This window comes from Harpia harpyja, chromosome 3 (assembly GCF_026419915.1).
Source record: "Harpia harpyja isolate bHarHar1 chromosome 3, bHarHar1 primary haplotype, whole genome shotgun sequence".
Lineage (NCBI taxonomy): Eukaryota > Metazoa > Chordata > Aves > Accipitriformes > Accipitridae > Harpia > Harpia harpyja.
The window spans coordinates 79,507,633-79,623,337 of record NC_068942.1 but is presented as its reverse complement, the minus strand read 5'-3'; the positions used below and the strand labels follow the sequence as shown (position 1 = coordinate 79,623,337).

The following is a 115,705-nucleotide window of genomic DNA, read 5'->3' as shown; positions in this document are numbered from 1 at the left end:
ACGCACAGCCGGCAAAAAGATATTCCCAAGACCTCACTCGTTTTCCCGACTACGCGGAAACATGGCAATGGAGAGGAGGAGAGACCTATTTTGGCTGTGTAATGTGCTTTTCCTCCCCAGGGGGCTTTAACTAAGGTCCTGAGAAGCCACTGCCGTTTACACTGAGCTTGCAGCCTCCAGCTCTTTATTTTGCTCAGTTTTAAATAACACGAATGTTGGGCTCCATCAGTTCCTTTGGGAGATTTCTTATTTTTAAAGGCAGAGTCCAGGAGATTGTGCTGCCAGAGTATTTTTTTCCAAGCATCAAGTCTCCCATCCTTCCCCGCAAGGCTGTGGTGTGGCCAGGCTTTGCTTACATCTCTCCAGTGTGTTTTGGGCACTGGAGATGCTGCCAGCTGAGCAAAGATGGGTAGACGGGTTATTCCAACATTTGTTCCTTGCAAGGAAACACCTCTGCCTCCTCCTTCATCTCCTGAGTAATGACACCGGATGATGACAGCGCCAGGCCAGGAAAAAACAGCGATAGCAGCATTGGAAAGAATAAGAAAAAAAAAAAAACCCCACACAGCAAAAAACCCCATAGTTCCATCAAATCGCATGGAAATTAGGCACCAACTTGCCGGAGTCATGCCTGGATCTCAAAGGAGAGGTTACCAAGTGCACTGGATAACTGGGATGTGGAGGGTTGGTTATAAATGATGTGCCCTTCCTGGAAGGGACCCCAGTGTGAAGGTGGGACTTGCTATCCAACAGCGCAAGACCCTTCTTAAGAGAGCCTGAGTCCTGGGAGCAGGGCTGGCATCTTGGGTGGCTTTGGCACGTGACACCACGATTGCCACCTTCCGTACCCAAACGGCTCGTGGTCGTGGCAAGTCGTCTCAGTGTGCCATCCCAAGCGGCACAGGGAAGAGCAGCTCTCAGGCTTTGAGGAGGGGCAAGGGAGGATCTGACTTCGAATTTCTTTTCCCTGGGAGAGGTGCCAGGATCGGGCAGGGCCACTCTGCAGTGCCGACTCACGGTGCCCTTACGTGTCCTTTGCCATCGACCCAGCATCCAGGGATGCGCTGCCTGAAAGACGCTCAACTGGAATAACTTTCTCTGTAGCACACGCCAGTGGAGCGGCCGCTGGGAAAACTCCCGGCGTGGGTAAGCCCAGAGTTAACTTTCCAGGCAAAGTTGTAGGAAATGAGAAGTGCTACAAGGAAGAGTGCAAAGGCTGGCGTGTTTCTGCTCTTCTGCATCCCAGAAGATCAAACAGATGGGATTGTCCTGCGAGGCACAGCAGTTTGGGGGAAAAAAAAAAAAAAAGGAGATGCTTCTTTGCAGGATAGCTGCTCCGGAGATCAGGGGTGACATTTCCAGCAGGGCAAGGCATGCTACATGGTCATGTCCCAGCTAATACAAGGAAGATATGGGCTCGTTTCCAAGCACTCTGGCTTCAGGCCAGTTGCTTAACTCTCAGCATCTCAGTTCCTTTAGCTGAAAAAGAGGCGAGCTGTTCTTCCTGGCCTCTCTGGCGTCTCCTGGGCTGTTAGGATTTTGGGAGGTGAGGATAGGATGTACACCTACAGCCCTACCGCAGCAAGCTGTCAGTAGTAGGGTGTGATGGACATTGGTTTTCAGGAACCCAGTCCCATGCTCGCAGGTGCAAGCCTGTTTTCTGCAAGGTCAGGTTCAGGAAGCATCATTTGAATGATTTATGGTCTGCGTTTTTGGGGAGCTGTTTCCTTCTGTTGGCCAAGTGCTGGAAGCTCCCCACTGCTAAGGGCAGGATGCTGGGAGCACAGGGTTGGCTCTGACAAAAGCCCCGTGCTCCTAACTCGCCCTCTTGGAGGAAATTTGGCATCAGCGGTGAAGGTCACTGCACCGAGAGCTCTGGGGATCAGCAAAAGGAGGCCTGAGTGCGATGCCTTAAAAGAAATCAGGAAGGGACACATCTGTCTGTCTGTCCCTCTAAGCTATTTTGCAGCCAGCATCGGCCTTCCTTAACTTACAGCGATTCTAAAAGTATCGCGTTGCAAACAGATCAAATGCCAAGTTCACCTAATCCAGAAGGGAGATCTCTCTGAGATTCCCTTGGGCTTTTCCTAGACTGCCCAGGCACAACAATCAGCATGCAGGATGCGAAGGACACCGGCAGGCATCGGAGCAGGACTGCCCAGCCTCTGGAAAACCGTTTCTGGGGCAGGAGAGCTACTAAACACGCAAAGCATCCAAGAACCAGGTAAGCAACTTTTTGCTCTCTTTGCTCTCCAGGACACCCGTCCTCTCCTCCCAGGAGCTGGGATGTTTTAGAGCTCACAGAGGTGATTCACAAAGCTAACTGCAAACTAGAAAACCTTATGTCAGGAAGAAGTCGCAAGGCATCCTAACCAGAAACATATTTGGGGAGTGAGTCAGTGGAGGGGGAAGCAAAAAGAAAGTTGCACCCTTTTACTTGATGAAAAAAGCATATGGCAACAGCCAATATTGTGAACAACATTCCCCACTCCAGCAGCCGAGCCAGAGAGAAAAGTCATGACTCAACCGTTGCGTTTCATCCAAATCTAAAGAAAAAATCTTGTTCAGGAGGGGTATCTTCAGGGAGAGTCAGCAAGAACCGATTTAGCCAGTTAATTATCTGAATTGTTTGGAGAGGGTAAAATTATTTTGCAGAAGTTTTAGGCTCGTTTTAAAGCCCTGATTTAAACACAGCTTAGGCTGTGGAGAAACAAGTGCACTCTGCAGACATACATAATGCACAGAATACACGCATCCCTGCTCGCGTACACACACGCTTTCTCCAGATACCACAGAATAAACTCAGGAGGACCTTAATGCTTTCACAGAAACAGCTTGCATCCAGAGCTCCTGCTTCCCCCAGAAGGCTGCAAACATGTCACCATAAATCATAAATCTGAGGAGGCCGAGAATGCCATCATGATTATGAAATATAATTAGAAATTGGCAAAACGTTTGCTGCAAGATCCATACAACTCTGATTTTCTTTGGGTAGCTAGAATGAAGAATGAAGAATCTGCATCGCAGAATGCAGGGCCAACATGGTCTGCAGAGGTTTTCAGGCAGGTTTTAGCCTTGCTAAGGCTATTCAGAATCAAAATTCACTGCAGAGAGGCAGCCTGAAGCAGCCAGTCTTCAACATCTTTTTTCCCAAGACTTTGTGGTTGCAGATGTCAAAGCTGTAAGGCTTGGTCAGCCCCGTGACTTGGGAAAGAGAGTGAATAATCCCTAGAAAGCAGCCTGGCGATGCTGGGTGGGAAGCTATCGCCTGCAGGAGGTCAGACAAGACACATCAGTCCCTCCTGACTTGAGCCATCCATCAGCATCCAAGTTTCGGCATCTCTGGATGGGGAAGCGAAGGCTCCTGTTGCCCTAGCATGGAACCGCAGCCCAGCTGCTCCTTAGAGGCTGCCCACCCAAAACGGGCTGGAGACCGTGCACCAGATAACCCTTAGGATCGGGACAGGCTCAGAAAGGGGTTTCAGTTCCCTGGAGACACACATGTACGCCGTGGGCTCCCTGCTCCGGTTCGGGGAGATCCCATCTAAGCGGCTAGGACACAGGCTGCCTTGCAGGACCGTCCCTGGGCTGAGTGCGGTCACCGGAGCAATTCAATCCCACCAGGACAAGCCTTGCAATAGCGATATTTTGGGTGAGCAGCAGCAGTACCTTAGTCCAGGTGTGCTCACGGTGAGTAAGAAGGGATCGCTCAACCCCAAAGAATAAGGGGGTGCTGGGGGCAGGCGCAGGACTGAGCCCCTCGAGGGAGAGAAAGTCCGTAGCTCTCGTCCTGCTCGCTGCCATCCGCCTTGCACCCACGTCTCCTGATGGGAGCATCAAGCTACAACATGTGTTGAACACGTGCTGGCTGATACGCATCAGGCTGTTCCGTATCGCTGCCAAGATTTGCCTTGATTTAATCGGCGCTTCTCCTGCCTGTTTTTTCTTCCCCCCCTCCTCCCCACTACCCCCAAAGGCAGATGTGGTCTCTCCAACACGGAGGAGATCGCAGGTTTCTTCCGTGACAGCAGAGCACGCATCATCGTTGGAAGGAACATTTCTACCCTCTTCCCTTTTCTGCAACCACCACAAAGCAGCTTCACCTCCCTCCCTTCCCCCTGCTGATTTTTAATACTCTGGTTTATATGCAAATGAAAAAAACCCACACTCAATTGCATGCAAGGGGCAGTCTGGTAAGCATAAAGGAGAAACCCTGACGAGTGTGCCAAGAGGCATAACTGTCCCATCCGAACATGCTTTGTAAACACAGGCTATTCAGCTGCTGTTTCAGTATAAGCCCTTCCTGCAAAGCACACGAGGCTAAACACCAGTGCCACATCCAAGCTGTTTAAAGATTCCTTTTCCGACAGTATCTCACCTTATACAAAGCACAGAGATTAACTGCACGACCCTTCACGGTCCAGTAGCTGTAAAACTAGCTGGGGAAATAGTGGTGAAACGTAGTGGTGGCATCGCTGGAACACTCTCCTGTAAGACACCAGCTGGGAGATAAATGGTGTTTGTTTCAGAAGCGGTCTGTCCTTCTTTGCAAAGAGGTCTGACCATTTCCTTAGTGAAAGCACACCTAGCAACGTTGAAAGTACGTTAAGCTATTTTTAAACTTAAGTATTGGTTACTTAAAAGTAATTATGAATGTGAAAATTTCTGACAAATCCCGCAGTATTAAACATCCTGGGAAGTTATCAGAGCAGGACGTTGGCGGTTTTAGACTGAAAACGTGCACGCTCCTCATTCGGCCCTTCGGCTCAACGGAATGGGAGCGGGATGAAAAGGTGGGAAGATAACACAACACATCTGTGCACGTTTCAGAGGGCTCCTCTCGTCTTGCAGAGATTTTTGCCATTTTGCATTTCCATGCTGGTTCACAACAGGAAACATCTACCCCGGGAGCCGGCGGGGAGCCTGTTCCTGCCCAGCCGGACTCCCAGAAACAAAACGCGGGGCTTGCAGAAGCCCCACGGCAAACCGCGGCGAGGGGGAAGCCCCGTTCCCTCCTTGCAGGCTGGCTTTTGCAGCACCGACCGGCTCAGCACCCACGTTTCACAAGCATCACCGCCCTGAGACCACATCCATTTACACCAGCTCATCCGCCCGTGCTCAGTCATTCACAATTGCCTTTTCCACTGCTGAGGGTAATCAAAAGTGTCTCCATCCCCAGCCTGCTGCGTCCTCACCCTGCAAAACCTGAATATTTGCAGCCCCAAAACCCCGGTGATTCAGTTCTGAAAACACAAGTTGTGAAAATAAACCAGAGGCAATGTGGTCCGTCAGCCTCTTTCCTGTGGTGGCACAAACTCAAGTTTTTAGTTTTGGGTAGGTGTGGGAGACAGCAGTAGGTGGAAAGATATCACAAATTCAAAATCAGAAGAGCTGCTCTCCTTTCCCCCTTCCTGTGGCTTTGGCTTCCAACCAGTCTGGGCTTTGCAGGCAGGGGAATATGAACAGAAAACCAGAATTCAACCCTCTGCTTGCCGAGAGGCTGTTGGGCATAATCCGGAGCACGCGGCAGTACACGGAGGCCAACACGGATCACAGCGTGATCTCCCTGCTCGAGATATTCGAGGGTTCAGTGCTGGCCCGCTGGCAACCTAAATGCCAAAGCCTTTTTATTCCCCCACCTAATCCATATTATACATATTCACCTAAGAAACAGTGGGAAGAGCGACAAGCACTAAAGGCACTTGGAACACGATCTAACACTCAGCAGAAGTCAAGGGAAGACCTTTGTTTCGGCCAGGTTGGGATCTGGCTGTTAGAGAAGTAGCATAAGCAGGACCACGTTGGTAGCGTGAGGTGGTTTGTCACATTACCAGTGATATCATATCAGAGAGAAAAAAAATCTGGATTCATAAAGCACTGGATAAGGTTAATTTCTGCTTGAAACAGTTATGAGTTCAAAACCCAAGTTAAAGGAGCCTTCTTATAAACTGAAGGAAGTAGTAAAACCCCCAAACCTGAGATGCTTTGGCACAAACATGCTTGAAAATTCCGTTTTAAAATGGAAGTCAAGGTTCTTCTGTATCAAGGGGTATGCTGAAATGGTAAGACCCTTTAAGTAGCTGCTCTTTAAGTACAAAGTATGGGACCACTCTGAGATGAGATACTGACTTCCAAGGAGATAACTGAAAGAGCCGTAAAACCAGCAAGAACAACAAATTGGACGTGGGGTCCTTGGAGTACGAGGGTCCGGTCAGGGCTGCAGTCTGTAGAGAATTTTGCACTTCACCTCTCCCATGTCCACACTTACAAGCAATGAGGCACCAGGGAACAGGCAGAGTAGCTGCAAGAAATGATATTTTATTTAAGAAACAGAGAAGTTAATCTGTGCCAGATGCCCACAGAATTGTCATATGAAACCCCTCTCTTTGGGTAAATCAGCGAGGATTTCAAAACCACAAGGGATTGCTTCTGGGACATCTCATGCTTGCAGGGGACTCATTGACTTTTCACTCTTGAAGGGAAAGGATTGGCCAAGGTCTGCTAGTCAAGAGCTGCTGCAACTGCAGCTGGGGAGACAGGGCATTTTCAGGGGAAAAGGCTGATGTTGGAGTTTGCTTTCCAATGGGACCAGAGGGCACTGACCTCCAGGGTGAACTGAAACTTTGATAGCCAGGCATTTCTCTCCATGGCTTAGGACTTCTCCTCTTATTCCTTGGAAGAGGAGACCGTGTCAACACGCTGTCAGCATCAGGAGCTGGGCATGCAGTTTTAAGTGCTTCTGCAATGGCATGCAGAGAAACACAAACCGTTGTGACATCTATAGCAAAGTGTGGGTCAAATGGGCCTCAAGGGAGCTAGGAGAAACCCAAAGAGCAAGGAACCAGTCCTGGGAGAGGTCAGCCCAGATCCACTGCTCACCAACATGCCAAAATTCATTGACAACAACAAAAAACGTTTTGTCGGTCCCAGAGTTAAGCTGACTGATGGAAAACACAAACGCAGTGAAGAGAGAACATGCAAAGCCATCCCAAAAGCTAAACACATCCAGCTGGGCTTTGCTGATGCTGAGCTTTCAGGAGAAGTCTCCGGGATCACAACGGTAAGATATGCCTCGTGGGTTTCAAGTGGGTTTCAAAGTTTCCACTTCAAGTCTTGAGGATGCACAGGCTATGCTCAAACACTCCCGAAGCAAGCTTCAGTGGACAGAAATTCCAGTGGACAGAAATCAAAGCAGAAATGAAAACCAAATGCTTCAGAAGAGGGAGGGAAAAGCTAAACCAAGAGAAAGTTTGATTTTGTGAAAAATGATTAGTAAATGCAGATCAAACATGGAATGCAAGAAAAACGTCAGGCTGAAGTCCATCTGATAAACCAGAAAATGGGACTGTCACATGGGTGACATTTTAAGAAAAGATTTTAAAGCTTTTCGCAATATCAGCAAAGACAATAGGCACGGACTCTGGGGAAGCAATGAAAAGTACTCACTACAATTGCAGATGGAGAGCAACCAGTAAGATAACGCTTGGAAAACGGAAAATTACTCCGTACATGTGGCAGTCTATTACTGGGCCTTGGTGTGTAAAAGCTTACTGAACCCCTGACGGTCACTGAAGACGTGTGGCAGAGACAGGGGAGATGACCCTGTAAAACACCACGGGTCAATTACCTGCAGTCCGACTTCAGCAGAAAAATGATATGCGGAGGCAGAAACCTAATCTCCAAGCTAATAACAGAAAAATGGGAAACAATGAATTTCAAATAAACTTGCTGGGCAGAGGGCACACAAATATACATTAACTATCTAACTGCAAACAGTTGACATAGTGATTCATGAACTCAACCCGAAAAAAATCAATCCCCACCGATTTAGCTACGTGTAGAGTCAGCTCGACTGACAAGCGGCACGGGAAACGAGCAACAGGACAACAGAAAACCGTGAAGGAGGAAGAGACGGCAACCAGGCGTAATACATATATATAAGAATATGAAACATGTTTCAGTTCAGCCTGATAATACTAATTAGGAAAGGAGATAAAACAATTGAAATTGGCCAGCTAGACTTTCACAGTGAAATAAAGCAAAGGGCCTCTAACTCCAGAAACGCTGGCAATAAAAGCAGAGAGAGAGCACATAGAGGGGAAGGGAGGTTGTAGTAAAAACATGACAGAATAATTAGAAGCAAAGGGATGGAATTCAGGAAAAAAAAAAAAAAAATTGAAGCCGATTTATCTGCAAAAATGACCTTGTAGCAAAAAACCTGGGAGCGTCAGATTTGGGCAAAGCACTCAAGGGCAAGTTTCAGAAAACAGCTCAGTATCAGTCAGAAGACTGACAACAGTGAAGTACATTTCCCTTATCTTGGTTTCTCAAGAAAAACCACCAGTCAACACAGCCTGTAAAGCTAAACATTGTTCTTGCAGAAGAAAACAAGTCAGTAATTGGATGCCAGGACATTCCAGCTCTATATTATGCCATGGACCATCTGACCAGAAAGTTTTAAGCATGAAATTTAGACTCTGGCATGCAGAGGTGTGACCCTACTTGAATCTGTGTTACACTGCAGAACAGAAATGGGGCAATCCTTTTTCTAACAACTTCAAAATTTAATTTTCAAATAGTATTTTGTCTTTGCAGGAGGATAAGAGATCTTTTTTGAGGATTAAAAAGATGAAAGTCTGCCCACAGCATGCTTAACATCTTTGCATACACTTTAGAATAAATCTCCATTTATTCTTTCGAAATATGTTTTATCCTTGCATTTAAGCTTGGAGATTAGTAGACGTTCCACGAAGTTACAAATTAGAACAGAATATGTCCATTAACTCAGGAAAAATGCAAAGCGATGAACAGGTATTGGTCCTGATTATCCCTTCTCCTACCAGCGATATGGTTTACTTCTCAGCTCTATCTGCTCCCTGATTTACCAGGGGGTACGCATACAAAAGTAGGATCTCATCCCTTATACGGAGAGCAGTCAGCAAGTACCAGCATGTTCCGATGTGAGGGGAACAGCTATTCCATAAATCTGAAACATGTTCTGGACAACGGCAGAGTTTACACAGACCACAAGAATTATAGGAATTAAACCCCTTTTGTTTACAGCGTTTAGAAAGAGATCTAGTGTAGATCCAGTAGTGTAAGGGGATAACACAGCAGTGACATGATCCAACTCAAAGTACTGAAACACCAACCATGCACATTTGGAAATGTTTTACACGTTCTAAATTTAAAAGGGGGTTCTCCTTTTACGTTTAAGTTCTCCTAATTAGGAAGAGCTGATTAAACAACTTATCTGCAAAACCAGTAAGGTAAACAAAAGCCTGTTTTCTGGAGCAGAGGTGTCAAGCTTCCTTCTCTTTGCGGGTTATTTTAATTTTTTATGATTGTTCATCAACCAAGGTAAACATGTCAGGCAGGAGAGTTACAATTCACCGAGGCTAGATGGATTTTTTCAGATATCCACGCTGAAGCAACATCCTTTACACCATCTGAACATCTTTGTTGAGTATTGGTTCACTGCATTTCTAGTAGTGCTGTTTCTGTCACCTTCTTCCCATTCCCCTCCAGTCCTCCCTTCCCTTTCTCTTCATATTGTTTTTTCTTCCTTCATAATTAGTCCTAAATCCATAACCCCGACATACAGGCCTAGATCCCAATTCCTTCCCCATTGCACCACGGACCAGGGAAACAAACAACAGCCCGAGCAATACTATTCGGGAGAAGAGCCACCCTCTCCCCCCGGAATTTCAGAAAGGGACGTCTGGGTGGTTTCCACATCTCCGAGTCACTGGCTGAGCCTGTCTGTTGGTGCCGTGAGCTGATGGTGCCACATCTGTTAACACTGAGAACACCGCTATTCACCAACGCCACAGCCTGATATTTTAACAAAAATTTAGATTCTGCAGCTTCCCATATGCCATACAGATCATAAATACCTCAGCCAGAGGCAGCTCAGAGGCCATATATCTGACACTTCTACTCCAGAGCCTTCCACGTTGTTTTAAAATCTCAACAATGACCTTTTAGTGTTTCATTTGCAGATTATTTCCTTTCATCACAACACTTCTCTCTTGACTTCTCCTGAATTAGTTTCAGACAGAAACCTAATCTAAGCTCTGGTACTCTCAGGCCCCACCAAGTTTATTTTATGCTGCTCTTTCCTCTTGATGGGATCCTTGCGCATAAATATACACATACATACATTTTTATACAAATGCACACGCACGTATATACATTTAATAATGGTAAGCGAAAGACAGCTGGATCTTCTGCAAACCAAGTCTAATGTGAGGTCAAAACCTTCACATGCCTGAGAAACACTTGGGACCTGAAAAGCAAAGGCAGTTACTTACCTTTGAGAAGAACGTGACTGATGTCATTTGTGTGAAACCACAAATATTTATTTTTAATGAAAAAATACTTAAAGTGTGCCACAGTGTCCATATATTCATTTGAATAGTAGTACAAAGATATGTATTTCTGAGAAAAAGTCTTAACACTGTAGAAAATAAATGTGGTTCTTAAATTATGTCAAAAGAAACCAGTAAAAAAGTAATGTTTTATACACTGGAATAAAATGAAACAATTAGAGATAATAATAAATTATAATTACAGTATTTCAAATATTTGCTTCATGCTTTTTTCAGCATTAGTTACTAAATGTATCACGTATAATACGCCCTCAGAAGCCAGCAGTCAGAATGGTCTTTCAATGGTACTGTGGATAATAGGATGTGGAGCTGAACAAAGTCCTAGAAAAATGACACCACCGTTTGTTATTTACTGATACATAAAACATCAGAACATGGCAGTTTTAGGTTTGTATCTAACATATATTTTTGTTAATGGAAATTAATTTAGTTTTTTTTAATCAACTAATCTTTTATACTTTAATGAACTAAACAGCAATTATGGTCATTAACAAGTATGTCACCCAAGCACACCACACAACCGTGCTTATGGGATGCTACACATTGTATTGGCTTTTTATACAGTCAAAGTTAACAAGAATTTGGAATCATTTCAGGTCTAATTAAGCACTGCAAAATGTTTAAAACTATAAAGTGCTTTTAAATACAAATCATTTTTGCTCTTCAGAAATAGGAAAAAATCCAAACATGCACTTAAACCTGAAACCTCCATGCCATATATACTGCAGTTCAACAGTAAAACATCAGTTTTGTGCCATTTGTTTTAAAATTTCCTTTCCCATCCCACCCCATCCCCAGTCAAAATTTCAAATAGCGTCTAAATTGGATTTGTCGGTATCTTCTTGGTCGTGCTTGTACATGAAGGTTAGAAGGAAAAGAGCAATATCCAGAGACGACCAATAGGCAGTGTGTGATGTGACTGCGGACCAGTATCTGCTCTCCACAAGACCTTCCCTGAGCTCAAAATCAATCCTGTGCTCCAGTTCCACTAGAAATTGAACAAGAAACAAAAAGGGTGTTAGAATTGTATGTCAGCAGAAGAAAAAACACCGGCATGTTTTTCCATCAGCTTTGGGTTCTGATTCTACTTGTTGTATATAAAATACACATAATGTCTCTGTGTTTACATTTAACAGTACACTCACTTAAGTCAACTGTGATTTTTACTAATATGTACATACATTTTGATGCACATGCATTTAGCAGAAGCCTGATCTAAGAGTGGTGCTTAGTTTGGGGGAGGGGGAGAAGAAACTAAACCTAAAGCTTGGAAAAAGCTAGCATTTTTTTAAGCAGCTGTTTTCCTTATAGTAACTATACAAATACATTTATTTATGCTCCTTATGATAACTACACAGAAGTAGCCAGCAAATGTTGAGGCCCCATTAGGAAACACTGACTTTCAGAAGGTGGATGCTCAGAACTTTCTGAAATAAATGGAATTCTCGCATCTTTAGTGGGTATACAGGGAGACTACACCCAATATTACAAGCCTGTTCTGAAAACCAGCCATCCCTACACAGCACTAGCCCTTTTCATTTCCAGATTATTCCTAATATATTTCAGCAGTTATCCTTTCATTTCAATGGCTGCTTTGATTAATACCACATTCAAAGCAATTTTCACTGCATGTTTAACTGGGCCAATGGCTAACCTATTGTTAAGGCACTTTAGCGGTTAGAAAAATCTCTACAAGGAGCAACGGAATAAAAAGGACAAAACTAAAAGCCTGCTTAGCTACAAAAGCCAAACCCCCATATTGAGTAAAAAATGCAGCCATTTATCAAAGCCAGTTTCAAGGAATTTTAATACTTGGCTCAAAGGGCGCATAAAGGGAGCATCGCACGAGCGCTGCCGCCGTCACGGCACAGCAGCACTCGGGGAACGACGTGTGCCTTCGTGTTTTCACGGGAGCATTGCACCGCTTTGCAAACGCAGCAAGGAGAGGGACTCGGAGCCTTCGAATACCAGGAGACGACCGCAGTCATTTCCACTAAGACGCAGATATTCAAAAAAACCCAGTGGCTTTGCAGGAAGGACGCCCCGAACGACTCCGTCTCCCTCTGACGAGAGGCCGTTTACAGGAGCTTGGGAGGCAGCCAAACCCCACCACAAGCCGAGCGGCCGCCCTCTCAGAAGCAAATACTTTGGCTGCAGATTGCATCATTCAGCTTACAGCCTCGCTGGCCTCCGCTCCACGGTCTCCTTCTATGGAGCAGGGACGGGCTTGCAGCAAAGAGGGATGCAGGAACTGTGCAGAAGGCCCTTGCCTTGACGTTCCAAACCGCCCCCGAAAGGACCTCATCGTCAGCTCCGCAAGATTCGCGGTCACGCCACTCTATTTTCTTCAAGTTTAAAACAAAGTCTCTGTCCTCAAATACTGACTCAGGTTATCTGTTGAAATTAGCGGTGATGAGTGGACAGCAATGTGTCATGTGAACGCTATCACAAGCTACAACATACTTGTGACTCCATAGATTGCAAAAACCCCCGCCTTGCAACAGTGCCAATGAGAAGTTTAGAAATAAATTCAAGTATGTATTTCTGTAAAGGAAGTACCTATACTTTTCCAAAAAACCAGCTGCTAAAATTGCACTTTCTGTTCTGGGCGGTTCAGATCAGGACAAGGGCAGCTTCTGTTTCCAGGCATAAGTGCCTTTAAATCCAGATTGCTTCAGAATTGCAAATGTATGGGGAAATTCAATAAATCCATTTTACGATAAATGGTGAGGGGGATTCTCTGCAGCAATTATATTGCTTTTCCTAGTGGGAGTCTAGGAACTACTGATATGCAGATCTCATCAGCCAAAACTCACACATGCATATATATATGGTGTACACGTACGTACAAACACATATACAGATAAACCTCCTTTAAGAGGAAAAAAAGGTTAAAGGGAGAACAGAGAGTCAGTCCTTGGACAGCCTCAAGAGACAGAAAAAGCAGGAACAGATTCAATATTTATCACTTTAGAGCAAACCAACAAAATTAAATAGCGGCATATGTTGTTATGGTATTTCCAGCCTCCCACAACATACGGATGCAGCCCACTAAAGGTCTTGTTTCCAGAGGGTTTGTAAGGTGGACTCGTCACTAACCTGTGGGTTCGAGAAAGCCCGAGCTGCTGTGTGGGAAAGGCGGTGTCCCAACAGTTGTGGCCTTCTTGTCGTCCCCCTCGGCTCCATCTTTTCCCGTCTCGAGTGTCTGTGGGGTGGTTGTACTAGAACGACCGAATCTTGAAAAAAGCATCCCGCCGAGGCCCTTCCCAATACTCGCAGCTCCTGCATCCAGCATGGAGGTAAAAAAAACCAAACAAACAACCAAGCACAAGGGCAGCTAAATCAAACTGCAAATTAAAGTCACTGTAGCATTCATCAGTCAGAGTTGAGCGACAGATGAAGGAAAACACTATTCATGCTTTTCTAGGGTGGGAACGGCTTATCTGACTTAAGTGTACACTCTTTATCGTGAGACTAATCTAGCGTACAAGCAAAGGCTATAATTTGGAAACTGTAGTTAGGGGAACAAAAATACATGAGAACACTTCTGCTGCAAGAGATCTGGTACTTTTATAGATATGTTGTAATTCCTCTTTCATAAAAAGTCTAAGACAAAAATGCTTTATAACAACGTTAGTACCTTCTGCACATAAGAATCCCATCAGGGCATTTAAGACATTCCTCTCATTAAGGGTCCTTATGTTGGCATCACCCTTACAGACATTTAGAAATGCTGTATCATCCGTTAAAAGGACTATTTTGGTTGCTCAGGAAGAGGGGTGTAAAAGTTAAGAACAGATATATGATGTTTTCTGCCGACTTTGCTGCCACCTCATGGACAAGACATTAAAGTTACTGTAGTAACACAGGAAAAAGTAACCCTGCTTCGAAATACCGCCTATTTCTACTCAAGGACTAAAGTGCTTTTATATACTTATTTGATTGGGAAGATTCCTGGCACAAGCCTTCTTCCAAATCCCACATAGAGAGCTAAAGAAAAGCCTTGAGTCAACAAAAACTGCAAGTGCGTGCTCAAATATAAGCTCCAGTGAAAGTGAATTTAAGCTCACTTAAACCAGGGCTTATTTTGAATCAGAAAGCCAGAAGGGGACAGGCTTCATATTAAAACAGCCTCAATTTCCTATTGTAAAATCATGAGTTAAATGTAACCATAATAGCATACATAGGGAGATTTTTCTCCTATTTGCCAATACCAGAAAATGTAGTCACAAAATAAGCTTTAATTTTTTTTTTTCCATGAAGTAGAGTGGAAGCTATTAAATCACCAGGATGTTACTTCAATAAGGCAGAAAACAATAAGGCAGCAATAGCATAAACTCCCTGACCCACATCCTCTCCCCGCAAGCCTTGACTCCAGTGTACGTAAACTGTCTTTCCGTCAAAGTAAATGTCAGTTGGGATTAAAACAAGCCATACACCTATACAGAACAAACTGAACCAGCCAGGAATAGTTTGCTTATGGTTGCACCTCAAACACCACACCATGGAGCAGTGAAGCTCTACAAGAAGGTCCTATATATAAAACAAAGGACATAAAGAACAATTACCTAATATACTCGCTTTGCCTATATTTGTTATGGACTCCCCATAGTGGCGTCGAACCATGACTGGTGAAGTGGTTGGGCTCGGTACAGTTGAAACACTTTCGCTATCAGTAACTGAGGTAGGTTCTTTTGTTGGGTTGAGAAAACTTGGCTTCATATGCTCATAAGGTAGAGGGTTTGCAGTGTTGTACCAGTGGATCTGGACAGGCGAAATGTTGCTGTAGTGTTTCAGAATTAAAGGTTCTAATCTATAGGCCTGCAAGGGTAATTCAGAAAAGAAAATCCTGAGTGTCAAGACTGAAAAAAAATCACATTCCCTTCCCATAGAGAGTCCTCTCCAACCTCAAATCCAAAATATCTGTAACAAGTGAAGCCTAGAAAGTGACAGAATGGTGGTGGTATCTTCTGGTTTACCTTTATTTTCATAGCCTGGAAGATATATTAGCTGCCCAGTTGCTTGTGCATTCACTAGCACATTTCTCTGCAACACTTCTACTACATGGTGTTACGAACACACAAGTTACTGTTAACAGATGTTTGTTATTATGCGCTGACAGAGCAAACTTTATATACACTTAAGCTGATTCTGCACAACACAACAGAGAGAGAGGAACTGGCTATGTAAACTTTTTGTTTAATACTCTTCATTGATCCCTGTGCAAACCATGAATTGGTGTGCTTATTAAAAAAAATCATTTTCTATTGATTCTTTATTTTCCTTGGTTTACTTAGATGTAGAAAAGCACTCTGCACTTCTTTATCTTAAAACTAAGTAAAGTTACTATTTGCAGAGTGGGATCACAGACTGCAGCCTAACCAGTCGTCCTAGATGTCCCAGGAAAATTCTGGTTTTGGAGTAGCTGGAGCTGAACAAGATCTTGAGATGAGCAGAACCAGCACGTTTGGATTGAAGTCTGAATATACTCAGATTCAGGTAGAGTTTAAACACAGAAGTATCCCCAAATTACTATTCTATAGTAAGCATGAAAGCCCGAATCAAGCTTGCATCAAAGCAGTTGCCAAGATGATGCAGATCAAAGTTCCAGCATCCTGCCTTTGATAACAGTGAACACTGGCTGCCTGTGGAAGAGTATAAGGACAGGCTGAAGCTATACTAATAGTGCCCTCCCAAGTACTACCCCACCCGCTAACAATCTCTTCCTCAGGACCCTTTGGGAAAAAAACAGTGTCTTTGTTTTTCTACAGTATCCTGTAAACTGCTTGTGAAGCCTTGTTTTAACAGCAGTACTATCTTTGGACAGAGGATGTTTAATGGAAGTCAGTAAGTTAAACACAAGTTGGAACTTCACTGAGAAGGATTATTTCTTATGCCTTTGCAAAAAAAAAGAGTAATCTTGAATCTTATTAATATGAAGAGAGAAGCAAAGTATATGGTATTTAAGGCAATTATTTGTAGGAACTGTTATTCTACAGTTACAAAACCCAAGACATGGTACGATAATCATTAACAAATAGTCCTGTGCTGGAACATGCTTGCGTTGATTCACACGCTTTGAAGATCACACATTATCACACAGCTGATGCTTAAAAATAGTCACGGTAAAAGCTTGCAACTGCAATTAAAACTCACCACTGGATCTGTTGGATGAAAAATATTTAGTAAGCGGTTACAAATTGTTCTGGGCAGAATATGGTCTTGACTACCGCTGTTTCCTGGACGGATGCCACGCAATGCCAAAAACACTGCTAATGGAGATCCCATACAGAAGAAATTCTCAACCTAAGGAGAGATTTCATCCACGTTAATAAGGATGGAAATAATGCTTTCTAACATGGCTGGATTTGATTTCTCTCTTTCAACTGATTTCTCAGTTTCAACTGAGGGACTCGTACAGTATTAGTCAGCCAAAACGGGAAAGATCACTATAACATACGTACTATAACATGAAGGTTAAGTTTCCCATTTCCCTTTGCTGTGAGAAGGGTTACATATTGTGGTACTACATAGTTGAAAAACTGAAAAACAAGTCGGATAGTTGAACTGAAAGAGGTCTACCGACACTGGGAAGGCTGGAGCGAGAAGAATTTGGAAGACACTAAGGAAACGCGATGAGTTTCACAAGATTGAAGCCTGATTTCTCACGAAACTTCCCAAAGCTTACCACAGCTCCTTCATCCTACCCTAACCAAGCACTCTGTGATTTGTTTTGCTACACACACCCATCGAGGCAGTAGAAATGCAGGCTACGCTGGCTATTAAAGCCAACCTAGAGAATACTTATAGGATTCACGCACACATACAGGCTGGTGTTACGTACAACCTCTTAAAAACACCTAGTGTTAAGTGAACAGAATGATGCTTGTCAAAAGTGCCACCGCGTCACACGTTAGGAACCGCTACCCAGGAACAGGTACAGCACACTGAGCCACCATCCAAAGCTACTGTCACTTTGCTCTAAAAGGACTGCCTCTAACACTGAGAGGCAACTGAATAAACCTGAACTGAACTGCTAACCCATCTGACAAAGGTCACTGAACATGCATCAGTGGTAACGACTTTTGGTCACTACCAACCTGGGCCGGGATTCAACAGTGACCTAGAGGTGAATGGCTTCGTATCCCATTACCAATCCTCAGACATCGTCTCCTAGAAACATCAAATGTAAAACTCTGTAGTCAAAAATATTTTCATAAGTCAAGATTACTTTTTAACCTTTAGAGAATTTTCTTATACAAAAAATTAATTTTACCATTATCAGACCTTCGCTGCAACTTTCCCAACAGTAGTGCCCAGTTTGCAGGGCACTACAACCGAGCAACTCCTAGCATGCTGCTACTTAACCAGCATGAGAAATTGCTGCATTCTTGCTAAAGTGCACATGGAGGGTGCTTGGATTCCCATGTGCGTTCCCTATATGTCAGCACATGGAGCGAGGGTGTAGAAACAATGGTCCGTTTCATCTACCAGATTCCAGCACTGTACAAAACACTCCTCCTCCTCTGACTTGGCACTGGTACCCCACCTCTTCCTTCCAAAAGAATGTGCAAGTCCCAGTTCAAGGGGAAAAAAAAAAAAAATCTAGATCTTCAGCAAAGCTATTCAATATCATATGCTGCAAAGCACTGCTCTCTGTCATCTATATTGTCACTCTAGTCTAGGGCAAAGCTGCTCTCCTTTCTTATAATCAGGTTGGACAAAAAGCTTTCTCATCTTCAAATACAATAGAAACAGATATTCACAGTGAAATCCTTTAAACTGAATACGTAACCTTTAACCCTGTCCATCTGATATTCCTGTAACGAGCATCTGAAGTACACAATTATGGTCTTTCTGCTTCAGAAAGAAATCAGAAAGTGACTGTCAGCTTACACTTGCTAGCAGATGCTTAAAAGATGTTTTCATTAATTCACCTTAGGCAAGTACAGACTAGGCAAAAATCTCAAAAGGTAAATAGTTTCAGTGGTTACACAGTGCATGGCTTTTGTTCCATCGCTTCTATTGATAAACACAAGATTAACAGTGTCCACAGACAGATGCTTTCTTCTTGGAGGGCACTGTTCTTTGCTATGTATTTTCTTACACACGCGAGCCTTTCAACATGGCCTTTCAGCTCTGGAAATGCTTACAAAGATAAAGTACCAATAGCTGGGTACCTTAACGGGTGGCACCAGACCAAAACCAAAGCAGTGAATGCTAAAAGTCTTCCAAAAATAAAGCCCTTTAAATTGCACCCATTAAACTCTCAGCGCTGTTGCAAAGTGGCTGAAGAGAAGACTGCCATGCAATGAAACTTACTGGGAGTAGAGGACTAAAATCTTTCTAGAAAACATTTATTAATTTTGGTGTTTCTCCTAGAAGCAGGAGTGGAGCACTTCACATATATTCCTCTAAATGTTTAACAACAGAGAAGACATGTTTAAGAACATGACCTTTCAGGACAGCACTCTTCTCCTGGGTATGAGTCATAAACAGAAGACTTAATGCATTTATTTGTATTTCAAGCAGAAGCTGAGCCAAATAGTCATCCATTCAAATTAAGACTGCAGTATTTTCAAAATTAAAAAAAACAAACCTGAATGAGCCAACAGAAGTGAGGCAGCGCAGCTCTTTTGCGCATAGGTAAGTGTGGGGGACAAATGAATGTTGTTTAGTGGTGATGTTAAATCAGAAGACACAGAAAGCGATTATAATTTATGTTTCTGTGCTGCCTTTCAGCCTGGAGGATCCCAAACATCCTTTCAGAGCAAGGAAATACAGACCTCTGCAGCAGCCTCTACCCACCCGTTCCTGCACCCAGGAATGTTCTGCAGCCTTAGCCGACAAAGGGAATAGAGACTTATACCAGTATTACATGGGGAATTTAACTGGGCAGTTGTGTGTTCAACTACTATGGCACATTTCTGCATTCAGTTTAAAGGCTTCCTCCTCTCAGATAAGGCTGCACGTCAGCATCCCATTAAGCTCTCATAGTTCTTGTACATGTGGTACATATCACTAGTATCTTACAAATAATTTGTGATAGTTGTTATCAACATTGACATCACTGTCAGGTGATGCTACATAGAAAACACAAGGTCAAGTACATGCTGGAGCTTCTTCTGGAAGAGTTTCTGTAATCCTGGGTGAATGAGAAGTGCTAAGGAATCCTGAAGCACTCTGGGCCAGCTCATTGACAAACCCAGACTTAAATGGATTTGCTTTTCAGTACTAGGGAGCAACCATGATATGTCCTGCCCTCCTCTTCCCCACTGTGATTGAAAATCATCTTACAACATGGTTATTTTCATGCACCATGGAGTCACAAAGTGGTAGGTATCGCACCATACCCATGTTTTCATGTTCTTCAGCCCCTTTAGACTTTTAACTCCAATTCCTCTTATGTAGCTGGTGGGGAGAAGGCTGTGCTTCTAAGTTTTACATTTACAATGGGGTGTTGGCTTTGCTTTTAACCCATGCACCTTAGCAGTTTATTCAATTATGCCATCTGAGGAGAAGTAGAGGAAGAGAGACAAAGATACCTCACCCTCAAGTTCCCATTCTGGTGGCTTGCCCAATATATTATTAGAGTACAACACACTCTGTATCTTCAGGTTGGGGTTTTTTTTCCCTCCCCAAAGGGTCGGTCAATCACACAGATCACTTCCTCTAATATTAAATACCAGCCAAGTTAGCTGCTGTATTTATTCTTGCACTTGTCCTGCCAAAAGCTACCTTTGTGCTTGCTCAACATCAAGCAAGCTTAACTCTGCTCCATGTAGGACTAGTGACTTTCTCTCATCCTGGGAAGCTTAATTTGTTTCAGTCCATAAAAGAGGCAACACATCGACAGTGGCTAGCCTTTTTCATTACAGCTGTACATGCCCATTTCCTCGTGTAATACAACCTAAGGAGATCAGTGACCAAAGACTCCAGTCTCCTGTGTCGCACAGACCAAAGCAATTTGTGGATCAAGCACTTGCAGTTAATAGGAACTTGTGATCAAACCAGAGCTCTGCTCTGCCATGAAGAGCCAAGGTGCTGGTAGTTGGTACCTACAAAGCAGTTAGATCTCTTTCAACAAGCTAGTCACCCTCAGTAAGCTGGACTGGCTTGCTGATGAGCAATCGTCTTTCAAGCATCCTGCTGAAGTCCTCCCTTGGCAGAAGCACTTTGCCATCACGTTCATGGAAAACCTCTCTCTTTCTGGAGCTCTGTCTCGGGCACGGTACTTAAGCAATGGGAGTCACTAGCGTAAAGCTTCACAGAAACAAAACATTTTCCTTTCAGTACGGGTAAGAAAAAGGATGTACTGCAATGAAAAATTACCTAGCAGTAATTTAGATAGATACAGTCCTCTCTTCTGCCCCCTGTCTTTTCCCCTCCTTTCCTGCTCCCTCTAAAAAGCATCTGTTGAAAAAAATCTTCAGTTTAAGCACAACTGAGTGAAGAATAATCTTTCACAGAGCTGGAGGAGTATCAGCCTGACTTCAGCTTCCTTGATGGTAGAGATAATAGTGTGATACATGCTTCTAAGCAGTGATGAAAAGGAGAAGGCTATGACAAATTGAATTATGGTTAGTTTCCTCTTTTTTATGGCTCAAGATTGACCCTGGCTTCTAGGAGTCCTGAACTCAGAAGGAAAGAAAAATGGCAAGTTAAGAAACAATAATCTATTTTGTTCTCATCTATCATGTCACATTTTTATGGTTTAATATTTCAAGATATAGTCGATCAACTAGAAAGTGTTGCACATCCCACCAAGAAGCTAGAAAATGCCTTTTTTCCAATAATAAGAAATTCTAGCAATTTGTACAGCTGATTAGCAAGCAATTTATTTCATGAGACTAAAAGTAACTTGTGCTAACTGTCAGACCAGAATAATTTGGAAGGAAAATCCACTGCTGGAGGAAATTCAATCAGATTTGCTCAGAGATGTGACATGTTAGAAGTAGTCCCCAAGGAAAATGGATTAGTCAACAAAGTAGAAGTGAAATTGTTTAAGATACGTGATTAATGTAATTTGCCAAACGGCTTTTACCTTCCCACATAGTTATACGTGTGTGTGTGTAATATATTAACAATCTATATACAGGTTTATATGCTTACATATAAACATATATATTTGTAATAAATAGTAATATATGAATACAGTAACATGTTTACACACACGTACACACACTTCAACCAATACATTAAAATTATTCTACCAACATCATGTGTAGGGACACGGAAAAAAAAAAGTAAGCAGAATAACCCATATTGCAGGTGTGTTTTTACAGCAAGTAGAACATTCAGTAAAAACCTCTCGAACATACATACCTTAAATTTTAAGACAGGTGGTTTTGATATGGTGGATGCCTTTAACCCATGTAACCTCTCTTCTATCTCTCTCAACCTAGAAAATAGAGATCTTTCTGAGATCCAATAAAAAATGTAGCCTTAACCTCTCTGATCCAAACAGGCATTCCTGTGGGGTCCAACAGTTTTGTCTGCTGGGAAAAGAGTGTGATGGCATCAGTATTTCTTGGAGGCAGTCCAACTGATTAAGAGTCAGTATATGTGAAATACTGTTTCTCTGACCACAGAAGGAATCAATCAATATACGAGTTTCCTTGTTCACCACCCCAAGCATCTGCCCACTCTCCTTCCTCAGGAGTAGGTGACTCGCCTCCTGTTTCCTTGGTGTTTTTGCAGCCAAGTCACCTATTTTGGTTTTGGTTTGGTTTTTTTTTTAATAAAAAACCCCAAAGCCACAGGAAACTCCATGGCCCAAGCATTATGGAGTTCTGTATTGTGGTGGAATATCTGGAGGACAGTGTCCCACCCTTTCAACTATCATTAAAAAAGGTTGTTCACCTGTTCTTCTAGTTAGCCTGAATTAAAAAAGGAGCTACGATATAAAGCGCTCATGTGGACTGGTAAAAATGTCCCCAGTCCCAGCACTAGAACATTATGCCCTCTTCAGAGCATGAAAATACCACCTCCTCAAGTTCTGCAAAAGCATTACTTAAACAAATATGTTAAGCTTAACCTCTGCCATCCTGACTAGAAAGAAGCAAGTCTGGAGCTGAAACTTCCCAAAGACTTCCCAGTACTTTCCAGAAAGTTTGTATGCTTTAAGGAACGTGATTCAGTCTTAAAAAAGACGGCATGCAGAATTCTTAACTCTTGTGAACTGCAGTCGAAGGTTTCCAATGCACAACCTCACATGCTGTATGTATGTTATTCTACAATCTAGAACATTTATACATGCTACGACACACCCTACTCAGGCATAAGCATTTCCAGAAATCCACTACGTGTTTGCCATCCTTAAAACACTAGAAATCCAGAAGTTATAGGATGCCAGTAGTACATTTTCCATTATTTCAGACTGAATTGCACTAAGGTGGCTCACAAAATGGAAAGCTACTCTTATCTATACAGAAGTGCCAGTGTCAAATGATACTTGGATTACTGTGGATGCAACCTGAAGCACTTCAGAGGATGCCTAAGGACCTGAAGTTTGAGTGTGAAAATGGTAATTTTTCCCTGATCATATGCTAGTGATACACCTGAAGGGTCATCTTACCACTGGACAACCTCATTAGGTTTCTTACTTCCCTGCTCTCAGAAAGATTACACTTTATCCAGCCTTGCAGGTGACAGAGATGTCCTGTACCAATCCCTGATTACACACATATTGATTTCAAGCACTGCAGGAGATCTGATGCTATATTAATGCTTCCAAAGTACCGCCAATACTAAGATAGGTTTCAAGAAGGAACCAAAAAGATCTGTGACCATGATTTATCCTCAACCATGATTTATCCTCACTTCCCACTGGAAAGATTGAAGCTCAAGCTACTATTATTAGATTCTCTATCTGTGGGTGTCTCATAGCACCTCGATCTTCAGGTTAGGACAGAGAAGTCACCTTAACACTGCGGAGACATCATGGTGATCTGCAAGGTCCCCTAACTGAGAATCCCTACCAACACTTGCAAAGAGCCGAAACCGAGATCCTGTTTGTCACAGTGGGCAGTGCTGCTTCGCACTCCAAACAGCACGAACGTTTCTAGATGGCATTAGGAAGAAGCTAGTAAGTGATCCGCAGCAGAGTAGCAAACCCATAAGCCCAATCACAGCAATTACAACATCTGTATCCAGCTGGTGGAGCTCAATTTCCAAGCTGAGCCTAGGAGAAAAACTTCTCATTTTTCTCTAGAAACTTAGGAATTTCACTGCTCAGGTTCTGCTCAGTATTACAGCTCACTGCCTACCCGCAAGGTACTTAGTTGTGTTTCTCCTCAAGTATCTGGAAGGCTAATGGCCTGACCTTCTCCTTTCTTCCTGGATATGATCTGCTCCCGGTCCATCTGGCCAGTGAGCAGTAACTAGTTGCTTGGTTCTGGTACAGCCCGTAGGATGTGGATTCAGAGCTCCTATTAGCAGTGCCAGCTCCCTGTGCCTGCTCAGTTCTGTGTTTAGCATTTACCACTGCCATTCAGCACCAGCAGAAGAACATCAGCCACAAAAGATAACAGCCATGGTGGGTTCTGGAAACACTCAAGGGGCGTCATCTAGGGATGTGGTTTTCTCCTTTAATAATCAGAAGTGGATGCATTACCGTTGTTTCGTTATGTAAAGTTCTTCAAGTAAACGTTGCTCCTCATAGCTTATCCAACGGTCTTCAAGTTCCTCCTCCTCCTTCTGCAGCAACTGTTCATAAAGCCTGACCGGGTTCCAGCCAGTCATGATGTCGTAGGTGATGACGCAGCCCAGCGAGTGGGACACAATCGAGACCTTCCCTCCTTTCTCCTCAAACTCTGGATTCCGGGAGCAGAAAAGCGTGTATAGCCGGTTCAGCTCCTGCTGCAGCCCTTTCACCAGCTGTTTCAAGAACGTAAGGAAAGAAAGTTTAATTTCAACATCTTATCACTCCTGTTCATGTTCACGTGTCTTCGTGTACTACACTGACCACCTTCTCAAGCATGCATCTAGGATGAGCATGATAGTCTGTTCACTTAGGCTGGGAAGATGAGCAAATTCTTATGCTCAGCAGCAACAGTTTGGATGACTGTCGCTGACTCCAGTGGTTCATCTCTCCCCTCCAGACCCAGCAGTAACCACCACACAGGACACGTGGTGGCCCTAGAACTGCTACGCTACACAGCCCAAGGCATTAAATTGAAGTAAACGCTTAAACAAATGACAGCTGTGCCTAAAGTACTTAATAGCATCCTCTGAGGTGAGCAATAGCAAGGTACTTGGTTTTCCCTGCCGGTCCATTAGCACAACAGTGACTATTAACACAGCTGTATCTCCCTTATTGCTTGTTTCTCTACCTTTTCACAGCACTGAATGTTTCTCCTGTGTCAGAGGTTCAGCTGCTTTTTTAACCTAAGGAGGCTGGAAGGAGCCTGAGCCACACATGATCTAGAATCAACTCACATCTCTGCCACAAGCTTGGCACATAACCCCAGACAAGTCACACTCTCTCTTCTCGTTTATCAAAGTGAGCAACAGCATTCCTACCTCATTGCAGGGGACTGGGAAAATAAATCCACTAAAATGGATATGCTTAGATACTACAGTGACAGCCTAAATGGGTTCTGGGAAAATATCCTCAAATTGCTTTTGGATCTTTGTAAAGCATACTTGAACTCATCAAGTCTTTCATTATTCTGCCCACTGCTTGGCTACAAGGAGATAAAGCTTTCTGTCCTACTTCCCACCCCACCATACCCCACCTATCGCAATTTCTTCCAAAGGAATCAGAACAAAATGATGCTGCTGAAGAATAAAAAGCCTTATCTCAGGCAAAAGGAAGATATGGGATGAGAAAAAGCACAAATGGGACAGGCAGAGCCAGAATTTGAGCATTTGATATAAACAATGCTAAGAAAAACAGTTTTCTGGTTATAGGTTTCTAGGAGGGTTTTGGGGGGAAAACAAGGAATGCAACACAGTTCTCAGACATCACAGGCGAATCCTATAGTACTACTGCAATAAATATATATTGGTCCTATGTTAACTGAATATCCGAGAAGCTTACCCGCTTCAAATCATACACTAGGGTACAAGCGCACAAAAATGTTCGGATTCACAGAAAGTATTTTTTAGAGAGAAACATTGAAAGGCATGAGATTTAGGAACTAGACAATACAAAAAAGGCAGCTTTGCTTGTGAAACTCAGCATGGTAACTGAGCAATGCTTCCAGACTACAGCGTAAAGGAGGACAAACAAGAAATTGCAAATCATTCCCTTGTTAGCAACAGGAAATTAAAGCTGTAGAACATGTAATTTGAACATGATTTTTCAAGAGCCTGAATCATTACTGAATATAAATATGAATGGCACTAGGACTGTCAGTGTTTGATACACATTTTACTGAGTGAGAATCCACACAACAAACCCTATGCCTAAAGCACTGTGAAATGATTAACAAAGCCTTGCAACAGCTTGGAGAAATAAGTATCATAATACCCATTTTCAAGTATTTTTGACTCTGATGCTGCCTATTCTTGCGTTTGGCTCTATACAGACTTTGGGCACTGCTGTCACACATGAACAAACAGGCAGGGGTTTTAGCAAGAGTTGGAGCTGAAAATAGAAATCAGGACTAGCTTTGGCTGGCTGGCGTTTTCTCCATTTAAAAAGGTTTTGATTAAAACCCAGAACAAAATAGCAGAGATCTGTTGAAGCGAAGTGTTTTGAGATTCCTGCCAGGAGCTCAGGGAATGCTGATACCCAGCAGTTTGCGTGACTGGCTACCGTGGTACCCTCCAAGGGAGCCAACACACATCGTCCTGCCCTCGTGGACCTCAGCAGGGAGCCTGGGACCCCCCAGCCATAGAGCAGACACTCTGGATGGAGTGCTGGCTTCAGGTTGCAGAGTCAGCAGTGTAAAAAATGCCAAGCGAACTAGTGCTGGAATCACCACAGCTTCCAGCATCCCTGTCAGTACAGCAGGGAGATGAGTAATGCCATCTTGTTTCTAAAAATCCTAAATAAGCTGTATTAATATATCTCAGTGTCCCCAAATTTTTCCTCTGGTGGGAAAAGTAAGATGCACAACAACTCAACTGCTTCCCTTGGTTTCTTGTTGCATAAAAGCTATCGTTCCCAATGTTCTGCCCAACTTGTTCGACAGCCCTGTACCCTACTCCTGCACAGCCTATTTCCCTGGAAAAGCAGGTATCTTCCAGGAAGAATGATATTATGTCAGGCTCCCACACAGCCCATAGGCACAGAGTGGGGAATTAATCTTCTGGCATCATGGCATTTCATTACAAAGGTCTTGTTCTTTCGCAATCTGGGGGCATGAGACAGAATATTCTTGGAAAGTCCTAGTTGGACACAGAGTCCAACCCTGTTTTTAACTGCTCTGCTCCTTAAAAACATGTTGTTACTGAGAAGTTAGGCAAAAAAATGGACAGCAACTAAGTAACTGTGCAGGGATTTCCAAATAGCTGCGTATTTGGAAGTTTGCAGGCCAGATTCCAAGCATTTAATTCAACTAAATAATCTGATCGAGATGGTTTCTAAACTCCAAATCACTGGTTACCTAACTTAATTGTAGAGTAGAAGGTCTGCTGTAGCAAAGCCTTTAGATTTTCAGGCACTATGAATGGTCTGGTTTGCTGCTATGACAAAACCAGAAGCCCTCCACCTGCAGTGAGCACTTGTGGGTGTTTGTTATCTTGCCAACAGTTCTGTATCAGTACTAAGATTAGAAACCGAACCTTTTGGTATATAGTAAGGAGAAAAAAAAAAAGGAAAGGAAAAGAAAAAGCATCTTCACTTTAAGTCCCAGCTAAAAAATTATTTGGTTAAGCAGTATATAAGATAATATTTAATCCTGACTTGCTTTCTTAGTCTTAAAAAGCATACAATATTCTAACTTGTAAAAGAAAAGCTTGGTTTGAAAAGGGCTTTAGTCCAGCAAGTGTAACATGAAGTGCTTTCAAATCTCTTTTGTAGTTACAGCTTGATATATACCTTAACACTCCATATAAAAATACCTTCTATAAACACCAATTTGCTTTATATTTGTTAAAATCAGTGACTTTTTTTCATTGAAATTAAACGTGAAAAAGATAACTACCTATCAAATTTTCTCTCCTAAATGGCATCGCTGTAATTAAAACTAACTTTTAAGAGCTGATTATTTTTTTTTTTTTATCCACAGCTTGTCTTTTTGCTCACCCAGAGCTTGCTGACAGCTTCTCCTGCTCTCACTGCACCTACGTCCAATGACTTCCCAATTAAGGGAGCCCTTTCCCCCTGGTTTCCCTGGTGCTTCTGCCAACCCCCAAGCCTCACTGCCTGCTGGTCCATGGGATCCATTATGTGCTTAGGAAGCACCTGCTGTTTCTGCCTGAAAACAGGAAAGCAGGAATCATCCAGGAAAAAAAGAAAAGAGGATTAGCGGAATCCAACATGACCAGACCCCTCTCTCTCTTTCCATCTCCCTCTTGCCTCCTCCATCCCAGTTCCCAGCTTATTTTGGGGTCCCGTGGGCCTGAACGTTCACAAAGAGCTGTTTTTCCAGCCACCTCAGCAGGGCTTTCAGTAGGGCTTTCCCTACAAAAAGGCTAGAGTTTCCTTGAGTTTTTGCCCAACCTATATTATCATCTCCTAAGGCTTCTTGCACAAACTAAACAAGCTCAAATAACTCACAAAAGAATAAATGTGGCAGCAGTTGATTGAGTTGATTTTTTTTTTCCTGTGCAGCTGCTCCCACAAACGCTGCTTGCTGCTCTGACTGCTAATCTGCTGGCTGCTCCGCTCTGCTCCATTACCCTCAGCTCTTCCAGAAGGACCAGTAAAAGTGAAATGCAGCACGCTTACGTGTCTGTTACTGAGCGGATCAAACCACCGTAACAAAAGGAACACTTCCTATTTCTTCAAAAAATAGCTATACCAATCCCTTCCTCCCAGCTGACCTTTCTACCACAGCATTAGTTTAGCATCAGCCTGAGGACACTGCAGTATTTGAAAGAAAGGTACAGAAAATCTTCCAGTGTTCCTATTTTCTTCCCCAGAAAAGTCCTTTCGCCCTGTTCTGATTTTTCGGGAAAAGTTTCCTAAGCACCTTTTGGAGACCAATTGTTTCAGTGCAAAAGTTTAGAGCCGGATTAAAATACTACAGGCCTTGTAGATGTACCACTGCTGATACTCATACATACCCAGAGAAAATGAAATACAAATAAAGCAGGACTTTGCAATGCCTGAAACCTTTAATGCAATCAAATTTCCGGGACTGATTTTATGGCAGGTCATCATCAGGCACATGAAGCACCCCACAATTCTTAGGCTGGGGAGAGAACCCTTATGAACTATTACATTTTCAGACCTGCTCAGTATCGTCAGAAGCACAGACACTCGAGGCACAGCCTTTGATACAGTTTGACAGAGCAGCATCCAAGAAATGGATGTGTTTTCCTATATGTTCTAGTCTGATCCCAAAGGGCAAGGGAGAGACTTGACTTCCAGCAGTCAAAGATCTCAGCAAAACAGCGTGAATGGAGAAAACACCACTGGACAGCTTCTGAGATGTGGTATGCTGCTGTTTCCCTGTGAAGCTCTTCTGGGAACATGTTTCATTTTTGCTTCATGAAAAGGAGATTGATTACTAGCTGCCTGAAGCTCCCTTTATCAGCTGAAGTTTTGCCAATAAATCTTCCACGCAGGAAACTCAAGCCCGCAGGATCAAGTTGCTCAGAAGTCATCAGCTTATATTCTCACAAACTGAGGTTAAATGCTCTATGCCCTTCACAAACCAAATTAAAGGCAGAGTAAGGAATGGTCTTTCCGCACGCTCATGGAGAGCCAGTGTGATAGCGGTGCAATTCGAGAGGAAGCCAAAAACCAGACTGTTGACCAAGGAACGGGTTGCTGGACTTGATCAGGCCAAAAATCCCCTCTGCTTTCCAGTTACATGCCTGCTTGGCATATGGCTTCCAAGAAGCCAAAAAATAACAGCCCGTTCCACCCATTCAGGAATCCTGGTGGCAAAGGCATGTGTTTTATAAAGACAAGATGGGAGTCTGGGTCAGATGAGACATGCCACTGTCATCTCAGGCAGAAGAAGGAGCTGTGGCAAGGCTGGTAATAAGGGCAGAAGGATCATGTCCCTAATCACCTCTTGGGTATTGGGTAAGCCTGAACTGCTGGATCATGATGGGGAGCAAGTCACTGTGTAAGCAGTGAAACATCCAGAGCTGTTGTCTGTCTCAGCTGAAGCCCTTTTGTGCAGAACAGTAAGTAACAGCATCCTGTGCTGAGCTGGAAAGAAACAAACCTCTAAGTCCCTGGCACCAGCATCCAAAACAGCTGTTCATTCCTCCTCTGACGCAAAAGAAGCCTTGCGAGACACCAGCATAAATAACCATGCCTGTTTCTTGCAAAGCAGAAGGAAGTCGGCTGTGTGCGTGGTGGACAAACACTTCCCGGACCCACACCAAGGAGATCCAGGCAGGAGGAAGAACTTTACCCCCTGTCCATTCTAGCGGGCAGATCGCTGGGGTCGAAGGGGCTTTTCGGTGCACGCTGAAAGTTCCAGGGTAGAAAATGACATTTTCCCCTCAATATCCAGGAAATCAGTTTTTTTTTCAAGAAAACAAGGAGTACCAAACCCCTGCTGACACCCTGAGCACAGAAGTAACACAGAGCTTGCACTGCTCTTGCTCAAATCCTCAGTGACCCACTTGCTGCCAAAACTTGGATATAGCCCTCCAGTCCCAACCTCTTTGATCTGTCAAAGCCAACAAAAACACTTGCTCTCCTCTCAAGCTATGGTGATTGTCCTCTTCTGAGACTGCTCTCAGCTCTGACCACCCCCTTGCTGTAACTTTCCTAAAAGGTCCTTTCTCTCTGCCGTCTCCACAGGACCCTCACCCACTGGACAATCTTCTCACATGAACAGCTTGAAGCCCAAGAGGAAAAAAAATAACAGACAGCTACATATGAAAAGGGAGTGCAGGAAATCTGACCTCTGCACCCCTCCAGCTTGAATAGCATGACTGGTTTTGTAGGCTTCGTGGGAAAGGAATTTTAAGGAGATCTGAGGAACAGTAAGCTTTGCAAGCAGCTCCTTCCAAATGTCAAGAGAACTTCAGGAGGAAGTGCAAACGCATTTGAAATTCAGCAAGCAGGCAATAAGAAGGTGTGTGAGCCAACTGGAAGGAGAAGAAGGTCCTTAAAAGCCAGCAAAGAGCTGCAGCTCAGGGATGGATTGTGAAGGACCATGAAAGCAAGGACAAGTAGTGTTTGCTTCATGTGAACCAGAAGAACGTGCCAGCACACAATGCAGGGATGGTGAGACTGTTGACCCTCCAGAATACAACAGTTGTCACGCTCCCTGATGGCATCACTCACAGATGCCAGGAGACTGTCACAACAACAGATGAGAGGCCAGAATGAGACTTAGCTGTGTGAACAGACAGGAATGGCTGCGTGTCTTAGTGACGTTACAGAAGAAGGATCTGTGGATTTGCCCAGACCCGAGTCTCTCTCTCAGTACCCCTCTTGGTGTTGAAAAGCTGACCCTAACCCATTTTGAACCAAATCACTGCGTTCAGGTTTAGTTTCAGGCAAATCCAGTATTCTATCACTTTAGAAAGTTGAGAATTCAAGGACAATCAAATGAATTAAGCAAGCCATGAAAGTGCTGCCAAGCAGCTCCTTGACTATTAGGTTCAACAGAACAAGCAAAATCAGTATTGAAATAGTCTCGGTTAAAAATTTCCTGCTTCACATCCCTCTCGTTTTCAAACACACTTAAAAAAAATGCTTTCTATTCCTGAAACGAGTGCATAAGAGAAGGACACTTCCATTGCAAAACCTCATATCAAAGAGGGATGAAAGCTCTAGTAAAAGTTAATACTTGTCGCAAATTTCAAGGGTATAGTCATTAATTCTCCGTTTTAATATATGTATAACAGCAAACCATCAAGCCGTTTCAAGGTGGACAGTGAAGTCTGCCCAAGGGAGCAATGCTAGGTTGGTTGCATTATGCTGCATTCCCCCTGGCCTCCTAAAGCCTGTCATATACCTCCAACATCAAGCCCACAGCCACCACGTCCCAGCCCCCAGCTTCTTCGTTTCCTCTCCCCAGCTGGTGGGAAACGTTCAATACCCACCGCGTTCCCCTGCTCTTCAGCTGTGGTGGAAGTAATCCATAAACATCTCCTCCTAATCTTCTGAGGCTACTGCAATATGTGCACTAAATCTTTAGAGATCTTGGGATGATGGATGTAAATAATATTTATCCTGTACTAAAGGCATTTTCTGTCAAGATATATATTAATAATTTATAGAATTACAATTAGCCTGGAAGTAAGTACAGTAAAGATCAGTAAAATAAGCACTTAACAATATGATGAAGGTGACAACACTAAATTTACTATGCATCAATTAGTCTTTTTAATCTCTGTTACAGCCATTTATTATTAAAGAAATATGAAGCTACAAAGACACAGATATGAAACGAAGTCACCCACTGAAGACACTAAACCCCAAGATTACATTACCATAGATGGCACTAGCAAGGTCAGAATTAAAATGTGAAATGATTGTTCATTTAGAAATAGGCATGTGTGGATCAAAATATCAATTTATTGCTTTCCCTTATTATCCGTGTAATGTTTAAAGGTGGATTCTGTTTTACTCATTGTGGACCACTGTATAGATGAGGACCTGCAGAGCAAAATTCCCTTGCAGCCACACACAAAAGCCACAGCTGAATCTCTTGGCTGCAGACATCCTCCAGAGTGAACTCTGAGACCAGACTGAGATGTTCATAGGGCTGTACTGAATTTTTAATACTCATCTGGTATCACATTACATGTCAGAAGTCAGAGGCACCTTTTGGATATTCTCCTACCACACTGCAGAAGAAACAAGACTTGAAATCAGAGAGGGGGTTATCCACCACGCTCCTGTAACGCTTAGCAGAGCAATCCAGCTGCATCTGAAACGGCTCTCTGCTATCTCATGTGAAAGCTGGTACAAGGCTTCTTCCCCCCCGAAAGAAGATAGTGGCTACCCGCTTGCAAAACCCTTAGTGAGCCATTTCAAGAGCGGTCAAAAGCTTTAAAGAAGCAGTTGTGTTACTTCTAGATGTGGGGAAAATCCTTGGAAGTAGAGAGAAAATTCCTATCAAAGTATTGTTAAGTATTGTCAGGTGAATAGCGGCTTTACTCTTCTCTAGGCTGAACTCGCTGCACCGCTCAATTTATTTCACAGGGGCACAGTGAAGTTTGATTAGCTCCTTTTGAGATACTTTTAGGATTTCTGGACGGAAAGCATTAGGAGTGCCTGCAGTATACAAAGAATTGGGTCGGCGTGATGAAGTGGTGAGCAAGAATACTAATTCTGAGCGACGTGTGACCACGTGAATACTTGAAGACAAGGCTCATTTCTGAGCTGGAATGAGCACTCGGAGCAAAGTGCCACAAAACGGCTCCACGCTGAACATGGGAAAACACCTGTTTTTTCCAGAAGAATGCTCAACATGATACTATTGTGTTTAAACTCTGCAAAGTTAGGTCACAGAAAATAAAATGGGATGAGGAAGAGTAACCAAAAACCCCCAGACCAACCCCTAACCAAAACAAGTCTCCTTTCTGTAGGTAAAGGCAAAAGAGAAGGTGAAAAAAATATACAAAACCCATTTAATGACTACGGTCTTTACACAACTCCTAACCAAATAAGAAGAATCAAACAAGCAGTCACATCCCTGACAACTCACTGGCAGAACACGAATTCTGTAGCTGAATGAACAATAAGAAAACCTGCATCCCAAACATTTTCACTGCAACACCAAAGACACATTTCAGAAACCTGTTCTTCAAGGTTTTAACATTTCATTTGTAATAGCACTTTCTTTTTTGGACAAATACTTGCAATTCAAATTGTACAATTTTGCTTTGAGAAAGTTATAAGATTTATCAATGCAGTCTGAATGTGGTAAGGTAATGATCAACTTGTTGCAAACATTTCAAGAGAATTCACTTGATTCAGTGACGAAAACAACTTAGTCTTTTGTAATCAGATCTAAGCACAGCCACAGCACACTCATTTTATTGTCAATTTTTGTACTTCAGGGACCGTGATATACCTGCAAAACTACAGTTCTGCTGAGCAATGAATTAAATTTTTCATGCATTGTTGGCCAGCATACCTGAACTTCACTCACTAACCCATTTCCCATAAGATGCCCACAGACATGCCAAGCCTCTAATGCAGTTTAAAAAAAATCTATTTTAAAGCTGCCAGAGAAGTTGTCATCGCTTGCCACAAAAGTTCATGCTGGCCTCAGTTCCACAACAGACAGAGAAACCTGATACACAGCGGAGAACCCGGGAGCCCTGAACAACGAACTTTGCATCACTGAGCAACGAGAGAGGTACAGCTATTGCTAGTGTTGGAAGCTTAAAAGGCTCATAGCGAACTCACCACTGTTGCTGCTATCAGGAAAAGAAGTATTATTGGTAGTTTAGGGTTTAAAATTATATTGCCAGTCTACAGGACTTATACATATCTCATTTTAATGAAAGGTAGCATCAAATCCAGAGGTAAACTTTGAAAGCCTCTCCTCTCCCCACTCCAGTCTAACCATGCACAGAGCCCCAAGGCTGCAAAAAGATTACCATTACTCCATATATAACGTAGTCAACAGAGAAAAAAACTACAATTCCTACAGAAACTAATCCTCAAACATCCTCACAGGGGTTACCAGGAAGTATGACACACAAAGGGTGCCATTGGGGTGATATACTGTACATGTTTTACAGGCTGCTTTATCATTTACTCAAGGCTTTTCCCCTCTGATTAATGGGGTCACTCTACAGCTACACAGACTAAAGCACACACGTGCCTACACAGATGCGGCAAGGTAAGATGGGAGCTTCCACTGTACGAACAGTCCCCTAACAAACAGGTAACTGAGGGCCGTCTTGCTTTTCCTGCAAGGCAAGCATACACAAATGCATTAAAACTGCCTTGGGCATGTTTACACATGCTGCCATCCCCTCTGACACAAATTAAATGACAAATGGCCACAGATTTTGTGAGAGGTATGAAGAATCTTGGCTCTATGGACTCCCATTGCTCTGAATACACAGATGCATGAAAACGCTGTGAAAAACCCTCCCATTTCTAAGCTGCTGACAGAGACCCATTTTAGACAGCCATTTCTGCTCTAAATAAATTACATCGATTGTACTTTTTTCTGTTTCTCTACTCCTCTCACTCTTTAAAACTCTGTATTTTGATTACTATGGATAACCATTACGTACTTGCAAAGTGTAAGTATTCTTCATGCAGGGTCTCTCAGAAGGAAACTTTGCTTACATTCCTAAGTCCAGTTTGTTTCAGCCTCTATACCCTGCCCTAGTAAAACTTACATAAAAACACTTACTTCATCTCTGTAAAGAGGACTTGTATAATACATGATATCCATCGCGCTGCTGTTCAGCATATCCCTTAAACCTCGTACTTTATCTGGAGTAATGGAGTCCACAGTGTCTGAAGGAAAAAAAAAGAAAAAAAAAAGAGAGAGACTTGAGTTTCATGCAGGAGAATGATAAAATCCAAACAAGGCACGTGCAGAGAACATGGCATGAAACTTCTGGGGACAATTTTGCAGACTGCAGCTACTGGAACAGCAAAAGAACCAAGTAATGTACCTCCATCGAGGGTAAGTTTTGATCTCCATTCAACCGGAAGAAATTCAACATGCGTTGCAAGATTGGAAAAATACTTTTCCTCTATTTTTCTTGCAGTATCTCGCATCCTATAAAAAAGAAAAAAAGAACATGTTCCTGTAAAGACTACTGTTGGTGCTCTTATCAAATAAAGCCAATGCATCCAGCAGCAACACATTTCCTGCATTACTACTTTTCAAGTATGCAATGCCTGCTTACTAACATAGGTAATTACCTCACTTCATGCTTTTGTTATAAAGTACTTAAATTCTCATACAATGAAAAATTTTGCACATTACATGCTCAAAAGAAAGGGTTTAAAAAAATTTAAATGGATTATACTATGGGTTTAACATCAACCACCTAAATTCAACTGAGATATCTGTTAACTCTGGTGGGTTTGGGATAGAACGTGACTGAAAATTAAGAATTTTACCACTGCCTTGAGACCTTGAATCCACTTAACAATTTAGACCAGTATGTAAGGAATATAATTCAGTGCTTTTAAACACAAAGAAAACTATTAAAAATATTGCTTGAAAAGTCAGAATTTTATTTTTATTTCACATATCAAATTGGAAGGCTTAAGAGCTCTCAGAATGAGAAACAGGATCATTTATTAGCATTTTAACTTGCAGTAGTAGCAGATGGACAGGCTAACCATGCTTTTAAAAGACTTTTTCTTTTTGAAGCACATCTGAACATTGATGCACCTCCCTGAAGGGATGTGAGAAACTTTGAAGTACCTCAGAAACAAAGTATATCTGACCCTTTTTGTTGTTTGGGGGACAAGGGGAATAATGGTATGTTATATTCTTTCAAAAATGCTACTTTACTAGTGTTGTGTGAGAGACTGATCAGCAAAAAGTGAAAACCACCATGAAATTATACAAGTTAGTAAAATATCCATGCATTCTATCAAAACCCTTCAGCAACCAAACTGAGAAAGTGTTATATTTTCCTTTCTTTTCTTTACATGAGTCTTGGCTCCCAATGGCATTAGCATTTTTGAAGATGAGCATGACAAACTAAATCTGACCGAGGGGCAGCAGTGCTGGGTTTCCAGCAGCTGGTTCCCAGTTCCAAGCATCAGAGGGTTTTTTATTTCTGAGGCAAAGCCCGCAGTTTCAACATGTTGGTGGTTTTTTTTTTCCCTATTTTCAAAGCAAACCCCTTTTAATGATTGCTACAACCACAGGCATGATGACATTAATCTCCAAACTGTACTTCTACCAGTCCAAATGCAGTTTAGTAAGCTTAACCCCCTAGCTGAGACACTTTCCTTGGAATTTATTAATGCTCCTCTGTTCTCCTTCAATAGAAATGAGACAGTTTAGCTTAAATCGCTACCAACACCTGAGACACTAATCGCTTAAGCTTCTCCATTTGATGAGCACTTTCTGCACCGACACAGCATTAGCACTATACAGAGATCCCATACAGACAACTCTGCCCAACTCCTGAGTTTCATCTCCCTTTAAAACAAAGTCAGCAGTACACAGCAGGTAGCTACAAGATGAAGTCAGGAGCTGCCCAAATCTCCATGGGATTGCCACCGGAGGTGACAATACAGATAAAAAGGAAGAAGTATTGACAAAATTTGTTCTTAATCTCCCAGTGTAGCTGTCACCCTGTTCGGACGCAGCTCGGTAGTGGGATTTTGGCTGTGCAGGAGAGCTGAAGGCAGATTTGTCTGGTGGAACAAACACAGAGATGAATTTCAGCCATCACCAGGAGCTCCTGAGGGCTGCAGAGAGGTGTCACAGTGGCTTTGGGCAAAATGCCTTCTACATTTTTACTTCAGCCTTATCAGCTGCACAGCAAGAGAAGCACACTTCACTGAGGAACGAGTATGAAAGCCAATGCCTTGCAAAAACACTTTCTACAAAGATAATGCATTCTTCTTTATCATGTTTTTCGCAGGAAAAGGAAAAGCCCATCATGCTACCAAAGCAGCAGATCAATGATGTACCAAGTTTTTGAAGCAGGCAGTCAAAACACTTTTCGATAAGAGACACCTACTTTCTGATAAGGGAAAGGGAAAAGGAAGCATCCTTTACCGCCTTTCTTCCAAAGCAGTTACCGATGGCCTGACCAAAGAGCCAAGAAATGCAACAGATCAGCATCTCTATTTTTAAAGCCTGGTTTGATTGCACTCCTAATCTCCTAGTCTCTAGTCCAACAAGATGACAAAGGTTTAAGTAAAGTAGAATGTTCTTCCCATGATGAGGGGGAAAAAAAAAAAAAGAATCAGCAAGAGGATCTGCTTAAATCAGGGTTGATTTAAGGCCTGAACTGACCTAGCCTTGCAAAGCAGAAAACAACCCCTCCGCTCCCACCCCACACAGCACCCCTCTAAGGACACTTATTGGAGAGCCCAACTTCAGTCGCAGGGAATTTCTAGATTATCAAGAAGATAAAAATTCAGTAAATACATTAACATTCCTGGAGTCCCTGAGTAAAGAAAACAAAAAGAAACACACCTGTCTGAACAAAATCAGATGATTACTAGCACAGGGAAATGAATACTCTTTGGAAATGCTAACAATTCTTTGGTATTGCTAAATCAGCTTAACTTTCTCTGCATGAAGTCGGATGGTGTCCAGCTAAGATGAATTCAGAAACAATTAAGTTTAGGAGAAAACCAACCAAGCAGCAATCTAAAGCTGCTAGGCTTAAAAGCAGTAAAGGCACAGAAACGTTCTATGAATAAAGCACAGAATTCTACACAGCAAGAATTACTTTCAGTGAAGGAACTGGTAAATAACCTGGTCCTAATAGTGCAAGAAAAAACATCCAAACTATTTACACATCAGTAGCAGCTGTAAACATTATGAAGAAACAGCTGTTAGAGCTATTGACATCCCCATTCTCAAATATGACAGCTGCAGGATTTCTTTCTGTTCGAAAGGGTCCAGGTCTTACTAAAGCTATTCACAGGCAAACTGACGCAGAGGGGTTCTTTCACTAAAAGCCTCCTTTCTAAAGCTAGATATATGAGTGGAAAAAACAGTGCAGCCTAGCAATTCTGCCAAAGCTTTTGGGAAAAGCTTCAAGTCTCCCCCCCTAAAAGCTGTGCCAGCTTTGTGTCCTTATCCAAAATTTTATGAAATGCAAAACCTAATTTTACTCGGATCTGGAGGGTTCCCCCCATGTCAGCTGAGGTTATCCAGACACAGTCCAGCCTCCGGCAGAATACTCCTGAACTTCTGCTAGAATGGATTACGGACAAACGTTCAAAAGCACTCTGGTACCTTAGAAAACCAAAACCCAACTCTGTGTGCACCTTATGCCTGGCAAAATACATTCTGGTAGAAGTGCACAAAAGCTCTGTTTCAACAAATTTTTGTTAACTGCCACTCCACCAATGTCAAATCAAGTACGCAGCAATTGCATTTCTCGGTGTCTCAAGTGTGCTCCTCTGCTACGATACACTGCATTGCACACTAACCTTATGAAGCTGGTTAATACTACAAACTACTGACTGAAGTTTTGCAGATTACGAACTATGTAGTTACGGAAACATTTAATTTTTTTGCCTTCCACTAAACTTTCTGAGGCAATCCCGTTCAATGTTACCAGCCAAATACTGTCAGAGGTGCAATTATTCTCTCGTTCATTATTTTACAGCAGCAACGTCACACCTATCTCCTGATCACAAGAATCATGGAGGCATTAAAACAACAGCAGAACAACTCCCAGTGCAACACATCTCATTTACAGCGAATGGCACTATACGACATCTCCCACTGATTTTGATCAATAGTTTGATATTACAAATTCTAAAGAAAATTGTGGTGCAATTGCCAAGCAATGTGGCTATGCTCACATGCAAAACCCCAGCGCATGTACCTGCTGTACACATGCTTATCTGTTCTGTTCTAAAGGTGGGGTTTTTTTCCCTTCTGTTTTTTTTTTTAATAAATATTTTGAGATATTTTATTAGGTGGCAAGTCCCTCTACTCATTTGCTAAATTAACACCAACTGAAGTAATAAATCCTTATCTAAACAGGCAGAGAATTCTTCTCCTTTCCAATACAAATGGATGTTGAAATATTGACCCCAGAGCAACAATTACTTATACGTATACACTGAAACACATGGTAACAACGAAAATTTATGATTTTTCTAAGAAAAAAATCACTCAGGTGCAGATGTAACGCATACCTTAGAAAGCATTTTGACATACTGCTATTTTCCAGGCAAGAAGTAATGGCCTGAAAATAGATACTCTGAGACTCACCATAAATAAAATGTGCTTGGCTGCCTTTCTCTGATTAAATAATAAAACCGTATTGTCACAGGTATACATCCTTGCTTAAGCAAGTATATTCCAGAGAGATGTTAACATATTTACGATTACTGCTGTGGTTTTTTTTTAATCTTATGCTACTAATTTTACTCTTGTGGAGCATTCACGAACACTACATTAAAAACTGGAGAGCTACAAACAAGTTAGCTTCAGCTAGTTCACAAATTTTATAAAATGACCTTGACAGCTGGTAACAGAGCAAAATGCCTGAAGGCTTGAAGATGTTACTCATTTTATTCCCAAGTCATCTTTGTAGACTCTCTTCAATCAGATGATCCATAGCCAAGAAAACGGGAATGGTTTTTAATTTAAAAAGCATTACACCAGCCAACTTCTTACTCTGAATTCTTGATTTAAGAGATAGGGCAATGGGATGTCCCCACAAGAAAAACCCTAAACTCTCGCTACTGCCTGCAAAACCATGTGGATCCATTCCTGGATTTTGGTCATATAACTGGTAAATTACGCTCTAAAACGCTCCCCAACTGCTTTCACCACTCTTGAGTCCCCTCAAACGGATGGCAGCACTCACTGCCTCTTTGAGGAAATAATACCATGAGTTATTGAGGAAACTCAGGGCTGGCTTGAGCTAAATTTGGTAAGTTGAAGTGAGAGTAGCGGGCATGAGTAATAAAAATTGAGACCTACTCAAGCCAGAGGAAATGAAAGGGATGGTGTTTTCAAAAGCTTAGCTGCATCGCGGAAACGCCAACTCAAGTCTTACTCAAGGCGGGTTTCCAAGAGCAACTGCAAGACACGAGTCATCTTCTGTCACTGTTCTTCAGGGATTCGTCTGCTCTCAGACCAGACACACTAAGACCGCTGCTCGAGGACATACACAGGCTCATTTTACTTCGGAAGATAGGTGGAAATTCTAGCATGCAAACGAAGTAAGCATGATCGTGATTCACTCTTCATCCTGTTCAAGAATAACGGGACTCTGCACGATCAGAGGAACTCAAGCTGCTCAGTTCGTTGACTATGGGATCCCCGAGACAAGCCTGCGGAGATCCACGTGCTCCAAGCGCGAGTGCCTCCCTCCCCAGCACTGCTTTCCAAACGGCAGGCAAGCCTGCCCTTCAGGGAGATGCTGGCTTTGGCATAAAGCAGACGAGGCATTCCCCATCCCCGTTGTCATCCCCTGCGTCCTTGCCACTCGCTCCCATTTTCCAGACAGGGTTCCAGTTTTTTGGACCAACTGCAGCGATCCACTTTACAACGGGACCATACAGACAGTTGTGCTGGTGTGGGCAGGGAAAGGGCAGCACCAGGCAGGAATGAGGGCTGGGGGGAGGACAGGAGCAAGAACAGACCCGAAGATACATCCAAGTCCTAAATAGGCTGTTACAGCTTCCGTCCAATATGCAGTCATGTGTTAGATAATTAATAAATGTAGACAAAACAAGCTGTTATGAAACTATTTAATGCCTTAACTATCACCTTTTACCTCTTGGGCTGAACTTCTCATTTAGCTTGCAAGACAAGCTCAAGTTGAAACGTGTAAGACAATTTTTACCACTTGGATACTTAATTTCAGAATTACTACCAGCACTGAAGAATGGAAAACAGGCACGTAATATGCATTTAATGCAATGCAAGCATTTAAATGGAAAATAAGCAAAACTACCAATATCTGAAAAGCTAAAAATCAAAGGAAAAATTTTACAGGAAGTCTTGATTTAAGATTCCAGCAGCACATATTTAATGCACTGAAGGGCCTCTGAGAGGCTCTGCACTCTGTAAGAGCTTGCATACCATGAGAAATTTACCAAAATAGCTATTCTGAAGTAATTATTGTAATGATAATCCACAATTAAAATGCTTTCTAATGGGACATGCAATAAAAATTTAATTGGTGATTATGGAACGCCAAGATGATGTTTCTTGTGCAGACAGCAATTTTTGTGCTACAAGCAGCAGCACAGGCAAATATCAAATATAATTTTTGAATCAAAACAGGAGATTCAGACAGAGGCAGACAGATACCAGCTTTAGGGTAAGAGCAGCCAAGAAGTGTCACAACATTACAGCTGTTATGGAAATACACAGAACAGTTACTTCATTCGATTTTCAAGCACAGGAGTGATGAAATTTAGAGGGTCAGCCTAAAGGTCTGACCTTTACCTAAGCCAGGTAAAACCACAGGATTTTTTTAAAGGAGGTTTGAAACATGTAGAGTAACATTCCTAAATACTATTTAATATGTGTAAGGACACACCCACCCCCACCAATCTAGGAGCACAAGTTCAACAAAATCAGAGATTAGGCTTTATTGAAAAAATATTCCAAGTAACAATATGAAACTGTGTACAGTAAAATAAAAGGATATCCCCAAATGATTTTTTTTTAAGTTAACATCATACCTTATCAGAAACCTAGCAATGCCCGAATGCTGCACCTGATGGCAAATAAAAAACCCTCCAATTAAGTACATTATGCCACAATATCTTAGTTTATATTACACAGAAATACAAACTATACTATCTTCTTCCTTAAATAATCATCCCTATGCTACTGAAGCAGCTCACAGCACATTATGCTGTTCACGTTAGGTCAGCTGAATCACTCTTCCAGCCTGGAGGAGGTACAATCTCTTCCCAGACGAATTCTGCAGTTATTATCAGCACTGACAGGAGCAGCTTGTTGTACCAGCTGCCGTGCTACATTTAGATAATAAATGTGTTTAACTACACTGTGAAGAAACAAAATCATGTCACATCTACCAAAGACCTGCTCATTCAAGCATCGATAAAATGCATCTTTTCTATTTACCTACTTACAGGACACCCTGTGACCATAGCATCTAACCACATTAATGATTAGATTGAACTCCATTCCTTAATGAAATTAGTGCATATAATTTTAAATTACCCTGGAAGAAGAGTTCTGTTTTCACCTCTGTAACCAACAGGATCTGCCTAATGATGCAGATGCATCACGTGAGCTGCATCAATTTCTTCTCAAGGTAGTAACCTGAGGACAGAGCATATCAAATGAGGTCTGGTAGGGTCTCTCACCAGCCTGGGTTACAGACAGAGTATTCCATGTCTGGGTTATAAGCTTTATTTTTGCGCTTTTCTTTCTTTTTATTTCTTTTAGGACCACATGTTCAAGTGAGGCTATGCTTTTGTGCTATGAAGTGAAGTGTTGCTCTCACACAGGTTGAAATAAATACAAATGTTTTATCGCAGGGTCGAATGAACCCAAAAAGAAGCAACAATAAATGTACATGGCAAAGACAAAATGCACAAGAGATTTTTTTTGTGGATGGTAGAAAGGGAAGGCACCTGAACAAGTATTCCCTTCTGCAGATCCCAGAGTCCCTCCAAGCACCATACCAAAAAAATGCAAGGTGTCATGGAGTTTGCCTCGCCCAACCCGCCTTGTCTCTGTTCTCTCCCCATCCATGTCCCAGAGCCCACAGACAGGACTGGTGGCACTCTGCAGAGCAATGTGTCCTGCCAGATGTCCCGGAGCCTAAACCAAAGCAAATTTCTGTTTCTAAGGGGGACACACCCCACCTACCCCAAGGTTCCCACACCAGCACATCCATATCAAAAGTGACATCCAAGTCCTTCAAAGCTGCACGCAGCTCAAGACCATGATGAGCTCTTGAGGGCTGACGGTGCCTTCTACATCTCCTGGTGGTACCCAGATACTGATGAGGGAAGAAAGGAGTTGTGACACTGGTGGGCAGACCTATGGCTTAAGTTACAGATTTAGCATGGCTGCAACTACAGGCTTCCTACTAAAGAATGTGCATTTAAAAGGAAAAAAACACTGAAGTCTTTTCTCCTTAGCTTCTACTTTATAGTGTGAATGGTCAAAAAATATTTCTCCTTATCCATCTTATCATTCTTCAAAAGGCAACATTTGACTCCTCTGTCCCTAATGCAAAAAGAATGAAAAAAAAACAAACCAAAAAACCCACACATATATCACGGATGAAGGTGCTAACAGAAAGTGCTAGTATGGCTTGTAAGAGCTGCTATTGTGCTGGCCTGGCAGACGTTTCTTCTAAAATCTCTTCCTAGAACATATGGGGTGTTCCTCACTGGTAAGTTTTAAGCTATTTAAAAAAAAAGACAAAAAGAGAGAGACTTCAATCTAAAATGATGCTTTCCTTTGCAGATTTTGTACAGAATACACAATTTATGCCAATAATTAGCATTTTAAAAGGCTATGCAATACTGTTGGATATTTCTTGAGGATATGAGCAAGATTTACTGAAGCACAAAAAGTCTTGTTTCCCTTTTAGATAAAAGATTTCACATAATGGGGTGCCAGTTAAACCAGGACTTCTTATGGAATGAACACCTATGCACTGTGTCCTGAGCTGAAGTTAATCCACCCATACAACCCCTGTACATATGTTCAATGGAAAGTGAGGTAGGGAAAAAGAAAAAGCAGAAAACCTTAATGATTCCAAGGTGGAAGTTTTATTTCTTGTCGCTGTTAAAACAGCAACTTATATTTAGGGTATTTGCATTTCCAGTGTAATTGCATCCTACAAAAATTTAAGGTTTCACATCTATTTTGGTGACCAACTTCAGCTTTTTGTCAAGGGCTGAGGATCTTTTTCTCTTTGGTTTTGATTGCTTCCTCTTAAACAACACGAATAAAAGAGCAGTGAAGTGCCAGAACAAGGGGAGTAGGGAGTAGCAGGTTGTTGCTTTGAGATGACAAATGACTCGGCAGTGAAATCAAGAGGTCTACTCTACCACACCAGAGGACACTAGAGTGGAACAGCGAGCTGAACGAACAAAAGAGTCTGCTGACATGATGGTACACACCACAGCGACGGCACATAAGCACTGACCTACGTTACCATTCTGGATTTAAAGGGAGGTTCACAAAGCTCTTACCACATGAAATCAGCAATCCCAGCTCTACACGCACTTTCACAGGAGTCACGGGGTATGTCACTATATCTGTCAACTTTGATGGAACGCGCAACTATTTGGGACACACATACTAAACCATCTGTGCAATACAGATCTGCAATTAACACTTTTTTAGCCTCTTCTTTCAGCTGATGAAACATTCCTTAACACCACCTTGCTCCCCACAATGCTGTCATCACGACTTTACAATTTCTTCTAACATTCAAAAACCTTTTCAGGTACAGCATTCTCAACAGCTCAGGAGTTTCTCTTCCCATTCACCAGCACCCTAATTGGCCTTCTGAGTTAGTTCAGACGTCAAATCAAAAGTCATTTGCAACCCAGTCTTCACAAAAGACATTCAATGAAAAGATCCAGTAAGCTTTCAATCACGTTTTACTTTCCAACTGGCATCTACGCACCGAACTCCACAAGCAGTCTCACAGCAATAGCTTCCAACGGCATGAAGTAACTCTGTCCTGTTAGGAATGCCAACATTCCTACTAGCTCCCCGTTTCCCCTCTCTTACCAGTATGCACTTCACTTGCCCGCTATTCTGACAACCAGCAGGAACAATGGAGATTCCCCTTGACTTTGACCAAATGAAAAATCTCTCCACGCTCAGCAAAGTCACTGACCACAGCTGCTAGAAATTCACGGGCCAGTGCTCTAAAAGTTGCAAGTGTTGGTCATGAAAATAGAATATATCTTTGCTCTTCTGGCTTGCAGCTGCTCTCACTAAGTCCATACATCCAAATTAACACAGAAAGTAGCGTATCCACAATATAAAGACTAATGACTCAGTGGAAGAGGAGGAGGAGAAGGAAACGGGAAAAGATACAGCTTAAACCAAAGGGTCTGCTGTCATTTATAACGTCAGCCTTATATTCAGGCTGGAGTTGGTACTGCAAATATTACAAAGCACTCACATAGCTGTATTTTTGATGATCCTTCCTTGGTCCATTTTCTGCCCAATACCATGCACAACAAATACAATGTGACTAGTTTGTGGTGGCTTGTCTTCTAACGTAGCTTCTTCTACATAGCCTCTATGTAGCCTTGTCCCACTACTTGAAGCTGTAGAAAAAACATTATCCTAGATCAGTTACATTCTATGAGGTGCAGTGGTCTTACATGTTGACAGAAGCTTGACTTTTCTCAGACCAATACATTAAAGTATTTTGAAAATAAGATTATACATAAAGGAATAGCATGTATTTTTAAATATCTGCAATTTTAAACTCCTGAGAGAGCTGAGCAAGTAGGTGACATTAATTGTATCAGTCAATGTACTACCAGGCCATTTCCACTGTGAAGATAACTAATCTCAGAAATGTTTTGAAAAACAACTTTTTAGAAAACAGTTGTATAATTGTCCATCCACTTTTACAACACAATACCCTTCTTCTGTGTGTCTCAATCATTAAACTTCTTTCTATCTCCACCTTACTTCCACAGCATGGGAGGATCATGGAAATGATCCGGCCACAAAACTGATAAGCGTTGTCATTCCTTCTCTGACCCAGTTAAGAGAGCTGGTTGAAAAGCTTTACAATTTTTCATTTTGACGGGGAAAACCTATGTTTTATTTCAAGCTGATCCAACCTCAAATTTCCCCACCCGTTCACCAGTCCAGTGGCCAAATCAAAAAATCAATTACCCAGGGCAAACATGGGTATTCTCCCAGTGCCCCACTGATGGCTTGAGAAACCCAGTGGCACAGCGTGTCTCCATCCCCCTCTAGTGACAGACCCATATAGAGGACCACAGCCTTGCACGAGTGCTACCTGCGCACGAGTCCAGCAACCCCTTCAGATGGCCACGTAAGACGATGGCAGCATCATTCCCCGCCACAAAAACAGAAGCAAACAACTTGTTTTGTTTTTAAAGAGGAGGAAAACACTACAAAAACGCTAAGGGCAGTTTTTACGTAGGACAGGTTTTGTTTACCAAGTGGGCTTCTATTTGATATTTCTCCCCCCAAATTGTTTAGGACAGATCTTACTTATTATTTATTACACACTACCCAAATCATGTTCTGGATAAAGAATACTTAATTTCTTCTGGAACTGAAGCATTGAATTATATTAGTTTTTGGCAAAGAGTAGTTACGTATCCACCCAAGAGCCCTGTGGGGTAAAAGGGCATTAATTACAGAACAGAGGCATGGAGATTAAAGCCAAACCTATTACCTGATCTTGTCTCTTCAGAAACCAAGGAACAAAACAGATGTGTATGTTCTTGTTTTTGTAGGTGTCCAGCAGTGCATAGGAGCACCACGACAGAGAGGACAAGTTCCAGTTTTCTAGGTTGGCAATAATCTGCCTTTTGCTTGAGAGAGACCATCCTCTCTTCCAACCATCTCAGCCTCGCTGGCTTTATAACTGGTAGTTTTGAGCTTAAATGAGCCTGGATTCCTACTGGAAACAATTTCTGTCTAAATGCTTCACCCCTCCTCTCAGTTCATACATCTGTTTAATGAATGGAAAAAAAAGGCAAGAGGTGGTGAGAGGGGAAGGTATGATCATGTATTTAAGGAATGCATCACAGTATGCAAGCACACAGCGGTAAAGTTAAGGTTTCAAAGGGAACTGTAATTCTTATATTGTAGCTGCTAGACTCTGCCACTGTAATATTTTCATATACTTATTATGTAATGCTAACTGCTGCATCCAAAATAATAATAAAACATGTAACAAAAATAAGTCATAGCCTATTCACATCTAGTTACAATTACGTACACAACCTAAGGACCCTAATATACTCTTCTGTAAAAACTGCAATGGCCAAAGTGGGCTAGGCACATATTAAAACTTCAAACTTGAAATCTCCCTCTAGCGTTAGAGTAACAAACTTAAAATACTGGTATTTACAATATTCTTTACAAACTCTGAGAAATATTACCTTTGGAAAACCCCAACTTTTGTGTAACAGTTCTTGCAATTTTAGATGTTGTTGCATCACTGTAAAGATACACTTCATCCACACTGTGCCAGTCCACATGGTTGCGACTCAACTTTAGACTATGAATAGCTGCAGCAAAAAGGAACAACATTTAATTTAGATGGGTAAGAGGAAAAAAAAGCCTCTTCAAACAGAGAGAGAGAGAAGGGTCATTTACATACAGGTTAAAATCTAGAGCTCCATTATACCTAAATCCATATTACTTCTTACCTTGAAAAGTTTTTACATTTAGGATTAATCTGACCAGGACAAGCAGCAGTTTGGAGACCACCTCTGAGGACATTTCACATCATTCTCCTCCCACCCTCATTTTGGGATGGTAGGTTTCCAAAATATTTCCTTAGCTGAAAACAAAAACCGGGGGGGCAGGGCAATGCATCCTGAAATATTGCAGGTTGGTGTGATAACCAGGTGGCTGCCCCGTGCACTCTCATCACTAGAAAAAGAGGAATTTCACTCCTATCATCTCTCTCGTGTCTGTACAGCGAGATTCCTGGTTTTGACTGTACTCTGCAGTAACACAGAGGCTTTCAAGTCTCCATTACTAGAAGGCTCCATTGCATTTCTTTCCTTTCAGAAACATCTAGGAGCTGGAAACGCAGTTCAATGAGAAAGTCTCTGAATGAGTAATTTCTGGCACAGAACAGAATCTAGCTCTTTCAAAAGCCACTAAGAGCTCTAGCGTTTTTTGTGCAGTTATTGTGTTTTCCAGGTTTGGAACTGATTGAGCTCTGGGACCAACCTCATGACACGCTGCCTGATTGTCCGGATTAAGCAGAGCAGGCATGTTATAATGCAAATCAGAATCTCTCATCTAAGGCTTGGAGCTTGCACGAGCAAAGCAGTTACACAGCTGTATTACTAGTAATTCAGATTTCACCTAAGTTTGGAAATCTGTTGCTTAGGTCCCATCTAATGTGGGATACAAAACAGTTGGAGAGCTGACAACGGCAATAGCCCTGTCACAAAATAAGCGTTCCTTAACTCTCATTGGTCTTGCTAAAAAGTCCAAAGTCATGGAAAACACCCAGAGGGGTTGTTTTGGTTTTAGTTTTTTTGTTTTTTGTTTTTTCCATAACAAGCGGAGCCCTAACCTATCCCCTAATTTAAGCCACTCAAATGAATTTTTTATACTCTTCTAAAAACATTCTGAGAAAGTCTGAGCCATAATGATTTCATATTTTAACTCTGCTACAGCACCAACCTGCCACATTAGGATAGCTGTCGTGACCTTACTCCTGTAGTATTTTTTATTTCTTTGCCAAGGCAGATAGACCTGACATAGTCTGATAACAAACTGAATGAGGTCTGTAAGAAACAAGGGGATTACCCAAAAGGATTACCCTTTCTGTTATAGTAAACAACTGATTCACAAAAAATTACTAGAACTTTATTGCTCTTTTACACTGACAAGAGCAAGAACAGGAAAGGAAGTAAGCCTGACTTTGAAGAGCAGACATGTCAGCTTAGGGTAACAATTGGCCAGAGCAAGCAGCAATCTAGTGAGAACTCAATGAACATGTTTTCATAAACATCCCAGGCACAGAGATGAGTCCATGTCCAGAAATCTCAATTTAGAACTGGAGAAAGAAAGGAAATTCCCAGCAAAACTTCTTTTTTCAGACTCGGAGACAATGCAACAGAGACTGTGATGTCCTGAGACAGGCACGTAGTCTAGTGGCAAAGGCAAGGGACCTCCTTGCAGTTGTTTCTGCAATCTCCTCCATCCTCAGTTCCATGACCAATGTAGACTTTTTATGCATTGTCTAGCAGGTCGTTAAGAGCTGTTCCACCTGCATTCTGTAAAATCCTTCTCAGAGTATGTTCTTGGGGAAGCTGACAGAGGAGGGCTGGAAGCTTGATGCCTTTGGAGAATGTTGTGCTCAATATCCAAAGCATGCAGAGGAAGAGACGGAGGGGCCCGTGGCCGAGTCACTTATTACCACTGGAAGAACAGCAGTTTGGGGAGAAGCGGTCCTCAAACTCTTTCTGGAATCAAGTCCAGCCTCTCTATTGGAAAGAATATACAGAAAGAAGTAGGTTTTCCCTACCCCGCATGAATTATTCTCACTTGGGAAGAACAAATTCCTAACTTTTATGGTGTCCTTCAAAAACACGTATGTTGAAGGACACATCAAAACCAACTACAAGACATGCAAGCACTGAGGAACAGCAAACGAAATATCCAACACTATTTCTCTGCATTTAGTAATGCCTTCAAAAGGGAACCTGAAAAATTTCGTCTACCGTTAACACAAGCACCACATGAAACTACCAGTAACCTTCAGTAGGACTGTACTTCCTTGTCTCTTGACAACAGAGTAACTTACCTCTCTGAGATACGTTGTTAACATACACATTGCATTCAAGCTCAGATATATTTTTTACAGCACTTGGACTATACGCCCTACCTTTCTACCTAGCACCCAGAATGATGATGATAAAAAAAAAAGTGTGTGTTTGTTCTTGCTTCTCAGTTTTCCTTCGACCACAAAATATCAGGAGATTTTAGGGAACTGGCAGGATCCAGAACACGCATATGGACAACGCTTTTCAGAGAATCCACCAATTTGCCAGTAAGATCATAAATTTTGCAATTTTAATTGACATATTTACATTTTATTTTGCATCTCTTAGTGACTTTTGCTTACCAAGACATTCACTGCTTTGCTTTTGAGTGCCTGTCCATGTGCACACTCCAGAGCAAAGTCCAAAGCAGCCGTGGAAAGACTCAATCACTGAAAAACAGTGGCTGCATAACATTTCAAAGGCACCATGCACTGCAGTGCAGTATTTTGCAGAAGTTTGGATAATGCTTCCAGGGTGTCTATCTTACCAACCAGGAGAAGACACATTCCTGCAAAAGTTAACAAGAGTCACCTGGGTCAAAACAAAGCTGGGTGCTCCACCTTGGCATTCTGTTTTGAAATCCCTTGGGATGCACTGTTTAAAAAGTCTGCCTGAGGATCAGTACACCAGTCTGACAGACCCAGCCACCCTCTTACTGAGGTGGAGTGAGATTTTTCTCCCCTCTTTTTAAATGTATATAAACATTGGGATGTCTGTTCATCCTCTGACTCTGGATGTGATGTCCAGCTGTGGAACAAAAATCCCCTAATAAGGAAAAATCTATCCCCCTGAGCTCCAGGACCTGTTGGTGTGCAAGAATATCCCTTCAAAATGGGAGTGACACCCCTCCTGATGACTGTGGTTGTGCACTCTCTATCCTCACATAAGCATCTGTCCCAGTGATGAAAATGTCTGGGGAGAGAAAAATGGTACACCCTTGCAGATTTGCAGGGCAGAAACCCAAGTGAGAGAAGAGCTGCCTTGCTGAGATCAGTCACAGGGGTAAATGATCCACAAGCCATGTGTGCATGCGTATCCAGGCAAAGACAGTGGTTCTCTACCATTATGCACAGCAGATACTCTAAAAAAACCCAACCCTGCTATAAGGTACCTCTTCATGAGGGTCAACACTGCACCAAGGACTGTGAAGAGATTCTCAAGACTCTCAAAAGCCCAACCAAAAGGAGCTTTGGCTGCTGCTGACAGTCCCAGGGTGTGTTAATAGTGAGGCATGGAACAAAGAAGTGTCTTGGGAGAGGATTTGATAGCAGTCGGAAAGTAAGCATCCTAAAAAAAAAAAATCAGGATATGCAAATTGTGCTTTCCAGGTATGAGATAACAAGGGCTGCCATCACTGTTTTGAAACTGAACACGAGGAAGAGAAAGTTATGTTTTCCTGAAGATGATAACATGATTTACATTCTCTTTGCAGAACAAACAGCGACTGTCCTATAAACCTCTTGCATGCTGCGGAGGTGGTCAAACCGACAACTCAGCAGCTGATCATACCGAGAGATGTCACAGCGTGTCAGGGAGTCACCAAGGCATGTCGTAGCGTGGCTGGGGAAGCCAAGTCACAGAATTCAGATTAGGCAGTGGGTATGGCACAGGGGAATGCTTTTCATGGTCATTCCTCTGCCTTCTGGGTCCTTCAGGAGCACGCTTTCTATGTTTGCAGATTCTCTCGAGGGCACCAGGCTAGGATGTTGCCAAGCTTCACTGAGATCTGACTGTGCCTGTGGCATCTCTGAACGTCAAGCACAGAAGATGAAGGGTCTCCTGTAAAACCATGGGACAGGAATCTCCCTCTGGACCAGACTTCTCGCAGCTTTGTTTTCACATGAACTACTTCTCTGACACTGACAACATGCACAGCTTTCTCAGTAGGCATGTCTGTAGGTGCATCTTCCCCAGCTGCAGAAAACCCTGGGTATTCCGCACCCTGCTTAGTTTTCTAGTCTGGGACTGAAGGCCAAGCCCATGGAAATGAGACCAAATTTTGGTTTCCTTTGTAGCCAGAAACTAGAAATAAATAATTTTTCAGGAATACCAACCGAGACAGACATCTAGAGTATAAGTACGTGGAAGGCACAACTCCACCGTAGATGCAAGACAGCCTGACGCTAGACAGTAGCGAGTGAGCCATGAAAAAAAAGGAGAGAAGCATAGGGGAAGTGAGCGGGATCAAGAAAGGACTTCTTTCAGCTGAAGAAATCAACGGTTACTATCACACAAACCTCCAGTTTCACCAAGACAGATGAACACAGAGGGAAAAATCCCTCTAAAATGTTTAAATATGAAAAATGAAGAGGTAAACAAAACATTGAACATATTCCTAAAGCATTGAAGAACTTGATCTCAATTAGACTGCAGAAACTCATCTTGAGTCAAAATAACCGGAGAATAACTGAGGAGCAGAAAGCCTGCACTATTTTTTATGCTCATAGCACAAAACCCCTGGAGAAGCTGGGGATGTGCACTGCTAGTGCAAACATCCTCCCAGCTCAAGCGCTTGAGGAGCTGAACACCTCCAGCACCAAGTGTAGACACTTGAACATGGCATTTCACGGGGCCAACAGTTCAAAATTAAATACCTTTTAAAGTAAGCACCTGGTTTTTTACTTGATGCTTTCATCCACCTGCCAAGACCAAAGCATGGGGTGATTCTCTTCTACCAGAGTTTGACTCTGCTCAAGTCAAAATCAATTTAGAGGAAGCATCGTTGAAGTGCTAAGAGCTGATACTACCTCCATCTCTGCCACAAAGGCACTGTCATTCCAGTCAGGGCTAAAGACCAGAGAAAGGATACCTACTGTCTGAAACCCTTTTCTGTCTTCTTTTTTTCAGGGATTTTTAAATTAATCTGTCTTGCAATCAGCAAGCAATAGTTTCTGCACAAAAGCCTGCTACATCATATAGGTAGCTGAGAGTGTAACTTGGCTGCTATTGTTCTTTCTTAAACCTCTGAAGTTCTGGTACAGCTGTAGATTTTAAAACCTTTTCTTATTTATTTAAAAAACAAATGCAAAGCCATTAAAAAGGCTATTGCTCTTAATTAAAAAGGGCTGTTTCACATTGCTGTCATTTTTATATTGCACTTCACCACCTCTCAATTCATCAATGTCACTATTTGTTATATAAGCACCTACTTTTAATTTTTTAATTCAAGCACACTCATTACCACAACTGAACATGACTTGGAGAAAAAATATACAAAATAATTTCAAAGTTACAATCAAAATAAAAGGCAGAAGTCCCTTCTTACTGCTCAAGACAGTAGTTATGCTTATTCACCTTTAACAGACTTGAATTCTATGTGTAAGAAGAGGCAGGAAAAAGTTTACAATTAAACATTTTGATTTCAGGCATTTTCACTTGGACCCAGTTACAGACAAATATAATTAAAGGAAGTCAAAAGGCAAACATTTATGCATGTCAAAATAAATTCTCACACTTTACAGTATCTCCAGGAGCTAAAAGAATATATGGTATGACGAGAATAACTCTAAACCTACCATGTGCATTTACATTTTAAATCGAGGGTGCAGTTTTCAGAAGTCTAGTTCCACAGTCACTGAAGTCAGTAAAAGTTTAATCACTACTGGCTTTAATGGTGGCAGAGAAAGACCAGTGACAAGTACTTTTGAGCCTTCTGCAATCATTAATGGCTCCTGTGAGATATACTCCCACTTTCTGAAACGAATTTGCACAACATCAGCTGCTGCAAAGTTCAAAGTTGGTTTCTGCAACACAGCAGCCTTTATCATGTGTTCTATAGAGCTTCCCCTTTTTATATCGTATGTCCAAAGTCTCATTTCATTCCAGTACTCATACAAAAGCTGCAGTAAAAATAATTTACAACATAAAATTAAAGATGCATGCATTATCCAAAACAAAAATGGCAAACAAAACATCATCTAGTATAAACGTTCCATTCCTTCTCTGACATAATTTATCTTATACCAGGCCTGCTGTGATTCTAAAAAAGTTGCTTTCAGTTTATTGAAAAAGCCAAACAACATACAAGGAGTGTAAGAAAAAAAACGTTTACAGTTTTCATCACAGTCACAATTATAATAAGGATTACTGCATGATACTGTTAGCATCTACTTTTCTGTAAGATTCACAACACTTCTACTTTTCTTCTAAGATTTATGATGCCTTTTTCCTTCCCTTTTAAAGGAAATGGCATGAATACAACTCAAGAAATTGAAGCATGTCAATCTAACGTTTAACTGATATAAGCAAACTAGAATTTAAAGCTTCCTAAGCCAGGAGTACTACAAAAAAGAAATCTACAATTACTGTACCTTGGGAATGCTTTCGCTTAAGACATGCAGCATCTGACTTCTCCTTATATCCTCTCCATTTGAACAAAGAAGGGAGGGAGAAGGGAGGGAGGTAGTAGAGAACTAAAAGTAAAAACACTGAGCTTCAAAGTAAAATTTTTAAAAGGGGTATCATTTTTTTCATTAGTATTACCATTTTTAGAAAAAAAAAGTTGGCACATTTTCTGAAAAAGTATATACACTTCAAAAACTGGTTTTGTAGCAAAAGTGTCAGGACCCATTAGCCAAATTCAATTTCTTCACTCTTCATAAACAGTTATGACATTACAACAAAGCTAAAGGCATTAGTAAAAGACAGCTGGCACACAGCCTCATCAGATTCACCGAGTGCCTTTGCATTTACACGTACAAAAGCATAATCATTCTACTTGGTATAGGGTAGAACACAGTAACCCTTCTTAAGGATACACTAAACATTTGAAAAAAATCCCCTCAATTTTAAGCACAGCTCTATTATTTTCCCCAAAGAGTGTAAGAGGATCATTAAAAGTTAGGTTAGACAAAATATTCTTACCCTGTTCTGTAAGTCTGCAAGAACCTGCCTTCCATGGTGAAATGCAACAGCACACACACTTTGCCACTGAGCTTCCCCTTGATGGTAAGGCAAATCCATAACTTCTATTAGACTTTCAATTGCGTTACTTCACTCCTTGTGAGAATATTGAAATACTGCACTGCAATCCAAAAGATTCTTTTTCAGGGACTTACATATTGGTGCTGTGTGATTTCGGAAGACATACTTTAAGGTAAGTGAAAGCTGCTGCTAAGTAGCAGGTAAAGTTAAGTGAGCAGGACGAAGCTGCTCTGGGCACTTCCACAACAGGAGACTTGTATTCACTGTTAACTCAGTTATGATGGATACCTTTTATGCTTCTTCGGGGGTTTCTGAGCAAGGCTGAAAGTGAAGTCCTACAAATCTACGTCTTCTGTGTTACTGCTCTGTGGGCCCTCACTCATACAAATAGTCTTAATTTCAAAATATTTTAGCCTCAAAAACCTGATATAGTCAAGAGGGTGTGTTTAAATCCAATGAGAAACCAAGAAGCTCCAGCCTGGCTTCTGAATCCACAAAGTCATTAAGCTGCAATTACATGAAATCAGTTAGCCTGCGGGAGAGCGGGGAGACATGCAACTGAATTACGCCCTTACAAACACCAGGAGCAGTTAATACTCTATGATCCAATAACTTCTGCCAGTGCAAGTGAGTGATATTCCATGCTTGTGTCAAGGGCTTTGACTGCCACAGTTATACTGGTCCAGGATCATGCCTTTTCACACCCTCAGCTAACAGCTCTGTCAGCAGATGCCTTAATACAGATGCAAGTGAAGTATATTATTGTTGCACATCAGTTTTCTACAGGAGAGGAAAATTAGGCTCACATCTACTGCACTTGGGACTTGATAAAACAATTTAGTCTGCAGAGTGCCAATACAACACTCAAGAAGCATATACACAGGAAATTCAAGTAGAGTATAACAAAAATCTTTTTTATGGTGAGGGTGATAAAACACTGGTACAAATTGCCAGAAAGATTGTGGAGACTCCATCGTTGGTCCAAAACCCCACTGGGAACGTCCTGTGCAACCTGCTCTCGTTGACTCCACGGCTTTGAGCAGGGAGGTTGGACTAGACCATCTCCAGAGATCCCTCCTGATCTGCACGACTATGATTCTATGAACATGACTTTCCCATCTAAAGGTTAACAGGCAGCTGTGAAAAAAATCTATATAAACTTTTTACGAAGAGAGAAAATATTATTTGAAATCTAAGACAAAACAAATCAACTATTCCAAATGCAACTTGTATAGTTTTTGTGGCATCTAACCACATGCAGAAATTCCATAAGAAAAACCAATAAACTTATGCTGTTTCAAAATCAACACATTAAAAAAATTAATTCTGACTCACAGGATTTTTTCTACATTTCTTATCATCTATCACAGAATCATAGACTTGATCACAGAATAATTTCTGTCAAAGGGACTGCTGGATTTCGTCCACTCCAATCCTCTACACAGAGCACGATCAGCTTTTAAGCTGGATCCAATTTCAAGTTGAATCATGTTGCTCAGGCGATTTCCAGCTGAATTTTGAGCATCTCTATGGATGGATATTCCACAATCTCTCTGTACAAATACAATGAACTACGTCTATTCCTACCTTACTATCACATCTATTAAGCTTTCAGCTTCACTTCATCCTAATCAAATGAATATACCTGAAAAAGATGATGGAGCAACAGATGACAGGTACTCAACTGTATTTATGACACTAACAGCTAACCAAGTATTCTTAAAGCAGAGATAGCAAACCTTAAGGCTGCTAGAAGATACTTATACTGCGGACCAGTTTATGATGATGTACCCTTCGAACCACTGCTCAATGGCGCTGAATGGAAGAATCGGAATTAGCCCTTGTGCTAACCTAGAGCAGTGGGAACTATCACCCACCGCTACCTCCCCAGAGGCATGCTGAGCACTTGCTGTTCCTGCTCTGCTCTTTGGCACCACCGCCGCTATACAGAAGGCAAGTCATGGCAGTTTTACCGTCTACCAGGCAGCTGTGGGTCCCACAGATTGAACCTCCAGCTGAAAGTCGGACTGTGTGACAAAAGCTGCTCCTCCATCCTTGACCACCTCCCGGCACCTGAAGAGGTGGGCACCTGCCCGATAACGGCTCCTCCGTGCTCGAGGAACTCACAGCAAGGGATAGGCGAGCTCCGGCCACGGAGCAAGAGAGAAAAATCAACCCTGAAGTAGCGACTTTGACCCTCCATCAAGAAGCTCTTGGTCTGAATGTCACTGCCTTTATTGTGGTTAGATGCTGTTAGCAAAATATATCTAGTCTGAGAACCCCTAAGCATCTACTATGATCCGAATTTGTGTTTTATCTTACAATGGCCTTGATATTACTGAAATCTCTTGAGAACGCTGCTCCTTTGATGGACTACTTTAGATAGGCAGACAGTGAGCTCAGGACCTAAGTATGCATAAAAAGCAGTTTCTAAATCTGGTGTTATTCTGTAAGTTTTAAGCTTATTGACTGCTAAAAAGGTATTATGACACCCTTTTTGTATTCCCTTCAAAATGGTTTCAGCTGAAATATTGCTTCACAGAACAAGTGTTATAACCTAGTTTTTTCTCAGAAATATTTATAGAATTATTTTACAGGAGTAATATATTTAAGTGTAATCACTGGGTATATGCAGTACAAGAAATGTCAGTATTTCTGCACAAAGGCACAGAGATATAACCCATTCTCAGTGTGATCAAATAAACACCTTGGATATTTCCACATTTTAAGGGTTGAAGTTTGTGTCAAATATTTAGAATTTTGCACCTAAGAATCAAAATGTCACCTTACATCTTGTGTTGATATTAATTTATGTACGTTAAGTTTGAAGAATGAATTGTTCGTAAGAAGGACAAGCAAAGCCAATATATAAAAAGGCCTAGTGTTACCTGGATAAAAAAAAAAAAAAGTACTGGACAAATGAATTTGAGGACCCCCAAATCCCCCGATACTGTCTACCTATCAACAGAGCTGCAGAACAACAAATCAGACCTGGAAGCCCACATATACTGTTACAGCAGTGCAGCATCTCATTTGGGGTTTAAGGTGTCATCAGGGTCGACTTGAGTGGCAAACGCCAAGCTCCACTCCCCAATACAACTATAAAATAACAATGTGATGACTCTCATTTTGCTCAGAAAAATGATGTAAAATTACTTTATGTAATGACAAGCCAGAAGATGCCTTCCTGAATCTGCCAATATGCAGATTTGCATTTGTGCAAATTTGTGATTTGCATTAAATCAAACACAGGCTGCAGACATCGTTTCACAACAAAGCAGTCGAAATGCAGCCAAACCCTTAATTCCTCATCCTAAGCATGGTTTCCTCCTGTCGCCGTATCGATTACTCTGTCTTAAAAGACAGAAGAGCAACATCCTTTCCCGTATCTATCAACAATAAAATGAACTATTTAAAACTGAAAAATGTATGTGGAATTCAGCTAGGATCAAAGCAGACTCTGGGGTGATGAGATGTGAAACAGAGTGCGGTCAAGCTATGGAGCAGACGGGTGATGCCCCTGCAGCATTTGCTTGCACCAGGACTTCAGCAGCGTTCCTCTGGCCTGGTTTGAGGCACCTCGTGAAGCAGAGCTCCCTGCAGCGTTGATGGAGAGAGAGGCTCATGCCCACAGCATCTCTCCCCGACGTGCAGACGTACCGCCTGGTCCGTGGTGGTCTGGGGAGTCGGCTGTCCCGTACCGATACCTCCTGGGCATGCTGCACTTCAGAGACGGACGGTCGGGGTAGCTGGCCTTTTACAAGTGTTACAGATGCCAACACGTTCAGAACCAAGTATTATCCTTCCAGAAATCTCAGAAATTTGACTAATTTTTACAAGCAGCAAGTAGAGCTATGGTACCTGGGAACCACATCTGTGGACTCCTATGGGACATAACCTTCCTGGAGACAAATCCAGGACAACTGGATATGGCAAATCTAAAGGTCACATTAACCTGCTTGGACAGTCCTAAGTAATAAACTGCCCCATTTCTGCGTTCTGCCATAACAAATAATTTACCTGAGAAAGTCATGCCACTGCTGAGACCAACAGCTCAGCAGACCACTGAGGAGGATCAGACATCAGGCACCATAACCACAGTTCATTTTGCAAGGCATGAAATTAAATACTTTGTAAGGATGAAAATCAAAATACCACTACAGTCTGCTCAACAGAGGGATCTCCCACTGAAGCAGTCGTCTCCAGGCTGCCCCATGGAAAACAGAACATGAGAAATCAGTCACCTAAACACCATCATATGCTTTCTGTTACCTTCAGCATTTACAGCTTCATGTGCTCCCAACAACACTGAAAGGTAGCACAGGCATTATGTTACTTATAGGCCACAGGTTGGAGACCTCTATTCTGAAATATATTGCACTTTCAGAGGAAGGTTTGCTTGGATTAAGAGTTTAGTAATGGGGCATTTACTCATCAACATCCTATCACCAACAAAAGTCCTGGGTGAAGCTTAGTTATTTCCTTGTTAATGTGCTGCAATCCAGGAGCAGAATTAATAAATCAAATCATTGGAGTGGGAAATTGTTTTTTTAGATGTAAGGGTACCCTCCTAACGTGTATCCCCAAGCTAAAGATATGAGGAAAGAAGAGGGGCACTGCATGTTAAGCAGCTACCCTTCACAGGTAATGTACATTTTGCAAAGACTGACAGCCAGTGCTGACGAACTCATCCCTATGGATGACTGCACACACAGATGGGAAGCAGCACCACTTGCCCTGTGCTTAAATGGGATGATTTCCATTGCCAGCAATGCACTGGGCAGATTGCTCAAAAGCTGAGGGTGCTAAACACCTAGTAAACTTGCTTGCAATTCCGTTTACTTCATGAAAAGATTTCAGAGGACAATAAAATAAATAACTAAAGATGATTAAATTGCAAATACATTGTCAGCTGAGTCTTGGATACTAATATCCAGGATATCATATGTTGCCCTGAGTTAGCAGGCTGAATAAGAGAAAATTATCCAGAACAAGAGCAGCAAAGTAGAAACTGCTCCTAACTTTTCAGCTTACTGCCACTGTTCAGAGCATGGCTGGGGTCAAATCAAGAGCCGACAGGTTTGTCTACTGTGTATCAACAAAATGCTTGTTGACAAGCTAGTTTTTCGTTATTCATGATGCAAACTGGCATGTTCATATAAGAAAGTAATTATGTCTAAGTACTAAGAGACTGTTACAACAGATCATCTCAATTTTGCTGAGGAATTAGATGAGACGGCTAGTTTTTCATCATTTACAGTGCTTTATCATAGCATTGAGAATAGTCACTTCGCCTCTCAGTGATATTTACAGAGCTATTCTAACTTTCACTAGTCTTAACTACCTGTAAGCCTTGACGGGACCAAAATATGTTTCATACAGGATGCAATTACAACAAATTGTAGCATTTAAGAAATTTATAAACTGTATTCAGGACTTCTCCAACTAATTATGTTTACTTCACCAGCGACAATGCAAGTTATAAAGCTTCTCCCAGTGCCACGTGCAGATGGCAATCATGGATGCCAGCTGATCAGAGCTGTATTGAGAGGCACATTATAATGACAAAACCACTTTTCACGCTTACTGTTAGGCTATAATTTTCCTGCAACTCTCCTATTACTACAAAAAAAAAAATCTATTGAAAGTTATTGGTAACTTGACATGTATTCCATTTTGAAGTGACTGCATATATAGCTTGGGGATTTTTGTTTTTTGATGTTTGTCTTTTTTTTTTTAACTTTAGGTTTTGTCCTGGTTTCAGCTGGGATAGAGTTAATTTTGTTCCTAGCAGCTGGTACAGTGTGTTTTGGATTTAGTGCGAGAATAATGTTGATAACACACTGATGTTTTAGGATAAGAGCTACTTAGCAACAACTAAGTTAAGGATTTTTCAGTTTCCCATGCTCTGCCAGCAAGCAGGTGTACAAGAAGCTGGGAGGGAGCATGGCCAGGACAGCTGTGCCAAACTAGCCAAAGGGATATTCCATACCACAGAATGTCATGCTCAGTATATAAACTGGAGGGAGTTGGCCAGGAAGGGCTGATCGCTGCTCGGGCATCGGTCAGTGGGTGACGAGCAATTGCATTGTGCATCACTTGTCTTTTCTTGGGTCTAATTTCTCTTTTTGTTATATTCCATTTCATTACAATTATTATTATTGTTGTTATATTTTATTATTATTGTTGTTATTATGATATTTTATTTTAGTTATTAAACTGTTCTTATCTCAGCCTATGAGTTTTACTTTTTTTTCCGATTCTCCTCCACTGGCAGGGGGGAGGAGTGAGCGAGCAGCTGCATGGTGCTTTGTTGCTGGCTGGGGTTAAACCACAACAGTTTTAGAAAAGGCACTGGTGTCTGAATTTGGAGTTTCTTTTTCTGATCTTTTATGTTTTCATAAATATCAGGGATTATATCTTTCTCATCACTCTCCCCAATCTCTCCAACCTCAAACCTGAAAATTTCTGCTCCACAGACCAGACTTTTTCTAAAAAAACCTGAACTCTCCTCCTTACTCGATAAGGAGAATCCAAGTACAACTGAAGCCATCCTTCCTTCCTTCCATCAGGAGTTAAGCTACCAAAGGCTGGAAGCACTCAGCAGCCATAAAGATGTGCTTTCCGTGTAAAAGCATACGACCCTACCACAAACAGCACTGCACTCACAGTGTGGGTGCAACTGCACTAACAAAGCTGAGCTTTGTACCAGTACGCTGGAACAACGAATCAGTACAAGCACACAGAAATACAGGTACAAGTGCCTTTCAAAAGCGCGGTTGTACTGGCACAGTGCTGTGGCTCAGGGGTCACACCATTTCATGCACCTACCTGACAGAGCTGTTAAAGCAGAAGACTGTACTGCAGGCTTGGCCAGAGGAAAAGATCTTTTAAAGTGGTACAAATAGAAAAAAAAATATTCAGAGTCCTTACTAGCTTTGAGGGGAGTTAGAAACTTAACTACTCTCTGTGCTACTGAAAAACCTCCCTAAGCCAACAAATTATATTCTGGTTCTCCTTACAGTAATTACAGAAGTACCCTGAATACTGCCTTGCTTCCAATTTATTAACAAGCTTTTACTCGTGTGGTCATGTAGTTGACACGTAAGAATTCCTCCACGCTCATGGCCAAAACACAGCCACTCCTACACTCTGTAACTGCTTTGTACAAAATTGTAGTTTAAAGAGTTTAAAAATAAAGTTGCTTTATAAAGAATAACACAACCAAAACCCTACTAAAATATATTGTGAGGCCTTTGTACTTGCACCGCTTGGTTTGTAGATTGTTCACCAAGTGACAACCAACAAACAGAAGTGAAGTGTGAAACCCAAAAGTACTGAGCTTGCGCTGTGCTATACTTATCCTGAGCAGCCAATTCAACTGTGTACATTAAATAATAGATCAGGAAATTCAGAGGGCTATTCTTAAAATGTTAAATGCATATGACCAAGATTCCCAGGAACACTAACTGAATGTCCTCAGCCTGGTCATTAAAATATAAAGACTTCCATAACAGAATGAATGCCCAAGATTTACTATAGCTGAAAACTACTCTAATAAATTCACAGACTGAACAAGAATGGAAAATGAAATGTGATCTGTAAAACTGATACTCCCTTTAGGACAGAATTAGGAATGCTGTTCATAGAGCTAATAGCCAGTTTGCATTTAGACACTGGCTCTTTTTGTCCCATCAAGAGATTTCAGTTTGAAGTGAGATTCCAAACACAGTTAACAGATACAAAACATGAAGCAAAATGGGAACAAGAAGTTTATCCATGAATATAATTTGTACAGTGTTCATCAAATGTGCTGCAGCAGGAAACATCAAGATGCACTGAAAAATGGGAGAGCAAACTGACGCCTATAACAATGTTCCCTGCTATGTAGGATGGAAAACCATTACAGATCACATTCTTACTTAAGAAAACCAGACCCCAACTGTCCAGAGAAAGTACTATAAAAATAGTGATCTAAACAATCTTACCCTCCTTCCCGTCAACAGGTTTTGATACTTCTATATCAAAGCTCTCTTGCAGCTGCTGGCCTTTGAAGCGGTTGAGATGCTCCTGTTCTATTAAGTTACTTTCCTCCTCTTCCAAAGGTTGCCATGTACCATCAATAAACCATTGTCCACGCATTACAGGGATCTTTTCCGTTTCTAAAATCAAACAAGAGAATTTTTTTTTTTAATGCAACAAATCACAAACTGACAGCAGATAAGAGGGAAAGGGAATTCTGTTTGGTGTTTTGATGAAAAAGTCACACTCCCACTGCTGGGACCCCTAACAAGGTAACCACAAATGCCTGGAGAAACACCACGACCTTTTCCCATGGGGCTGAAATGAGTAGTGAAAGTAGTGTTCATCTGCAAATACCTGAGCTAAGGAGGCCAAATTTTCAGAGTGTGTGTGTGAGGATGTGAGAGACAGACAGAAGGATGCAGATTCTGTAAAATTTATTAAGAGTTAAGTTCAAACAACAGTCCAGCTTTAATGGGATACACTCCTCTCTACCCAGTTGCCTTGAATTTTCAAAAAATTAGGAGCTTTGTGAGACTCGTGCTCCTCTATAAAATTTGACTGATAACAACCATTGGTTTCAAAGTTATCAAGAGGATGCAGAATGAGAAGGAGATACAAAACCACTCAGGATTACCCTGACTGCACAGAGCCTTGTTTCCTTTGGGAATTGCACTTACAATAACCCAAATTACACATCAATTAGCATAAAGAGTGATTTTAAAGATGAAAGGGTTTTTTTATTAAAATCAGTCTTTCACCGAGGGCTGTTTTCGGTCACTGTCATTCTAGTTTCAGTTTCAGCACTCCAAACGAGGAAGCTGGGTCCCAGCATTTGCTGTCCATGTGGCAAAAGAGAAGTCTCTACGAAAAACCTATCCTGGTGCTTACTCTTCATCAAACTGTGCTTGATGCCCACACTAACTACTGGGGCTGTAGGGAATAATAATTCTCCTCTTATACCCATCCCTGCAAGCAAGCTGAGACAATAATACCCATTGCAGCTCAGCTTAGAATTTCTCCTCCTATATCTGGAAAATCAAGGAGAAATACTGTGTGGCCCTGTGCTCCACAAGCCCGTAGGATGCTGACCTCGAGCCTCATGGGACCAGTACAGATATAGGTCTGCTGAGACCTCAGAGCAGTCGGACCACTGACCTCCAGCGCACACTAATGTGAGCTGCTGTATACTGCATACGGCTAGAGAGACTCGGCCAAATGAAAACTTCTCGTGTGTGTGCATACTAACCGCAGAAGTGTAGCTCTCCAAAGCAGCTAAGAACTCAACCACAAAAGAAGAGGCTCAGAAAAGGACATGGGGGAAAAAATAGGCTTTACTACTCAAAGATCTGTTCCTACCTGGAAGGTGAGAAAAAAGCTGGTAAGCAGAGCTTGGAAAAGAAACAATAGATGCAAAGAAATAGTAAATGAAAATTAGGTAAAAAAAAAAACAACCAACCAAGAAACAATAGAGAGCATGGAGATTTCAGAGTTACTGAGCAAAGGAAGGGATCTATCTGATCTATCACCAGACCAGTACAAACGCAGCTGGGCGAGGTGCTCCAGCCAAGAGCAATGGTTTTTAGCCTGGCCACACCACTCTGTCAGCACCACGCACTGCCAGCCTCTCTTATCCTAACTTTCCACAGATCCGTTTTCTTCGGCAGGCATTGGGCATGCTGGTTCATCCCTCCCAAGGCCCCCAAAGCCCCATTCAAACTCTTCAATGCCCCTGCATCCTCAGCTCTGCCTATATATAACACAGACAACGCGGGTCTTGTTGGCCTGACCAAAACGCAGACAGAACTAGTGCAAGACCCAGTTCTGCCATTCAACTTCTGTTTGCAGTGCTCAAATAGTTATTCCAGATAGGAGCCAATCGCTACGCGCTGAATTTCTAACATTTTGGATGTTGATAATCCATCAGATGAATAAAGAGGTTGGAGTGTTCCAAGAGCATGGTTATTTAATGAAAATTAATCCCAAACATATCAGAAGAACAAAAGGTCCAAGTGGCTTTAAACTGCAGAAGTTAATAGCCACTACAAATGACATAGAAAATTCAATTATCTATGAAAATTTAAACTAACTTTGGAGTCTACATCCCATCAATGAAGTGCGAAACATGAGTATTTAGTTTTCATGAAATGAAAGCTGACTATAGCAATGTTGTCACCATATACAGTAGTCTCTCATCATGCACTTGTCTTTACCTTTGCTGGATTCCCCTACATTTTACACCTGTCAGATATCCGCGTTTTTCAGTAGAGCTAATACACACAGACCCAGTTAGGCTACCCTTACAAATGAAGCACTGTCTGCAGGAAGAAATGAAATGCATATAATACGGGAGTGTAGATAAAGGATCCCATTGTTGCTGAAGCAATGTCATGACTACGTCAGATGTTAATCCTTACTGGGAAAATGTGTAAGCCAATCCTTAATTCTTGACTAAGCATTCTGACGAGGCTCCATTCATTGAATCCGTAAAAAGATTTTTTTTTTTTAAATAATAATCATATGAATACTATTTTGTACTCCAAATGAAATGAATACAAGACACCTCTTTTTCAGTTTTGAAGGGCTTTAAGTTTTTCACATGGGAATTTCCACCTACAGATTTCTAAAATTCTAAACATAAAGCATTAAAATAAACATTTTCAGGCTCTTTTTGCCTGAGAGAACCTTTCCCATAGTGGTTCTTTACAAGAGTAGACTGCAGCACTCAACAGCAGCTCTCAAACATAAAGATGGGCAATGCCTTTTCCAGAAAGGCTCAGCCAGAAAAAATTGGCACGTTTGAAATATGAAAAATTTTCTTGTAAAATCTTTACAGGACAGTTTAGTTTGGGAATAAACTAATATATCTGGCTCTGGGTCTGGAAAGGGCATTTATATGGAAATATAAATCACTTTCAGATCCAAAGACAGCTTATTATGGAGCTTTGTTTTCAGACTAGGTCTTTAAAACCTGAGTGAGGCAATTCTGTTTTCCAAAGCTCAGCGGGATTTTAGGGGTACCCAGGAGTTGCTTTTTTTTTTTTTGTCCCCTCCTTTAAATTGCTGCACACTATGCGTGCAGCCACAGTACCCTGAACTACAAGCTTGTCTTATTTCACATCGCCAGCTGGACAGCAGGTTTGATCACTGTACTACTGGGAAACCTCAAGAGAAAACTTCCTGGTAGAGGAAGCAAATAAATGACATTTCCTTCCATCAGAAGCACGGTTTGGTTTTAAAACTGAACACTGTCTTTCAGAACCGAAACAATCAAATCTGTGATCACAGCCCACAAAGAACCATTTTACCTTCTTATTAGAGAGGAGGCTTGGTAAAGTGAGAAAGATCAACTTCCCATTAACATCTGTGTTTTCAAAACTGAACAATGATGGCTATAATATTAGAAGTGTGTAATGCTGGATTTCAGTCCAGGTCAAAGTCTAACCCCAGTCAAGATGATGATGACAACCTACTGATGCTAATAGTCACCAGCTCCAAAAGCAAGTGGCATTTCAGTTATGAAGTGAGGTATTTTAACGGTAATTACACTGAATACACTCGATTGGGTGGGGAAACAAGGCAACTGCAACACAAGAGATTTTTCAGTATAATCTGTTCACTGGGGGAAAGAGTAAAGGCATGCTTTCATAAACACAATTCCCCTGTTTAATCTCAGACAGGTGCTGTTATTTAAAGATATCTCTGCAATTCATCCAGAGAACTTGATGCAAGCTATTACAGTAATCACCATTAAAAAGTGATGAACCAAAATTGCCATCTTAGCACCCAATTTCACTCACTCATATCTACCTTCAGTGAATTCATTCATGTCTTGGATATTCAGATGATTTTAGAAAGCCTAAACTACATTCTTTCAGTTATTTTTGTTTTATGGGAGAATTAAATACACTGATGTCTACATCATGTTGTAATTTAACTTTCTTTTTGCCAATACAGAATTCCCCATCTATAATACATATAACACCTAATCTATAATGTCCCTACAATCTTGATCCCTAGGAAAGGATTTGCCTTGATTTCTTTACTGCCTTAAGTCTTACACCACATAATCTGCAATTGGCAGTGCTTCAAACTGAAAGATACCAATATATTTGGCCGGTTATACACTTGCATGGTTTATTTATACAAGCAGTTCTAAATAAATCTGAATGGCAGGGATTATGAGCTGATGAAAGGCACTTTATTTTAATTAGTCATACATATTTTACCACTTTTAGAAGAAAAATAGTTTAAGCGATCTAGACTGCAATAAAGGATTTATTTTTTTTTTTTTTTTTTTTACACAAAGGGCTTTTTTTTCCCCCGAAAATCCAAAGAATAAAAGAATACAAGTGCTGTAATTAATGATGTGAAGAGACAATGAGCGATTTGCATTATGATAATCACCTAAATCTTCCAAAGAACAAAAATTACATTAAAATAAAAGCTGTATGCAACATATAGTACACGTGCAGTAATACATATATATATGCCCCAGCTACTCCTTTTTTGTGAAGATCTTTAAACTGTGTGGTCACAGCCGATATAAATTGCATGAAAAAGCAATGTAATCCATCAGAACACAGTAAGAAAAGTAATAACTGTGCACAATTGGCCTTCATTTTTCTTCTTGTACTACTACATCAATGCTATCATTTGTTTCCTGCCACCACATTGGTTGAAACAGTGTACACCTAAATTTAAATATTGTACAGCTCAGACTGTGGTTCACATAACCCTCTTTCACCTTACTTGATTCAGAACCAGGAAACTGCTGCAAAACTAAGATGAGACAGAGATAATAACTAAAGGTTAACAGAGCTTAAACAAGCGGCAAAAAGGAGGTCTATTTTGGAAATACCAACACCAGCTAGCATGCAACCTGGAAGATAAACAGACAGAATAAAATTATAAGAGAGCAAGATTCAGTAAACTTCTGTTTCATTGCTTCAAAGCTGAGGTCCTGTTCAGATGGCTTGATGGCAAAGGTAAGGCACTTTTCACTCATCAGTCTCAAGACAGCTAGAACAATTTACCCACAACTGAGATCTAAAAGGTTAATATAATACCTAAAGGCTCATAAAATTAAATTAAAGTTTGTGTTTTGCTGAAATTGACAATCCCAATTTCCTAGGTTTCCAAGCCCAAAGCCAAGAGGTTGGACAAGGAACACAAGCTCATAAAATGCAGTCAGCTAGAGATGATTTTCAGTGGAGTAACTGCTGCTCCTTAAATTTGACTTCCTTATTACTACAGTTGCAAACAATTAGCAGTGCATGAGGATAACATCTGCACAAGCTGAAGGTAACTGTGAGGCTACCATATGTGACATCTCAAGCTGAAAGCTATTTAAATAATGAAGAGAAGTGCCTACACATTTACCAAGGGAAAAAAATTGTGGGCAAAACCAGTTTGGGTTTGTTTTTTTTCCCCCAAAGGCATGCTGAAAGTGCTGCACATCATATGTCTTGGAGCACAGCACTCCTGGCAATTGTAATACACCTGAACATTGACATCAGCCACTGAAATAAACGTATTGCAGAATAACATCAAGGGCACTGTTGGAGACACTTAAAAATTTGCTATCCATTCCTATTGTATCAGGCCTAAAATTTATTTTGGGTATATTAACTACTGCACAGCCTGTAAGACTTTTCACTAGTGCAAACCCTGTTAAGTATAAGGATGGGTATTACTCAACCTCTGCATCAGCATGCCTCCTACCCACCCAGCAGCTATGGCCACTACTGCCTCTACAGCAGTAATGATTTGCAGATTCTATTTTTGCCAATGCAAATGCAGAGAGTGCAGTTTGCAGGACAAGATCCATTCCTCTTACTTAGTTCCCTCACAGCTGGGTTTGTAGAGTCTCGTGAAGGGAAAAAAAAAAGAAAGAAAAATTCATGAGGACAGGAAGCTTTATTATGAGAATAGATGGTTACAGAAACTGATCGTGAGATTGAAGATTCCTACGTTTTACTGTCACTGACATGATCATGCATGCCGGGTGAACAAAGAGATGTTATAATAAAATAGCCCCAAACTAATATTTCATTATTTCATGTTTGCTAGGTAACATAACAGACTTTGACTTTTTTTTTTTTAATAGCTTAATATTCTACAGCTTTCTAACTATTGCCTAACATATTATTTCAGAACAGAACAGGTTACTCACATTTAAATAAATGGAGCCCCTCATTTAATCACAGCCCAGGTGACCTTCCTTTGTTGAACCACAAACACATGCAATCTGTTCTGCTCTTTCAAAAGTACACCACAACCTGAAGAGGAGTTCAAGGGTGAAATCCTAGCCTCAGAAAACTTGAGAGCGCTGCATGAACTTACAGAGCTAGACTTTTATTTTTTTATTCAGTGTCTGAGATGAAAAGCAATTTCATCCACTGAACAGTAAAGGATATTATTTTGCTGGTCCATCAAATAATTCTAAATTGCTTTATTGAAGCAATTTCAAAATTACAGGTGGAAGTTACTTTTGAGTTTCACAGAGACTAAGCACATTAAGAGCAATCTGATTGGCATAGATGGGATTTTCTTTCCAGACTCTGATCTACAGAGCAGCTACACATGCAAGCCTCCGCATTTGCTGCAATGTTAGATGCAGCAAGGGAGGAACATGAGCTTTGCTCCACTGAGAATGTGAAATTGCCTCTGTTTTACCAAGGCTGCCTGAAGTATTCAAGCAACAGCTTGTAACTGTTTTTCCCTGAACCATGTTTAATCGGTTTACACTATGAACTGAGCAATCCAAAACAATAATGAAAGGCTGATCTTTGGGGCTGGTTCAAATGTCAAACACAGAAGGAACCTCTTAAAAAGAGATGAATGCACTCAAATTTCTCTCTCATCTCGATTGCTATACACCACTCCGAAATATAGTGCGTATCATGTTTTTCAAGAAGGATTTTTCTGTTTTAAGATAGTAGTTTAATTAACATCTCTGCAATTGCTCTTTACACCGATCTGAATGCAATGGTCCAAGTCAAAATCCTTAAAGCTCACCTTACTAGCTGTGTCAATGATGAACAGGAAACATCTAAAAAACCGTGGACTGTTGAAACATGAAACGGGGCTGCAGTTTTAAGTTTAGAGCTTTATTTTTATTGAATTCTTATTAATTTAAAATAGCTTACCCAATTTCAATACTAGTACTCTGAAGTGAAGCACCTCCACCACCAGTGTTTGCTGCTGGAGTCAGCAAGGTGTAGGAGCTAGTCCCTTATGAGCTCTTTTCTCACCCAGAGAAACTTGCATTTTTTGAAACCGCATTAGATGAAAGCTAAACCGACCCACAAAAGAATGACTGTGCCACATGACAAACATGTGAGTACCTCCTAAAATGTAAGCATGTGCCCAAATCCCATCGAAAGTCACGGGACTTTTGCACAATCACACCCTCAGCTCTAAGTGTGTGTGCTCTCCTGGCAGGCACTCGTCAATCGGTCTTTGTTAGCGAGCTCTCACCAGCACTGAGCAGCAACGATCATGCTTGTACAGTTTGAGCAAGTAGGTTCCTATACAGGAATATCTTTTAAAAAAGGAGCAGCAAGATTTTTCCTGTGCATACCGACCTAGCACTAATGAACAAAGTGAAGATATTCAAGGGCACACTAACCTTTGCTCTCAACTCCTTCCCTCTTCCTCTTCTGCAGGGATTTTTTTTTTCTGTACTCTCCTCCTAACCTCACTTCTTTTTTCTGTCTGCTCCACCCCAACTCCAGATTTCCCTACACTCTCATCCCCAGATTTCACTTTTTCTTTCGATTTTTTTACCCTATAGGTTTTTCCCCCATTGAAAACCAGCATGATTTTAGTTTCTTTCATCTTAAATATCACTGCCTGTGACCCCACTTGCACCCTTCATCCCAGTGCTCGCTAACCATGCTATTTACAACACTTAAAATCTCTGGAGCTTCTCCTCTCCAGCTCTACTCCAGTGTGGCTTCAGCTACTTGTAACGCCCTCCAACATACCATACCACACTAGTGACCTTTTCTCTGGCCAACACTCAAACCCACTGCTTCATCTTCACTTTTTTTCAACCTTACAGATACCACCGAGAGAATTGCTCATGCTTCTTATTTTAATTTCTTGCTCTTTTGCAAATTTTTCTTCCATCTAGTACTTCTGCTTACTAACTTACACAGTGTCAGCTCTTCCAGATTCTTCTCATGCTCCTCTCAGGGCAAAAAGGAGCTCTGCCCAAGGTCTCTCTTTGCGTTCAGAATCGTTTTTTCCCCAAACAGCATCTCCCCCTCACACACACACACACGCAGAAATTCACTTGTCATCTGTCTTTAATCTAGCCCTGTCACCTCCAAATTAAATCCCATCCTATTTCTTTGATATCACCACAGTCGAGTCAGTATTCAAGCCTGAATTAAGTCAGAACAGAACTCCTGATCCTCATCCCACAAACATTTTCTGCTTTCTTAGTTACAGTAGATAACACCCTTCTGCCTGTCACCTACAACTTGTAACCCAAGCATTCCCTGCACTTCTGCCTTATTCCTTGCTGACCACATCTAGCAGGAAAAGTGCTAGACCACATCGAAGGGCAAGCACAACTCGCTTTCTAAGCTGAGTCCACCCTTAGCTACTATGCTGTAGCTGACACCATCCGCTGGACAGCAACTCTGTCATTCTGGTATCATTTACAGGAGTAAGACAACAGATTCATTTTGCTTAAATAATACTTGTAAATCACAAAAATAAAAGCTGAGGACACAGAAGAAACTTGCCCTCAAAGACGCATCCAAGCCAAGCGCTGACATCTCCCACCTGTTCTAGTACAAGCGTCCTAAATGTCACAAGTTCTCTCTACTGCAAGAAGGAAAGGTACCAGAGACCATAAACAGAACACACACACAAACAAATGCAATTTGTAATTTAATACACGGAGCACTGCAAATTTAAAAATTGTTTCATTTATGTGTGTTAGGCCTTCTGGTCAGGAAGGAGCTGGCCAAAACTAAGCTACAAGATACTTCTGGAAGGATGGTATGGTTAGAACAGAAGCAAAAAACTAAAACCCAGGAAAGATTTTGAGTAGCAGAAGTAACGCTTTACCTTGCCATGTAAACTATGAGTATTTTATTTGCGAAAGAATAACATACCTGCAGAGAAAAGCAAGAAAATAGTATTCAGGAATTCAGCCTTCGATCAAAAGGTCCCTTACATAGAGGAAATTGTATCAACCAGGTTCAAAGACTGTCCAAGACACCAAAAGCAATGTTCTAAGCATGCTGTAAAGCAACTAAAAATGTGTTCTGCTGCTAAGAGCAGACTAAAACAAATGCAAGCCACAAACATACTGATAAACCTTGATTCCAAACCCTTAATTTTCATCTTGCCTCATGAATCTGTTTTAATACTATTTCTGTTTCACAGTACAAAACAAAACCCATAAACTGAACATGCAGCCTCAGAAGAAATATCAGACATTGATTAAAGCAGCCAGGCAAGAGGTCTAGCGGAGCCTCAAGATGGGTTTAGGGTTGGCAGTCTGTAAAACGTCAACATAAAAATTTATGCTGCCAGCTCTAGGGAAGGCACAAGCAGCCAACGCTCCTGCACAAAGCAGACAGCAGAGAAGCACCTTACAGTTCTGAAATGTTGATTTTTAGTCTTGACAGTGCAGTCTGAAGAACCACCAGTGGCTGAGGTACAAAAGGCTTCGTATCTTGCTGCTAACATCTACCTCCTACATCAAACCAAGCACACGATAAAAAAAAATCCTCTAAGAAAATAGCCTTTTGTAATCATCTGGTGCAAAGCATCAGCTACTGCATTCCAAGACTTCTCAGTAATCTTGACAGACTAAGTTCAGAGGGCAGATAACACTGCCCTGGCATTCACGTCTCATTTTGCAAAAGCGCAACCTGCAGAGGCTTTTCACAAGGTGCTAATGACTGCCGCCTCTTCTTTCAGTTTACAAAGCAGCTCACAGAGAGCTTACAAAAAAAATAAAATAGGGTCTTGGATATTTCTTTCAGTCCAAGCTTAAAGGCAGCTGAAATAGTTTTTAAAAGCTGCCCAATTCCAGCCTGAGCATACAAAATTTAAACTTAAGACCCAGTGGTCCACCCTGTATTCACAGGTATTTCCAGACTAAGGTCAGTAAAGTATCTGTTACATCAGTACAGCAGAAGTTACTCTTACATCTTCACTCAGAGACGGTCCTAGTGAACAATTTTTTTTTTTTAAATACAACAAGAGGTATTTTATTTAATAGACTTCTGCAACTACTAGGTACAAAAACATACAGGTTAAAAAACAAACAAAAGACCCCTTATCAAACCTGTGTGCAGAAGTGGAGTATTTTATCCTTCCCTACAAAACAATGCTCCACATACTTCCCAAATGGCTGTAGAAATACACATTTTTGTTGTTGCTTCTCTTCACATACCACCATAGTATTTTACAAAAGTCCTACTTCAATTTTAAAAACTACTGGTGCAAGACAGACGTCAGCTGAGGTGATGAGTGTCCCCAACACACAGTCAGAATTGAAACTGGAGAACATGCTGGGATGAAGACAACTACCTAGAGAGTGAAAGCGTTATAAGAAAACACTGCCTGCAAGAACCAAATACAGGCAACTTGACAACATAACCATCAAAAAGCAAGGGAAAAGCAAATACCAGACAGGGCAATAGTCACAAGGGACGAACTCACAAGCCAAGGAACAGGAGAGAGTCACCCAGAGGTCCACAGGCTGCAGATTTAACAGACTCACCCAGGGCTTTGAAAACTAGACTGAGTAACTCTATAGAAAAATGGTTGTAAAGCAGGCCTCTTCAACTGGGAGGGCAGAAAAGGGCTGGATAACCTAAGAAGATTCAAACAGAAGACACCTGTATAAAATATCACTTGTTGTTATGTCCACGGAAGACAAGTAACAGCCCAACTCCAAGTTACTTACTTATCTGGAAGCCTACACTAATAATTTTTGTCCTCTTGCGCCATCATTGCTAATTCTACAATACTAATTAAATAAATCCCAGAGGTCACAAGGTAAGGATAAAATTCTCAGTAATTAATCTGCTCAAATTGTAACTCAGTCTGATATTCCTGATGTTACAAATGAATCCTGTGATGAGCTTAAGATGTCTGAAGACGTGGAGTGGAAAAATATTTCAGCACATGCCAAGCTATAACCAACATTTCCTTGTCATTAAGATGCCACAACAACTGAAGAACTGTCAGCGCATTCAGTATTGTAGCTGTGAGATAGCAGCCTTCCCTAAAGCACGGCTCATACGTGAAAAAGAACAAAATGGGCAAGAACAACAAAGATAAAAGCTTTTGACCTTTGCTCTGAACCAAAAATGTGAATCAGCAAAACCAGAGAGATAGCAGTTTCTGTACCCTTTAACGTGCACCTCAGAATATTCAAGTCAGTTGTACTCATTAAACTTCATGCTCATAGGATCAGAGTGAGATTCTCCTCCCTTACTCATGGGCTTCGCTCATGAGATATGGTCTGCCACCACCAGCTCCCTCCCACGCTATGGCGGACCAATGTAGTAGCTACCCTTTGGATCCAAAATTACACGCACACTATCAAATGGGAATAATTTGGCGATAACAGCTACACCAAGGCCTTCAAAAGCACAGATGAGACTGAATACTTGGGATCTGACCTTGCTGCTTTCTCAGGTCTGGATGCAGCAGTTGGAAGGAAAGAATGGGGGTGAGGCAAAAGCGCTCACATACACAGGGAACAGAGGGAAGGAAACGTGCAAGTGAAGGAGGAATTAGACCAGAAGACACTGACAGACCCTAGAAACACCAAAACTTTATCTTAGTCTTGCAAAGGAGTGGACTTGCTAATAAGAAAAGACTTGAGCACTCTCCTTAATCAGCTTTCCGAGGACTAGAAAACATCCCCGTCGTTAGTGTTCTCAGGACCATGAGTTTATTTCTCCCCTGCTTAGCATCGCTTCTGGGGCTAACCTCTGGGAACCTCTCCTTCCAAGCATCAGAAATCATCTCTGCACAGCATATGCTGTCATTTGAAACATCTGTGCCTCAGGCTTAATGAGACTGAATCAGCTTCCAAAATGGACAAGGCACAGGGTCAAGAAATTAAACCTTTAAGCTGCTGAGTACAGCCTCATGCTCCCATTACCGAGAGCAATCCTGCCTCACCTGACAGCTCTGCTCACTCACTCTCCTCTCCCCATGGCACAGTTACAAAAGGGATGGTAGCAGTTTCCTTATCCCTTGGATGACCTGCATCATCTCTTTCCAGTAACCATGTGGCAGATGCATCAAGTACCAACAGCAGGGGCTTCAGGGTGGTGACAGGGAGAACCACCTCCACCTTCTGCTCAAGGAGCTGGGCCCAGGCTCCTCTAACTCAAAACACGTGTGGACCAAGACCTCTGCTCGCTCCTCGCGCTCAGCGTCTGCCTGCTGGGGCAATGATTTGAAAGACAAATTGTCACACCACAAGTGGATTGTACCATGCGGTATTGTCATTTATGAATCTCCCTCCCATAGAGACACTGATAAAGAAGAGAGGAAACAACCAAAAGCTCTAGTTTTCACATCTGAAACGGTTCTGCTGTTCCTCTGTGACTCCCACACGAGTCTCAAAAATATGCAGAGGAGATGAGAAACCCGCCTGCCCCTCTCCCAAGTCCATGCCAGGACAGTGTCTATTGCTCGGCGATTCTGCATCTCTCACTCTACTCCCTAACATTTTCCTTTGTCCTTGAAGGAACGCAGTTGGAAAGCAAGTCCTCAGGGACAGAGGGTGAGCAGTGGCACGGCTCGTCTACTCCAGGAGAGCAGATACTTGTCCAGCAAGACCCTGGGAGACTTTCCCTCCAAAGGAAGGGGCAGAAGAGCTGAGGTGTCTGTTCTTCTTTCATCTCTGTTCCCCAAGGTCCCCTCTCCTCCAGCAAAGGACACATGAATGCAAGGGGAAGGGTGAGAGAGGGGATGCATCACCATCTCTTTTGAAGTTGAGAGGGCAAAGCAAATTCCCCTCTATTGGAAGGGTAGGAAGTAAGGACTGTGCATGTATCGCAGATGCCTGTTGCATCCCCTCCAATAGAAAGGAGGACAAGTCCCATTTCATGCCCCCTCCCAGTGGTGATGCGGAAGGGAAGATGAAGCACAATATAATCATTTTCCTAGTGGAGAGGACAAGGGTAGCAGAGGGGAAGCCGGGTATCACGCCTCTACTAAAGATAACGCACTAAAGACGAGGAATCAGAACTGTGTGTGCGGTGGGGAGGCAGTGGACAAATAGTTGCTGTTTCTACCCTGCTCCTTCTGAAAGAAAGGTGTGCACATCGAGGGAAGGCGGGGGAGTGTTGAAGGCAAATATCCACCCTCACTCACTGTTTGTTTAGGAAAAGAGAAGCATAAGCAAGAGGGTTCTCAGTCACCTTCCCTCCCACTTTCTTCTGCACATGTCAAGAAATGAGAAGACGCTTGTCTCTATGCCAGGTGTGAATGCCCAGATCCCCATCTCCTTCAGGTGCATGTGCACGGGGAGGTGAGAGAGGGAAAGATGCCCAGTTCCCTTTACAGCTGGAAGTGGCTGAAGGGGTGCCCAGTACACCCTTCCCCCATGACCCTGCATGGGAAGTGAGGGGTACCCAGTGCCTCTCATCCTCCGGGGGGGGGGGGGGGGGGGATGTCCAGTGCCCCCTCTTGCAAGTGCCCGCTGAGGGATGCCCACACCGCTTCCCTTAGGAGTGTGCCTGGCAGGGTGGGATGCCCAGTGCCTAGTTTCCCACCCCCCCCACCGGTGCCTCCGAGACTCAGAAGGGAAATTCCCACTCCTTCCTCGCTCAGGTGTGTGTTAGAAGTGGGCACCCAGGGTCCCCTCTCCCTGGAGAACGTTTTGTCCTGTATCCCTTATCCCGAAGCGCACACGGGCAGCAAGCGGTGCCCAGTCCCCTTGGCCGGGTTGGTGTGATGGGGGGTGCTCAGACCCCCGTTTACCTATGGGGGTGCGTTGGAGGGGCACTAAGGGCTACCCGCTGTCCCCACGGCAGGGTGGGGGATGCCCAGCGTCCCTTGCCGGGGAGAGCGGGAGGCAGCCCAGCCACCCCCCCCGGCTGCCCCCCACGGTCTCGGTGCGAGGACACCGGCATCCCCCGGTCCCCGTGGGAGGGGAAGGGGCACCCCCCCCCCCCGCCCCGGCCCCGGTCCCCACGGGAGGGACGGCGGCCACTCACGGTTCCAGTAGACGGGGTAGCTCTCCGCGTTGGCCACGTCCACCTCGTAGAGCCCGCTCCGCACGCACACCGGCTCCACCGCCGCCGCCTCGCCCTCCCGCGGCTCGGCCGGGCCGCCTGCTCCGAGGGCGCGGTAGGCCAGCTCGATCCGCAGCGAGTCGTAGCCGATGAAGGGCTTCCAGGTTTTCCGGTCCTCCCGGTAGAACCAGCGCACCTCCTCGGCGCCCAGCTCCCGCACCACCTCATAGCGGGGCCGGCCGCCGCCCGGCCGCCTCCTCTCGGGCAGCGCGGCCGCCGCCAGGGAGAAGCCGCTGCCGCCGCTCTCGCTGCTCGCCAGCCCCGCTCCCTCGCCCTCGCTGCCCTCGCCGCCCGTGCCCGTGGAGTAGCGCAGCGAGGCGCCGGACTCGGCCGAATCGAAATCGCCGCCGCCGGCCTCGTCGCTCAGGCTGGGCTCCCGCGGCGGCAGGGCGGCCGCCGGCTCCGGCTCCCCCTCGGAGGAGGAGGTGGAGAGGGCGGCGCGGAGCAGCGGCGCGGAGCGCTGCTGGGGAGGGCGGCGGGGCGGGCGGGCGAGGGGATGCTGCACGCCGCGGCTCGCCGCCGCCTCCTCCTCCGCCGCTTCCTCCTCGCCGCGGGTCGGCCGCTCGTAGCAGCCGCCGCCGTAGCCGCTGGCTTCGCCGGGCAGGTCCCAGGCGCCCTGAGGCGAGCCGGGCTCGGGGTAATCCATGCCGCAGCGCGCCCAGCCCGGCGGTGCCGCCTCGCCTCGCCTCACCTCACCTCACCCGCTCACGCCCGGCCCGCGGCTGCCGCAGCCGCCGCCGCCGCCGGCTCCGTCCGGGCGTGGGCGGCGCCGCATCGTCACGCGCGCCGCGACGCGGCCGGGGGCGGGGCGGGGCAGGCCGGGGGCGGGGCGGCGGCACGCGGCCTGCGGGCTCGTCAAGGTGGGAGAAGGCGGGCGGGCGGGCGTGAGGGGATTCCTGCGGCGCGGCGGGGGCTGCGGTGCCCTCAGACACAGCCTGCCGCCTCGGGTGTGTGTGAGAGACACCCTCAGACACAGCCTGCCGCCTCGGGTGTGTGTGTGACACCCTCAGACACAGCCTGCCGCCTCGGGTGTGTGTGAGAGACACCCTCAGACACAGCCTGCCGCCTCGGGTGTGTGTGAGACCCTCAGACACAGCCTGCCGCCTCGGGGGTGTGTGTGTGACACCCTCAGACACAGCCTGCCGCCTCGGGGGTGTGTGTGTGACACCCTCAGACACCCTCAGACACAGCCTGCCTCCTCGGGTGTGCGTGTCAGACACCCTCAGACACAGCCTGCCGCCTCAGGTGTGTGTGAGACCCTCAGACACAGCCTGCCGCCTCGGGTGTGTGTGAGACCCTCAGACACAGCCTGCCACCTCGGGTGTGTGTGAGAGACACCCTCAGACTCAGCCTGCCGCCTCGGGGGTGTGTGTGTGACACCCTCAGACACCCTCAGACACAGCCTGCCTCCTCGGGTGTGCGTGTCAGACACCCTCAGACACAGCCTGCCGCCTCAGGTGTGTGTGAGACCCTCAGACACAGCCTGCCGCCTCGGGTGTGTGTGTCAGACACCCTCAGACACAGCCTGCCGCCTCGGGTGTGTGTGAGACCCTCAGACACAGCCTGCCACCTCGGGTGTGTGTGAGAGACACCCTCAGACACAGCCTGCCGCCTCGGGGGTGTGTGTGTGACACCCTCAGACACCCTCAGACACAGCCTGCCTCCTCGGGTGTGCGTGTCAGACACCCTCAGACACAGCCTGCCGCCTCAGGTGTGTGTGAGACCCTCAGACACAGCCTGCCGCCTCGGGTGTGTGTGAGACCCTCAGACACAGCCTGCCACCTCGGGTGTGTGTGTCAGACACCCTCAGACACAGCCTGCCGCCTCGGGGGTGTGTGAGACCCTCAGACTCAGCCTGCCTCCTCGGGGGTGTGTGAGAGACACCCTCAGACACATCCAACAACCCCAGCTCTGTGTGCGAGACCCCCTCAAACACAGCCTGCAGGCCCGCCTGCATGCGTGAGACGCCGTCAAACACAGCCCCGGCTCCGCGTGTGACAGGCACCTTGATCGACAACCTGTGTGCGGGAGACCCCTAAAACCCAGCCTGCTGCCTCGTGGACGTGAGCGATGCCCGCCAACGCGGCCTGCGGCCCTCCGTGTGGGTGAGGCACCCTGACACGCACACCGGCACACTAAAGCACAACCTGAGGCACAGCACGTGTGAGACACCCTGAAGCACAACCTGTGGCCTCACAGGCGGATGAGACACCCTGAAACGCACCCTACAGCCCAGCGCGTGAGTGATGGGCACCCCCAAAACACAAACCACGGCTTGGTGTGTTCATGGCAGGCGCTCCTAAAACAACCCTCTGTGAGCGTGGCCAACACCCACAAGAAACAAACCGTGGCTCTGTGGGGGTGACACGCTCTTAAATCACATCTTGCACCCTTGCGTGTGCATGTGTGAGAGAACGCACGCCCTGCAGCCCCACGGGGGATTGGTGTCTGCGTGTGAGACACCTCCAGCACTCATCAGAGTGTTGGTGTTGGTCTGTGTGTGTGTGCCGCTCCCTACAGCCTGCCGAGGGGTAACTGAGGTTTGACCTGTCAGCGTGGGTGGGTGTCAGGCTCAACACACACCTGGTAACTTAGCGGGGCGAGTGGGGTGCACATGTATGCAAGAGAGACAACCTCAACCAACACCCTGCAGTGTGCCAGGATGTACTGGGGTTCATGTGCAGGGGGGGAAAGTGGACACTTCAACACACACCCCAACACCTAACAGGGAGGTAACCTGTTCATCTCCGTGTGTCACACCCTGCGACTACTAGAGTGCAACAGGGATCCCTCCTGTGTGCATGCAACCTTACCCCCCACCCCAAGGAAACCCTACAGGCTAGCAGTTGACAATGATGCACAGGGTGACACTGTGCGTGAGATGTCCTCCCCCAGCTCAACACCCCACAGCTTGGCAGGGAGAGGTGTCAGGTTTGACCTCTGCTTGTTGGTGTGACACCCCTTTTCCCTTCAGCCAGGCATTTCTCAGTTGTGCAGGGGTGTGCGTGACACAGGCATACTCCAAATACACAGTCTGCAAACTAACAGGGGGTCAACAACCTGGAGTCACCCTTGTGCAAGAGGGACCCTGCTCCTCCAAACTCTAGCTATGCACCCCAAAATCAGAGGGGTTGTGGTTCACCTGTGCTTGTTCATCTGTATGAGCGAGAAACAGACACCTCCATCCCCAATACACACCCCGTAATCAGGAGGGGGTGGTGAGATGCATATCTGTGTGATAAAACACATGGCAGCCTGTAGGAGGAAAAAGGATGAGGGAGGGTGCCTGGGTTTTACACCGGTGTGAGACAACTCTCCCTCCCAACACATACCCTACAGCCGAGTGAGGGGCAGTGACAGATCACCTCTGCGGTGCCAGTTCCCCCCCCAAGCCTTTCTCATGGGGTGAGGGTTGTTGTGTGTGTGGGAAAGAGAGAGACTCCCAGAAACACACCCTGACTTACTGGGGTGGGGTCACCTGTTTATGAGACACCCCCTTTTCACAACATGCCCAGGAAGAAGGAGGCGGTGAGAGGGTATGTGAGCGATACTCCTATCTCAGTTACACCTCGAAGGGCAAGGGAGCTGATACCTGCGCCTTTGTCACATCTGTGTGCACAATGTCCCCGCTGCCCTACTAATACACGTCACAGCCAGCAGGTCAGGGTGCTGGTCTGCAACCTCTAGCCCTGTGTGTACACACACACACACACACACACACACGCAGTTAGGGGGTGTGTGTGTGTACAGTCGGAATGCAAGAAGGAAAGTAGCTGGTTGAGTGTCATATACATTTGTGTGCCCCCACCCCTAAATGTCTGTGTGTCATTCTCCTTCTTGATTTACAGCAAAACCCCTCTCACAGCCCCGCTGTCCGCTGTAAAAAAAACCCCAGGGTACAGTGCATGCGTTCGCTGATTCCCCCATTTCCTATACATTCTGCTTGTCTCCATCCTACAGTCTCCAGCAACAAAAGGACTTCTGTGTATTGCACAGCATTGTATGTCCAAAAATAGGATTGTGCGCTACCTCCTACGTCCACTTTCAGCCAGGGAATCCTGTTAATGGAGTGTGTTAAAACACAGAGAGAGGCCAGATTAAGTTCAGGCTGGAAGGGTAAGTGAAGCTTTTAAAAATGTTCACTGCTGGTGTGTTGTTTCCCTGAGTCATTAACATCATGATGAAAGACTGCTCACAGATTCTCAAATGCATCGGCAACACTGTTCAATCCTAAAAGCTCCAAGAACTTTGTTAGCATTCATGAGTCCCCACCACAGGAGCTTTGTGCATGCTTGTTCTGCCTTTTCAAAAGGAGAAAGAGAGGAAAAAGAGAGGAGAGAAACAAGGTACAAGCAAGAAGTCAGGGGAGGAGGCTGTGCTAAGGGTGTTTGACCACATTGCTCTAGCAACAGGGACATGATCTCTCTAACTTATCTTTTGCAATTCTAATGAACTCCACAAGGTAATCTCTCTGTGAAGCCTGTCCCAGATTTTTCTCCACAGTGGGGAAGAAAAAAGGAATGTTACTTACCTTGTAGACTGCTTGGAAGATGTGGGTTGTAGGATTCTCACTTTTTATCCTCATTTCCATCAAAGCCAGGGGGATTTCACCATCTTTTCTCATTCAACAGGTGTTTCACCCTTCTTCATGTCATCCTACTCAAATTCTCCCTCCTTCTGCTCCTTGTCTGAGATCAGGGAAAGATTGTCCAAATGAACAAGAGGCACTTTAAGTGTTCTTTACCTTTTTAATATATTCTTTTAAGTGTTCTTTACCTTTTTAATATATTCTTTTAAATGTTCTTTACCTTTTTAATATATTCTTTCAGATGATTTGTTTTATTTCTTGATGTGCCTTTCTGCGGGTGTATGTCTGCTCTCCATATGCAGACACTACATTCTTGTGCACAGTCTCTCTGTAGACAATAGGCAGAAAGACTGAGCACTAATGGTTCATCATCATCAAGCTGAACCACAGCACGAAGAGCTGCAATGTGACCGTTCTCCATTACAGCCATGCTGGAGACCTATGGAGACACATGGCCTGAAAACTGGTTTATTAAAGGCAAAGTGACAGGAACTCCAGAGCCTGGAGCCCCTACCGAAAGAGTCCCAATGGCTTTCACTTTGATTTTGTGAGGAAGGTCTTTGCTGGGGTAGGCTGGTATGAATGAAGCTGAGAGCCCAGACCTCTCTCATTTGAGCTCAAAAAAGGAGTGTTTTCCCCTTTTTACTATTAGCAGCTCTGAGCTCACAGGTGTGGAGTAGCTTGAAAGTTTCTGGCATGACACAGGACTCAAGTTCCATCACAGAGTTACATGAAATAAAAAGTAAGACCAAATGTATAAACTTCATTTACCATCAGAGGAGGAAAGTTTCCTTACAGTGGAGTAAATGTGGAAGAATGTAAGTGTCTATAGGGAAGTTTTAAAGCAAAGTTAGATTTATTTTGAAATGTCATCTATGTAGCACTGTGAATTTCTGTGCAGACTAAGAGCAGTGGATGCTGTGATCCTTCTATTATGAGACCTTGACAGAAGACTTCTATAGCCATGTAGAAGTATACATGTTTCCTTTCTGCAGAGTTAATCCAGTTGGGAATGTCCTGGAAAAGAGGTAGGGAGGTAGCACGAGGAGCTCCCAAGGACCTCCCTTTGTCCAGGAGAAAAAGAGGTACCGTGAAGGTAGGGAGTATGTGTGTAATTGAAAGTATAATGCACTGCAAATCATCTCTGAATATCCTCCAGTTTTTAACATTCCTTTTAAGAATATCCGTATCCATTAAGAAAAAATGTGCACACAAGAAATGGACTCTGAACTTCTGCAGCAGCTTCACCAAAAATGAAACCCAGAAATGCCTCCTATTTATCCTATTCATTTTCCCAAGGCTGCTGTTAGCTCCAGTGGCCACAGCATTGCGCTGGAGTTAGCTCACTACAAATGTCCCTGAAGTACAGTTTTCCACAGTAGACTCTGCTGCTTTCTAGGGTATGGACTAAGCAAGAGGCACCTCTGCATTTAGAGATTATATCTATATGACCCTGCACTGTGCTGGATATTTGTTCCTAAGTGTAGGACTTTGCATTCGCCTGTCCTAAGGCTTCCTTTAACTCAACTCATGTTACCAAGTTCGCCTAATTATCCTCATCCCAGCAGTCTTTGTTTGCAAGACAAGCTACTCCCATTAGTCCAGTTTTAAACACTGTAGTCAGTTTTGAAACTCTTTCTCACAGTTCACAAATAATGCAATCATCTTGTATTTTCTTGTAGATTCTAAATAAAATACAATGAATAGCACAAGTGCAAGTGCTTGCAAGAGTCCATTAGAAACAGTCTTTACTCATTGATGAATCCTTTATAACAAAGCCATTTTAAGATCTTTCCATTAGCTATTTTTAAGCCATTTATTATGCACTCATATTGATTTTGTATATTTTTTTTCCTCAAATCTGGATACTGTGCAGCACTGAGTCAACAGTTACTGCTATCAACCATACCCATGATTTTATTAAAGAACAAGATGAAATTTGTTCTTTGACAGGAACCATTTCCCATGAAAACTGCTGATTGCTGTTTCATTACATCCCCACTCTCCACCTCCTTATTAATTGGTACAAACCACTTCATTACACTAGGTCAGGAGCAATGTTGGACTAGCCAGTCTGAAATTACGTGGGCTTACCTCAGTCACACTTTTCAAATATTGACACAACACTGTTTTTCTTCCTAGAAATGATCTCCTGGACTGTTTCTAAACTCTCACATTCCCACCTTATGTGAGAACAGTCATTTGAAGAACCAGTTCTTAAAATGCCGACATGCAAGTCCTCTAGAACGGCTGCTTTTAAAATGTTAGCTGTGCTGTTTGATGTTCTTTTTTAAGTTGCTTGAATAGGAAGCGTTTCATCATCATTATATAATGTGGAAATGGCATTCAACTTTGTCCCAAATACAGGCAGGAAATATTTATCAAACACTTCTGCTTTTTCAGTTTCACAGCTATCCAAATATATTTGGATACACTGAGAGTATTAGTAATTGGACTCCACTAAAATATTGTTCATCAAATTAAGCAGGGTTCCAAAAAACCTTTGCTTACAACATGATATTTTCTGCACAGGGAACATTAACTCTCTGGCTCTTTTTGAAGGCATGTTGGTCAACTGGGTTAAAAATCCCCCTTGTGAGCGTTTTACCTCACTGTCAGACATGGGGGGCTTCTCTGTTTATGTTTTTCTTTTCCTTGAACACCAGCACTTTTAGTACACCTCTTATGCTAAGGTCAAAAGTGCCTTTCACTTGATCTGAAATGTTCTTCCAAAGCCACAGCTCCATGTTTTTTTAACCCTGCTGCAAGCAGCAGCAGAATATCCCCCTAGCTCTAAAAGACAAGAATGAGGGGGCAAGGAGAGGGTCATTTCTGTGATATCAGATACTGTCTCTCTCAATGCAGCATTGTTAAATTGTACAGGCTTCCCCCCCCCCCCCTCTTTTTTTTCCCCCATTGTTCCAGGGCAAACAAAGAAAGAAAGCAAAGTAATGATTCCTGGCAGAAGTATTTACCCTTTCAGACTTTTTTCTGACGAAGCCCTAGTGTTAAAGTATTCACCTATGTGTCGGTGAGACTTGCAGAAAGCCATGCACAGACAGATTGCTGGCAGCGCTTGCAAAGAAAAGGCTGAACTGGAGCCGTGCTGCTGGTGTCAGCTCAGCCACCATATCTATCTCCTCCTGGCTTCTCCTTATCTCTTTCTGGATCTCCAGGGGCACGGATTTTGCCCTTCTTGCAGGAGTGAATGAGAATGGGGTAACTTGTTCAACAAGACCAAGTGGGGTTGATGGGTCTAAAAGCAGAGATTCTGATGGTGAGTCTGTCATCACGCAAACTAATATTGGTCATAGAGATGTTGGACATGAATTATTGCTTGCTCTTTCTCTAAAAAAACCCCTGGCCCTGCACTTGTCCTCCTGGTAAAGAAGAGGACAAAGATTTGAAAGATATGAAAGCATCGAATGGAGGGACAGCACTCAGTCTTCTGGACAGGACCCCTTCAGTCTTCGTCTGAGGAGTGTTAAAAAGGAGTTAGTTGCAAGGTAGATCACTTACTAAAATAATGCTCTGTGTGCATCTGTGCACACGTGCGCTGATAGAGATGGGTAAAAGACCTCTCCCATAAATGTGATTGCAATCCAGATGCAGTCCTGCACCAGAGACAATCCTTCAAACCCAGGTACTTCTCCTCACAGAGCATTGACCTAGCCTATCTCCAAGGATGCCAACAGCTGCTCTGTGTACACGCTGTCCCGTAAATGATGCCATCTCATTTCTAGGATATCTCCCTTCCTTCCAGAATACTCTTCCAAGAGAGTTTTGTCACATGTCCCTTGGCTGTGGGATTGGGGCCGTTCCCAGTACTAGAAGGGCTGCTATATTGAAGTTTTTTTTTTTCCCCTTGCTAGAGATGGTGGGCACATGGATGAAAATAATGTAGAAAAGGTAGTTCTTGTGGTGTTGTCCCCCCCCCCCCAGTTGTAGCAGGATGCAGAAGGTGCCTGAAGTTCCACTTTCTTCAGGTCTTTCATTCAGCCAAAGCCATTAAAATATAATCTGAGAGCAAACATATTTCTTCCCATGGTTGTTTTGGTTTTTTTTCTTCTTCCTGATGAGATACTATGAGTGTGGGCACATGGGAGGCAAATGAGTTTTGTAGATCCAAGAACAATAAAGTTGACACAGATAATTTTGGGGGGTGGGGGGGAGAGGGGAAGGGCGAGGGGTGTTCTACAACATCCTGGTAAGTGTTGGTTGTGGACTTGACCAGATCAGGGTTGAAAACAAGGGCTCTGTATTCTTACTGTGCCAACCACTAAGCCAAGAGATGAAGCACAAAGACCTTCCAGAGGAAACCATCACAGACCTTCAGGAAAATGGAAACCTGGTTCCTTTCTGTAGGCACTGGAGTCAAGAGTAGGAGGCCACTGTCTCTCCCACACACCTTGTGGCTGTCTGTCTGAAAGGATACGATACACAAAGCACAAGCTGGAAGCGCCACAAGGAAAAGAAAAAAACCCCTTTATCCTGCACTAAAATGCTCTGTCTGCTGAGTGGTTGAAAAGCCATGAACAAGAGTCAGTTACAAGTTGTCAAAAGCTCTTGCACATAGGGCTTATAAGGGAACAAACCAAAAATACTCACTCATTCACTTGGGAGAGGGTTGGCGTACACAGGGCCACGGTAAGGAGGATTTTGTAGGGGTGTGGGGCTGTGCTAGAGTTCACAGCTAAGGATCTTGGGAGCGGGGTCAGATGGAGAATGAAGAAATTTTAAAGCCCTCTGTACCAGAGTCACAGGGCCTGGAGGGTTACACGCGAATGTTTCGTCTCATAATAACACCCAAAAGCATTGGTGGAGTTGCAGGACCTTGGGTACACTTGGCACTAAAAGTGACTTTGAGGTCACTGTCAGTGTGATCATGTGTGAAATTCTGGCTTTACTGAGACTGACGTGAGTATTGCCATTGATTTCAGCAGGGTTAAAAATTCGCCCGCTCTCTGTGGTTCATCCTTTCCCCTCCCAAGCATTTATTATTGTCAATTGATCACAATCCACTGGATGTATTTCTGGCTCAAACTTGAGATAACTGCTACGCGTGATGAATCATAAGAGATACAAAATATATTACCTAGTCCTCACAGTACATGCTGTTCTGGGAAAGCATAGTAGCAACGCTCGTCATTGTATCCTTGATGGAAGTACTAAGGGACATACTGTACTTCAAGCATGAGAGCAGTAATGGAAATACTCCTGTAAAGTCAGGTACTGTCTTAAATATTTTACTGAAATAGGGTCTGATTGAGAAGACCTTTAAGCCTACACGTATCTGCAGAGATGCACACACTACGTCCTGGTAAAATGACACCTGACAGTAGGTGAGTGACCTTGGATCATCTGATACAGCCATATTGCCCCAAGGGAATGTCCTTATGACTTGTGTTTTAGTAGGTAAAATGGGATCTTTGCTGCCTGTGGCTCTAGCACGTGTGAAAATGTGCAGGAGGGCTGTGGAAAGCTGCTATGGTAGCATGCAAAGACACTGCTCTGTCATGTGGCTGGAGCTGTCTGTCGGTCAGGTGACAGCTAGGACCAGATTCCAGCTATAAATATACCACATTTTATTCATTACGTGGAAGCGCTTTCATCAAAAGCCTCCAATTCCTACGGGCTTCAGGACACTCCGTTTTTCCTCTTTGCTGAATATTCCAGCTACTTTGTTCTGCCTCCATTGCCAGATTTATTCACTTCTCCTCTAATGTACCATTAAAAGGTCTCCTCTTTTATGTCATGTCTGGCAGATGGATTGAACTTTAGTTTTGCAAGCCTGAGAGGGACTGAAGGCCAACTGTTCCTACAGCCTGGGCCAGTGGTGCAGGCAGATCTCCTTTCTATTTATGGTGGAAGTACTGTTACAGCAAGTAGTAAAGGGCCTGGCAAGGAAAGTCAGGAGAGGGGCCTCAGGGAGTGAGATCTTTCCAGTTCAACTTATTTAGTCTTCACATTATCCGAGATCGCTGCTGTCTTATGGGGTGAAATGACACAGTCTGTACAGGGGGATCAAAAAAAAAAGAAAGAACAAGCATCTGATGTGGAAAATCTTCCTGTGGTAGAAAATCTGACTCTGGTAGGAAGTCTGACTGTGGTGGAAATCTTCCAAGGACTCAGATTATTGAAAAGGCCACATGAAGAAATTTTCTCCCTGTTTCTTTGCCAAGGTAGACAACCATCTAACTGTGAAATATACCTTTTGCTTCCCAACAATTTGCGTTCTTTTACATCAATGTACCGTCCCAAAATTTCCCCTTTATATAATGCGGAGTGACACATAAGGGTATTTTCAGCACCTCCTGCCTGGGTGGCATGGATGGGGACACTGTGTGGCTGCTTGGGGGACTGGATTCCTCCTGCTTCTGAGCTGTGGATCTGTCCCTGGGCTGGCATAAATGCAGTAACTGAAACCTTTCCGAATATTTTCCCTTCTTCGGTAGGGTGAATCATACCCCTTTCCAGAGTATTCTGGCTTTCCAAAGCCTCCCTAGGGAAAGGCTTATTGGCTATTTAAGTCCCAGGTCACTGTAGCCCTCTCACCCCAGGTGAACTACGTGAGTGGTTAGAAGCTTACAGTCATGTACATCATGTTTGTAAAGCAAGAGGTGATGGGTGGATCTGCAAAACAGTGGTGTCTTTAATGATCCTTCCCCTGTTCCTCAAACAGGTACTTGCACTGGAAAACAGATGCCTGCCCTCTCAAATTGGCTCAGTACAGGTATGGCATTTTAGGTGGGTGAGGGATGAGCAATTGTTTTGTGTCACTCTCACTGCATTTGATTTCACGCCCTGATCTAAGGGTTTGTTTTTCCTACAGGACTTTATCACTTGGATATTACATCAGATTTGTACTTCACGAGGGAGATTCTGGTAATAGAGTCACATATCCAAAGCTAGCGTCAGCACTGCTACTGGCTTGCTGAGCAGCACGAGCAATGACAGGTTTAATGATATGAACATCCATATAGAGACAGTAATGTCCCATGCTTCATTCTCTTTTTACAGTGATTTTAAGTCAGCAGTTCCTGATGGGGGGGGGGGGGGGGCAAAATCAGAACCACGTTCTGTATTGTCACCCCTCCTGGCCTGGGTGGGTGGCCAGCATTGCAGATCGTGACTTGGGAAGGTAAAGTACAATCAGCCAAAGTGGATATGCTGCAACTGGACCTCTCTGGGCAGATAAACTCCAAGCAGAGGGTCTATTCATCCATCATTTTCTGTTCAGGTCCTTAAGAAAACAGAGAGGAGAACATTTCTAGGGGGGTGGTATCTGGATGGCAGTGACTAGGCTTTATCATCATGGTTTCCACATCCATGAAGTCCTGGGCCCCTAGGAAGTATCAAGATGCCAGTTTGGACCTTTCATTGACTTGTATCTGAGACAGACCTTAGTAAGAGTTGCCCAGCAAAAGTGACTGTCCTTTCTGCTGCCTTTTACTATGCCCTGAACGTTGCTCAAAATGAGAGGCACAACTTCCACTCTTGCTACTATTCCTGTGAGGTTTTTTTCCTCCTCCATCAATTGCATCTGCTTTCCTTCTTTCCTTCTTTCCTTTTCTAAGGCCTCGCAAAGCCAGCCAAGAAGCCACATATTGCAACTGTTGTAACTGTTGTAACTGTTGTAACTGTTTCTGATGCTGGAAAAGCAATTTCCAAGGACAGAGGCCAAAGCTAGCAAAAATGTGTCAGGTTTCAGGGCTGCTACTAAGATGGGGAAAGTGTCTGTTTCCCCAGCAGCCAAATCACAGATGACAGTTGAAATCAAGCGGTGATTTCTATTTTTATTTGTCTTTTCTGTCTACTGTACCTTGCCTTCATCATATTTTCTTGTAAAAAGAAAGCAAGAGCCTATTGCTTGTACTGCTTGGGGAAAGCCGGGGATCTGGGCTTTTTTTGCAGAGCCTCTGTCCGTTTGTGGGACCAAGAACAGAAGCAAGGACATCACCCTCCTCTATGGATTACATGGCAGACTAAATGCCTACTATATGGGCTAAATCTGACAATCTGATTTTTGTAGGATTTGGTTAAGCCTCACATGATCACTTCACCTGGATCAAAATATTAGATTGCTTTTTTTCCCTTGTGGCTCTGACCATTAAACATCCATGCTTTGATAAGAGTCTGAGAACCTTCACCATGTGCTTTTAGGCCAAGGATTGCAAAAACCTCTGAGCCGTGATGTCCCAGCAGTGGTCTCATGGCCACAGTTTTGGATACAGCTACACAAGCAAATGCAGGTACTGAAAACATGCTAACCCTCCTCCTTTATCAGTCACTTCATGGCAATCACTGGTGCAAAAGGCCTTGACCAAGTAGTTTTTCCTTATTTTTGTGGTCTGCTCAAGCTCATTTATTCCATCTAAATTAACAGCAACACTATGCTTAGGAAAAAAAACCCTCTGCCTTGTGACTTTCTCTTAGGGCTGCGCTGCCTCCCTTTCTCTCGCATCCAGCTTTTTCTCTTTATGTGGCTTGTGGATGCTTCGGCTCATGGACGTGCTGGCAAACAATACCCATCTCTGTGTCTGTGCTCAGCATGAACAAAACACTCCCTCCACACTGCTCAGCTCCCGCTGGTGTAGGCTGCTGCTTGCGTTTTTGACGGTGCCCTCTTCCTCTGACAAGAAGCTCACCTCCTTCGTGGGTTCACTCCGTCAGGTCAGCTTGAAAACGCTTTGCTCAGAGCAGCCAGGAGAAGCTCCTTGTTTTCACCTCTGGATGCTGGTGCCTGTTATAAATCAGTCGATAGTGCTCCAGTGGAAGGATTCTTTGACTTCATGTGAATTCATTAGTGAGCTTCTCTAAGGGTTTGATTCAGTCAAGGCAGCAGGAGCCTTTCCAGGAACTTCTATGTGCTTTGGGACCAGCCGCTCTTGGTTTATTTATTTTACTTAACTGCTGGTACCTGAGGCACCTCTAGCAGCTGCCCTCTCCACCCTGAAGATGACGTGGGATCTTTTCTCCCTCCTTCACTTGACCTTGCTGTGGGTTTTCCTCCAGCCATACTGTGAAAGTGAAAGCAGGCTCTTTGCAACCATCCCCCATCCAGTGTCCTGGAGGCATGAAACTGGTGGAGGAAGGGTTGCTGACCACCCAACCCTCCCACCGCCTCTGCTACCGTGAGATGAGATGAGATGAGATGAGATGAGGGACCCCAGGAAGAGGGAGGGCTCCCCTGGGAGCTGGCAGGCACCGAGCTGATCCTCAGAGCCAGGGGACATCAGGACAGGACAAGGCAAAGTGCAAATACAGCCACCATAAAAACAAATCTTTTTATGCCGTGGAGCAGCACAGATCATGAAAAGCATCTCCATAAAGCCTGCTCCTTCCTTAACCCCATAGCAACCCATCAGAGACTACCTTAGTGTATGTAGAAAGATGACTCTAGGCAGCAAATTTTGGAAGTTCAGACTTCCTTCTGGGTTGATTTCAGCCTGGCAGGTGAAGTGCTGCTTGGTTAATTGTTCTTTAAGATCTGAAATGGCTTTTGTATCACAGTTTGATTTGTACATGATGATGCTCATTTATTTTGGATCACGCTTTCCCCCCTTTTAGCAACAAGAGAGTTGGTGATCCAGAAATGCCTGTTCAAGTTGGAACATATCTAGCATGTCCAGGAGGCTTTACTTGTTCTTAATAAATATGATTATGAATGATTTAAAGGCCTTAACCAAGACAGAGAACTACAGTGCTGGGTGTGGTGCCAGAGAGGTGCAACCATGTTTGCTCCCCAAAATATGCAAGCTCTAAGAAGAAACTGAAAAATCAAGAAAAAGGAAGTGTTTTAACATGTTGGCAGAGAGTAAAGTGAGGCACTGAATGATTGAATGGTTTCTGGGAGGGCACACCAGACTCTTGCAGAGTCCAGATGAGAAGGTATCTAGCTGCTCTCCAAGCCTTCTGGCAGTGCACAAATAACAGCTGTTCCCTCTCTCACATCTGTCTTTAGGGCCCCTCTTAAAGAAGGAGTGAGGAAAAATCTCCATGATGAAAACAGCACTGCAAGAAATAGCTGAGGGAAAGGGCTCGTGTCTCCTGCAGCCCTGCTTCTGGCCCATCCTTCTCCCCTCTTGGCAGGGGAAAACAATGCTGGGGAGAGAGGACATCAATGCACAGGCCTTTCAACCAGCTCGGGGAAGGCACAACTATGTCCGTGCTCTGCAAAAGGCAAGTTTGGACACATGTAAGTACAGTTAAGCTGGCTGCATTTCCATGTTAGATAAATACTGATTGATAAAAAGCTGCCAAGGGTTTAAATAACTGGCTTAGGAGTCTTTTTTTTTTTTTTTTTTTGGAGTTTGCTAGTTTTTGTGCAGCGAGACCATCCCAAGCATTTGGAATCCATCTGCAGTGACTGTGCATCCAACGTTGTCCAAAAGGACGTGATGGAGGGATCAGAGATTTAAACTTCCTGTCCCCCGTGGCTCCTTACAAGCATCATTAAAAGCAGTCTTTTCAAACTTATCCTGCAATGATGAGACACTGCTTTTTTCCCATCCCATCTCCACATTTTCATTTCCAGATTTGCCCACCGGCAGAGAGAACCGCCCATGGAAAGACAGCCCTTCATCACTGTTGGTAAAATGCTGATTTTTTAATGTCTTCTGTGAAGCACCACCAGGAAATAAGACAGCGAGTGCCTTTAGAAATCCATATAGAAATTTTAGTAATAGGTCTAATTACAACAAATCGGCACTTAGTCTGAGTCTCACACACAAAATCTGTGCTTTTTAGAAGTATCTTTGGTCTCTGCAGGAATCTGACTGTTTAAATGAAAGAAAAGAAGTACATAAGCAATTAGAACCCTTCTTTTTGTAGGATGTTTTTCTTTCTAAGATAATTAATGTCCTAAAGGCATCGTCTGCAACATATAATAATGGCAAATACATCGTAGTCCTGAGGAATTGGAACTGTGCCCAAATCCTTGCTCTGCAAAGAGCATATAGATTACTTTCAGTGCAAAAATTGTATCATATGGAATTTCTTGAAGGTCAATGACCGCAGATATTAGGCAATGTTAATCAGATTGAGGCTGACCTAATCAAAGATGTGAGGAGTCGGCTTCGGCTCTGCTTGGCAGCACGAAGGCTGCTAATCCAAGTACCACAGATGCTGAGACATTCCTTCATATGGTATGAGCCAAGTCCTGCACACTGCCAAGTGCTTCCTCTGAAATTCGTGGGAACTGGGAGTGTGTGGCACCTGGCAAGACCAAGCTTGCTACAAAAACTGTTTGGAAAGGACAGGGTTTGCATGCCAGAACCTGGTGTAGTAAACTGACTGTGGCCCCATTCTTGCCATTTGCCAGCATGAGCCGACATCAGGATCGTGGTGTAGGAAAGCTTGTAAACCAGGGTGGGGAGTCTGCCGCCTGAGTATTTACAGACTGGAATTTCATTCATACAGCCCTGATCACATGGCTCATTCTTCCATGGTTTTACAATAAAATCTTGGCTAATGTGTTGGTAAACCCTATTTTGCCCTGAGAAAGAAAGAGGTTCCCCACCATTGCTGCTGGAAAACATCAGCTCCATTGCACAACTCTGCCGGGAAACATGCAGAGGCACTCAGCAACAACTTAGCCAGCCTAGACTTGGCATTGACTTTGAAAGCACCACAAGAGGACTGAACTTGATTAAACCTTCACACCAAATCCAGACAGAGAATGGAAAAAGGCAGATTTTCCCCCGTCCATCTGCGCGTGCCAACTTTTTAAACTCCGAGGTCCAGATGCACAAAGCCAAACACGTGCTGATGAGATGTGCACCCACAGCTTAGGAGAAGGTCGTCCCAGCTCACCGGCACCTCAGCTCAGCAGAAGGGTAGCTCAGATACTGCTGGAGTTGTGGTAGTGGCTAGGAATCACCAGGAAAGGATGAAATCTCATGGCCAAGACCAATGGCAAAATGAAAGAACCGAAGGGCAGAACTGCCTTGCCAAATCTTTTTGCTGATACTTTGTGTTTTGAAGCTCATCTCTTTAGGTATTTTCCTGAAACCAAATTCACCGGCGTTGTCACGAGGGCTTTTTTAATCATTCCTGCCGCACAATGCTGCTACAAACCTTGCTTACCTGGCAGCTGACATCCTTTCTTACTGGTGATTCTTATATCTGAGTTGAGCAAAGTACATGAAATATGCTTTCATCTGATCTGGAAGGAGGTTGAGCTAAGAAAGAACTTGTTGGCCAGTGTGAGATGCAAAGCAGATTACAGGAACCTTGCATCAGCCCTGCACAAACAGTGAGCTGGCTCAATGAGCCTGCGAGAAGCAATAATCAGGGCTCACCCCAAAATGTTTGGTGCACATGGTTTGCTCAGGATGTGACTAAAGCTCTGGCACAGAGGTGTTTATGAGCTTTGGCACAGAACCTGAGGTATTCTTCCTCCAGCGCCCACCCGGGTCCTGGCGTGTGCAGCCATGCTCATACGGCACTCAGCCTGGGATTGTCTGCTCTGGACACTCAGCTGGGGGGATCCTGCAGCAGAAAGCAGATATTTTTGGGTGGTTCCTCATGGATTCAATGTGGATCCATACAGTGGGCCCTATCGTACTTGAATTTTTCCATTATCTCACCTACTCCAGCCTGCATGAGCTGGACAGTGAAATTTGACCTAATTCTGAAGACACGTAACACAGTCTAGCCGTCTGGGGCATTAGAAGTCAGTTTAAGGGACCCCATCTCTCCTTACACATTTATTGCCCTATTTCAGCCTGTAGATCCCATTAATTTTGCTGTTTGCAGATCCCAGTTTTTCAGGGGAAAACTGTTGGATTTTATTGTTATCATATGATGTGAAGGTTTGGTGCAAAATCTACTCCAAATGAGAGAAGTGTATAAAAAGAAAGTGGCTTCTTCTGATATGAGGACCTTATACAACACAGCCATGAACACTTTGTAGCAATGGCAGGTCCAAGGGTCCTGCTGGGACATGATCCTTGCTTTGCTTTTGAGACACTCAAAATTAAAGTGTTCTTTTGAGGATTTTTTGTAGGCCTGGATTGATTGCCAGGCAATGCAGGTCTTGAAATTAAATTTGGTGTCAGCCCTTAGGCCTCGGCATCAGAGATCAGTCTTGTCCCAGGAATTAAGTGGCACTTGGTCAGGTGTTACATGACTGGCCATGCACCACCATTTAGCTGTACATAATGAAGCAATGGTTGAAAATGACAAATGCTTGCTGGACATTGCCTGACAGCTGGAGATGCAGTGAGGCACATCAAGTACAGAGTGTACTGGTGGACAAGCTTTTCCTCATTGGCCTTACCTCTCTAAGATGAGACACAAACACCCATCTTGGATTATTTCTCGAGTTAGTAGTGTGCTGCATTTACATCAGTGTAGTCATCTAAGCTAAGCCCTTCTCTAGACATCCATAAAGTAGTATTGCAAGCAAGCTTCATTTCCTCTGCACTGAAGAAAGTTAATAGAGCTAATGTGTAGTTTTTAAGTTCAAAAATAAATATTTTCACAGTCTAATCTGATGGTACCCAAGTTTCTTGTTGGACTTCAGATTTTGTTGGTGCTGGGGAAGGACCTACTCCTCAAGTTCAATTTCTCTGTAGAAAACCCAGCATGTCAGGTAACTCTGGATCACCTCGGCATGTTCTGTACTACAAAATGCTGCCCCAGAGAAGACATGATTTAGAGCAACCTGCTGTCTCTAGAACTACTCAGGTACCTGGCATTGGACACCAGCTTTGCCACCAGATGTGTACAGCTCTATAGCTGACCACGTATGGCCAAGAAATGATGGTGGGAAGCAGGATGCATGAACTGTTGTAGAAGTGAGGGACCATGCACAGGACTTGTGTTCCCTTTACAGTTGACTCCAGAAAGTACCAACTAAAGGAAGTGTCTTGGTGGGCCGTCAGCTATTTTTTATATCGAAGATTTCTGATTAACTAATGTCTTGCAAAACATGGGCCAGAAAATCTCATTCTGGAGCTGCCACAGACTGGCTCATAGCTTGTGGTGCCGTGCAAGTCTCTCTTACAAAACACCATCCAGCCTTGGCCTAAAGCCTTCAGCAGCAAAGAAGTCTGGCTTTGAAGCCTGCAACATTTTTTCTCAGCTAACTTTAACTGTGATGCCATGGATGGGTCTCTCTCAGGTCATACCAACCACATCTCGTGTCAGTGCACAGGTACCATGTCCTTATTCAGTGTATGTGTATCAATGCAGCATCTGAGGAACTCATGGCTTTATAATGGTGACCACACAGATGTCATTAAGTGGGAGAAGATTGAATTAACAGGCCTTGTAGTCAGGTTGTTGCTGTCCACGATGACATGCAGCAGGACAAGGGAGCAGGGTACGATGTGGTTATACACATCAGCTAATAGCTAGACGAGAGCAGCTTTGGGAATGTGTCTTACTTTATGCACAGAGTAACCCCATGAGCATCTGTAAGTCCCACTGACACTCTGAATCACATTGAATGAGTCTGGAAAAGAGAACAGGGACAAAAGCTTAGTCTCACTGAAAAAAAACCAGCCAAACTCCCATTAGCTTCACCGGAGCCAGGGACTCTCTGTACCACAAGCTGTTCTGTGCAGATGGACCTCTGATTTTGTTCAAAGCTTCGCTGGTTTTCCTGGGGCTGCAGATGGCTCTGAGTTCTGCTGCATGGAGCAGGGCTGGAGCAAGTGCTCAGAGGAAGGAGCCAGCAAACAGTGTCTCCAATTTGGAGGGGCTGTAGCTTGGCTGGCTGGCTTTGCAGACCCTACAGCCTTCTGAAGCCTCCCTGCCTGGGGTGGTTGGGCCGGAGGATATTAACCAGGAGTCAGGGGAAGACAGCAGCAAAGCTCAAACCTGAGTGTATTGCTGAACACTGCTTGAAATTCCCTAGAGTTTTCAAGGGTGACAAGCAATGTTAAACACCCCACCTCCCTTAGAGTCCACCTTTTTCAAATGTCACTTGGTGGAAAATAAAGTATCCTCTCTAATGCGTGGTGAAAAGGTCAAAACCACTGCAATTTGGGAATATGATGCTTCCAACCAGGGCTTTCCTGGGGAAAATATTTCTCCAAAATTTTTGACGTTACCAATTCTGGAAAAGTACTGCTTCAGCCATGAGTTGTGGTAGATCAGAAGGAAAAAGATAGGAAGATGTCTCATGCGACCACGAGATGGCAGCTGGAGTCTGGGAAGTTTTATTTGCAGACACAGTAGCTCCCATGGAAAACTGAGTCATTTGCCATTTGCAGTTTTAAATCGCACAAGACAAGAGTCTGCATTTGGGAATATGCACCTGCACCGCTTTGGCTTTGAACATTTCGCGTGTGTGCTCAGAGCAGGCGAGCTCCGGAATATCTGATTACCCCTTTCATTTCCCAGCTCCTCTGAGCCTTCCTCGATTAGTCAGTATCAAATAAATGGTTTAACCAATGTAATCCCTGTTGATAGGAAAACAGCAGTGCATCTGGTTTAACACTGCTGTTATGATCGAGTCTGCTCCAACACCTAATTCAACAGAGATCTGTAGCCAGACGCTCTACCCCCCTCGTGCCACGACCACTTCTGTCTGCAATTTCTCCCGGAGCTGTATTCTTTCACTCGCCTCTTTAAATGGCTGATTGTGTGTGTTGTTAATCGATGATTGTGTTTCATTCCAGAAGAGACCACATTTCAGCAGCAGTTTAAGCAAGCCCTAGGATGCCCTTCATCTCTGCAATGCAATTCAGTTGGGCTCGGGCTCTGCAAAGGTCTGTCATGTGGAGCTGCTCTCACAAGTGCTGCCCTCACCAAGGGTTGGGAGATGATTCACAAGCAGAGTTAAACACCCCTCAATGCAGACAGCGTGAGGCCTGAGATTTCTTAGCCTTGTGAAGAGCGTCATGGAGGCCAGAGAAATGTGAACTGGAAAGTGGAGGTTTAGGGCAGAAATTAATTATCTTGGTAGAAGAAAGGCATGAGCATTTAAATAGATGGGTTTTAAGACCATAGAAGAAGTACATGCGGTGGTCAAGGTAGTAATTTAGAAGTCCTGCTGTAAAGCCATTTGGTCTAGAGCCAGCGTACATGAAAAGTGTCAATGCATTTGGCTGCTTTCCCCAGAAATGACAGTACAGTACGCTCGATCCCCACCTTTCGCAGCTGCTCAGCATATGCCAATACCACACAGGAATCCTGTCCTTTGCATAATGGAAAATACGCTAATATTTCCATATTTCTGCCTGTGGGAGATCTTCACATGATGTGCAGCTATCACTGCCCATCTTCACTCCATTCCAGCTCTGTATTTCTGTGTTGAGCTGTTGTTTTCCCAGGTGGGGCTGTGATAATCATGCCACAGACTGCTGCAGTGCTGAACAATTTCTCAGCTGAGCCAGGTAACAGCACCTGCTGCTTCAGAACCACCTTAAAAAAAACAAAAGAAAAAGGTATTCAGTTTATAATTTGTGTCATTGTGGCACTCTGAGCTGCTGATTGACACAACTGGAGCTAGAGGAAGGTGAAGTGATTCGCCCACACCCCAAGTTAGGACAGACCTGCTCCCCTAAAGCCTGGTACCCCCCACAGCCAGCCACACCACCCATGATACCTCCTGCCAGAAGAAAACGTACCTGCTCTTCCTCCCCGTACCACCTTGCTTTTACATGCCATGGGCAGATAGTTCCTAGGAGCTGTCACGCTTCTCTCAGCAGCGGGAGGGATTTCTTGGCAATCGGGAGGCGGTAGGAAACAGTCGCAGTGGGAATGCTGAACAGAACAAGGAGGAAATTGTTATCGGCTGCGGAAAAAGGTGAAGAATCATCGCAGTGATTTCTGCGCTTCTTGAATGGTTTGGTTTGTGGAATGGAAACTGCCACCACTCTGGGTGAAATTGTTTAGTAAGCTTTCGTCTCTCTTAAGAGCGTAAGCTTATTTTATAGGACAGGGGAACACAGCCAGATATGAGCTGTTAGCTTCTTTTTTTCCCTGACCTATCGTGAGTTATTTACAAAGGTTTAGACCCAGTTAAAGCAAAGATGAATTTCTGAGCCTGCTGGTTAATATCTTGCAGCTGCTTTTCTGAGGCCTGATCCAAAGACCAGTAACGTTACCAGGCACCTTCCCTCTGACATCAGGGGGCATTAGGATGGGATTTATGCATTTGGCAGAGGTTTTCTAATAATTTATTTAAACACTGGAGAGAGCAGCAGTGATTCAAGTCAGATTGAGAGTTCAAGATTAGAGCTCTCTTGAATGCCAAGTCTTGTGGGTTCACATGTTTGTAAATGGGGCACTAACCTTGTGAATGATACAGTCCTGATGAGAAAAGGACAATTCCTGCCCCACTCTCCCCTCATCTTCAAAGCTGTTGTATGCTGATGACATGCCCTTGCTGTTCCTGGGGTCTGTGGGCTCTCAGGAGCCAGGTGGTAGAGCTCATACACTGATGGATTCACACTGCTCCTGTCCCACTGCTTTCTGAGCATTACCTATAACAAGCAAGCTAACTGTCCTTGGATGCTGGCAAACATCAGCTTCTCAAGATGATTCCGCTGTGCAATCTGATGCGTTGGGTCTGTGTGTCTCAATATGAAACTGGTTCTGCAACCAGGAGCTAGGATACCAATTGAGGTACCATGCAGAAGAAAGAGGGAATTAAGAGAACAGGAAAGCGATCTTGTAGATCACATTAGGGGTGGTGAACTGCAAAGCTTGAAAGCCGGGAGGTGGTTAAGGAAGATACAGAAGCAAAGGATTCAACGGACAGGAGATAATGAAGGTTTGGGTTATGTGAAGATTAAAGGAGACATTGAGAAAAGTTAACCAACATCATCTCTTGGTCATTGTAGAGGGCAGTATCTCCCTGCAGTACAGCTGCTTGCAGGCTGGAGTGATGTCCCTGGGAATGCAGCTCTACTGCTTGCTGGGCAGCGCCTGCTGAGAGATGGGACACTGGAGAAGGAGCAAGCCTTTGCTCTGCTAGCACACACAGTTCTTCTGAGGCTTTTGGGTCCCCCTCGGCATCTCCTAAGCCCCCATCCCCTGCTGCTCAGTACAAGGTAGACACGCATGGTGACTCATGCATGTATTCCATCACAGCAGTGCACGTAGGTGTGAAGTCACAGATGCAGAGGGAGCTCTGAGCACAGCAAAACTGGCCCAGCTCTGGTCCCACAGTGCAGATGCAGTGAGTAGATCAGTGGCTGCTGGAGTTCTTTTTGCCTTCCTGTCCCAGCAGGACTTGAGCTGAGGGTCCCTGAGCAAGCATGAACCTGGTGCAGAACTAGTATCCTTCACAGAGACAGCACGTGGACGCTTTACCCCTATGCAAAACTGCAACCACTGGGTATGACTTTATGAGTTGAGCATGGATTTGGCAATTCAGTGGGTGAAAGACTTGGAAGACCTCCTGGTTTTAAGACCCTTGAGCATGTGAAGAGCAGCTCCTTCATGCAACATGCTCTCTTGAAGCTGCTGGGGCAGCCGAGTGTTCTTCAGCTATTAGCATCAGTCTCTTGTTGGGATGTTCCTTCTGAAGCCTGGTTAAGGGAAGCACTTGCACAAGTGCCAGCCCATCCCTTGGCCTGGCACGCAGAATCTGGGCTGCTATGGGTCCTGCCTAACCAGAGGCGGGCTCGCAGCTGTGCCCCAGTTTCATGGAGGCCTCGGGATCATAAACAGAGCTGAAAATTGGGACATCCCTGAGGGTTTGTTTCCATACTTATCCCCAGCAATAAATGCTGGGGCTCTGATTTCTAAATCACAGCCTCCAGTTTTCTTTCTGGCGGATGTCCGGGTCCTTTTCGCATTGCACACTTCCAGTTTCTCAGGGCCCATTTGCAAATTCCAGTGCACAGCACGGGATAAGTGTGTAGAGCCAGGGTCTGCAGTGAGCAGGGGTATGTCACCCAAAGCAAGAGGTTGCTGAAAGCAAGAGGAGCAAATGGAGCCATTCCCAGCCTCTCTGGGAAACTGATATCAGTTGATTTCTTCTCTGAAGATGTGCCCTTTGGTGCCACTTCCTCATCTCCTTCCAGCAGCAATAAATAGAAAGATAAATCAGTGTTTTCTCAGCCAGTGGCCATAGCTGGAGTGAGGTTTCCCATGTGGAAATGGCACCCGTGTCATGGTCCCTTCGGCCATCGGAGGAGAGTGCACTCCTGCCATCTCATGGACGTCTTGGAGAACAAGGAGGAATTTCTCAACAGGAAGAGGGGATTGTGATGAATTTTTCTTCAAATCTATTTCAACAGTTGAGAATTTAGCTAAGTATTAAATAGATTAATTTTTTTTTTTTGCCTTTATGCAGGCTTTTGATTATGCAGTTTTCGTAATGAACTCAATGTGGTTGTTTCCGATTTGGCCCTGTAGCATCTGGCAGGGAGCCTCCGTCTGAATGCGAGTCTTGCTGCATCCAGATTTGATTCCTTTTCCTTGGCACGGCTTTCCCTCCTGCTGATGGAAGCTTTAAAGAAAAAAAAATACCATGACATCTGAAACACTGCCAAAAAACATCAACATGCTTTCTGGCTGCCATCTATTGTGCAATGCAAACCTCTTAAGATTTAATATTTCTAAAACTGCGGTGCACCTGCTTGCAAGAAAAACCACCTCGTCACATGATGACATGTTTTGTTAAATCACTTTTTTTTTATTTATTAGCTTCAGAATGTGGGTTTCTTCCCTTTCTCCCCCTTTTTTCCTCCTCCACCCCAAGATTTCTCCATGAAACAATACTTCCTCCTAGAATTGTAATCTGTAATTATACGATGCATTTCCCACTCTGGTTTTGAAAGATCTTTGTCATCTATCTATGGTGAGAGCTTCGATGACTGGGTGCATTTGGTTGTGTCCTGAAGGCACTGCTGCCCATTATACCCAAGCACCAGATAAACCCCAGGTTGGCCCAACTGGGAGATTGCCAGTGCCTGCAAGGTCACATTGGTTCAACCAGTTCTTCACTACCCTCCACTGGACTGAAGAGGGCTCTGCTGTCTGGCCAAAGCAAGCTCTCCTGGCTGCCACAAAAGAAAGTTTCTTCTTCTGTTTGATTTTTTTTTAGTTGTTTTTCAAGGTAGATTTCAGCTTCACAGGTGCTTTGCTGGGGTGGGAATCTGAGACAGAGCTGGATGTTGCAGGCGGGCTCAGGTGGGCCAGGAGAGCTCTGAGTGGAGAAGTCTCCTGAGAAACATGTGGGATCCCTTCATTTTGCTCCCACCTGGTAGATCAAAGTATTGCTCAGCGATAACGTCTAGCAAGTCGCCTTCCAGGTGTCACAGAGGCAAGGCACTTTGCTCAGGTTACACTTACCTGTTGCTAGCGCTTGCTGTCACTAGAGCAAGCACAAAGAACGTGTTCTTGCTTCGGGGATTGTTCTTGAAAGACCTTTTCCTAGCTTTCAGAGGGGTGGCAGCATGGTCTCACCTCCATCTCCCTTTGTCCAACTGTTTTTCAAGCCTCTTTGTGCTTCTGCCCTCAGAAGTTGACACAGAGGCTAGAGTTCTCCATAAATAACCAAAAAGCCATGTTGTTTTGCTTCACCAAATATCTGGCAACCTGGCCCATGGGAAAGTTGGGACTGTGGAGTCTGTTGAGCTACAGCACCTGGGGATCCCCATCACCTTTATGGTCACTGTTTTGTTCATCTCATTTGCTTGTTGCACAATGGCAATGAGCAGAAATCCCCTGGGGGACAAACACAGCCTCTTTTCTTGCACGTTTGGGCCCTTTCTGGCATGTTTAAACAGTCTGTGGAGACCATGGTGGGAGACTTTCAGGGGAGTGCAGGAGCTCTGGGTGTCTGGCCTCTGGCTGATGAGCTCCTGGCTTACTCTGGCCTGTCAGGTCCTTCCTCCCACAACCCACAAACTGCTTTTGATTCTCCATAACCAGAAAGGCAAAAGTGCTTGTTCAAACATCTTCCCCTCTCTGGCTCCTTGGCCTTTGGGAGAAGGATCATGGAAAGCCTCTGTGTCGGATGATTGGAGCTGCTCCATCTGCAAAAAAAAAGTTCCCCATTGCTCTGGGCTGCTCCCGACAGAGGATCTCAGCAGCTGAACGTGGTGACTACAGGTTCGTTTGGATGGGTCAGAAATAGCAGTCTTTCATGCACCCATTTTACAGGTGAGGAGCTGAGACACAGAAGGCCAAGGAGACCTGCCCAAAGTCCTGCAAGAACCCAGCAGCAAAATTCAGTGCTCCAGTTCCTTCCAGGTAGGTGTTAGCAGCTTCCAGTGTCTGATCTCTAGCAGCAAACCGAGGCAAGGAGGAGTTCACGCTGCTGCTCTGAGCCTCGTGTCTGTGTTACCGGCCCCTGTGGTATTTAATTAGAAGAGGAGGACACGGGCAACCTCTTCCTTGCTCTTGGCTGTGAGCTGTCGTAGGGGTGGGTGGCAGCTTGTGGTGACAGACAGATGCACCAGGCTACCAAACCACCTGGTGCTTTCAGCAGCTGCCGAGTAAATGGAGACCCTTGCAAAGTTTGTCAATATTTATCCTTGCTGCATATAGCAGATGAGTGTTAGCTAATTACAGGCTGTACCACCACAGACAGGCAGGCTCTGGTTGCACGGAGCTGGGCTTGCCAAGTGTCCTCATTGATGTTGCCTTCATCAGCTGCGCTCACTAGTAAATCAGCCACTTCAGCTCACTCTTTGCTTCTGTGGAGAGGCTGGGAATGATCTCAAATTGCTGCAGACATTCTCATGCAATCCAGAACAGCGTGGTGATAAAGAGATCACTGTAGGAGGATGTAACTTACTCTGCAGTGGTCTGAAAAACACACTGGACCTCCGGAGAAATGCAGCCTACCCTTATTCATGAAGCCATTTCTTTGAATTGGCTAAATTCTCTTCCACAGGCTGAAGCTGACCATTTTTGCCCCAAGCCAGCCCTTCCTGTTCTCTCCTCCATAAAAGTGGAAAGGCTCTGCCTAGGTCCATGCTCAAAACATGGCTCTTTGGTGTATATAAGGGGTCTGGAGATAACGTATGTCCAGACATGACTAAAGCACCCACTTTCCCCATGACCGACTTTGGTCCCCCCAGAAGACTTCCCAGCTTCTCCCTTCCCCTCTCAGTTGTGGAGAGCATGTTCTGCTGCTGGTGTTGGGACAGGTTGGTGGATGCTCTCTTTTGCCATCCCATGGGTGTAAGCCTGACTCCTCTCTGTGGGCTTGTTGGCCCTGAATCGGTGCCTTCAAATGACGACGAGCAAAGGGGAAGATCTCCCCTCCTGCCTTTTCCATCCTGCACTTCAGTAGACACAACATTTCTCTTCGTTTGCCACAGAACAGCACAGGTCCCGGTTCCCATATTGTGAAGCCCTCTGCCATAAATCAGGCTGATAGGTTTATTCTCTACGTAATGGGAAATTATGACAGATGCAGCTGTATAATCTAGTTAGTAACTCACCATAATGACTACTTCTGGGGTGATTTATGGATTTTGTCATATGTGAGCTTTCAGAACATTAGAGATTACATTTTTCACACTTTTTTGTTGGAATCTCAGTTTATTAGACTTTACTGCAGCATTAATCACTTGCAGTACAACCCTGGACTTCGCAAATGTATCAGATCAGCATGAAAAAGGCAGAGAAAACAAGAACTGTTGTGAATTAATGAGCCGGGTAACACATGTCTCACAACCAGTGATGAAACAACCTGTGTTCTTCTTCAAGCCGCAACAGAAAGCCCTGAAGTCTGTGATTTTTTCACATGACGCAAGCAGCAGCAAAGAACCGAAACACCACAGCCAGGCTTGAAACCTGAAAGATCTGCGAGGCTGAGTCTATTCTAATTAATGGTAAAATGATATGTGAATCTGTCCTAAATGTTCAAATAAAGAAGATTGATTCTTAGTTACAGTATGACTTATAAGCAAAACACTAGGATTATATAGGAGAAATGCATGTGTTGTGAAACAGCCGATAAATCAGAGAGACAGTTCCAAGGTCTACTGTGAGGGTCTGGGAAACGTTCAGAGTTGCCATGTATGGAGTTTGGTGTAGGATAAACCGGACCAAAAGGCCATCATTACCCAAATTGCTTTGGTTTATGCTGTTTTTTTCAGAGACCCATTCAGATAATGCTTTATAATACTCCAGGAAATATGTTGAAAAGGTCACCACGCTCCATCAGAAACAAGCGGAGGGGAAGGCTGGGGTGAGGCAACATGTTCCCTGCACCGGGAGGGTGGACAGAGGGAAGGCCTGTTTTGGGGTAAATCGGCATGGTTCAGGGAGGCGGCTCACACCCCAGCTCAAACCTTGGCTGGCAAACGCCGTGACATGTACTGATGGGCAGCGGCACCCGCCCGACTCTGGTTTTCGGTGGGTGGGTAAGATGATCCGCAGGTGGTGAGGGGTATCCCTGTTCCCCGAGCACCTGGAGAGCTGCAGACACTGATAACTGATAACGGCACCGGCCAGGGAGGTGACCTGGGGTTGGTGAACTAGTCCTGGTGTCTCCTTTCTACTTCTGCTTTCTGCTAAAGATAACAGCCTGTTACCAAGCTCTCCTTGCTGAGGTGATAAATGACTGGTGAGATTCGGTGCTGCATGTCCCTGTTTTTTGCCTGCACTTCTTCTATGCTCAGCACCAGGAAGGATTGGGCCAGAATGGAGGGATTTGGGGTCTCAGAGCTGGAGCTGAGACGGACAGCCAGGCAGAGCAGCTGGAGGTGTCACAAACCCTCTGCCAAAATACAGCCCTGCTCTGTTAATGCAAGAAGGGGATACTGAGCCGCACCGTGAATGTACTGATACCAATGGGATGGCACAGTGCTCAGGCCAGTGTATCTTCAGACGAGAGGTCCTGCCCTGGGTTGAGCTCCTTTGGATGCTCAGGGAGCAGCTAAGGCACAAACCTTTGCATCTTCTGTGAGCCAGGGCTGCTTTCTTAACCCCTTTCCCCTTTACTACAAGAGTACCAGAGACATGGGGCCACACAGTCCTTCATCCCTCCGTAAGACTGCTAATCCCACCATCGGTCATGGTAGCCCTCCATGGCTGCTGACCCCATGGATGTTGTGGTGTTGGGTCTTTGCTGGGAGAAGAGAAGGTGTGAAATGAAGCTCCTGAGACTGGTAGGTGTCCTGGAAGCTGGCCAGACCCCACCTAACCACAGTGCTTTTTTGGCTGGCTGAGCTCATGACAACTTATTGGGCTGCGCATGGACGGTTGTCTGTTGAAATGTGGACATGAGAATGACCATTGATGGGCATGAAATGTGGCCTCATAGTAGAAACTGCTGGGCTGAATGCTTTTTAAAACAGGCCCCAACTATGAATCTTTGCTGTCAGGAGCAACAGACTCCATCCTTCATTAAATGAGAGCCTTTTTTTTACTATTTTGAGGAACACAAAGGACCTTTCTTGTTTGTTTTTTTTAGCATTTTTAATTCATCTTGTTTGGGTAGTGCAGGACACCCATTGCATGAGAAACATGAAACATTACATATTGCCAGAGCGTGGCATCTGCAATTAGATGTAAATGTTGTTGAATCTCCTTTTGGAGATGTGGGAGTCAGAGGCTCAGGTCCTTCAGTGACCGGCAGCAGATGGGAGACAGGCACCACACGGCCACAGAAGGTGACATAAGGCAAGCAAGAAGAGCATCCCAGTGACTACAAAGTTGCGGGTGATCACTCCAGTATCGCCTTGAGCCCAGGGGACCAGACTGCCCCACCAAAGCCTGCCCCTCACTGGTGCCTGCCCTTCTGCACAGTATTCAGCACAGCTAGAGGCAGGAGCTGGACAAAGTCCTGCACCAGCTCAGCCCTCCTCTGTCTGCACCAGCTGTTCCAGGCCAAAACTACGGTTAAATCCCAGGCTCAGCCTACATGACGTGGGAGAGATTTCAGCTTTGATCATCACAAACACACGATGGCCAGCTACATGTCCTCGGAGAGACTGGAGGCTTTGCATCCAAAAGTGACCTATAGATGGAGGATGCAGGACATGAACACAGGAGAAAACCCCAAAAAGCATCTTGCAGCATCAGACCTTTAGGTCTAAGCAGTGTGGCGAGGGACAAATCCAGCTTGGAGCTTCTCAACCTGTACACATTGGTCCTCAGGAGGAGAGTCAGGGCAAGGATGGGGCACGGGAGAAGATCTCAGTGTGCTGCTCTGGTTGCTGCTGGTACAGGCAGCCGTGCATGCACCTCCCCAGCTCTCTCTTGGTGGTAGGAGCCCACCGGTCTTGCGGTACTCTGGCACAGGCAGGGACGCCTGGGCTGCTTTGGGCAGCTCCCTGATTTGCCTGTGCCTCAAACTGGCCCGGCTGGATGCTTTCAGCTCCGACGCGGTCCAGAGGAGAGAAAACAAGAGGCATTCCTGCCGTGTGAGGGGGAGCGCAGGGAGCAGAGCCGTCACACAGCGCCGTACGTCATGTCCCGCTGACAGATACTGGCTGCAGCAAAGAGGCTATAAACCAAAAATAGCCCCTTCCTGCTCACATGAAATAAATAGATGGGAAGGCGTACGTGCGCCCAAATCTCCACGTCCTGTGCTGTGCCGTTCAATACCCTGGCAGAGAAGCTCAGCATCAGGAACAGGGGGGCACCCGCCTGCCCCCCAGGAGCGGGATGGATGTGGCATGGCTGGCACAAATGTGCCAGCCTGGCCTGATCCTACATCTCCATACCATGTGTCCCAACTTGGTGTAGGCCAGCTTTTGGTCTGCAGTACCATGTGGATCTCCCATCTTCTACCACCTCTGGGGTGTGTGCCCATCATCACAGATAGCTTCTCCTCCTGGAAGGTGTCGCTAATAAGTCCCATGCAATGTTTTACCTCTGTTTTCTATGCAGCACAGAGCAAAATATCCCCATTAGGCTTGCTGACATCTTGCCGTTGCTCTACTGAAAGCCTATTTCTCCCCTGCTTCTTCCCCTCATCTTTCTTGGAGGAAACCTGTCTTTTATTTCCAGCTAGGGAAAATGGAGACCACTCCTCATCCCCAGCCCTGAAGACTGGGGAGTACAACATAGGTGGTGGCCTAATGTCATTAAAATTGCTTTCTCTCCATGCCTGTGGCTCCACGTCTCCATCTGCTCCCAGCCCAGGGGTGCTGGGTTGCCTCCTGGGGAGCAGTGCAGAGTGGAAAATTGGGGGCGAACTGATGAAAAGTCTGTGTTGGAGCTCAAGTCGACGGATCTGCTCCGAGGTCAAGGAACCGCCGCTTTTGCCAGCAAAAAGAGCCCAGATGTTTTTCAATTTACACAGGCAAGCTTGCCGAATGCAGGTTAGCACTATGAAACTGCACGTTTGCAATGGTAAGGACCCCCTCTTTGCAAAGTTGCCGGCATAAAATATACGCTGTGAAACAGGAGGTCTGAGTGCTGAAGTGATTTAAGAGCCTGTGCTCTGACTCAAAGATTTTGAAGGGGTCTTCGTGTTTGTTATGTTTCTGGGTTCTAATATCAATGAGAGAATTAAATCATTATATTAAAACATCAAAACACTAATGCTTTGTTTTCATTGGCACGAACCAAAATGATCTAATTCAAAAGCCATGAAATATCAGCCTTTTTTTTTTGCCGATGAATAATAAGATCTCTGGCTGCTTGTGATAGTAAATTTAGTAATGTCAGTGATTTGAAAGGTTTGAATCCTAAACGTGAAGAAATGTGTTCTACCCGCTCCACCCTCTGCCTTTTTCTTCCCCCCTCTACTACTGTCAGGAAGTTTTGTGGCAAATAAGCCAAAATGCATAGATTAGAGGCCGTCAGTCTCATATACCAGGTGAGTGCCAAACTCTACGTACCCGGTGCAAACCTGCATCTCCCAGGTGGTCTGAATTTGCTTATAGCTGGGTCCTGTAAGCAGATTTAATATTTCATAAGCACTGCTCCATCTCATGCCTATATTATTGACACCACATGGAAGTCAGGAAATTGGTTCTTTCTGGGAACAGTTTGCAGAAATATGCAGCCTGTCAGCTCCTTTCTCATGGGGTGCATTAACAGAGGGGCTCGCAATTACAAGTAATGAACCTTCTCCAGATGTCTGCAGTGACTCAGCTCCAACTTTATCTTCAACGTACGAGATGGACTTGACAAGATGGATTATTTGTGGATATAATACAATAACTTTGCAAAACGTGGAATTCCCAATTATTGCAAGGCAGGCGAAGTATTCGGTAGGAGAGGGAACGCCAAGGTTTATCCACTGGATAAACAACAACAACCAAAAAGGAAATATGCCGTGCCGTTTCCCCGTCTTGAAAATACAAATGTTCCCATGCTGTTTTAATTCTTCCTCTTTACGGTACCGTTTATGTTACACACATTAAAGTTAAGTCATGTCTTTAATAAGATGGAAACTGGAAGTGAGATTTTGAAGGAAAAGGAGCTCGGCGTCCTAAATTTACTCTGCACTTGGAGAGCACAGAAAAACAACAGAAAGGATGGGATATACCAAAGAAAGCAATTTTAATTGTCATCTTCCATGGAAAATTGAATCCAGCCATTCCCCACTGCTGTGAGTGCCAACGTACTGTGCTATATATGGCTGGGTGCTTATTTTAGCAATTCAGCTGTACAGAAAAAGTGTAACCAAAGTGAAATTTCTTGGGTAAAGTTCTAGCTGCAAATGATGCATAGGGTTTCTTGGGTTATAAATTTTAAACCGGGTATTTCAAGGCCTGTATCAAATAATTGGGACAAATCTGTTTTACTTTGCGTTTGATTAAGGGCGATAATTTCATGCTAATGCCCTCCGAAGGCATACTTGTCAGGTGTGGATAAAGAGATGCTGAATTATCTTTCTTTTAAATCACAAGTCTCCTGGTACCCAAGTTATAAGACTGGGGTCTCCTTGGGGAAGTATTTGTATATCTTCTTGGGCTGAGCTGCAGGTTTGTTTGATGTGGATCTTCAAGATAAAATTACTGCGCTCCAGATGTTACAGTTTAAATGTTTGTACATAGGGATTTCCTTGGTTGTTGAAGAGAGGAGACTCAAAACAGACTCGATCATTCATGCATCTATTTCTAGCACATGCTTTGCTATGTTTGAGGAGGCGAATGTCAAGAGGAGCTTTTATAAACAGGCCTTTCTTTCTCAGAGCACAGTTTGTTTACCGGTAACGTGCGGAGCAGGCTTCTTCAGTGCTAACAGCAAACTGTTGATTTAAACTATCACGCCTCTCCCACCAGCTCCAAAAATCTTCCTTTCTGGCCAGGATGAGAAAATAAAGGGGGAAATTCTGCTCCCTACCTGTTGCCTGCCAAGGGTGAGATGTGCTCTACCTACATCCCCGCCGGCTGCCGTTGCAGCTTCTGCGGTGGCTTTTTCCAGACGTGGGGAAGGCTGAGCTTTGGGGATGCTGGACCCTGCCTGGCCCTGGGTTGTGTTGGTCTGAGAAACCCTGCTCCCATCCCTGCTGCCATCAGGCTCTTTGCTCCCCTTGGGCTCTCCTTGTGCTGTCCCCATGCCCTGCCGCTCTGCCAGCCCCGTGCCATGTGTCACCGGGGTCGTGTGGGGACCTGGATGGGAATGAGCGCAGCTGCGTGTGAGTTCGCTGGCTGCATCCTCTGCATTGCATCAGTCTTGCAAAGCGAAACACAGCTGGGATATCAAATTTAAAAATGCCAAACACCATGCCATCAGCCAGCTGATAGGAGGGAAAGACCGACGTTATGGGTTTCTCTGCAAGAAGAGTCCACGCAATATCATACCTGCAGGAGACAGGCACTGTTGGCACTTGTTGGGAAGCTAGTACACATTTGGAAAGGGGCAGAGACCTTCCCCATGTGGTTTTGTGCCAGGAAGGAGACTCTTCATGGGTGTCCTCAGCAATTTGGGACAAAAACGTGTCTCAAAGCAGCAGCAAGCATGTGTGGAGACACAAATGACTTCAAAGGGAACAAAAGCACATCAGTGTGGTTGATAATTATCAAAAGGAAAAGCCAGCCCTTTGTAAATAAGAAAAAAAAAAAAGCCCACTGCAGGATGGGGTCTATCCTGACGCCAGTTTTGGTGGCATTGCATGTAGCAGTGGGGGAGCAAGGCTGGGTCCCCTCTCCTGGATGCCTGTAGAAGTCAACATAAGGGGTTGCGCTGCTTACACAGGGACTGAGGGAGCCTGGGGCTAGCTCAGCAGTCGTTATTCTCATCTGGTCATTTGGGGCGGCCGTGATGTCCCAAGTGATGGCTTTGTCAGCATGGAGATGCAGAGGAGGGGTATAATTCTTCACTTCCATGTATCTACAAACCCTGCTTTTGACAATTCAGAAATTTGGGGAAGAATAAAGAACCCTATTAAACAGTGGGGCAGAGAAGAGGCAGGGGCAGGGGGATGAGGAACAAGGTGGTGGAAAGGAGACCTGCCCTGAAGTCAGTCCCAGTCCTCCGTGCCCCACAACAAGGTGGGGAAGGGTCTGTAAAGTCCTATTTGAGGTGAAAGCACAAAGCAACTGCACTTCTCCCCATCTTCCCAGGAAGGACGGACGGCATCCGGGTGTGAGCACCACATGGAGCTGCAAAACACATCCCTGCAGCAACAAGATCCCCTCTCCCTCCTTTTCCAAGCACGCAGCCGAGAAGCTCCGAGCCGGCACCGGCGGCCGCAGATGAGGTGAGCCTGCTGCGTGCAGCCACCTGCGCCCAGTACACGCGGTGATTTCCAGCCAGAGCATCTGGGGCTCAGGCTGCCTCTTTCCGGGCACCTCGTCCCTCTCCGTCTATGGTGGTGGTCTCGGATGAGCCTGCGGCTCCGTGGGCGCAGCATCTGCCGGCGAGCAGGACCCACGCTGCCGGCCCCAGGGTGCGAGCGGGCAGCCTCTTCGGATGTTTCCCAAGCGGCTCAAGGCGTTTGTAGTGAGAAAGGAATGTTCTTCCTGTCCCGCCCCATCCCCTTTCAAAGCCCTGCGTTTCCCAGCCAGCCATATGACTCCCTTCCCAACGTATTCTTCCCTTCAGCTGTATTTTGCTTTTTTAGGGTTTTCACTAGCCCGTAGTAATTTAGGCAGCCTTTATGCTGTGCTGGGGAGAAACATTTCCCTGCAAAACCCAGCGGAGGAGAGCTCACCTTCTGCCACCTTGCCCAGGAGAGGGGTTCACCTGCAAAGTTCATGCGGGCACCTCCGTGGCCTGTTCAGATACAGCCCTTGGTTCGTCCCCGCTCTGGCAGGTCCAAGTGGGCATCTGAGACTTGGGCTTTCATACTGCCATTTCCCACTGGAGTGACAAGAAATCTGGTGGTTTGATGGTATCTAAATGGCACGGCAAACTAGACACAGCAGTCTTCACCCCGAGGAGGAGGGAAAGTTGAGACCGGTTGGTTTTGTTACTACTGCAAAAGTTTGCATCCTCCTCCTTTGCAGCCAGAAGACGACACATGTGCCCCAGTCGAGGGGACAGGACGGAGGGCAAGGAAAGCAGCTGAGTGCTTGTGACTGTCCTCTGCAAGGTGACCTGGCACACGTGGTGACCATCATGTTCCAATCCCAGCAAGCTGGTGCCTGGAGAGCTGGTCTGGCAATTGCTACAAGCTGCTGGGGTTTGGTCCAAGGTTTGTTGCAGTGCTGTGAATGTCAAGTCCTGGCTGGCCAGAGGATGTCCTTGGTAAACTGAAGGCCTGAGGGGAGTAATAGGTCAACAAAGAAGAAATAAGAAGCACAAGGAGCGCCGTAGCCCAGGGACACGATCTTTCCAAAGCTGGGCAAGGAAAGCCTGTTCCTGCTACAGGATCTTAAACTTTCCCGTGGATGACAACAAGAGGCGTTTTTGTTTGGTCTAATTCTGCCTTTTGCTTTCAGCTTGTGATGATTTTTAAAGCAAAAATATACAAGAAACTGAGCTGCACTTTTGCTATTCTGCACAGGCTTTCCCCAAAATCCTCTATACAACATCACCTTGTAGTTCTCAGAATTACAGTTTGGGGCGTGGAAATGTTGGTGCATGCAGGTGCCGATAAAAACAGTGGTTACGGCGACCTTACATGTGTGAGAGAGAGGAGGTCTGAACCCCTTCGCATCTGCTCTAATGTGACTGCGGTTCCCCAAAGAGCAAGATCTTCCCTGAGAGAAGCCCACAGGGTGAAATACTCCCAGACTGCAGCCAAGGGCAGGGGTGGTATTTAAACAGGAGGGTAAGGAGCAGATTCACTCAGCTGTCCCGGGTGCATGAAAAGCAGCTTCACTACAGACCTCCTTGACTGATTTTTCAGCAGCTGCACGTGGCCATGCGCTTGCTGGATGTGTTTTTGTGACCACGCCACCCAGAGCTCTCATCTTGAACGATGCTCTTGAGGCAGTTTACAGGAGAGCTGTGAGCTCTTTGCTCGCTGGCAGGAAGACTGAGTGACCAAAATAATCTGGAGGATGTTCAGGGTGAGCTTTGAGAGTGAAGCCCTCGTGCACGCACACAAAACTGGTGCCTGCCAGCGAAAACCTTGGGATTTTTTGGATGGGAAGGTGTGTCTCAGGAATGACTTGTTTCCACAACCTGAGTGCTGCACCCAGACCAGACCCAGCACGCACTGGAGCAATGCAGGTGCACTTTGCAGCATTTTTTACGCCTTCCAAAGAACACATAGAGAACTACTTGGGGTATATACCTGTCCTGGCTCCATCCCTACCGACTGCTCGGTCACACCAGGCATTGCCATGTCTTATCTTGGACAAGAATGGCTGTCTGTGGCTTGTTGGTCCCAAAGAGGACAGTCCTTGACTCCATAGCTGGGTTTTCTCTGCTGAGTGGATTATTTGGTTCACTCCTGAGGTGAAAACCAGCATATAAGCAAAATGGGCAGCAAGGAGGCAAAACTGGTTTTGGGATAAAATCAGCCAGGGAATGATGGAGTGGAAAAATAGGGGGGAAAGCAGCTTAGCAGTATAAATGTAATTCTTAGGGGTAAGAATCAGCATGTGACAAACAGGTACAGTTTTTCTGGGGCAAAAGGAGCTGTGCCACTTCAAATAGGATAAAAAAATCGCCCGCGGTTGTGCGGGCTCCCTCGCAGCGCAGCGCCGTGCAGCTCTCCCTTTAAGCCATTGGTGTGGGAGACCAACACCACACTGCAGCACGAAGGATGGTCCCAGGTGGCCGTGTGGCTCGTGTCACTGTCCTTGGCCGGCTGGCGGTCCCCTTTGTTCCCCCGCGCGTGGCACCGGAGGAGCAGACCTCGGCACGGCCGCACAGCCGGAGCAGCAGGACTCCCACCGTCCCGTCCCAGAACACTTTGTCCTTGGATGCTGCTCACGGTGCGGCTGCGAGGACAAAGACCTACGAGCCAACATAAATCATCGTTTGAAGTCTGCAATGACAACATGGAGAAACATTAATGGGATCGTTTAATAAAATCCACATTGTTTCCATCGGGAAGCTGTATAAACAGCACTATCAGGGGCTGCCTAAGCCAGCCCTTGAAGGCCGTGAGTGCGTGCTGTTCGGCTCATGCTCGTTGCATGCGGAGGGAGGCAGGGAGCTGGATCGAACGATTGATTAATCAAACGGTAGTTTGGCTCTGCGGTGGCTCACGTGGGAGCTGGGATGCTGCACTAACACACCCTTCCCTTCAGCGGCAAGCTGGCCACCTCTTCCTCGAGCCCAGCTGTAGGTGAGGGATGCACAGAAGAATGTGTGACGCCTCTTGCTTGTGTTTACCTTCTCATCCAGCCAGCACCCATGGGTCCCCCCCTGCAGCTGGTCCTGGCTTTCCCACTTTCTGGGAAAATCAGCTCAGTTAATCAATGCCAGCTTCATCTCTTCCTGCCCACTGTCGTTTAGGGACTGCGAACCCCCCGTCCCAACATGTTATGCTTGGAGTAAGGCTGGGTGTGGATATGTTCACGCATTTTGGCCTCGAGCCAGCACCTAAATCCATTTCAGCTTAATTAATCTGATCGTGAGATGTATAATGATCCAGTGGGACCAAGGAGGTCTTGAAGCCTATCCATGGCCGACATCACCCAGGACAATGGACTCACCTCTGCCAAAATTCCCTTCAGGACCATTTTCTCAGTGCAAGATGCACAAGTTGGCACAACATCCGTGCTGGAGGTTTTGCTGATGCTGATGTGCTGACTGCTGCCCTAGCAGAGAGTGTTTTCTCACAGAGGAGCACAGGCTGGAGGAAGCATTGTCTGTATTTTGCAGAGGGTTGAAGCATTTTCCTGCATTGGCTTAGGGTACTTGAGGAGTGTTTTGATTTTCATGGTATTTTTAGGACCTGCAGATCTGAACTTGATTGTTCTGAGCACAGCCTGAAGATGGGCAGAGCTGCGAACTCACAGGATTTTATTGCAAGCTCTGTGGTATTTCTTAAGTCCCCGTTCTTGGAGTCATGTGACTGAGAATTTCAACGTTTGTTTAAAAAGTTTTCTCAAATAAGGTGTGAAACCTGAGATCACCTTCAAGACTCAGAAAATATAAAGAACAGAAAATGAGCTTTTAAAAAATATTGGGGTTTGAGTGAGTGTCACAGTTTCAGGGAGCTGGAGTTGATTTTAAACATGGCAGGTTATGCTGAGAAAGTGTAATTTTAGTAGCAAGGTAACATTTGTGGGGAGAGGGCAATACAGGGCATGATGGAGCAAGAGCACGAAAGGCCATCTCCAGGAAGAGAGGCCCTGCTGGGTTTTTCCTGCCCTGAACTTGTCTCCTACCACTCGCCATGGGTCCCTCTCCGCTGTAGGAGAAGAGCAGCCCTGGAAAGGGCAATATGGGCCACCTCCAAACCCATGCCACTGCACCAAGCCTGGGTGCCCTCTGCGGCACACGTGTCCTCTTCTCCCGGACATGGACCAGCATCCGTGAAGGTCTGGCTGCATCTCATCACACTTTAGGTGCCTCCAGATGATCCGGTCCTCCCAGGCCCCCTGTGGAGTTGGTGGGCAGAAATAGGTGCTCCCAGGGCCCCATCCACCCAATATCTACTGCTGCAAAAGGGGAAAAGGGCACCTTTGATTTACCCGTTTCTCGCCGATGGTTATAAAGAGAGCCTGTGAGGACCACCACAGATGCAGGTCAGAGATACCTACACCAGGTCAGAGGGGTGGGAAAGGTGGTTGTCCTGACCTGACAGAGGTGACAGCATGGTCCCTCTGGTTGGCAGGACACTGCTTACAGGTGTCAGGGTACTGTGTGTAAGGCAGGTGACTGCAGACGTATGTCACAAGTGTGGCTAGCAGAAGATAAAAAGGTGGCCAAGTCATTTCATGTCTGCAAGAGGTGCAAGTCTGAGAGGTGGGATGGACCTCAGCCCCGAATCCATCTAAGAAGAATCCTCAGACATTAGCGGGCCAAGTTTCTACACCCCCATTGCTACAGCTGCTGCCACAAAACCTGGGGAGTCCACAGCCCCATCAGTGCC

General features: G+C 44.3%; 1 protein-coding gene and 1 long non-coding RNA gene across 3 annotated transcripts; both read right to left on the bottom strand.

The window, feature by feature from the left end:
• Positions 1-9,945: 9,945 nt before the first annotated feature.
• DDHD1 (DDHD domain containing 1) lies at positions 9,946-77,593 on the bottom strand. Of its 2 annotated transcripts, XM_052783604.1 has the most exons (13): positions 76,767-77,593; positions 62,514-62,687; positions 53,913-54,014; positions 47,194-47,322; positions 45,219-45,366; positions 35,076-35,182; positions 34,808-34,914; positions 24,007-24,269; positions 21,717-21,792; positions 16,548-16,697; positions 14,960-15,212; positions 13,491-13,673; positions 9,946-11,379 (listed from the first exon to the last, which is right to left on the bottom strand). In XM_052783604.1, exons 1-13 carry the CDS (start codon positions 77,488-77,490, stop codon positions 11,198-11,200), a joined length of 2,598 nt encoding a protein of 865 aa, XP_052639564.1. In that variant the 5' UTR covers positions 77,491-77,593; the 3' UTR covers positions 9,946-11,197. The 2 variants fall into 2 exon arrangements, with proteins under 2 accessions (XP_052639564.1, XP_052639565.1); XM_052783605.1 differs by lacking the exon at positions 53,913-54,014 and having other exon boundaries at positions 9,949-11,379; positions 76,767-77,592.
• Positions 77,594-84,461: 6,868 nt separating this feature from the next.
• LOC128139278 (uncharacterized) lies at positions 84,462-86,133 on the bottom strand. Its single transcript, XR_008234299.1, has 3 exons — positions 86,041-86,133; positions 85,763-85,855; positions 84,462-84,688 (listed from the first exon to the last, which is right to left on the bottom strand). It is a non-coding gene; the product is annotated as an uncharacterized LOC128139278 (long non-coding RNA).
• Positions 86,134-115,705: the final 29,572 nt, after the last annotated feature.

What these genes read in the sequence shown, in the direction of transcription:
- DDHD1 (XM_052783604.1), bottom strand. Translation starts at nt 77,490, where the DNA reads ATGGATTACCCCGAGCCCGGCTCGCCTCAGGGCGCCTGGGACCTGCCC. An exon ending in GTCCTCTTTACAGAGATGAA is followed by an intron (nt 24,270 to 34,807) that starts GTAAGTGTTTTT and finishes TTCTTGAAACAG; the next exon opens with CTGGTGAAAGGGCTGCAGCA. An exon ending in AGGCAAAGCGAGTATATTAG is followed by an intron (nt 13,674 to 14,959) that starts GTAATTGTTCTT and finishes TGCTGGATGCAG; the next exon opens with GAGCTGCGAGTATTGGGAAG.